Raw genomic sequence first — 144179 nt, 5'->3', positions numbered from 1 at the left:
ACTTCAAATTTTGTGGATTGTTAGTTGGATAGTTGAACTAGATTGTGTGAAATTTTCATGAAAAAATATAAACCGAGTAAGAAATGGCAGCTTGTCAAAGTTGGAAGTGGGTGCGCAGCTTCATGCGATTTCATTCTTTTTTGAACGCAACTGTATGTACCTATATTAATTTTTTCATCGGTTGGATCCTCCTTTAAAAGAGCTTGGCAAGAGCAATTCTCGTTTGAAAAGCATTCAGAATCTCAAATCAGACATACGGATACACAGAAAAAGTAATTATTATTACATGTACTTTAAAGTGGTTGTCTTTATTAAAAATTTAACCCGTAACACGCTTCTCAGTTGATTGATTTCGAATATTTAACTAGAAAATCATTCTCTATTATAGCAAATGTCCTGTAACAAAAAGAAGCTTGACAACTGGCGTAGTTTCACAGGTCGATCAAAATTACGTGTCACGTGTCTTAAATTAAGACACGTAATTTTTTTAAACTTGTATAATGACGGCAGAGGTCAAGCTCATTTTTATAACAGGATGTTTACCGTAGTTTCAAATGATTTTCTATTTTATTTAAAACCAATCTACTGCGCCCCAGCAACAAATGCGATTGGAAAATTTGTGATCAAATTTAAATAGGCCGAATTGTCGTTAGGTCGATAAGATTTTTTAAACGCTTATTTGCATTTTAGGCCAAATGATCACTAGACCGAATGGATATAAGGCTGAATGGTTATTAGGCATAATGGTCGTTAGGTCGAATGTTAATTGAGCCAAATGGTCATAAGGCCAAACAACCATTCGGCCTTACGATCATTCGGTCTCATGACCATTCGACCTTACGACCATTTGGCTGATAACCATTCGGCCTTAAATCCATTCGGCCTAGTGATCATTCGGCCAAAAACTCAAATAAGCGTTTAAAAAAACTTATCGGCCTAACGACAATTCGACCTGATGACCATTTGGCCAAATGAATATTACGCCTTAAGACCATTCGGCCTTACGACTATTTGGCCTTCAGAAAAGTGTTGGTTTAAAGCAGCACGTTAACCAAACAATCTGGAGAATTGTGCCTCCGACCATTCGACCTAATGACCATTCGGCCTAACACCCTTTCGTCCTAATACTCATTTGGCTAAAAAATATTCGACCAAATAACCTTCGGACAAAAGTCTCATTCGGCCTATTGTCCTATTCAGCTGGACATCCTTCGGCCTGGTAACTCATTCGGCTTAGCGACCCTCGGCCTCATTGGTTCCGGGCTTTGGTTCATTAAGGAATAAAAGCATTCTCAAATGCTTAGCTCACAAAAATATGTACTTGAACAGCAATTTATCCGGCAATATGTATCTTTTCTACGCTTTATCCGTTCTACCCGACCATTATTGAAATGTGTAATTTGCAAGTATGTACCTATTTGATTGTTCTAAAAACAGTCTTGATGGTGGAAATTTACTAATTGCAATGGTTAATGCGATAGCAATCAACCTAAACTGCCCATCTGCACAAAGAATTCGATATAAATAGCAATATCTAATTTTTTTGGGATTCTTACTAAGCGTGTCTGTCTTACCCGACATTCCCTAAATTTTTCCCTAAATATGATGGCTAGAATTAAGAGTATGTCAAATCTTCGAAAGGGATGAAAAGTTTTAGAAAAACATGAGATATCGAAGAAAACAAAGAACATAAGCCGCAAATATTATGAATTTTTCGAGAAAGAGGCTCACCGATGGGACTCGAACCCGAAATTTCCTCTTCAGTACAACGGCTCTTTAGACAGTTAAACCACGGTGAACATGACGGAATATCTCTTTAACTAAAAACCTATGGGTACTTTTATACAACAATTCATCTACCATCCTGAGCTCCAAATAATTAATGGGATTTAATATGTGCTGCCAAATAATGAAACAGAATTTGAAGAGAAACGTAAAAAACCCTTGCGAAGATAAAAATCTAAATTTATAACTGAAAGGAACATTGTTTTCAAACTTGTATTGAAGAACGAGATTGAGAACTTAAATTAAATACATGAACATTAATGGCAAATCAACTCGAAAGAAAATTTTGACTCAATGCAATTGATTCTAGGTTTTGAAGAATGTTTGCGGATTTTTCAAAAGATTCTTGCAGGAAAAATTGCTCTTAATGAAAAAACTTAATGTTGAAAACATTTCTGGCAAACATCAACAGGTTTGAGGTTTTAGCTTAAATTCATTTTATTAAATTCTCTTATTGATTTTTTTGTCGATTGAGTATTTACGTATTCCTTTTTTTCCCTTAGGTCTGCACTTGGTTTGCAACAACATTGCGAAATAGAAAACTTTTTTATTAAAGTTTATCGCGAGCATTATCGTCATCTCCTTTCACTAGTACAAATAAACATAAAATAATACCTCCCGCATAAATTAGCAACATATGTTCGCCGCCATTGAAAACAATTTACCGAAAGCCAGGGAAAATGGAACCGTAATCAATGCAAAACACGGTTCCGGTAAATTGGTCGGCACCCACACCATGCTTTAAAGCTCAAATCTTGCCTCGTACTACTTCCTGCAAATCTTGAACAAATCTACTTGATCGGAAGTAGAAACATTCAAACACGTGTTACCTTCTCGATGTCGATGGCAAAAGTTCTTCCCATAGGATATCCTCGGCCGTGCTGTTCGTACACTTTATTTTGCTGTTTATTTTATGCTCAAGATTTGACACCTCCAGTCCCGGTAAATGAAACCCCAAAACGTGAACACCGGAATCCGGAAAAAAACTTAACTCAACTCAACTTCTCCGCAGAAGTGAGTGTGGGTGGCCCCGGAAGTGTGAGAGGAAGTGAGTGCCCCGTGCAGCTCCGGCCGGTGCGTCACGAGAAGACGATCTGTTTTAGAACGAATATTCCCTGGGAGGTTTGCTGCTGCCACACATTCAGGAGGACGACAGCAATTGACGAGGTTGGCTGCAGAGATGAAAGTCAACTGAAGGTCAAATTTCGGTTGGCTGGCTGCTGCCAAAATTGTGATTCCGTTGCTGCACGTAGCGGCAAAGTTTTGATGGGGAAAAAAAGTGTCTAGCTGCTGAATGGAGCGTTTAAGCTAGGCTAAGGTGTGTCAACCTATTTCTCTTTAGACCCTATAAATGTGTAAAAGTTTTATTGGCACTACTTCGAAAGTAGCTCTCTGGAGCCACTTTTATCAACATAACATTTCTAACATTTAAGTTTTCACTGTAAGTTAACAAATACAAAAAAATACACGCCATAGTGGTTGGTTAACCCGACATTTTGCTCAACTTTACTTTACATGTACGTTTTGAGAAAAAGAAATAAATTGGAAATGCATGTTACACATAGCTGAGACCGGATTTAAAATTCAAATACAACCAAATTGAGTAGCTTTTCTAAATACTTACGAACGGCTTAACAGCTAAAAGTAAAAATTATTTTTTTCATGTTAATCTATAGTTCAGCTATACCGAATATTGTAAAACGGCAAACATTAAAGCACTTTCGACCGATTCGTGGTTACTTCGCATCTTTAAGTCAACATTGTTTGTATCGTTCCTGTGTTGGATAAACAAATCAGAGGATGTAAGAGATTCAACCAAATGATAGGACCGAGAGACCGGAGATGGGAAGCATAAGTTTGTTTTTTCCCTGGTTTTCCTTCACCACACTGACGGAAGGTATGACATTGTAACAAGAAAAGGTACACCATCGAGACCAACAGCCGGTGCGCGTGTGTTGTTTGGCTCGTGAAAGTTAAGTGAAAATTTATGCCCGGAGTTAGCCGTAAAAATGAGAGTCTCCAAGGGCCACCGAAAATTTGGTGTCTTGTATGCCTTAGAAATTTTTCGATAGATTTTTTTTCCCATTTTTAAAATGCACCAAAGATTCATTTTCTTATATTGCATGTTTTCAAAGACAAATAAAAATATTCAGAACTGCGTAGATAGAATAAAAAAGCCTATATGTCCTATGCTTATAAAATGCTCATTATATTCAACTCATTATTTACCTTCAAAACTATGTACAGACAAAATCAGAATAAAAATATACATCAGCATTACTTTATTCACTATGATCAGTTAATCAACGGCATAGATTCTAATAATTTCAAAGTTCTTAAAAGTAATGAAAACCAAATCAAAATTGATTTTTTGACTCATAAAAGAAACAAATCGTGGTATAATTTAAACTTATTGTTTAAAAAAAACCCACACTAAACAGTAGGCTTCTATTCCAAGAACAAGTTACAGTCAAACGGGGCATCATGTATTAGCAGGGTAGATGGATCATTTGTATACCACAGAACTATAGTTAATTTTTTATTCCAATATAATCTAATCAGGTTATCTTTTAATAACTTCACAATGATGATGACATAATTTCTCAAATCCTTAGCTAGTTTCTTTTTAAATTTTTGATTTTCATATAAAATGCAATAAATTGAGCATTGAATGTACAAATTTTAACATTTTTCGATAGCGTAAAAAACTTTTCCCAGTATGACGGATTGGCTCAATGATATCAGCTCCAATCATTTTACTGGTTTCATCTTCCTATACCATAGGTCGGCAACCTGCGGCTCTTTGGATGTATAACTGCAGCTCTTTAGTTCAATTTGTGCAAATTTTGAAAATCCTCGAAATTTCCTAGAGTGAACGGACGCAACATAAGTTCCTTCAGTTAAGATAATATTTCCTACGATTAAAAAAGAAACCAAAAAACTATTACAGAAAAAATTAACAGCATCTTGTCAGTTTGCAACCAAGTTGAGATTTAAAAATCATTTGACGTTCTTCGTAAAAGTCTGGTATAGCATTTGGAAGCCTGGATAAATTTTTCTTCGCTGACACGGGAAGTTTTCCGTTGAATTTGATTTTCTGATTTAATCGAATAAAAACTTAGCCTTTTTTAATCGTGAAATATAGTCCTCACTGTTAAGATTATGAAATTGAGTTTGTTTTTTCTGAATTTAATATTTTAAAAATAATCTTGCTTTACCACCGTTCTGATCAAATATGAACATCAGATGATGATTTAAATAATGGTTTGAATACTGATAATAATTGTTTTATGCATAATTTCTTTCTTAAAACAAAATTTCAAAATTTTCAAAATTTTTCATATCAAATTCTTCGTTCTAATTTCGAACATCAATAAAAATTCTGGGAGTTGAATTCCATGCTAAAATTTCGGTTATAATTAATATGAACTTTGATCGTTTGGTAAAAAATAGAAATAATCTTTTTTATGTTCACGAATCGAGGAATTTGAACTTTTACGGAAAAGTTTGGTTTATTAACGCGTTTGCTGTATAGAGCTATGGTATATTGCGCAAATGTTTTCCCCTACTAAAAACAATTGCTAAAATTCAAATGTCAGTAGGCAAATTTTATGGAAAGGATATATTTTTAAGATGAACAGAGATCAACTTTACCTAGCATATAATGATGGACGCATAAAACTAGTCGATCCAGAATCGAAAGCAAAATCTTTGCTTTTCAAACATATAAACTATAGTGTACGTGAAGAAAATAATGTAAATGAGTTCTATTTGTTTAACTATTCCAAGCTGCACATGCTACCTTTAAACTTTAGAGAGTGGATCAATCAGGCTAAATATTTTAAAGAACACCAAACGGATTTAAATACATGTGCATTAATTTATAACCGAAAAAATATAATTCCAAAGGCACAATCTGATCATCCAACATTAAAATGGAATATAATCTGGAAAAATTTAATTTCAAATTTTGTATCGTCTGAAGACAGAACAAGGCTTTTTGTTTTATGTAATGATTTGATTCCTAATAATAAAAAAACCTTTACGCTTACACTATCGGAAGACTGAATACCATCTTATGTGAAAATGCCTTCAAAATGATAATAATTACCACAGAGTTTCAAAGTGTAATGCAGCAAGAATAGTTACAGATTGGGTTCAAAATTTGATAAGGAAAAAGTATAAGATAAACCTCTTAGAACTAGAAGATTTTTTGTCAGTAGATATTGATGATAATAATATAAATGAAAAAGCAGCAATGTGGATGACGGTTCGTTGTATTTCCCATTGCATAAAGCATTTCCCAAACGCGGATTTGTTCATGTTAAAAAAAGAAATAAGAGAAATGAGATGGGAGAATAGAAAGCGATATGAAAAATGTTTTGGTCAAACGCTTAATATCTGTTAGGAAATTAAAGGAAAGAACAGGTTTAGGTCTTTATTGTAGCAAAGCTCTGATGTAAATTAGTTTAATTTTAATTTCTCAATAAAAAAATAAATGAATAAAACATTTTCAAGTTTGTAAAAAATATATTTTTGGAAAACTGGGAGCTGAGTGCTGGTCTAATTTTAGAATTTCATGTATAATATGAATATTTTGAGGCATTTATTCGAAGAAGAAACTTTATTTGGTAAAGAAGCATTTTCTTCTTTAAACATTAATAGATCTTCTAACAACTTTTACAACATTTATTTTATTCTAAACCTAATTCCTAATTCTGCAATTGTTTTTTAAAACGTCATGGCTGCTCTAAAAGTTCATTTAGATTTCTAAGTCTTTATCAGAATTTTGGTTTTGGTTTGTTCTAGAAGTGATGATCAAAATAACGTCAAAAAACTTAAATTTGAGTTTTGAAAAATCGGTTCGTTGAAAAATAAAATACAGCGAAGCGAAGCCGAAGTTAGATGTCTATTATAATGTTAGTTTTATAATTGTTCTGAAAGATCCGAGATGGCTATCAAAACTTTCATTGGACCCCAGCATATTTCTACATATCGGTTGAATCTATTCATAAAAATCCAAGATGCACTGAAATACAGCTAATCTAAAAAAAATTAAATGTGTTTAATTTTTTTTAACTGTTTGAAATATTTGACATTGTTTTGTTTCAGGTATTGAAAAATTAGAATAAATTATTCACACAACGAATCTTATATCTTTAAAATTGGTTAACGTTTTCGGCTAGGGAACCACCATAAAATTACTATAAAGTTTAACATTACAAATTCGCAAGTAAAAACTGAGAATTTATTCAACAAATTGAAATATCTGTTTGAAAAAATCATAAAAATTAAATTCCAAAACACTAATTGTATAAAAATTTAAAAATATGAATTTGTGATTAGAATTCATAGAAACTTTGACAGAAGGATCAATCTGAATTCATGATATATTTGAGACTCAGAGGTTTAGACATTATTTTTAAGATTTCATTAGTATGTCGAAGAAACAAAGGGTTAACAGAAGGGTTACGATTTTGAAAAGAATTGAGAATTTAAACTAAAATTTTCGTTATCGAAAAATATAATTTTTGAAACCTTTTTTTAATTTTATCAGAAACCAAAATGAGAACTAGAAAGCTGAATCGGATTGCTTGTAATGAAAAAAGTTTGAAAGAAATTGTATAACCAAATTTTATAGACCACATCTCACGACGGATTGTTAAATTTGGTCAAATTTTGACTATTTTTTTCAATCTGTAAAATGAGCATTTATGAATTAAAATTTGTTGGTTTATTTATTCTAAGGCCCGGCAAATATTTATCTATTTAACCCTCATTAAACCCTCATATAGATTTTTTTATATAAATTTACATCTCGTAGTATGCATTTTTATTATAAAAAATTTTCAATGCTTCTATTTAATATTTGAACAGAACACATCGAAAGTCTATTTTTTTAATCTGGGAATAGGTGTTAGGAAAGAATTGCACCAAATTTTAAAATGATAAATTTTATCAGGTCACAATGGTAAATCGGCAAATTTAAACGTTAATAAGCTGTACCCGTTATGAAAATGTCTTGATTCAGAAAAAAGAAAATCGCTTCCGTTTGCCAAAAAAATAACGAAAATCTGTGGCGTTGTGAAAAAGGACAATAAAACTGAGTTAACATCAGGATGCAATGTATCTTAGCGATCATCATTTTTTGTAGTAAGGATAAAATGAATTGCGGCTCTTTGAAACTTGGACATTTCCTTAATTTGCAATTTTTGGCTCTTCTGTCTCAAAAGGTTGCCAACCGCTGTCCTATACTATCCTATACTAATAATGTAAAAATATTTTTGGGACAATCATTAATATTTTTTAAACAAATATTTTTAAAATTCTGTTACCTGTCCGGGGTAAGATACAACAAAATGCTCAACGAAAGCACATCTTGCAAATCTCCTTTCGATATGCTGGATTACTATTTTTTTGCATCACGCGTTTGTCAACATTAAAATTTTATTCATCTAAAAATTTATTGTTATGACTTTAGCTAAATAGTAGAATTTTTTGTAGCATTTTTTTTACCCCTAAATGTATGCCACAGCCTTATGTTCAGAAAAAATGTCAAAATTAGTTTTAAGAGAAATGAAAATTATTGCGATTTTTGTTTTTATGCGTAAGGGCCTTTATAGCATCACAAATTTATCAAAAACTACAAACTTTCATACGTTTTCATTAAATTTTTCATTAAAAACAAATTATGTTGCAAGTTACCTATTTTTCTAAATATAGTGAAAATCGCATGTTTATAAACTAAAAAATAACTGTAGAAACCAATATTTTTTTCTGACTACGTCAATTTTATGTCCCATTTAAGTTATAACTTTTGATAGATAAGATGTATGATTATCTGTAGATATAAGTTTTTTAGAAGCCATTGAAGTTGAAAAGTCTTGCATGTTGCACCACTTGACGGTACTTAGAAAAAAATTTGAACTTCATGAATAACCTAAAAAATCATATATCACAAAAAGTTGAATAACTTCTTCATTTGCACGTATTAGCAACTACTTTTTGTTTTGGTTTTTGAAATTGAAACTTTGTTCTTTATTTTAACATGCAACTCGACGCGGAATTATGCTGAAAAAATATACTTTAAGATGTTTGAAATTGGTGATAATCTGTAATTTTTTATGTCTAACTATTTTTGCTATAACTAGGACAATATATTTTGCTTATTTAAAGTATTCGGTTTTAATTTTAAATTTAAAGATAAACGATATATTATCTTAAACAGATTCTTATCTACAGAGCAATGAAGATCTCTCTTATTATTTCCTCATTTTTCAAAAAAAAATTTACCTTAACTTCCCCTGCAAAGTAAGTTGCTCAAAAAATCAAATTTCTTAAAATCATAGATACTTTTAATTTGGTTTTCAATCTTGTTTCCAAAAATATATCTATTGAAAATTTTATTAAAAAAAATGAAAAATGGGGTATTGTCACAACTTTCATAGTTTTTGCACCACAGTGATTCGATAGAAAGACGGATTGACACAGGAAGCGTAGAGTTTAAAGACATCTGCTGCTGCTGGTTGTTTGTTTTGATAGGGCCTTCTGGTGGAAAAAGACGGATTCGCTAAGGGAAGCGCAGATTGTGTATGCTGTTGCTGCTGATTGTTTGTTTTAATTTGGCCTTCCTGTGAAAAAGGTAAGATTGGCTTAGGAAGCGCAGATTTTAAGGCTGTTGCTGCTGTTTGTTTGTTATGATTTTGCATTTCGGTGGATACAGACGGCATTGGCTTGGAAAGCGCCGATTTTTAAGGCTGATTCTGCTGTATGTTGGTTACTATTTGGACTTCCGGTGGAAACAGGCAGATAGGCTTAGGGAGCTCTGATTTTTATGACTGCTGCTGCTGTTTGCTTGTTTTTATTTGCCTTCCGGTGTAAAAGGACGGATAGGCTGAAGAAGCGCAGATTTAAAGGCTGTTGCTGCCGTTTATTATGATTTTGCATTCCGGTGAGTAAAGACGAAATTGGCATAGGAAGCGCAGATTTTTAAAATTGTTGTTGTTGAATGTTTTTTAATTTGGTTTTCCAGAGGAAAAAGACAATATCGCCTCAGAAAGCGCAAATTTTAAAGGCTGCTACTGCTGATTGTTGGTTATGATTTGGCTTGTCGATGGAAAAAGGCAGATTGGCTTAGGGAGCGCAAATTTTTATGACTGCTGCTGTTGATTGTTTGTTTTGATTTGATATTAAAATCCTTGTAATGGTAATTGATTCTTGTTTCTCAATATTTTAAAATAAAGTCGGTGAAAAAAAACGGCATTGGCATAAGAAGCTTAGATTTTTAAAACTGTTGCTGTTGAACGTTTTTTTTATTTGGTTTTCCGATGGAAAAAGACATTATTGGCTCAGAAAGCGCAAACTTTTAAGGCTGCTACTGCTGATTGTTGGTTATGTTTTGACCTTCTGATGGTTACAGACGGCTTAGGTATCGCAGATTTTTAAAACTGCTGCTGTTGGTTGTTTGTTTTAATTAGCCTTCTGATGGAAAAATACAGATTGGCTTGGAGTGCGCAGAATCTTATAACTGCTGCTGTTTGTTTTGATTTGGCCTTTCGGTGATAAAAAAAAACGAAATTTGTGTTAAATTTTAAGGCTTCTGCTGCTTTGTTATCAATTGGCCTTCCGGTGGATAAATTCCGAATTGGCATAAGAAGCGCAAGTTCTTAAAACTGTTGCTGCTGATTGTTTGTTTTGATTTGGCTTTTTGGGGGAAAAAGACGGATTCGCTGAGGGACTGCAGATTTTTTAGCTGCTGCTTGTTTTAGTTTGGTCTTTCGGTGGATTAAAACGGATTAGCTTAGGAAGCGCAGATTTTAAGGCTGTTGCTGCTGATTGTTTGTTAAAATTTTGCATTCCGTTGGGTAAAGACGAAATTGGCATAGCAAGCGAAGATTTTTAAAACTGTTGCTGCTGAATGTTTGCTATAATTCGGCATTCCGGTGGTTGAAGACGGAATTGGCAAAAGAAGCACAGATTTTTAAAACCGTTACTGCTGTTTTTTTTTTATTTGGCCTTCCAGTGGAAAAAAGGTATTGGCTTAGGAAGCGCTGATTTCTAAGGCTGCTGCTGCTGATTGTTTGTTTTGATAAGGCCTTCTGGTAGAAAAAGACGGATTCGCTAAGGGAAGCGCAGAGTTTTTATGCTGCTGCTGATTGCTTGTTTTTAATTGCGCCTAGTAAGCGCAGATTTTATGAAAGCTGCTGCTGATTGTTTGTTATGATTTTGCATTCCGGTGGGTAAAGACGGAATTGGTATAGAAAGCGCAGATTTTAGAAACTGTTGCTGCTGAATTTTTTTTATTTGGCCTTCCGGTGGAAAAAGACGGTATTGGCTCAGAAATCGTAAATTTTTATGGCTGCTACTGCTGATTGTTGGTTATGATTTGGCCTTCCGGTGAAAAAAGGCGCGCTTCCTAAGCCATTCAGGCTTAGGAAGCGCAGATTCTAAATCTGTTGCTGCTGATTGTTTGTTATGATTTGGCATTCCGGTGGATAAAGACGGTATCGGCATTAGAGATGAGATGAAGGATATGCAGACAATGATTTAAATTTTATAGATTTGAACAGCCTGTGCTATGAATGGATTGTAGAAGAGGAATGATATGTGGAAAAATAATTGCTTTGGCTTAGAATGGAATTAAGAATAAAGAAGACGGATATTTGGTAAATAAAATCTTGTTAAGAAAAGAAAATCAAAAGTTGGTAAGTAAAAAGTTTAAATTTAGACTTGAGGTAAGAAGGGATGTAGAGATTATAAGAAGGATATGCACGAAATAAATAAAATTTTATTGAAATTGTATGAAACAAGAGTTGTATTCGGCAACACTGAAGGTAAATAATTTTAAAACAAATACATACGGCAAAGTTAGTTATTTTGACAACATCAGGCATAACTAACAAAATAAAGTCAGTCATTGACTAACGTGTTTGAGGGAATCTCTGAATTGAGACTCGTAAAAATCGTAAAATCACGACACATCCCATAAGAAGCTTTAAAGTTTTCGTGCAGTGCGATTTTCCATACATGTTTTGAAATATCAATGTATTATATCGAATAGAAATAAATCAAATTAAATTTCTAAAAGTTTGAAAGTTTTAATCGAATACATACCTAATTTATTGAAAATCAATAAATTGTTGACATTGTTAACTCAAAATTTAGCAATTTTGCACTTTTGCCCCTTTAACTCTGAGGGCTTCATATTCGATTATTTCAGCGCACCTTAAAAATTGTAACTGTGAAAAAAAAACAAATCGCACCTGTATTCACTAGCAATTATTCCTGCTATCTACAAAATGAGAAAGAAGGGAAAAAGAGTAGGATAGAATGCGGACATTTGACCCAATTTTCTCGATTTCATCATATTATTTTGGAAAAAAATAGCAGCTCGCAGTCTTTTGCATTTTAAGATAACATGTAGTCAGATCAAGATTAAAAGTCCAGAATCAAACTCATGATTTAGAATCAAGTGTCCAAAATCGAAGATCAGGGAAGAATCTCGAAAAACAATCCAGAATTACCACCGTTACTTTTTATAAATTTGTTTCCAAAGTTTGTAAAAATAATTCACATTGATGCAGTTTGATTTGATGACTTTCGTTTTTATAAAACTTTTAACCTTGTTTGAATTTTAGTCAAAATACTTTCATTCGTTGGGCTTGTGATAGGTATAGCTTAGTTGGCAAAGCAGTTGCCTACTGAGCCGATGTTCATGAGTTCGAGATCAAGAGTAAATAGTTGTACTGGAAGAGTTTTTCAATGACTGTCCGCCAACTGAATCGTTGATATAAAGTCGTGAAAGAAACTTCGGCATCGTTTTGATAATATCGAACATTTGATCATTTGGTTCGTAATTATCTTGATATCAATTGTGTAGGTGATTTTGATTTGATTTTTTTTCCAACATACAAATTTTGCAAAACAAAATACATACACTCAAATATGTTTCAATTCAAATAACATTTTAGCATTCATTTCACTCTATGCTTTATTCCGCTCTATGCTATTATAAACTTATTTAAACATTATTCAAATGAAGCCCCCACAGAAGCTTCAAATGGCATTTCCCATTTATCGTGAATCGATTCGTTCCATCGAAAAGTTGGTGTTTCATTTCAATTTAATTTTAGCAAACTGACTTTTGTCCTGCGCCACGAACTCTACCATCATCATTCGTTCGTACCCATTTCAATTTGGTTTTATATTTCATTTCATCGTTTTCTTTTTTTTTCATCCTTTTTTCTTGACCCCTCCATTTGCGTTAGGAATCCCTTGTTGCTGCAGTATTTCCTTTTCCTTATTGCGACTTCCGGGCTTTTATGTTAAATATACTGACACCAGCCAAATTTCACGGGCCATGACATAAGTTGAAAGGGTCGTTGCCACGAGAAGAAAAGTGAGGAAAACCGTCCTCCCTTTCTGTTATTAAGTAGAAGTTGAGATTGATGATGATAGCCTGAAAATATTATTATCAATTATGAAAGGCTTTTGATTGTTTGTAACAACGTTTCCAATTCCTGATTTACAAATTTGACGTTGTGGAAATCTGATACAGATTCCTTAGGTTTGGATTCGAGCAATAATTCTAAAATCAGAATATTTCTTAAAATAGCTATGCTAAGATTTTTTGGGTAAAATCTATCTTCTAGATTTCTAGAAAAAAAAAGTACTAGGGTAAGAACACTATATATTGAACACCATCTTTGGGATTCAACACATTTGTGGCCAATAAATAATAACGAAAGGTTTTTCTGATTAAATTTTGCTAGCGTAGCTTACGCTTATTTCTCTGCTTCGAATCGATATATTTTTTTTTGCGGAAATATGTTTTGAAATTATTATTTGAGCATTTTTATTCAAAATTACATTTGTTCCAATGATTAAACACAATGATTCAAATATTGAACAGGCAATGTTCTAATTATTGAACACGTAAACATTGAATATCATTGCATATATTTAGGGGTATTTCGCTTGATAGTATGCCTTGCAGGGGCGATTTTGGTTGAGCTAGCAACCGAGAAACAGTTTGTTTACATTTCCAGACACCAACCGATGTTTGTTCAATAACTGGTACATGCATTTCTGTACGAAATGAGTACTGCAAGATTGAACGTTCAATAATTGAAACATTGGCGTTTTCTGTGATCCAATGATTGAACACTTTAATTTGTTAAATTTTAAGAAATTTAGGATTATAAAGGCTGCCACTCTTATAGAAATCATTTAAAAAGACTTAGTTGAAACCACTCATATCATTATCTTAGACGTTTATTTTTCTTTTATCCAACTTTTCCCCCAATCAAAAATAGGCTGTTTTCTTCATCCAGTCGAAAAACCATGCCTAAATTTGACCACATATTCAAGTTTCGGGGATTGTTGCTTTAAGAGTCCGAGATTCTTGATAAAAATTTGAACAGAGGTAGAAAATGCTTCAACAGTGGCACAACGAGTTTTGATTCATTTTTCTACTGTATATTATTGTTTTAATCGGTTAATGTTTTACTAGTGTTCAATATCTGGTACCTGTTCAATAACTAGTGCTTCTACCTTATACCGATGCGGATATCAATGCGTCAAAGACATAAACAATGTAACGAGAAAAGGATCCCATGTATGATAAACTCCCATCGCATCGGTTTTTAGATACCATTTCGTGTTTTCTTCGCTTTTGTTTTTATATAAAAAAGACAGCAGAGAAATGCGGTTTGATTACACTCCGAAATGGAGGTAGGTTACAAATTTTCCCACCGGATGAAAACAAAAAATTCAACCGGATTTATATTTCATCTAGACCTGGACAAAAAAAACGGTTCATTGTCGACCTGGTTTAGGAGCAGATTTTTCACTTTTTCAGAAAAAAAACACGCTGAAAATCGTGTGCGACACACCATTGATCAGCTTGAAATCCTATCAATTTGACACCTGGCCTGGGCTCAGGAAGGGTTCACATCGTTTGGGAAAAACAACAAAATGACTTGACTTTTGATAAGCTGATAAGTGGCTGAGAGAAATGGCAAAAACGTGGGCCAAGAATGTTTGGACCGAAAAGGCGGGGATGTTATGACCTGGCCACGTGGTGTTTTCTAGTCTTTATTAGGTGTTTGGTGAAAATATTTTTGAGAAATCAATGCTGATAAAGAAGCAGTGCTTGATTGATTCGATTGGTCAATATTTTGCTGCTAGCGGATAGCAACAATTAGGGTTGTTTTTCGTTGGAGAGAGTAATTCATTGAATGAAAAACATACACGTTTGCATTGCACATGGTTATGAAATGTTGGATAAACAACTTATGTTGGGAAGCAAGTTTCGCAAGTTTTAACTTGCTTAGCCGATGAATTTGAAAGTAATGTACAATGAATATCGTAAAATAAGTTGAACTGAGGGAGTTAAATTCCTGTAACATCCAGCTTATTCATAATTCTTTTTGTTAACCTCAACAATATTAAATTTAACATACTATCAATTCATGAACAGCTGTTCACCACAAGAGGGAATACAGAATATTGGCTAAGTTCAGAAACTCGTAAATTCAATACGACCCATTCCAGCGTGATGTCACAACGTTTGAAAAACAATTTTTTGGTATATTGTTTGTAGATTTTACAGTTCATATCGCACATTGAAAGAAAATATACCCCTTAGTTCCGAATTTAATTCGTTACAATTTGAAATCAAAAGTAATTTTATTGAACCAATAGTTATAAAAAAATTAGCGAAAGAAATCGTGACGTCACAACGCGCCTCTTTTTTTCACTTTTCAATTTCTTTTACAAAACCGCATTTTTCTGCTCTCCTATTCCAGTAAATTTTATGAAAATTTTAGAAAAGAATCGTTTTATTACAACCAACGAATCACTGTTTTTGGTTTTTTCAAATTTTGATTTAAATTTATTTTAGAGCGATTCAATTTCGTGACGTCACAACGCGCCATTTTTTTCTAAGCAGGGTTTTGCAGCGTTATGACGTCATGAAATTTAATGGTCAACTGTATGAAATAAATCAAAATATTATCTTAAAATAATGATAAATTTACTAAAAATGCTCAAAAATTCCGGTGATCCCCTTTTCAAACAGAACTGACAGGAGAGCATTTATGTTAATCACGACAAAAGCCTTTACATTACGCTGAGTCGATTTGGGGTCATTATTGATTTTCTCAAACCCTGGGTCTAAAAAGTTTCGTTTTGGTTCAAAATTCATCCATGATTTTTGCAGAATTTTTAAGTAAAGTTAACTTAAGTAAAATAGAACTTTTAGATAAGTATGGGAAAATTGATTATTTTAATCGGAAAATCAACATAATTTTTGTTTCTTCTGCGCAACCGAGCCTACTAATGCTTATTGTGCCAGTTTATAAATTCTCTAAAGACAATTTTCCGTTGAACAGTGTTGTCCAAGACCATAACTTCGTATCTTATTAGACAAAAAAGTAATTAGGTGTTGAATGGGGGCATGTCTTTTGGTAATAAATAATAATAAATTCAATTGGCAACACTGCTGATGCGTAGCGAGGTATTGCCTGAAAAGAACACTGTAAATAACTGTAAGAAATGAATCCAACTGTGTTAGATAAAATTTCAGGGACTAGATAAGAGAAAATCGATGTTGAAAACCATGTGAAAAAAATTCGCCTTGTCTCCCGGTAGGACTTGAACCCACATCAAGTCCTACCGGGAGACAAGGCAAATATTTTTTCACATGTTTTTCAACATCGATTTTCTCTTATCTAGTCCCTGAAATTTCATCTAACACAGTTGGATTCATTTCTCTACAAAAAAAAAGTTTCGCTGGCTGAATGTTTTAGTCAAGACCCATCTCTGGGTCGCAGTTTAAAAAAATAAAAAATAAAATAAAATAAATTAAAATAAAAAAAAACTGTAAATAATTTTCACTTAAAATGTAAGTGACCTCTGGAGTGAGTTTTGGCCATTTGTGAATTCATGTGAATTTGAAGTAACCGTCAAGTGAAATACAAGCGAAGTAATTTGATATTCAGAGGACTTTCAAGTGCCAGTCACTTAAAACTCAAGTAATGAGTTAGTGAATATTGGTTCGGTTGCTTAAAACTTAAGTGAGGGTTAAGTGAAATATACATGAGCCACTTGAAATGGAAAAATTCATTGAACCTCTCCTTTTAAGTGAAACTTCAAGTGTATTTAAAGTGTGATTTTTGGTTCAGTGTAGTCATGCAATACCTCGCGAGGCACCAGCAGTGATGTCAGTTGATTTATTTGTTTGTCAATGCCAAAAGATCCCTGTTAAACAGCCAACAACATTTTTGCCTAATAAGATACGAAGTTACTATATCCGACACCTGACATTGCTATCTCACGCACGATAACTTTCAGCAGGCAGCTGTAATCCATTTTTATGAATTGGCACAATTTGGGAGATTTTTCAAAACTTCGGAAATTGAGTTCTACGAATTGAACTTGAGAAGAGCATTAATAACAGTTCTACCAAGGCGTTAACGCATTTTTTCAAGAAACGAGTTTGGAATTCTATCAGGGCCACTACCTTCCGATTCATCAAGTAGCAAAATTTTTCGTCGAACATCCGTGATCGATATTCTCAGCTCAGGAATGACTTCTGTAGCGGTTTGGAAGTCTAGCTCTGGAACTGTATCGTTTATGCTGTAAATTCAGTGGAAATATTTTTCGATACTAATTTTGTCTTACGTTTGGAGTTGACATACTTCCAAAAACGTTTGGCTCTGATCGAATACCTCATTGAAGTTCATTAAAGTAGATGATACGTTGGGCTCCAGGCAAAATATTGAATGCATTGGCCACAATTCGGCAAGCAGTTTTTTCGAGCTGATTTTTACTTTAACGATACTTTTTATATTTCTTTCATTTATCTTTGAGAAGGCCAATTTATTCGGCGTTGAACCATACAGGGTAATTAGTTCGATTCGGCATTTATATCATTGTTCTACCATGTTCTAGCAAAATGCCGTAAACAACATTGTAGAAAAACAAAACGTTGAAATCAACAGCGTTTTCAACTGAGCGATAATTTTCAGAAACGTCAGGGAAAACACCAAAATTGCTTAAAAAGTCAAACATATATTTGGAGCATAACTCAAAAACCGTCCAACTGAGATTTTTCCGTATATCGTTTTCGGATTCAGCGCTTGATTTCACATTAAAAGTGGTCTTCAGCTTACTTAGTTCACGACTTTGTTTAATGAGCACAGAAATATGAAAAACACAACTGAACAGAATTGAGGCCGTTTTTTTAAGTCATAAAGGTTGCGGCCCATCAAAGCTACTAAATGATTTTTTACATTGTTGATTTATTTCAATACGATTTGGCCAACTTTATACAAAAATTGTTCATTGATCGCAGAAAGATGTTTGTGATTGATTCAAATAAAAAAAAATCAAGAGGTTTCTAATTTGATCAAATAACAACAATTTCCAAAACTAACTCTTTCAAAAAAAATATTAAATTTGATTTTTGCGATTTGTTTGCGTGTGTTGTACTTTTTCATCGATGTCGCACACATACATTGAATTATTGTAAAAAAAAATCCATGGGTCAATTTCTTCTTATCTCTAGACATTTTTTTTTCTATCTATTTCTTAATGGATTTAACATATTTTCGATTTTTCCTAGAATTCCAGTAAAAAGTCAAATACTGGGATCAACTTCCAAACAAATTTTCTTCCGTTTTTTATAATTCATTTCTATTATACTTAGTAGATCCTTAACACTGTTATGTAATTTCAGTCTAAACTTGGCGGGACACGAAATTTGACGACTTTACATAAACATTTTTAAGTAAGAAAATTTCACTTGGCTCATTTTCTCAATAAATGGAAAAATTACAAAGTAACTCCAATTTTGAAACCTGGAAAAAGTGCTTCAGAGCCTCCAAGTTATCGACCAATTAATTTGCTCCCTCCTTTAAGGAAACTATTCGAGAGAGTTATTTTAAATAGAATGATGATTCACTTTAATCAGAATTCAATTTTTCTGACGAAAAATTTGGTTTTCGTCATGGACATTCTACTACACATCAACTTTTGAGTGTAACTAATATGATTATCAAATCTGAAGGTTATTCAACTGGTGTTGCTTCTAAAACTCAACTTATGTTATTCCCCCACAAGCCAAGAGCAATTTTTTAAAAACCTAATGATAATCATATCATAACTTTTGATGGGGCTTCATCATGAAGTACTTGGGACTCACACTTGATCGGAATCTTACTTTAAAAAATCACATTGAAGATATTCAATCTAAATGTAATAAATACACTAAATCTTTTTATACTCTCATCAACAGGTAATCCGACTTTGCCTGAGGAATAAGTTGCTCATCTATAAACAGGTGTTCCGACCAGCGATAATGTATGCAGTTCCGATTTGGTCTAGCTCCTGCGCGACGAGGAAGAAAGCCATCCAGAGGATTCAGAACAAGGTCCTGAAAATGATTTTGCGGCTTCCACCTTGGCACAGCACCGAAGATCTTCATCGAATTGCGGGCATTGAATCGATCGAAGAGATGACCAACAAAATCATCTCTAACTTCAGAGGCAAATCGATGCAGTCTTCCATCGCAGAGATTCGTTCTCTCTACAATTAAGTTAGTTTTAAGGATTAAGGATTAAGTTTAAACATTTTTTCGCTCTACAGGATATTCTCCTATATATCAAATACTTTGTTGCTATAGCAAGTTTTTAATCAAATAAACAATGTTTAGAATTTACTGAATCAAAGCGTTGAACTGATCATAATTGATCAAAACACTTAATTTACTTTAATAATATAACTTAAATGTAATGAATAAAAGACTAATAAAGTTACATTTAAAAAACAGTAAGTCAAATTTCGCACCAGAAAAAAATATTTGTAGATTCCAGGATATCGAATCACAACCATTTTTTCACTTCTGTTCCAAAACACACTATTTTGCGAAAATAAAAACATTGAACCTTGCTTGTTATCCTTTGATTTGTGTTCGGAATAAAGAAATGCTGTTTATAAAAATATAAGTTTAAACTGTACTTCCGATTTAAAACCTTCTGAGAAAAAGGGGAACACAATTTGAAGAAAATTTAATCACATTACCATACGATCAAATGTACAATGCCCTTGTGTATGTGTAATCTCTTGGCACACAAATCTGATCCCTTTGTAATTCGAGCTCCCCTTCTTTCTTTCTGCCGGTCGTATTCAAACGTTATCACGCAACATATTCAAAAATAAGTACTGCCACAAACATACACATGTGGAGAACCATGAAAATTTAACGCCATGCAGCACGAAAAGATTTCTCTGGCGCTTCGTTTCCCTTTTCCTACGAGGAACTAAAAGTATCCCACAGCCACCTGTCGCATGTTGAATGCTGATGTTTGACGTTCGGATAAAGGCCTCCCGGAAAATTCTTCTTTTCCAAAGTCAAACAAAACCCAGAACAAATTTGCGGTCTCCCCTATTTTACAGTTGCTTTTTGCCTTATTATGCTTTACTCTGAGTTCAGCTCAAAACCTATCGCATGAAATTGGATACAAACCGTGGCTGAAGGCAACGATACAAGAAAACAGCTGATAGGAAAAAGCGTGATATTCTCATGCCACTCACTGATTAGGGAGTGAAGATATTCGTAAGGTAACTCAGCTTCATAAAGAGTGACTTATAACATTTTGGCCCAGAATGGGGAGTTGAGTTCTATGCTTTTCAGCGTTGAGTTCCTATGCTGCCCCTGGCTAGAACACTACTCTTGCTAGCAGCAAATGTGATCAGTGATCAGAATCAATACAGTTCAAGTTGATTTGGATCAAATATAGGCATAATGTCTTAACACGATAAGATACAACCCTGCTCATTCATTTATTTAAGGGGGGAGTAGGGTCTAACACTTTAAAAAAATCGATTTTTTTTATTTTTTATTTTCTTATTGTAAAACATTTCAAGAATGTTGTGTCAAATTTTCAAGTCAATCGAAGCAAAACTGTAGAAATTATAGGCCTTTATCTCCTCTCATCTAATACTGCAAGAGAGAGAGAGAGCAGAAACTTCAAACGCGTTTTTCTCGAAAACACATTTTTAAAGTCAGTGGACATCGTCATTTGAAAACTACTTCACCGATTCTTTTCAAATTTGGAAATATATTTTTACATATAAAATACCAAACCCCAACGATTTTCTTTTTTTTTGTTTTTACTTTTAGGAGATTTTACAGACAAAAAATGGCGGATTTTTTCGTGAAAAATCATAGTTTTTACTTCAAACAGCCACAAAAATTTCATAAAGTTTTTTTAGTTAAATAAAATCGTTGATGTCGAGAAAATCATCTATTAAACATATTTTGCTCTGATTTTTTGACTCCAGATTATTCGGTGCTGAGATACAGTGTCCACCGCAAATCCTGTTTTCTAAAAGGCATCCTCGAAAGTAATCCGTCACCGGCTCATTTTTCAATATTTTTCTACGAAAAAATTACTAAGTGTTCTTTCAACAATGCTTTGTATAATGCAAAAAGTTTAAATACATTTGTTTGAACGATAGCTCTAAAAAAAATTCGTGAAAATTGAGTTTTTTTACCCGTTAGACCTTACTCCCCCCTTAAGAACTAATGTCCGTGTACATTAAATTTGTTTAGATAAACTATTCTCTTAAAGAAACTTTACAAGGTTTTTCATGGACTCAATATTATCACAAATTATTTCATCAAGATTTTCACCAAACTTGATTGTTTTCTTGAATCATCGTATGACTTGCATTCCTCCAGAAAATGTTCAACAGACAACAATGTTTTGCATGAGGTGCAAATTGGTGCAGGATGTTTTGCTATCAGGTATCCATGAGTCAATCGGGTGTGTTTTTAACATTACTTATAAAATTTAAACTACAAATAAAAATGAATTTTTGCCTTCATTCAATTCTCTAGGTCCTCGCCCTATTCCCCTTTATTTTTTTTTTCTTCAAACTTTACCATTTGATAGGGTTTCTAGCCTTTTGTCCTAGACTGGCTTACTCTTGGAAAACGTCCCTGTTTTTTTAAATATCAAAAATTAACCTCAAATTTCATCAAAAGCTACTCCAAAACCATAAATTTACTAAAAAAAAAGTTGAACTGTCACATGAATAAACCTGCTGCTACTAAACGCTTTGATTTCATTAGGAAGGGTGTTTGTTTGCGAGCTTTCGAAAAAATCAGAGCTTTTGAAATCACATTTGAAACATTTGAATTTTTTCAAAACCAACAAAATTTTTGCCAGTTTGAAACTCAACATGAAGGTTTTTAAACGTAGAAAAAAGTTTTGAGATATTTTGATATACTTGAGACTTAGTTATTGATGATTATGTGGAAAAATGTCATGTTGATCATAGCTATCCCGGTGATCAATATTACCCCGTTTTACGATATTATACTTTGTTTGGAAAACATAATCTTTATTTTATCACATATAATTGCTTGCGAAACGAAGTTCGTACGGGATCAGCTAGTGTAAGAATGAAACTTAATTCTAAAAAAACCCACACAACATTTTCGGTAACTCATAGATACTGAATTGGAAGTATTTGGACCAGTGGTTTCTGAAAAAATCGCATGTCGAATTTTCTGTTTTTTTCCGACTGAGCTTCCTTAACGATCCTTAATGTTTGAACACAGTAGATAACACTAGTTTACAGCATTTTTGAACTGAGTAAACCAACGGTCAATTTGAATATGAAATCGGGCGTTGAATCCAAAAATGAAATTCAAAAAAATCTGAGTAGTACAGCTTTTGAGTTATGCTCCAAATGTGAAATTTTGGAAAAAAAAAGTACTTCTACTTAGATTGAAATATCTCGGACTCGGACAGTAATTTGAAATCTTTTATTTGCATATCAAAGGTGAACAATGATAGAAAAAATGGCTTTAGATATGATAGAAAAAATATATAAAACGATTTTTTAGAGAAAATTTTGTTTTGGTGAAAGTTTTAGACTCGATGGCATCATTTAAAAAATCTGATTTTCTATCGATGTGGATTCAAAACAAAGATTTCAAGTGGTTATTTATCAAAATCGGTTAAGTTACCAAACAGTATTTTTTTCCATTTTTTAATAATTCAGCGAACCGCAGTATACTAATCATAGTAGTTTTTTTATTGTTACATTATACGGCTAGTAGCATCATCCGCCAAGCAAAGCACATAATGTATGAGCGTGCGTGAATTTTTTGTATTTTACAAAAAGACCTAGATTATTTTGTTATTGCTTTGTTTGATGAATCTACGACTCACCTGACTTCATCGAGTTGAATTAGCTGCTAGATTCCCTGGCAGAAAACGCACATCTTGCCCTGATTAATGGTGTTCATACTGCCTCAGTGGGGGTTCTCATTATGCCTCTACAGTGGCTGGTTCTCAGCTTTTGGAAAAAAAAATGTTAAAATGCATTTTTTAACGTTTTCATTTAGCTTTCACGTTTCAGCCTGTTAGGAAATAGGCTTTTCAAGTGTCCGAACACGAAACAATAATGTAACCTCCATATTATAGCTATTTTCTATGGTTAAATAAGCATTTTCCTTAAGGTGGCCATTATGCCCTTATCTCCCCTATAGGAAAAATAAAACATGGTAAATCTCACTTGCTTCAAGTAAAAATTATTTTATAGCTTATTAGAAGGTCACATGCCAAATTTCAGAAAGATCTGAATAGGATTTTACGGTATTATGCTCGGGAGAAGCAATAAATACTGGTTTTTCATTAATAGTTTTTTCTTCACGAAACAAAAAAAATATTGCGATTCTTCCTATACTATGATTAGTATACTACGGTTCGTTAAATTATTAAAAAATGAAAAAATACTGTTATGGTAAAGTAACCGTAACTTTTTCGATTTTCTACCAATTTTCATAAATAACCACTTGAGATCTTTGTTTTGAATTCACATTTAAGGCCAATAGAAAATCAGATTTTTTAAATATTACCATTGAGTCTAAAACTTTCGCTGAAACAACAATTACTGTTATGCAGTCCGAGATATTTCAATCTAAGTACAAGTACTATTTTACTTTTCCAAAATTTCATATTCGGAGCATAACTAAAAAACAGTTGTACTGGGGTTTTTTTGAATTTAATTTTCGGATTCAGCGCCTGATTTCACATTAAAAATGTAAGTCGGTCAATAAAGTTCACGATTTTTTTTTTAAATTTCGTAAACTAGTGTAATTGTTGAATGAATATCGCCAATATAAGATCAAAAACATTTTTAAAAATCACTTTAGAAAAATCTCGATTGTGAATAATTCTTTGTCAAAGTCACTGGTTCACAACATGAGCTTCCATAAAAAAGCTCAATTAGTCGAATGTCGTTCAAATAACTTTAACTTGAAAATGCGATTTATTGTAGGATTTTCCAAATATTTCCGAAAATCGAGACTATTCCAAATTAAATCTTCGTTCATGATTTGTTTTTATATTTCTTAAACATAATTTGAAACAGTTGGAAAGAATGAGTACATGTAGAAAAAAAAAGTTTAAATCGTTTAATCAACTTTTCCATACAAACGATGTTGTTAATTTGTTATTTCATGAAACGAAGGATTCATTGCACTTAAATTTGAAATATCGAATTTAACCTCTTGTCTAGGCGATATGGCAATTTGAACATTCATCAATTTCAATTGAAATGATTTGGTCTTAAAAGGCCCTCAAAAACAAAAACTGATTTTGATTCAAATTACAATGCTGTATCATTGAAAGGTTTCAGGTTTTTCAAGATAATTTTATTTCAGAGCATACAGAATTGTGATTGTTGGAACTGTTTAGAAAAAAAACATCCATTGCTGGGTTAAAATCAAAAGAAAATATAACCGATGCCCCCTAGTTCGTTAAAGTATCATGCTCCAAAGGTTGAAGATCATTATAAAGAATGTCAAGTCGGACAGTTCAGTTTATCACAAACGAAACACCATGTGTCTCCATCGAATCATCCATCAACACGCCAAGGGGAAAAGCTCAACCGAACCACGCCGTCTTAAAACTGAGCTCCTTTTCGGAAACTCATCTCTCGAGTTCCTACCGTACCGGATTGAGTTTCTTGGGTGAACAATTCTTGGCGCGCGTTGTCGTTGGTCGTCGTCTGCCATGCCATATGGTCAAGAAGCAGAGAGCGGGTTTGCTTAACTAGAAAGTGCTGCAATGTTGCGTTCGTCTCTGTTGTTAGACCGCACACGTTCAGTTCCGTTCCGTTCCGTTCCATTTGGTCCCGTCTCTTCTTTAGTCAGTCGGCCGCCACACTGTTCCTCCCAATTACACCCCCAACAACCAAAAAAGACGCTAGGGCTCACCGCTGCTGATGGATACAACAAACGCATTTCCCCAGATGTTGTGTCAGTTGGCTTAGGAAGCTTGCGGTGATCGCACGGGTTTTTCTTCCTTCCTGGGAAATTCGAATCTTCGGAGTTCAATAGCTGTCTTTGGGTTTCGGAACTTCAAAGCTAAAAGAGTTACTCCAGGGGTTCGGGTCCGGCTGCAAATTAGTTCTCTAACCTTTCCGAGGTGTGGCGGTTAAGTGATGCGGATTTTTTTTCCGGTCTTAGAGTTCTGATAATCATTGATATTCTGAAGATGAAGCTGTCTAAGCCATTGGAGAGAAAATGGTAGAAACAAAATCCAAGTACCGACAAAAAAGTGGGCGCTAAGTGGTTAACGTGGGCAAGCGACACCTTCGTGAAACAACCAGAAAAAAAAAGTGAAAAAGAAGAGACGAAAAGCTGATAAAATACTCGTAAAGCAAGTGGATTTTTATGTTGATTTTGGTGCGTAAAATAAAAGGTTAGGGTGAGAATATTAGACACCGGTGAGTTATTATAGTGTTGATCAAAAGATTACCAGTTTGGGTTTTGGGGAAAGGGAATACGCTATAAAAAAAAAGGGAGACGGCTTATCAAGTGATGTCTGCTGCCAGGGAATCTGTCTCTGGGTGCCTTTAGGTAGGTCCCCAGATTAATGCAGTTAATGAATGATAAGTGTCGTGGAGGCGTTTGGTAGATTAGCACTTGATTATGAATGGCAGCGGGCGGTTGCTGACACATGTGGTTATCGACAATTGTTACGGTACACCGGCAAATTTGAGAATCACCATTTTTAATAGCGCCACTAATTGATTGCTCTATAAGATTGGTTTAGGCTTTAATGGATAGAAAGGGAGAGTAAAGGCCCGCGAAGCTAATATCAAATAATATTTTTTTTCTGTTATTGTAAATTATCATAAAAAGCAGTCACAACTAACCAAAAAAAATTCAAATTAAACAAAAAATAACCAAAAATTCCAGTTGCATCTGTCTCCTGTCTGAGTTAGTTAAGTTATTCAAGCAAAGTTAAAATTGTATGATGAAGTGAAAATTTTTTGTTCTTGATTAATGACAGAAATAGTAAAAATTTTATAATCAAGACTGGGTGAACGATAATAGGTTTCTTATCGACATGACGCAGAAAAATTCTCAGATATTGCCCAGATTTTCTTGTATCAGAGACATAAAGCTTTCAAAAATTGAATTCTTCGTACAATTTATAGAAATTCCAAAAAATAAGATTAAAACTTCTTCTGACATCAATCAAGAAAGTCATTAAAAATTGGATATCTTAAATTTTAATTCAATCAACAAAGTTGAAGACTGCGAGATTATTTGACTTACTGTTTTAAAAATATCAAAGATTCAATTTAGTTTAAATTTTCTCTAAAACTTCGTCAAAAATAACTTTTTTGTAGGTTTGGAAAAAAAATAACAAAATGAAACCTTTTTTCTCAGAATTCAAAATTATTCGCGGTCTTTGAGAAAGTTCATCATAAAGTCAATAAGAATTTGTACTTTAAAGTTTTGTCAAAAGAGTGCACAAATTAAATAATATGTTTTTACCTAGTTTTTAAAGTTATCTCGAAAACTAGTGCTGACAAAATAATTTGATTTTTAGACTCCGCAACCCCGAATAAATTAAAATCAGTTTTGAGATTACTTGCATTGATTAAATTGATTGAGTTAAGTAATTTTACATCAAAATTAGTAATCCACTTTACCAAGATTTTCATGCTTCAGCCTTAAAAAGCCCATCCCATAGGTATCTGAATTAAATTAAGAAATTTTATGTAATCTGTAAAAAAAAATCAAGATTCAAAAATGTAAACTGTAACATTGACAAATCTGGTAGAAAATCCGTAAAATTATGAATTTTTCATTAATTAGAAATCATGCTCACCATCACAATGCAATGATTTCATACGGAACTTCTAATTAAAAAAAACCGTTTATAGGAAAAAGGAAGGCTTCACTAAAAATCTAAACAATGTGAACAAATCTTTTTTTGGAAATGGGCACAGGAAAAAATGGCTACGGTTAAGCTCCATGAAACTTTTCATTGAAAATGATGACGAAAAACACCATCGCATCGGTTCGAACAAAAAAAGGAGTTTTCTCAGAAAACGGTTCAAATAATTTTACGAACCATAGAATGACTTTCGAAATTTTCGTTTTTAGCACGTTTGTCGCCACGCTCATTTTGATAGTTTTAATAGCCGTCCCAAAAAAATTTCTTCTGGTCAGCACCGAAAGAATTTCAAATTAAAAGTGGCTCATTGCTTCAAAAGGTTGTTCACCCCTGGGCTACACTAATGTCATTCAAATCTCAAGTCTGATCGAATATTACCAAATATTATCGAAACCGAGGCCGAAGCCCCCAGATAACGGGGGGGGAGGGCGAGGTAGGAAAAAAAATCATCATTTCTTTAAGCAAGTAATTCAAGTTCTAGGAATCAAGAAATGAAAATCGAAACTAGAGGATCGGAATCATACCAGCTAAGGGGGCCCCGTGAAATAATGTATTGATACGTTTTATTATAAAACATGTTAAGAACCCTACCCCCCCCCCCCACGCTCCGAAAATCTAGGCATTTGATTTTGAATTTTCGACACAAAATCCGGATAAATTATTATCTAAACCATTCGTTAATCCTGAAGACTCTGAATATGTGCAAATATGTTTTCCTTCCATGTAAAAGTGATGCATGATGTACATTTTTCATAAAGAAATTAAGTGTCTACTGTCCGCTAGATTCAAAATAAGGGTATTTTGACGAAAATATTGGCCATAAATGATCTAAACTGAAGAAAAAAAATACGAAAAAAAAGGAAGAGAAACATTGGAAATCATTTTAACTTTTGAGTTTCCTCGAGCTTCTGGAATGCTAAACCCTTTTCCCGAAGCACCATTTTAAAAGGAATCTAAATTTAAAAAAAACCTTTAGTTGCCAATTTCTGACCAACCGGCAAAATTGAGTTTCTCTATACAATTTTGATTTCTATTCCAATTGCAATCTTAGGTTTTCTGGAAAATCCAGCAAACTAAATTATTGGAAATCCAGCAGTCGCAATTACTGGAAACCAGCTTTCTTGATTGCTGGAAACCAGCATTTTCTTTTTCAAAAAAAAACCGGAAGTTTTTGGATTCTAAATAAGATTTTAAATTTAAACCTCCATGGTAGTCATATTTATAAAAATAAATTTGTTGGTTAACTTTTCTTGAGCGACATTTATGTATTTATTTTTTATATCAAAATTAAGCAATATCTACCAGTGGGTTTGCCGCTTTCCGCCAAGTATTGGACATCATGCTTCATCTGAAAAAAAAAATTATTTGATTCTTTAAGGAAATACTTAATCTCTTCGAAAAAAAATACCTTTGGTTTGAACAGTTTGAATGCTTCATCACATGGTAGATAAAAACTTTTCGCGCGCAACGAAAAACAATCAGCATAGACAAAAACAAATCCGAGTTTGACAGCTCGATTGCTGTTTTTTCAGCAATGAAGATCAAGTTCTGGAAAAATCAGCAAGATGAAGAATGTTTGCTGGTTTTTAGCAAAAATTAGGACTTTTCCAGAAACTTTTTCTGCTGTAAATCGAGTCAAAAATTCACTGTGTACTTTATCTACAATTTTAAACCGGTAGTAATGTAAGTCAGCCATGTTAAAAATAACTTTAAGATTATTCCTGAAAGAGCCGTGGACTGTATTTTTGCTCGACTTTGGGGACCGTTCGAAAAGTCCGAAGACACAATTTACCGGATGTCAATTAGAAGGATTTTACTTTAATAACGAAGCACTCTCAAGTTCTCTATGTACAGTTTTATTTACATTATGTACGTTCACTTAATTTAATAGGAGGAAACATAACTTAAAGGAGGAAGGAAACTTAACTTGGAAGAAATTAAAGGAGGAAGGAAACTTAACTTAGCACGAACAAACTCGTAGAAGGAATCTTAACTTGGAGGAACACTTGGCTTAACTCAAATCGACGACGTCTTAACTTGTCGACGGATGGAATGGATCTGAATTGAATGACGAACACGCAGATTGCTTGGATGATCGATTCATTCACACGCACACAGACATCTGCGTGGACGACGGAAATTTCCATTGCTAGCTGGCGACGCAACGGCAGGCAATTTTTGTTGTACGCCGGCCGGCGTTTACCGGCGTTTTTTATGCACACACCCAAAATAATCTGCACGTAGGGGCTACGTGAAAAACTACATAATTTTTATCCAATTGATTTTCACGTAGATGCTACGAAATCGATATGTGAACGCGTCCCTATAAGAATTTGTGCTTCATGGAACGCACATACATTTTACGTGAATTTTTTGTCAGTTCAACGCGGGTTGTTTATGATAGACACGAGGAATATTTTTAATATTCGAATGAAAGTAAGGGTGTTTTTTTTTCCTCCTGTTTTTGTTATTTTTCATAATGATTAAAAAAATTCAAATTTTGTTGTGAATAAACTTTATTTTACTATCTTTGCACTTTATTTTACGATCGTCACTACACTGTTTAAGTATAAGAAACACTTATTTTTGAACATCCTTCAACGCAGCTTTCTTTTTAAATCCTGTAAAAATTGAAAAGTATACATTAATAGAAAAAAGTATATTTTACCTTGTCTGTTGTTCCGTAAATTGTATTCCGTTAAACCTCTTATTAGAACAGGCCCACCAAAGAACAAAAGGTCATTTTCAGTTCCAACGGAAAAGCACTTGTATCTAAAGCCATTGCTATCAGAAAAATGAAATTAGAAAAACAAAAATTAGCGGAATGCAATTAAGAATTATTATCACTTACCAATACGACAAATCCTTAACAGCTTAATATCTGATCATGATGACAACAGGCACAACGGCTTCAAAAAATTTCACAACATGGAAAAAAGCTAATTCCAAACAATTCCATATTCTAATTTGAATTTACCACCCAACGCTGGAGAAAAAAGCACAAAACGGATTAGAAATCATCCACTTAGACTTTACGTGAAATTCATGAGTCAGTTATGTGGAAATAAAGTAGTTGCTACCGGGGCGTCCTTGTTACTCTGGGGTTACTACAAAATTCACGTAGAATCGATATGATGCATCAAAATCTCAGTTTACGTGAAAAATACCGTAGAAATAATTTCTAAATTATTTTGGGTGCACATATGAATGCATGTCCTTTAATGGATAAACAACACACAAAAGTAGCAGGCGGTGATCGGTGATGATTTTTTCGTTGGTGGCGCAATTGCGACGTTGCCAATTCTTCGAGTTTGGCTCGAACAATTCCTTTACCGAAAGTTCGTGAAAACCTAAATGAAAAGACCGCTTGAAAATATATCAACCAAAATTTGTATTTTATGGCGTCAGCGAAAAGTCTTATGTCGTATCTCTAAAACCTACCATATACATTGCGTAAATTGGTCTTAAAACTGACTTGTGCAATATTTCAGCTCAATTGCACATTATTTAGGGGTGTCTCAAAGTAACGATTTTTTTACGCTTAAAAACCACAAAAGGAAAAAAAAACAAGGAAGCTGGGAAATTCGAATAAAAAAATATGAAAAATAACGACTTTTTGAGATTTTTTTTAACAGGTTGGCGCCTGTTCCCTATGGACTCGAAAATTACTGAACCGATTTGTGTCGAACTTGGTTTTTGAGGGCCGAGGTAAGGGATTTTTTTATTACATAACTCGAAAACTAATCAAGTAAATGGAACCAAATTTAGCATGCGAGGTAATTTTTATACGTTTATTTATAGGTTATACGAGTAATGTTTCATTGAATTCCTTTTCTTTTATTAGTGGGGAGATAGGATTGTGAAAGGTAGGCTTCCTTAAAATTTTTGTAATAACTTGAGAACTAATCAAGCAAATATTACCAAATTTAGCACGGGATAGTATTTGAATATAATATTTATATGATTATTTGAGACCTCTCCTTTTTTCCAGCGGGAAGAGATGAGTAAAGGAGTTGACTCACATTTTTTTTACATTTCTAAAGAACTATTCAAGCAAATGGGACCTTATTTGGTATAGGGGCCATTTGGGTACGAAATATGGTTATATCATTATTTGCGATTCTCTTGATGACACCGGAAGGAAGGAGTTGGAATCCCATACATTTTTTTTTCATAACCCGAAAACTTATTTAACAAATGAAATTCGACATGGAAAAATATAAGAGTACGAGAAAGTATGATATGATATGATTATTTGAGACACCACCCACCTCTCAGTGAGTAGGTATTTATGAAGGAAGGGCTCCCCAATACCATTTTGTTAGTATAACTTGAGAACTAATCAAGAAAATTCAATCAAATTTGTCATGAGAAGGTACTTAGGTACGATATTTCTATCTTTGAGACATTTTTATATGGGAGGAAAGGATGAAGTTCCATATCAATTTAGTAGTAAAGCTAAAGAACTTTAGCCAAAATTATAATCAAATTTGATATGAGAGGGTATTTTCGGTACGAAAAACTTAAGAATGATGATAGCCTAGCAAACATGAATTCGTATAAGAGATGATAACTTAAGTCGCTTACAACGGTTTTGCGAAACGCAATTTCAACTGCACAGTGAGAAGTTGGTTTAAAATGTCATCTGAATTCAGTTTAAATCAGATATAATTGTTTGTAAATTATTAAATGATTTTCGCCCGCGTGGGCTTCAACTAAGAAAATCATCGTCTTGTTCTCTCTGCAGTGCTTCCAGATGGCTAAAAATCAGATGGCAATTGTGTGATATTGACCAATGAGAGAATTGGGGAATTTTGACGTTGGCAACGATTTAAAGCAGGGGTGAGCAACCTATTGAAGCAACGGGCCACTTTTGATTTGAAATTCTTTCGGCGGGCCGCATTAAAAATATTATTTAGGTAAAAATAGTTTGCAAAGCTTAACGTATTTTTTTAAAAAGACAAATTTTGTATCAAAAACAAGACTAAAAAAGGATAAATAAAACGAATTCATGTACTTGGATGAACATTTTTTAAGTATAAGGTGATTAGACCAGCCGAAATTGAATAATAATCACTTATCTTGATTAGAGATCCATAATTTTTGAATTGATTTCAAATTTTAAGCGAAAATTCTTTTTGACAAAAGGGAAACATCATTTGCTCCCCTTTTATTTATTTATTAAAAACGAAAAATGTTGAAAGTCTTTCTATGGTTCGCAAAAAGATTTGAATCGTTTTCTGAAAATCCCGCGTTTTTGTTCGAACAAATGCAATGGTATTTTTCGTCATCACTTCCATTTAAAATTTCATGGAGTTTAATTATAGCAATTTTTCTCTGTGCCCATTTTTGAAAGGTTCTTTTCACAATTTATAAAAATTTTGTCGTGAATCCTTAGGTTTTTTTTCAGAAACGGTAAATATTTTTTAATTTGAAATTTCGTATAAGTTAAATGCATTGAGAATTAGGTAAGGTTTTAAAATCATGAAAAATTCATAATATCACAGATTTTTATCCAAATTTGTATGTCAATGTTACAGTTCAAATTTTTGATTCTAGAAATTTTTACAGAATTCATAAACTTTTTCTCAGATAATTTTATTTTAATACCTCTGGGATAGGTCTTCTAAGGCTGAAATATGAAAATCTTATGACTTTGGTAATGTGGATAGCTAATTTTCAAGTAAAATGGCTAAATTCAATTTATGTGTGGCATGATTTGCCAAAGAAGTTTTTTAAAATAGCACCAGTACGAGCAGAACAACGAAATTCACATTTTTCCGAGGTGCAAGGAATCTCAGAATTGATTGTCACATATTCAGGGGCGCTGAATCCAAATATTCAATGAGGTTTTTGTCAGCTCTTGTTTTTTAAATGACTTTTAAAAAAGCGGTAAAATATAAATAGTTCAATTTGCGTACTCATTTGACAAGACTGTAAAAAATAAATACTTATTGACTCAATTATCAACCTTCCCAAAGATTGCGAGAAAAAAAGTTATGGAAGTTTTCTTTTTGTTTGTTTTTTTCCAGACCTGCAAAATCGAGAGTTATGACGAAATTTAGAGAAAAAATCTACTAAATTGAATCTTTTATATATTTAGAACCGTAAGTCAAATCATTTCGCAGTCTTCAACAAAGTTGTTTAATGAGTTAAAATTTTTAATGTCCAATTTTCAATAACTTTCTGAAATGAGGTCCGAAAAAGTTGTAATCTTATTTTTTGGAATTTGTGTAAATTGTAGAATTCCTTTTTTTGAAGCGTTGTATCTCTCTCAAAAATATCTTGGCAAAATCTGAATGAATGAAGGATAGTAAATTGATTCAAAATCAGCTTTTGGTTATTATGAAGGTTTATTGGTTGATCAGTTATAAGAGATAGATTTTACCAAAAACTGATCAATATTAAAAATTCCACACGCCTTATCATTGAAACTAGAAGTGATTGACAAAATCTGTTAAATGTTTTGAATTCAAAACAAAATTTAACGAAATCAGTTATTGACACCAAAAATACGGTTTTCCTGAATAGTCGTTACAAACTGTTTGGGTTGAATCACAGAACTACAGATATTGTTTTTGTCGAGAAAGTGAACTATCTGAATGATTATGGGGCTAATGCAACTGCAAATAAACTACGTGCATTTTCAATCAAATAATTAATAAATTATTTTTGGTTTAGAAGACACTGCTTTTTAATGATAATAAACAATCTTTCGTAGAAAAAAAGCCTTATATAAATTTAATTTGAGATAAGCTTCGCGGGCCGCACAAACATGTCTCGAGGGCCGCATGCGGTCCGCGGGCCGCGTGTTGCTCATCCCTAATTTAAAGGATGTGAGAACAAAATCTAGCGCTCTTTTGCATATTTCCGATAGGTACGAATAAGGTGTCGGATAACGCCCAATTGGTGTAGTTTTCGTCGCTTTAGAAAGAAATGAAATTTACATATGTATATTGCCTCAACTTTAATAAGTATATGCTGTTTTTTTTAACATTCATACGATGATTCTATAATGTTTATGGAACGTATATCAAAACAACATAAAAATATACACTGTCGGCCAAAAGTTTGGGATCTTCCGCTAAAAAACATGCATATTTTGATATCTCAGCCGTCTTAGGACATATTGCAAATTTTCTGATCTCATTTGAAAAATAATCAGCAATAGCTATTTCAGAGGTATTTTGCCCAGAAATAATGTTTTAGATTTGCACCTAAATCTTAACCTAAATTTAGAACATTTTCAAAAAATCGAACTAAATATTCAAAGCCGATCATCTCGGGATAGGGTGAACCAAATTTCAAAATTTGTGTTGCATTAGAATCCTTATTCTATACTTCTAAAAACACAATCAAAAAATTTTGTGCAAAAATTTAAGAATGTGCTTTTAATTTATAAAATAGACACTTCAGTTATCGGCCAAAAGTTTGGGATCATTCTTTTAAAAATCATGCAAATTAATCTAATTCATATTTTTCTCCTCTAACATCGTATTGCAGATCTAAACGGTTCATTTGAAAGCTTAGGAATTGTTGTATTTTCGTAAATTCATTCAAAAATTAAATTTTGAATCAATAACAATGAAAAATTCAGAATTATAAGTGTGAGTTTTCAAAAAATAATTAATTTTAGATAAATTTTTTATGGTTATCACTTTGAAATATAATTTATGTATGAATTTACGAAGAAACAACAATTCCTTAGCTTCCAAATGAACCCTTCAGATCTGCAATACGATGTTAAATGAGAAAGATATGAATGAGATAAATTTGCATGTTTTTTAAAGAATGATCCCAAACTTTTGTCCGATACATCATACTTAGGGGTGATCCCAAACTTTTGGACGATAGCTTAAGTGTCTATTTTATTAATTAAAAGCACATTCTTAAATTTTTGCACAAAAATTTTTGATTGTCTTTTGAGAAGTATAGAATAAGGATTCTAATGCAACTTAAATTTTGAAATTTGGTCCACCCTATCCCAAGATGATCGGCTTTGAATATTGAGTGCGATTTTTTGAAAATGTTCTAACTTTAGGTTAAGTTTAAGGTGCAAATCTCAAATATTATTCCTAGGCAAAATACTTCCGAAATAGCTATTGCTCATTATCTTTCAAATGAGATCAGAAGATTTGCAATATGTCCTAAGACGGCTGAGATATGAACGATCAGAATATGTATGTTTTTTAGCGGGAGATCCCAAACTTTTGGCCGGCAGTGTAGCTACAATAATGTTTGCTGAGAGGAGACCACTTCCTTTTTCCAGCTGTGAGGAATGGGAAGGAAAAAGGGGACTCTAATAAAAGCGTTTGGTGCCATAAATTGAGTACTCATCCAGCAAAATGACCATAGTTTATAAGAGAGGTTGTTTGTATACGAATGATTTGAGACCCTCCCTTTTTCAGGGCACAGTCTGGATGAAAGAATAGTAACAACAATAATATTTATTTATCACCCTTTAACGTAAATATCATTTGGCTCATCACGATGAAGCAGGGAGGTTTTTGTGTATATTTTATTTGGCAAAGCTCGAAAACTTATCGAACAAATGGAGCCCAAATGTTCCATGTGACGTTATTTATACACTAAAAATACTTCTATGGAACATGAAGAGGCAACCCATCTTCAATCCCAGGTAAACAAACATTTTAGCTTATTTAAAGAACCCATTAAGCAAAGTAAAAATTTCAGATCCTGAAAAACAAATTGAGAGATGAAGTTTCAGAAAGTGATTGAATCATCTTTACATTGCAAATTGAAACTCTAACAGCAGCTTGAGTTTTATAGGGATTTGTACTGAATTATGTTGAAACTTTATTTTATTCAATGCCCACAAAACATCATAATTTATGTAATATTTACAAATTACATTTACTTTTGGAGGGTGTAGCAAAGCACACCGGGTCAGCGTGTAAAATAGATCACAAATTGTTCTGAATCCCATGTAAGTCATTTCAGGCCCTTGGAGCCTAAAGCATAAGTTCTCATAAGCTAATTTCTAGAAACACGCTTTTAAGTTGTTGTATTTGGCAATTTTCCATATATTCTTCAAAACATTTGTATTTTCCTATCAAACGTAATAGTTTTTAAATTAAATTTGCAAAAAGATCTCGGCGTTTCAGATATTTTTGAGTCATATGGAATAAAAATTAAAATTTCGAGTGACCCAATTTTCTTTGGTCCCCCTTTTTGAGTTTTTTAAGGGTCGAAAATTCGTATTTTGAGCTCTTTGAGGCACCCCTTTATCAAGTCTGGTTGACCTGAAATTTCGCACAGGTCAGTCTACGTCAATAAAATTTCAGCATTTTAAGAAGTTCTTTCTTAAACGGACAACATTTTTCTCCGATAAGGCCGATAAATTAAGTAACAAAGTTGAAAAGATAATATTTTTTCTGGAAAAAGCCAAGAAGCTAAGATTTCTTTTTGTTCAAAGTTCTTTAAAAATTTCTGTTGAATATATTTTGATGCACTTTTTCTGTCTACAATCATAGATCAAGATGTTCGAAAATTAGAATATGTTCATCAATTTGATTTTTTTTTTTTTAAATTTTTTTTTAAAGAAGTGATTACTTTTTCGTTTGGATATAGATTCTCTATGAACTGAAGATGTATTTCGCAATTAGAATTATTTTTGGAAATGCGAACTTTCATAAAAAAAAGGATTACTTATTTTGCCTTGGGTGCTCGCTATCTCCTTATCTGCCCTAAATTTTGAATTATCCTTTTCACAAACAGAAACAAATCATACCGAAAAATAGGGCAAATGAAGACAAAATATAAGGAAAGTTGTGCGATTGGATCTTTACACCAAAAATTAAAATATGCTTGTGACATAGCTCAGTTGGCAAGTCTTTTGCCTCCTGAGTAAAGTTCAAGAGTAAACTTCGAACACCAGCTGAGCCGGATAAGTTTTTCAATAACTGTCCGCCATAATATAAGCTGTGAATGACACAAAGATGTTGAAACGGCTATAATAGAAAAAAAAACTATTCAAATTTTCAATATTCTTTCGTAATATTAAAAACTTGATATTTGTAGGAAAAAAAACCGCTAGTTTCATACCTCTACAAATGAAACTTGTGTTTTGAGCTTTTTTAACTGATAACTCGTTGATAAACGTGTTGAGCTTGTTGTCAATTGAAAAAATGTTTTTACAAAATATACTGTACTAGTCTAGTATAAAAAATATTGTAGAAAAAAAAATAATACAACTGCAATCTTCTTTATTCAAATTTGGTTAGATGTTGCACATAGAAGCATTTTTTTAAATTTTATCGTCCTTTTTTCTGTTTGATAAACACACGTAAATGCTAAATTTCAACTAAATACTCTTCTTGTCTGTTTAACTAGTGCATCGAGTTGATGTGTATGTGTAAAAAATTTAACTGACCGATAAACCAAAATAATACAACTGAACTCCATCGTCATCCAGGCACTGCATTCATTAACTAGTGGGTAATTTGATATATGGCCACAAAAAAACAACTTCGACACGCAGGTAAAAATGCATCAAACGGACCTCATCAAACAGTAAACACCAATTAGTAGAGGTTCGAATTAAAATAGAGCTTCCCAATCCACACAAAAAAAAAGAAAAGCCAAAAATTTGATGACGAGAAAATCAATATGAAGCTAGTAGTTTGGAATTCATTGCAGAAAAAATGACATGAAAAAAGATATGTTACGAGGTATTTATAGAGCTTCGGTTTACGGGTTTTTGCTTTCAGCACATCAAGCGTTCGATTAATTAATGTAGCCGGGATTTTATTGATGCTGCTGACAGAGAATAAAACGAGCCGGAAGTGATCGTCGGTAGTTCATCTCGTTTATTCAAATTGTGCTGCTGTAGAGTGAATCCATCGACGTCGATGCAAAATTGAACTAACTACGATGTCTGACAGATCGTTGATTTTCTGTAAAAACGGTAAGTGTTACTGACATGTTGTTGATTTTTTACATCATTTGTTCGACAGACTTTTCATTCGATTGAATTTCTTTTTGGTTTTGTGTTGGCACTGTTTAGTATAAGTAAGTTCAAGGTCGTTCAACTTACATTCGGTTTTGTATTAAGGGTTTCCCACTAGACTGAGTCGATTTGGAGTCACTTTTGAGTTTCTGAAACACTGGGGTCTAAAAAGATTCGTTTTGGTTCAAAACTCATCCATGATTTTTGCTGAATTTTAAAGTAAGGTTTACATGAGTGAGTAAATATGAACTTATTTGTTTGTATGGGAGAATGGAATATTCTGTGCCTTCTACTGAAAAATCAACTTAATTTTTGTTTCTTCTGTGGAACCGAGCCTGCTTATGGATTTGGTTCCAATGTTTAAATTTTCTAAAGGACATTTTCCGTTGAGCAACTTGGTAGAAGACCTAAACCTCGTATCTTGTACGGCAAAAAAAATTATAAGCTTTTTACCAGGGGTATGTCTTTTGACATTGAAAAACAATAAATTCAATTGACACCACTGTTTGTGCATCGTGAAATATAGCATGAAAAATAGTTATGCAATACCTCGCTAGGCACCTAGCAGTGATGTCAATTGAATTTTTTGTTTTTCAATTCCAAAAGACATACCCCTAGTAAAAAGCTTATAACTATTTTGCCGTATAAGATTCGAAGTTTAGGTCTTCTTCCAAGTTGCTCAAAGTAAAATTTCCTTTAGAAAATTTAAACATTGGAACAAAATCCATAAGCAGGCTCGGTTCTACAGAAGAAACAAAACTGATGTTGATTTTTCAGTACAAAAGGTTGAATTTTTTATTTAAATGTAAGCAAAATGATCACTTATTTTTCATTTTGATACAAATTTGGTTCAATATTTATTTTTAACGTGTAGTATTTAACTCAAACAAAATTAAAAAAAAAATTAAATATATAAATTCTGCGAACATTTTTGAATCCAGAATTTATTTGAAATTAAATATTTTGAAAACGGTCTTTCTTCAAAGATCGCGTTGGCGGAACCTCTAAACATGTTTTCTTTAGTCGGCTACATACAAAAGTTTGTTTTCCACATCCTAATCTACCATTTAGAGGGTGAGCCCCCAGACTCCCAGACATTTAGGACACCCTAATACACACGCATTGGACTTGGTTCGCCGGCTGCATGGTGTTGGCCAGTATTTATTTCCATCCTTTTTCGTCTTGTGATGCGGTAGGGAAGGACGTTAACACGTTTTTTTTGTTTCTTTGAGACATACGCAATTCGCAACTTGACGTATTTCTTTGCATTTAAAAAACCTGAACACCCCTCATTTTGAAGGTGTGTGTGTGTAGAATGTTGCTCCTATTTTGATTTTGGAATTCACTCTTCAGTTGTAAAAATGCCGTCCAAGGAAGAAAAGCAGCGTATCAAAATGGCTGTACACGACGATGCTGACGAAGTTTGACTGAGTGGTAATGGACGACGAAACCTACATCAAAGCCGACTACAAGCAGCTTCCGGGACAGGAGTTTTATACGGCAAAAGGAAGGGGAAAGATAGCAGATATTTTCAAGCACATGAAACTTTCAAAGTTCGCGAAGAAATATCTGGTTGGGCAAGCCATATGTACCTGTGGCTTGAAAAGCAGCATTTTCGTAGCTTCCAGGACTGTCAACCAAGAAATTTACGTGAAAGAATGTTTGAATAAACGTCTGCTGCCTTTCCTGAAGAAACACGGTTGTTCCGTACTGTTTTGGCCGGATTTGGCATCTTGCCATTACGGTGAAAAGGCCACGGAGTGGTACGCCGTCAACAACGTGCAGGTGTTTCCCAAGAACAAGAACCCTCCCAACACGCCAGAGCTCCGCCCAATTGAGAAATACTGGACTATTGTCAAGCGGAACCTAAAGAAGACCAAAAAAAACTGTTAAGGACGAGCAGCAGTTCAGGGCAAACTGGCTTTCTGCTGCGAAGAAGCTGGACAAGGTGGCTGTACAAAATCTGACGGCAGGGGTTAAGCGTAAGGCCCGACAATTCGGATTTGGAAAAGCGGAAGCTTAACTGAATATTATTCCTGAATTTTATACTAATTAAACTTGGAAAAAAAAATTAATTTGGTTTTTTAAATAAACGATTTCACCGATTTGCACGCGTTTTCCCTTGACCAAATTTCGACCGTATCACCCTTTAATTGATTACACGTGACTGACACAGAGGCTGAATTTTGGTTACAGTTATTGAGGAACTATGCTTTATTTCACATTGCTGGTGGCCAAGAATTGGATTGTCGGAATGGCCAAAAAATTGTACGGCGACCAGGATTTAGAGCCCTGCAATTGGTTCTTTACTGGTGTTTATCACACACTAAAGAAAATTCTATTGAGAGAAAACATTTTTGTTGAATTCTTAGCAAGTAGGTACATACATTCTTCAATGGTGCACGTAACAGAAAGGTTAGAATTTTCAAAAAATGTGTCAACAATTCCTTAGGTGCCAAGGTTGAGTACATTTACCCTAATCCTCATTTTTTCTACTTATGGTGACAAATATTATGTTCCGTTTCGGATTTCAATCATTACCTATTCCAATCTAAACATGAGTTGTAGAAATTGATTGGGATCAAATCAATAATGGTGTTCTTAAAATTGATAAATGGGGAATCAACACATTCCGTTAGCATAATACAGTGAGCGAAATAAGAATAGCACCACCATGTGTTTTGCTTGTTAAAATATGAATGATAGAAAATCACCAAAACTTTGTTCTATAAATTGTTTTGAATTGTTAAACGGATAAATCAAGCATAAGTTTACTTTTTTTGGACGTTGCAATTGGTGTTGAGGACCAAAACTATGGAAAAAAGGTGCGAAATAAGAATAGAACCACTTGAGTTTTTTCAACAAAAACTAGATTATTTCTAAAAATTTACTGTGTAAAAGTGAATAATAATGCTTCTACGAATTATCTGAATAGATAACTGTATTTTAAGGAGTTTTCTAGAATTTCAAATATTTTCAAAGGTTTTAAAAGGGGGTTTCAAGAGATGCTCCTCTAGCGTTTAGGAATTTGATACTTGAGCTATAATACTTTATCAAACTGCTTTATTTCTTCATTATCATTCATAAATATGATGCAAATTGACGAAACATAGATTTGATGCTGAATTTGAATAAAAAATCAGGCTTCAAATTCAAAAATACTAATGTTTTTAAATAATCAAACGCTATTTCCCTAGTTTCAAGTCATAGATGGCAGCACTATCTTGCAATTAAACCGAATTGATGCCCATTTTCGAATATCTGGGTCTAATTCAGGTGTGCTGGATGATTTTGGTCAAGAAATAAGTACTTGGTACCGTATGACCGCCTTGGAAATTCTAAGATCACAATATCAAAAAATAAGAATTTCATCATGAACCCATAAAAGTGAATTTCTTGGACCGATAATCAGAATAATTTTGTACTTTCCGATGGAGCTTGATGAACCAGATAACTAGCAGTATTATTGGTATGATTTGAAATTGAATCGGAAGTTGAGATGTGCAGGAATTTTGGCGGTGTTATATTCTTATGCTGGTGTTGTTTTCGCAAATCCGGAAAACATTTCTGCAGCGTGAACTCCAACAAAACTGTGTTGGAAAATTACATCGAAATGATGAATATGGGCCTAAATAAACCTGAAAAGTCAATATTGAGACTTAATTTGGTATTAACGGCGAGATAGTGCTGCCATCTATGACTTGAAACTGGAAAAAGTGATGTTTATTGAAAAAAATCTAAGTTTATGAATACCAACCTGTTTTTTTTCTGATTTAAAATAAACCGAAAATGTTTGATTCATAATTTCACGTCATTTTAATGAAGAAAGTAAGTAGTTTAGTAAAGAATTACAGCTCAAATATCAAATTCCTTAGTTCTAGAAGAGCATCTCTTAAAACACCATTTTAAAACCTTCGAAAATCTTTGTAATTCTAGAAAACTCCTTAAAATGCAGTAAACTATTCAAATAATTCGTAGAAGCATTATTATTCACTTTTACACAGTAAATTTTAAGAAATAATCTAGTTTTTGTTGAAAAAACACAAGTGGTTCTATTCTTATTTCGCACCCTTTTTCCATAGTTTTGGTCCTCAACGCCAATTGCAACGTCCAAAAAAAGTAAACTTATGCTTGATTTATCCGTTAAACAATTCAAAACAATTTATAGAAGAAAATTTTGGAGATTTTCAAACATTCATATTTTAACAAGCAAAACACATAGTGGTGCTATTCTTATTTCGCTCACTGTAAATCTACATTCCTGCCCGAAAAAAGTAAACACACAAGACACAAACAATGACGCTCATTAAGTTGATTCAAGTATTTACACTTCCGTGGAATTATTAATTAAATCAATTACAACACACACGAGTTACCTATTTGTAATCGTCCAACGCTAACCGGCACCTGCCAACCCTTTAAAGTTATCTGATTGGCTACCATTTGTGATCTAATGCTGATGTGCTGTGCTGTGTTGAAGCACCTACTCAGTGATAAATACTGGCAAGAGCACAGTCCGAGGCACTTGCGAACGACTGCCGATGGATGGCTTGTTGGTGGTTATCACCGATATCGTATTAAATTGAGTAGTTAGAGCCACCTTGCTCGATGACGGCGGCAGTTAGTATTTGAACTAGTCCGGTGGGCTTATGTGAGCACCATGACATTGAAACTGATCCTGTAGCACTTAAACGAAATTGTCTGATGATGTCATACATCATGTCTACATACATATGTACGTTATGTAATCATCGTCTGCCAGCCCACATTATCAGTGCACCTCGGATGGAGGACACTTATCGTGCAGTAATGATGATTCGCGGTTTCGAATTTGCACCATGAGAAGATATGGTATTGTTTTGAATCTGCATACGAGGGTGATTGTTTTAGTTGATTGCAATAAAGGGCTAGATCCATTTGACCTCATTCGATGATCAAGATATTAGAAGATATCCCTAAGTTTTTCATTCTGAGAAAAATATAGACTGACACAAGCATGTTCTCATCATTTGTAGATAGAAACCATTCTTTAAAAGTTCAATATAAATAATAATGGCCTGTTATTTTCTTAGCCACAATGCCTTATGACTAGGAACGACACTATGCTAAAAAGATAAAGGGGGACACAGTAAGGTAAAAAATAAATAGAAGGGACTGGGTGGAGTAGAGTACAAAGTGAACGACAGATGTTATTTTCTCGGTTTAGTGACTTTTACCGTTCTTACAGGATCAATCCTTTTAGCACGGGATATTCTAGCCAAATCTTAACTACGTTGGAAAGCATCGTATAATGTGGAAACCTTCTTATGGGAGACATGGAGTTGAGTAAGTTGTGTGATCGTCTCGTGTAGATTCAGTAAACTTGATAATTCGAGGTCACAAAGTTCCTTTTAACTGTACCTACAATGGTAACTACGCTTGTCTATCTCTAAGACATTTGTTTTAGCCTTTACCGTATTACAATTTAACCGCGTTTCTCTAATTGTTGTTTGTTTTGCTCCTCTATACTTTATCTATCGCTGCCAAACGAGTTTCTCTCGCTCGAGGTAGGGTTGTCGCCTTACGAGGGACCTTGTAACACTCACCCCAGTACGACCATTATTCCGTTACAGGATTCGGCTTACTTTGCTTGTCACCTACATCGAGTACGGCAATCTTAACAGCAGGTCTTTCGTATATAGAATTTTTCGTCTTCACCCACACTCGTCGAACTTGTCCGTCTCTGTCTGCGGCAATTTTGACCACTCAGCCTCAGCGCAGGAGAGGAAAGATTCTTTTCACTGAGAGTATGAGGCGTTCCCAACTTCCTCCCATGAATTGAAGGTCCATGATGTATTCGGTGTAGTGAATTCTTCAGCAACTTTACTTTGGTCGACCCTCTTTAGAGTCTCTCGAAGCTCTCGATCTGATCCCACGAAGTTTGTACCTCTATCACTATAGAACACAGCAGGCGCCCTTTTTCTAGTTGTAAAGTTTCTAATCGCCATAATACAGGAACTAGTATTTGACTGATGAGCAATTTCTAAACGGATAGCTCTCGTAGTTTGGCAGACAAATATTACGCCCCAACGTTTCTTAACAACAATCGGCCACTCATCGCCCACCGGTCATCGGACGAAAGCGCTGGGGTACGCTACCATTTTGTGCCATCATCCGCTACGTTCCATTTGGATGGAATCCACCGCCAGGCAGATGCTGTGGTGGTCTCAAAAATGTCGCCGACTCTTGCGGCCACGTATTGACTGTACTTTCGATGATTAGATGAAATCCACGATAATGTGTTCCGAGAGTCGGACCAGTAGAAGCAACGATTGACTTTAGTACACAGCCTTTCCAGGATAGCTTTGGTGAATCTGGCTCCAATAACTGCTGATTGTAGCTCCTTACGCGGAAATGACAAATATTTCAGAGGGGCGACACGGGTTTTGATCCCACTAGCGGACATTGAACAGAATTGTCTAAATGATAACGTAGATAGGTATACCACGGCTACCATTCCTTTTTCACTAGCATCAACAAAGGTGTGTAACTGCACATCAACAGCGGGTGCTATTTCTCCTAAACTGTGAAGGCACCGTTGTATTCGCAGCATCTCTAACGTGGGAAAAAGACTTACAAGTCGAAGCCATTTTCCGTTCAGTTTGTCTCCAATAACCTCATCCCAAGGGCTTGTGATATAGCTCAGTTGGCAAGTCAGTTGCTTTCTGAGCCGATGTCCGTGAGTTCGAGCCCAAGAGTAAGCATCGATCACAGTTGTACCGGATAAGTTTTTCAATGACTTGTCCGCCAACTTCATCGTTGATATAAGTCGCGAATGACATAAAGATGTTAAAACGACTATAATCGAAACAAAAAAAAAAAAACCTCATCCCAAGCTACTTCCGATCTCCATATTTCTTGGAGCAGAATTTTCAAGAACATAAGGTAGTGAAAAATGAGACCCAAAAGGTCATAAATTGACATAAGCGTTCGTAAGACTTCGCGCTTTGTTGGTGCACGCGACCCTTCCAGCAGAACCTTATCCAAACGGTTCCAGTTGATTTTGAAAATAAAGCAATCAGAAGCTGTTTCCCACCACATGCCTAAAACCATATCAGTAGCTAGAACAGAAATTAAGTCGAGATATTTTCCTGCTGTAGGTTTTTCCTGGAGCTCGTCAACAACCTGTGTCGAGTTGGAAATCCAGTTGTGGATTTCAAAACCACCTTTGCTATTGCTTAGCCGAACGTTTTTTGCCAAGTCGGTTGCCTTTTCCTCGTCACTTACGCTGAACAACATGCCATCTACATATGTACAGAAAAATATGATTTCTGCTGCCTTTGGATACATGTCGGCTTGTTTCTTGGCGTTCAGATTTTTGACAAATTGAGCGCTGCTAAAGTCTGTTTCACATAGAATCTGGCCGCATCTTTTCATTTACTGCTGTGTTCCTAGTTGTCACATCGCGAATCTATTGACAGTGTTTTGATCCGGATGGTTTGTTTACTTAGTGGTGAAAATTTCATCAAGATTGAAGCAGTCAGTCAAAAGTTATCGACGATGGAACGCGAAAGGCGAGTGAAAATTCTACAGACTCACGTAGAGAAACCGACGTGGTCAGGTATAAAGATCGCGAAATTCCTGAAATATCCAAAATCGACTGTAAATTCGGTGCTGCAACGTTACCGGGAGAGCCTTACGGTGGATCGAGCAAAACAAACCAGGCGTAAAAGAGGAACATATGACCGGAAGCTACGAGCAAAGGTAATTCGATCAGTTCACAATAATCCTGGAATCTCCTTGCGTGATTTGGCGAAAATGTTCAAGACGAACCACAGTACAGCTCGACGAATTTGTTTGCGAGAAGGCTTGCAGTCGTATCATTCAAGCAAACAGCCCTACAGGACGCTGAAACAAAACCTGGTTGCCAAAACCAGGGCAAGGAAGTTGTACGAGAAAATGTTGACCAAGTACAACGGATGCATTTTAATGGACGACGAAACTAACGTCAAAATGGATATTGGACAAATACCCGGTAACAAAATTTACCTTGCGAAGCGTAAAGGGAATGTTGCGGGTAGATTAAAGTTTGTTTTCGCAGATAAATTTGCTCGTAAGTTGATGGTTTGCAAGGGATCTTTAGTTGTGGGAAGAAGACTAAGATTTTTATCACTGGGGACACAATGAATGGAAATGTTTACAAAGAAGAATGTCTCCAGAAGAGGGTTTTGACATTCATTCGGTCCCACAAAGATCCGGTGAAGTTTTGGCCGGACCTGGCAAGCTGCCACTACAGCCGAGATGTCGTTAAGTGGTATAAGAAGAACAAGATCCGGATTTTCGATCCATCGAGAAATATTGGGCAATAGTGTGCAAAAAATGATGGGTGGTATCACAAAAAAGGTCGAAAGTTCATCCGAAAAGCTGACGAATGATTTTTATGTATTTTTTTTTTCCCTTAAAGTGCAATAAAAACCCTACAAAATGACATTTTTACATTTGTTGTACGTTATTTCTTTGCGGAGAAATGATCAATTTTATCCGACCAGATTCTATGTGAAACAGACTTTAGGGGAACAGGACGCGCCAAATGTCATTACCATCATGATATATCCGCTGAGAGTACCATCTTTGTCTTTCCACAGGAAACGTTGACAGTGTTGGTCCTGTTCGTGAATTCTCACTTGGAGGTACATTTCTCGAATGTCACCACACACGGCAATCCGATTTTCACGAAATGTTAAGAGGACGGAAAATAAGGAAACCAATTGATCTGGCCCTGTTAGTAATGCAGAATTCTACGATTGCCCTTTGTATGTTGCGGCTGCATCCCATACCAGTCTTACTTTACTTGGTTTGTTGGAATTAGTTACGGGGAATGTCGGTAGATACCATATCAGATTTATTTATTAATAACGTTATTAGGAAATACAGGACAAATAAGTACTTCTTACGTAATTTTATCTTTAATTTTAACTGCTCAAATTGCATTATTAGTTTTAGAATCAGCAGTAGCTATTATTCAATCTTATGTATTTGCTGTATTAAGAACATTATAGTCAAGTGAAGTCAATTAAAAATTTGAACGCTGCCTTATTCTTCAGTTGTAAGCTTCCGAATATATCCTATTGCTAAATAAGATTCCATTTTCTCATTTAGCAAGTGTTTTAGACTAGGATCCTTCTCTAGGCGTTTTTCCAAGCTATAGTAACGATGCAGGGCCATCTTCTTATTGTTCTGAAGGTGGGTTCGGATATCGCCACAAAAGGCCCGTCTCGTACCGATTACCAACGAACCGGGTCATCTCATTGAGAAGCTCTAAGGCGCGTTCGTTGTCTTTGGGCCTAACGACATCGTTCGACTTAATAATACCTAGATTTTCCATGTCGAAGTAATCCTTAACAGCTGTCAAGATCAAGATCGCTCTGTTTTTCTCTCTCGCTCACGAGCAGAACATAATGAACCATGAACCATCACCACTGTCACTTCCTCCTCCATAAACAGACCATCTCTATTACTATTACTCTATTAGATAATCTATTACGTACGAAAGTAATATATCCATATTTTACTCCGTGCTACTCGCAGAGATGTTAAAATCGCGAGTCTACATACTCGCACTTTGCCCTTCTTTGCAGAACGATTTTATTTCGTTAAACTCAATCTGCAATGATGCTATCTAAAGTTCAACTCGGAAAGCATCAGGAAGTAAGCTTCGGGTAAACTCGGCAGGAGTAAACAGCAATCGGGGGAGAAACATCAGCGAAGAAAACGAACAGTTCAGCGAATTAAAGAAAAAATCGTTTTCGTTCGGCAGCCGAACACATCAATCGGACAACGCATGGGGGCGTGGCTAAAAGTGATAGATACAAGGGAACGGGAAACGAGCGAGAGAAGGGTGCGAGGAATGTTAACTCGGTCCGTCGGGCAACGATCGCTCGTGAGCATTCGTGTACGGTAAGCTTCGTTCTGTTGTTTCATTGGTGTGATTTTATTCCTGCGAGGAGGGGAAAACATCAACTCGGAACTGTTCTCTTTGTTTTGTGTGCAATCACGTCATGATTGGAACGAAGATAAAATCAATCTGCACACAACAAGTTAAACTCGGAAAAAATCAGCCGAATGATTCTTTCCGAGGCGAGTTTAAACACCGCTGGCTACTCGCACGCAAAGCTGGTAAAATTGCTAAAAGTTTCCAAATCAACCGTTACACATGTAATTGTTTGGGGAACGTTTTTCGACAGCCAGAAAGTCTGGATCGGGGGTAAATCGAAAACCGGAAGCCGCTGAGACGACACAGAGAGTTGCCGGTAGTTTCAAGCGAAACACTATTATAGCGCCAGCACTAAATTTTTCTTCGGAAGTCCGGACTTCCGATCCCGAACTTACTTCCGAACTTTTGACAGTTGTGTTTAAAAAAATAACAGTGTATTATATGCAACGTTGCCACACATAAATCTGTATCCACCAGAGTATCTCTTCATACATTATGCGGGCCACAACTACACAACATTTGAACAAATGCGATGAAATTCGATGAAATTTTATCGCTGTAAACACGATTTGCATCGTGTATGGCACTGCTTGAATGAGCGCCCAAACGGTTTGAGTAAAATTGGTCGGGATCCAAATATTTTGTACAAATCATCCTCCCAGCCGGGGTGGAGATGTTTTTTTTTGCTACTGTTGCAGTTTTCGCCAGCAATTTGTGTTCGCGTGAAATATGTTTGTATCGTGTGTGGGCGAGCATAGATCAAACAATCGTCGTGGAATCATCGAATTTGCACAGGCCATTTGTGTAATGGCCCGCTTTACGGACAAGAATGAGATACACAAACGATTCAAATGAATTTGTGGCAACGTTGATTTTATGTGAATTAGGAAAACAGAAAATATCGTGGCGCAGGCTTAAATAAAACGACTCAATATGTTTTGGTCGGAAGTCAGCCATAATGCCAGTTCACCAACGACGTTTATAAAAATTTTATCTAAACGCACAATAACCGTTCTCTCCAAGATGCCGCAAATAAGCTGGGTGTATCGTCTACAACCGTGCATCGAGCCAAAAAACGAGCCGGACTATCGACTTACAAGAAGGTAGTGACTCCAAATCGCGATGATAAACAAAATACGACGGTTAAAGCGCGATCCCGGAGCTGTACACGACGATGCTGAGGAAGTTTGACTGCGTGGTAATGGACGACGAAACCTACGCCAAAGCCGACTACAAGCAGCTTCCGGGACATGAGTTTTATACGGCAAAAGGAAGGGGAAAGGTAGCAGATATTTTCAAGCACATATGAAACTGTCAAAATTCGCGAAGAAATATCTGGTTTGGCAAAGCCATCTGTACCTGTGACTTGAAAAGCAGCATTTTCATAGCTTCCGGGACTGTCAACCAAGAAATTTACGTGAAAGAGTGTTTTGAATAAACGTCTGCTCCCTGTGTTTCTTCAGACACGGTTGTTCCGTACTGTTTTGGCCGCCGCCAACAACGTTCAGGTTCTCAAGGACAAGAACCCTCCCAACACACCAGAGCTGAACCTAAAGAAGACCAAAAAACTGCTAAGGACGAGCAGCAGTTCAAGGCAGACTGGCTTTCTGCGGTGATGGCAGGGGTTAAGCGTAAGGCCCGGCAATTTGGATTGGGAAAAGTGGAAGCCTAATTGAATATTTTTCCTGAATTTTATACTAATAAAACTTGAAAAAGAAATTTAATTTGATTTTTTAAATAAACGATTTCACCGATTTACACGCGTTTTCCCTCGACCAAATCTTGACCGTATCACCCTTTAAGTTTTGTTTAGATCGGTGGAACACGCCAAAAGTTATAACGATTTTAGCTTGTAGTGTCAAATTGACACTCCTAGTGCTAATTAGGGTAATGAAATCTGATGCGGATGAGGGTTAAATCATTGAACCTGAAATGCTTTATCAACAAAACTCAATTTACAATGCATTTATTTTTCTCCGTCTTTTCAAAACTCTGCTCGTTTAGAAGTAGATTCCTTAAATGAAATCATCATTTCAAACTATGCATTTCAAATCTCACGATCGCAGGCGTGGCTCAGTAGAACAAGTTCCACACTACCAATAATGGTTGCTACTCCGTGATTGACCGAGGCCATGAATTTTGACAAAGGTTAAACGAATGGTGCCTGGGATTGACAGCACATTCACAATGTCCAAAACTAATGCTATCTCTTAAACATCAATAACGGCGCCGGCCACGTCCTAGCAGTCAACAGATAGATTGGAAGAAAGAGAAAGGGATGAAAGAATGATTTCGTGCTTTAGGACCGAGGTCACCTCTGCATCCTAGCAAAATAATTTTGGTTTGGAGAGTGGGTAGGGGAGGAGCGGGCTATATGCGCCTATTAAGCAGAACACTGATTTAATCAAATATCACAACGAATATGTGTACAAAAACTATATACACGTGTGCAGGCATCTGATTTCTATACATTGGAGTAATTTTTATGTTAAAATTTTTTTCTGTTTCCATGAAAACGATTTTATTATAAGTGTTGTCTAAAATGCCGAACCTCAAACCGTGCGGGCTAAATGCGCCTATTTATGTTCTGAACAAAATTTCTGTTTTTTGGGCATTATTTCCGTATAATTTCATTGAAACTGCTAGAAAGTAATAATTTCCGTACGACAAAGCTGAAGTTTTATAAAAATCTTTGTATATTATAATTTTATGGAATAAAACAAAAGTTAGGGTTGCCATACTATGGAGGCAGTTCATCCATGAGAAAAACTTTATCAAATCTGTTTTTAGATCTTCAATTCTCTCTTAAGATGTTATTCAGAGCTAAGATTTGAAGGTTCAGTGATAAAAACCATTTATTTATTCTATTTAACCTGTTATTTTAGGATGGAGGCATTTTACAAACATGATGGGGCATACAAAAACACTATATTATTCCACTATATAATCATTATTAAACCTCCACAAACGCTGAAATATGTTTAATTTCTAAAGTTCATTTGAGTTAGAAACAAAAACCATCCTAGATTTTGTTTTAAGCTTCTTAACGTATAATTTTTAAAAGTCGAAATATTACATCAAAATTTATCAAAACCTTGTATGATTTTTTAAATTTTTTTGAGTTTGTAAATTCATAAAATTCTTTCTTGCCTTATGTTCTACTCGTATCACCCTCAAAATGCATTGGTCAGATCAGCTGTCTAGTCAGCCAGTTCATCAAACATCCGTAGGGTCATTTAACCCGATAGGAAACCTTTCCCCTATAAGGATATTATTAGGATACACTTTTGACTAGTGCAATAGTTTTGGTTGTAAACCACATCTTATATGCTATTGTTGTTTAATTTGTTAGAACGAATAATGATAACTATTTTATAGTTTTTTTCCTAACTGGTTTTTCATTTCGATATAACAAGATTTTAAAGGTATTTTTTTAAAGATTTCTCATCTCACAAATAAAACAAAAACATAGTACTTCAAGGTTTCAAAAATAATGACATTGTCCAAACATTTCAAAAAATGTTCTTCAACTTATCACAAAATCAAATCAATCAACAAAGCAACAATAATTTTGTCAAAACGACTTTTAACACCTTATTAAAACTAAGCAAATAGTAATGAAGAAATAAATTACCCTATCGAGATTTCTTAGCCATGGCTAGGTCATTTGTCTTGGTTGGAGCGCTGTAAAGTTCCCGCAGCCTTTTCACCTCCTACCAACTACGCCATTGCTACCCCCCCACCATCATAAAAAAAACCAATGGTGAGAAACCGAAAAGCGGAGAAATTTACCCCGGAGGCTATCATCACACAAAGAAATCGTTACTGTCTCTTGTAGCTCCTATACCGGGGTCGTATTATTAGGATTAATTGGGGCCTAGTGGCTGATTATCGGGGCCAATGTGATACTCTGCTCTTGACCTACAACACGCCCGGCTTGAAAACCGAGAAGACGGATGCTCTTGGCTCTTGCCGGTCCTTGTCCTAGCGCATGGTTGTAAAAGGAGGAAACAACAACTCTGAAGACAGTAAATCACCCGAGGCCACCAAGTGGAAATAGTTAGCGTTCGAAACCATATCCGTATCATCACAAGGAAGTTATTTTTCGATAACAAACATCCTAATTACCCTACATTAAAAAGAATGTTCATCGAGCGACCCACTCATAAGAATCAATAACTTTTAAATTCACGTTCATTCACGGATTCCGATAGTGGTAGATTTGAATTCGCCTCTATTGATAAATCCTGAAAGTAAAACCGCACATCAAAGCTCAGATAATTCAATACGCTCGTGAATAATAAATCGAACACAAGATTGGACGGCGATGAATGGATTTTTTTTTGTAGCATCAATCACCAGACTGGAATGAACAAAACCATCAACCAAACATCAATCGAAATGGAATTCTTCGGAATGAAAAATTGAGAGCGACTCAGGCTGAACCGATTGGATGATTTCGTTGAATCAGAGGAAATTATCAGTCATTTTGTCAATAAACAAAAGTGAATCTGCATCGTTCGTTTTTTCCCGGGCGGGGAAACAACAGTTGCATCGAAATAAACAAAAAAATGTCAACGTAAAACAAGTAAATTGATATTTTTGGATAAACGAAAGAAAAAAAATCATGAAACAACACGTGCCATACAAGCATGAAAGTTTGGTTCAAATTCAGTATTTTAAATTTTTATTTTTTGGCTTTTTACGGTCTTAGATTTCAAGCAAACAACTTTTTAACATAAACCTAACCATTGAGCAGTATGGTCAAACGTTTGAAAATTTGTATATGATTTGGTGTTCCAGCCTTGAGAAATCACGTCTTTAGAATTTCTTAACACAAAATACAAAAAAACATCTATGCAGAATTCAGTGATCATTCGAAAAAAAATCATGAAAAAAGTGAAAAAAAACACTACAAATTTTTATTTTTTATCATAACAGTTCAAAAGTGTTACAACCATTTACCTAAATAAATCAAATTTTGATAAAGCTAACTCAAAAAATTGAGTCCAATTTTGACCTCAGGAGACCTTAGTATCAGGCAGCAAAATACGAGTTTGTTTTCACAATATTCTTGCAACAAGCCAGATCGTTATTTGCCTTGCTTGTCCTCTTTTCTTTAAAAGCCGTGGATGTCCGAATCAAAACGGAGAATCTAGAATGACAAAAATGACAAAAATGACAAAAATAACAAAAATGACAAAAATGACAAAAATGACAAAAATGACAAAAATGACAAAAATGACAAAAATGACAAAAATGACAAAAATGACAAAAATGACAAAAACGACAAAAATGACAAAAATGAAAAAAAATGACAAAAATGACAAAAATGACAAAATTGACAAAAATGACAAAAATGACAAAAATGACAAAATTGATAAAAATGATATAAATGACAAAAATAACAAAAATGACATAAATGACAAAAATGACGAAAATGACAAAAATGACAAAAATGACAAAAATGACAAAAATGACAAAAATGACAAAAATGACAAAAATGACAAAAATGACAAAAATGACAAAAATGACAAAAATGACAAAAATGACAAAAATGACAAAAATGACAAAAATGACAAAAATGACAAAAATGACAAAAATGACAAAAATGACAAAAATGACAAAAATGACAAAAACACAAAAATGACAAAAATGACAAAAATGACAAAAATGACAAAAATGACAAAAATGACAAAAATGACAAAAATGACAAAAATGACAAAAATGACAAAAATGACAAAAATGACAAAAATGACAAAAATGACAAAAATGACAAAAATGACAAAAATGACAAAAATGACAAAAATGACAAAAATGACAAAAATGACAAAAATGACAAAAATGACAAAAATGACAAAAATGACAAAAATGACAAAAATGACAAAAATGACAAAAATGACAAAAATGACAAAAATGACAAAAATGACAAAAATGACAAAAATGACAAAAATGACAAAAATGACAAAAATGACAAAAATGACAAAAATGACAAAAATGACAAAAATGACAAAAATGACAAAAATGACAAAAATGACAAAAATAACAAAATTAACAAAAATGACAAAAATGACAAAAATGACAAAAATGACAAAAATAACAAAATTAACAAAAATGACAAAAATGACAAAAATGACAAAAATGACAAAAATGACAAAAATGACAAAAATGACAAAAATGACAAAAATGACAAAAATGACAAAAATGACAAAAATGACAAAAATGACAAAAATGACAAAAATGACAAAAATGACAAAAATGACAAAAATGACATAAATGACAAAAATGATAAAAATGACAAAAATGACAAAAATGACAAAAATGACAAAAATGACAAAAATGACAAAAATGACAAAAATGACAAAAATGACAAAAATGACAAAAATGACAAAAATGACAAAAATGACAAAAATGACAAAAATGACAAAAATGACAAAAATGACAAAAATGACACAACTGACAAAAATGAACAAAAATGAACAAAATGACAAAAATGACGAAATTGCAAAAAATGACAAAAATTACAAAAATTACAAAAATGGCAAAAAATTACAAAAAAAGAAAAAAAAACAAAAATTACAAAAAGATACAAAAAATTACAAAAAATAACAAAAATTACAAAAATAATTCAAAGAATTTACAAAAATTGACAAAAGTGACCAAGAAATGACAAAAAATTACATACATTACAAAAAACCAAAAAATTACAAAATTTACAAAATTTACATAATTTACAAAATTTATAAAATTTACAAAATTTACAAAATTTACAAAATTTACAAAATTTACAAAATTTACAAAATTTACAAAATTTACAAAATTTACAAAATTTACAAAATTTACAAAATTTACAAAATTTACAAAATTTACAAAATTTACAAAATTTACAAAATTTACAAAATTTACAAAATTTACAAAATTTACAAAATTTACAAAATTTACAAAATTTACAAAATTTACAAAATTTACAAAATTTACAAAATTTACAAAATTTACAAAATTTACAAAATTTACAAAATTTACAAAATTTACAAAATTTACAAAATTTACAAAATTAACAAAATTTACAAAATTTACAAAATTTACAAAATTTACAAAATTTACAAAATTTACAAAATTTACAAAATTTACAAAATTTACAAAATTTACAAAATTTACAAAATTTACAAAATTTACAAAATTTACAAAATTTACAAAATTTATAAAATTTATAAAATTTACAAAATTTACAAAATTTTTACAATTTACAAAATTTACAGAATTCGCAAAATATACAAAATTTACAAAATTTACAAAATTTACAAAATTTACAAAATTTACAAAATTTACAAAATTTACAAAATTTACAAAATTTACAAAATTTACAAAATTTACAAAATTTACAAAATTTACAAAATTTACAAAATTTACAAAATTTACAAAATTTACAAAATTTACAAAATTTACAAAATTTACAAAATTTACAAAATTTACAAAATTTACAAAATTTACAAAATTTACAAAATTTACAAAATTTACAAAATTTACAAAATTTACAAAATTTACAAAATTTACAAAATTTACAAAATTAACAAAATTTACAAAATTTACAAAATTTACAAAATTTACAAAATTTACAAAATTTACAAAATTTACAAAATTTACAAAATTTACAAAATTTACAAAATTTATAAAATTTATAAAATTTACAAAATTTACAAAATTTACAAAATTTTTACAATTGACAAAATTTACAGAATTCGCAAAATATACAAAATTTACAAAATTTACAAAATTTACAAAATTTACAAAATTTACAAAATTTACAAAATTTACAAAATTTACAAAATTTACAAAATTTACAAAATTTACAAAATTTACAAAATTTACAAAATTTACAAAATTTACAAAATTTACAAAATTTACAAAATTTACAAAATTTACAAAATTTACAAAATTTACAAAATTTACAAAATTTACAAAATTTACAAAATTTACAAAATTTACAAAATTTACAAAATTTACAAAATTTACAAAATTTACAAAATTAACAAAATTTACTAAATTTACTAAATTTATCAAATATAAAAAATTTAAAAATAAATTTATTATTACAAAAACATCCAAAATCGTAAAATGCAAAAATGATACTGAGGTCCAAAGATGGAAGTATTCATTATGAACGACCATCATTTCCAATCGCTGCGGGTGATCTGAAATTGAAAGATTTTTATACTGTATTGAAAAAGTTTTCACGGCAAAACTCTGCTTGCAGTCCAACTTGAGCCTCTATGGATTATCATTAATTACAGTTTAATTGTTTAACTTCGCACATCAAGATATTGCCAAGAGATTTAAAACTATTTTTCATTTTTTCAACTTCAAAAAACTTTTCATCAAGATATCGATAGTCCAGAACGTCTTACATCTAAGACGAGCAAAAGAAAGCACTCTCTATGGCAGCAATCCAAAATAGCAGCCACTCCAACTAGTATGGTAGTAGGGTCCTACTAAAAGCGGTCCCTTCGCTGTTATTTATTCCACCATTATACACACAGCTAGTGAACCGACCGAAGTTCGTTGCTGGTTTTAGAATAATCCGGACTTACAAAGTGACTATCAAGATTCAAATGTAAAATGAAAGAATCTGAGAATGCTTGCGAGAGCTACCGCGCGAGGAAAGGGTACAAGCAAAAGAGAGGCTGTACGACCTTCACTTTGGTCATATCGGCCCCGCTTGGAGGGGCGTGTTTATTTTCATCTATTCAGTAGTTGATTTTTTTTAAAGATAAAATCATGAGTCAAAAGATGTTCAAAATATTCTTACAATTCAAAAAATGGAAAACATTTGTGAAATTTTGATGTAATTTTACTCATTCAAAGTCCTTCGATTAAAACAACCATTTCCATCCAGCCTCTATTAAATAAGCGATGAATTCAAAAAAAATTAAATAAGTAGGAAATATCCCAACCAATTCATAGCAGAACTCGAGCAAAAATAGACAGATGAGATAGCCCAGCCACTCTGGTCTTCGTCTCCGCCATTCGCCATTCCTCCGTATGGAAATGACGTTTGAAAGTTAATTAACGACTTTTGTATACGATGATCCGTCTCTCGTTCGTTTGCCACCCCCACTTTGAAACCGGCGAGGCGGCTGTTAGGTTGCTTTCTCGCTCCATTGACGAACTTTTTCTTCGCATTTCACATAATTTGTCCGTCGATTGATCGTCGTGTCTATCTACCTATACATAGACGCTTCTCGGTCTGTTTGATTTAATATGATCAAAAGTATTTCCATTTGATAAGAATTTTAAATGGAGGCGCATGGTTCCGCTAATAGATTCTTCTGGTCGAATAAGTTGTTTTGGAGCTGAGTAATGATGATTCTTTGCACCTACCTTGTACATATATGAAGTTATGATTGTCAGAGTGAGATTTTCATTCCATACCATTATAATACATAATATAATATGCTCGAAAACGTAAACATATAGGGTAACGTACTTATTTTGGACCAGCGGACCAATTTTGAACCACCTTGTCTAGCTCTCTTATAAAGCAACTATTCATGGATTTTTTTAACAAATATTGTAGAAGCCCGGGCACTTAATGTAATGCACTAATTTTTTTTCATAATTAGTTGCTTTATAAGAGCGCTAGACAAGGTGGTCCAAAATAGGTCTGCTGGTCCTAAATAAGTCCGTTACCCTAATACCGTATCTTTTTTACCATGCAGTCCAGACTCTTATAAAAGATTAAAGCATGAAACTTGAAGTCAAATAAGCTTAATTAGGAATTAAGGCATTTCATCTTCAATGACTTCATGTGTGTCACTTTTAGCTTAATTCCAGCTTGCACAACTCCCATAAACGCTAAGAACTATTATAAAAGCCAAAGCGCATTCTACTTTAAGGCTTACTACCTTTAAGCTCACATTTGTATTTACTAGTCAGTATAAAGCTAACTTAAATGGCGAACACGAAATTATTGCGGCACATTCAACAGGGCTAACTTTTTACCATTGGGTAAAATTCAACCAAATTTTGCACACTTTCTCATTGATGTGTATTGTTTACATGCTGTCAAACTCGAAGTTGTGTCGGAGAACAAATTCTTTCCAAACAACTGGAATTTTCTGACCTGTCGCACCGGCATTTGGGAAAAATGTTGAATATTCGCCATTCAACCGTCTTCAGAGTGTTGAAGCGGTTCCAGGAGCGGTTGACGTTGGACCACAACAAAAGAGCTGGAAGAAATCCGGGACCGGAAAACAAAAAGACGATGGCTAAATAGAGTGGCATGTCGGAGAGCTACGTCCAAATTGCAAAGAAGAGAGCTGGACTACATACATACAAGGTACAGAACTTCAGAAACCGCGATGAGCGGCAACAATCGACGCCTAAAACCCGGGCACGGAAACTCTAGGAGTAGATGCTGACAAAATAAAGCTGCTGTGTGATGGACGACGAAACGTATATAAAAGCCGATTTTAAGCAAATTCCGGAGTTGGGGTTTTTTCACAAGCAAGATGTTTTTTTTTGTATTTTTCTGGGATTTAAATTTTCACCAGCAAGAGCAAGTTCGATGTGGACGACAAATTTAGAAAGAAGAAAATGTCGAAGTTAGCCTACAAATATCTCGTTTGGTAGACCATCTGCTCTTTCGGACTGAGGAGTGAGCCTTTCGTGACAAAGGGCACAGTAAATGGCGAGCTCCACAAATCTGAGTGCCTCGAGAAGCGCCTAATTGCCATTCTCGCAGCATCACGACGCTGCATCCACGACGGAGCCTCCAATGCCTTTTTAGCGAATCTTTGAGCCGAAAATGTGCTGAAAAATTTACTGTATCTGTATTGTAATGTAGATATGATTGGAAAAACAATACTGGCATAAAGACTCGAGGTCCCAAGCAAAATGATGCATTGCCACTACATTTAAGCGAAACAAGAAATACATTCTATTGAATCATTCATCCCAAAAAAAATATAGTGAGAATCAAACTCACTGCAACATCTCATCTAGGCTTGCCAGTCAGATATCTTACCCAGTGTACTCCCTAAGTACTTAATCTTCCAAGCCAATGTTTATTGCTCAAGAGTGCATCGAATTGTTTCGATAAATAAACTGATTTTTTTGTTATTATATCTTCCCAATACTCAAACATAAACGAGCTCAGAGAAAAATAAGAGTGTGCATTTATTAGCTTTTCTTCTCCACATTTCGACAGTATTTTTTGTTTTGTATATGATTGCCCAGTTTTGCTCAAAATGCCGTCGAAACAAGAAGCTTTTCGCAAGCGCGTTGTACAGTTTTACGAACTGCACAAAAATCTCGGCTAAAAGTATACAGTTGGACAACATTTTAAAAGTGAAAATGTGGCGGCTTCCACTTGTGGGATATGAGAAAAGGAAATATGTTAAATGTTGGATTGAGTCAAACAATGCAACTGGCACCACTATTTGCCAGCATTGTAAGAATTGTCATGAGTTATATCTTTCTCCCTCCAATCCTCACTTTCCCTCCAACGGGCACAGTCACACACAGGCACAGGCCCTGTCGATTCGTCAGTCAGTTCGTCTGTCGTGCGCCAGAACGGTCGTGCGCTTTTACCGCTCTGCGAACAACCAAAAGACTGTCGATCGGACAAGATAAATCCGGATCGTCGTGCGGGTTCTCCGATAGACTCCGGAGCAGCCCCACACCACTGTTAACCATATCCTTAAACTACTACTATATACTCTCAAGCAAGTTAGTGGCAGACCAGCGAAAAGTATGGACGCAAAAGAACTTCGTTCTCTTTCTCGTGCCTTCAACAACAAGGATTCACTGTGCCAACAGGATGCCGCCAAAAAGTTCGATTGTTTTCACCAGTACATTGGCAAGGCATTAAAGTTGGAATCAAGTGCCGAAAGAAGACAAGAGCCCCAAAATACACTGATGATCAGATTTCGACTCTTAAACCCCAATGTCGCTGGATAGTAAAAAAAAAACTCCGGAAAATGTTCTGTTTTGGACGACGAAAGTTTCTTCCCTCTTTCGAAGATGCACATCCCCGGAAACGATCGATACTATTCCAAGGATAGTTCTACTACATCTCTGAATATTAAATACGAGTTCAAACATAAGTTAGAACTGAAAGTGATGCTGTTCATTGCAATTTCCAAGAAGTATCTCTTAGACATGGTTCAAGCCATCTGGTTTGGCTTTAAATCAAGATGTGTACCAGAATGAGTGTTCGAAAAAATTGTAATACCCTTCCTACACAAACATCATACAGATGAACAATACGTGTTTTGGCCGGATAAAGCGTCATCGCAATATGCGAAAAAACACAATCCTTCTTGAATATCCATTCGATTCCATTTGTACCCAAGAACCACAACCCGACAAACAAAATGTTGGGAATCTTCACAGATGTTTTCAATTTTGTATGTAAAGGGTGATACGGTCAAAATTTGGTCAATATCAACTTGACGTATTTCTTTCAATTTTGCATTTAAAAAACCTGAACACTCCTGATTTTGAAGGTGTGTGTGTGTGTGTGTGTAGAATGTTGCTCCTATTTTGATTTTGGAATTCACTCTTCAGTTGTCAAAATGCCGTCCAAGGAAGAAGAGCAGCGTATCAAAATTTTGCTCGCGCATCGCGAAAATCCGAGCTACTCGCACGCAAAGCTGGCAAAATCGCTGAACGTTGCCAAATCAACCGTTACAAATGTAATTAAAGTGTTTGGGGAATGTTTGTCGACAGCCAGGAAGTCTGGATCGGGGGAAAATCGAAAACCGCAAGCCGCTGAGACGACAAAAAGAGTTGTCGATAGTTTCTTGCGAAACCCTAACCTCTCTCTCAGAGATGCCGCAAATAAGCTGGGTGTATCGTCTTCAACCGTGCATCGAGCGAAAAAACGAGCCGGACTATCGACTAACAAGAAGGAAGTGACTCCAAATCGCGATGATAAACAAAATACGACGGCCAAAGCGCGATCCCGGAGGCTGTACACGACGATGCTGACGAAGTTTGACTGCGTGGTAATGGACGACGAAACCTACGTCAAAGCCGACTACAAGCAGCTTCCGGGACAGGAGTTTTATACGGCAAAAGGAAGGGGAAAAATTGCAGATATTTTGAAGCACATGAAGCTGTCAAAGTTCGCGAAGAAATATCTGGTTTGACAAGCCATCTGTACCTGTAGCTGTGGCTTAAAAAGCAGCATTTTCATAGCTTCCGGGACTGTTAACCAAGAAATTTACGTGAAAGAGTGTTTGAATAAACGTCTGCTGCCTTTCCTGAAGAAACACGGTTGTTCCGTACTGTTTTGGCCGGCTTTGGCATCTTGCCATTACGGTAAAAAGGCCATGGAGTGGTACGCCGCCTACAACGTGCAGGTGGTTTTCAAGGACAACGCGCCAAGGACAACTCCGCCCAATTGAGAAATACTGGGCTATTGTCAAGCGGAACCTAAAGAAGACCAAAAAAACTGCTAAGGACGAGCAGCAGTTCAAGGCAAAGTGGCTTTCTGCGGCGGAGAAGGTGGACAAGGTGGTTGTACAAAATCTGATGGCAGGGGTTAAGCGTAAGGCCCGGCAATTCGGATTTGGAAAAGCGGAAGCCTAACTGAATATTTTTCATGAATTTTATACTAATTAAACTTGAAAAAGAAATATAATTTGATTTTTTAAATAAACGATTTCACCGATTTACACGCGTTTTTTCTTGAGCAAATTTTGACCGTATCACCCTTTCTCGAAGATTGAACACTGCTCATAAGCTTAAGCACAGATTGATTTGCGACGATTTAGTCCACTTTTTTCTGTCTTTTCCGAAGTTTTCGATATAATCTGCAGGTTTCTGAAGTTTTCTAAAATACGATTTGGAATGGTCCCAAAAAGTCTCAATCGCTTGAGAATAATTTGACGGATTCATCTTCCTCGGTACTGTTTGAACTTTGTTGGATTTAACCCAAGACATTTATTTGAAATAAAATCTTTTAAAAGTGGACTTTTTTTAAAGATCTCGCTTGCGGAACCTCTAAACATGATTTTTTTGAGGCGGCCCCATACAAAAGTTAGTTCTCCACATGCTTATCCACCATTTGGTGGGTGAGCCCCCATATTCTCTGACATTATGCAATTTTGGGACACCCTAGTGAACATGCTTGCAGATCATGGGGAGCATGCGACGGTTCAGGCACTCTCAGACGTAAACAGTTGTTTACATGATGGTGGGTGGTTATGAACGGCTCCGAAAGCATGCCACACTCACATATGGCTTGCCAGACGATGACCTTTTTAACGGATTCATTGATAAAAATAAATGTCTCCATCTCGTCAATACTTTGGCCATCCCGAACGGTGTAATATTGGTCACCCCAAGGCCGTGCGAACGGGGGGGGTTTTAGGGGTTTAACCCCCCCCATAAAGATTTTTTCCAAGTAAAATTTTCGAAGAAGTTAAGAGAAATCACTTCATCTTAAAAGGGGTTTAATAAGTGTTAACACAAAGTCAGAAATTTTTCTCGCCTCCGGCGGAAATAAGTCTTGAATCATTCTAGGCTTGGGACATTTTATTTTATGACATTACATACATATATGCCGTTCACGAATTGAAACTAATTTTCAAGAGTAAATTTCTATTTGCATTTAAATCAACCTTTAGCATGGAAACTCTAAACTTGACATACAAAAACCCTAGCTCGTCTTTATAATGGGTTTTTATTCCAGAAGTGTAACCGAACAACTTCAGAATTTGAAACATTTTAACTGCAAAATTAATTCACCGAATCCTAAGTTTATGCATCAACAAGTTGGGAGCCATGTATCATGACTCAGGATGGTCATCATAATTAGCAAATTAAAATCTAAAAGTAGTATTCTCTAGTATTCTCTACTTTTTTACTTAAAATTTTGATTTACAAAAAAATGTGCTGATATGAAGTATACTTTAACACCTCAATTTCCGTCTCAATTTTATTTTGTGTTTTTTGCTCTTCTTAGTGCTCAACATCACATTCAAAACCGTTTTGATAAATTACACAAGGCCCCGAAATAAACATCCTTCCAGGTGCAAAGAATTTAAATGCTTATTTTCGACCAATTTAGGTGCCCAGGATCTAAAGATGCAGTTTTACTATCAGCTTTTCTTTTTTTGAATAACTTTTGCAAGTATTTAAAAATCATTTTAGAAATTTCTGCATTTTGGCAAAACAAAAACACGAGATCTAAAAATCAAGTTTTAAATCAATATTGAACTTTCGTCAAGACTTCAAATAGGAAAAAGACTACGAAAAAGTAATATAGGTTTTTAATTTGTGTACCTTTCCTCATTTTTATTGAAGTTTTAAGCCAAATTGAATTTTAAATATTTTAAAGCAAAAATCTAATAAACTGTAGAATTTAACTTTTTTAGATTATGTATCATCATCTTTGAAATATTATTCCTTAATTCAATTAAATGGGTATAGTAAACAAATTCAGAATCAGATTTTTTTTCTGTAGCCGTAGATGTGTTACTTCATCAGTTATCAATGATTGATTTCGCTTAAAACTGATGCATTTTAAAGCTTATAAACTCCATATCACCAAAACGCAAGGTGATAGACAGAATTAGAAAAGAGATTCGAGTTCAGTACGCTTAAATCTACTAAATCAATCATTTTATCATAGGCATCAAAATGCTGTTCCTTGAAGTTATCAATAAAATTCTTTTCAAATTATTGGACGAGTTTTATGAGAAAAAATCCTTCTAAAATTTTAAGAAATTAATCTTTTTTTTCTTCATATTTTGATTTAATTTTCAAATAAATTTAACGAATTCTAAAGAAAAACTATTTAAATTTTCCGAAATATTTTTCTAAAGTTTCTCTTTGTTTCTCAAATCTGAATTTTTGTGTTCTAAAAACATAATCTACTGCTTTTGAAACTAAATTTTTAAAAAGAAAAACATAGTTTCTATCTCCGGTCGTTTTCAGGACCCAATATTGCAGTTGATTGCGACAAAATATTCAGATCTTCAAATTTTAAACTTCAATTGAAAATTTTTAAAAGTTTATCTAATTTTCATTATGTTAAATATTGTTTTTTAATCGATCATGAATTTAAATTTATCTTATCTATAATTGATTTGATTTGAAGTACCAACTTTAAAGTAAAACTCTAATGCGCAATTTTAACTTAATTTGTATTATCTTTGTGGTTTAAATATTTACAAAAAAAACTTGGAATTCATTATTTTTATTTTATCAGTTTATTATTGATCATTTTCCAATCTGTAATTTGTTAGTATAACTGAACATGTTGTATTCTCAGTCTACGTTACAACCCCGTGCCGTGCGGTTGACTTTTTTTCTCTCTCGCTGTCGCCGTGTTGGAAGGAGTGAAACGTGTCGAACCATGAAAGAAGCCTATAGTCAAATGGAATTGGTGAAGAATTTGAAATAAAATGGAATGATACGAGTTTTTTCATTGTAGATATACTGCTTCAATATGAAAAAGTGACATTTTGATAGTTCAATTGAAATCTCGAAATTCAATATGGCTTCCCAGTGAGCATACACAGCTTGTGTCTCGAAGTTTGTGTTTTAGGATAGAAAATGCATGCATGCGCTTGTGTGATAGTGAAAATGTGACCAACGGGGGGAGTTTTTTGAATGGATAGAGTTTTATCCGGCAACAAGAAGAATTTGAGTACCTACAATCATTGGAAAGTGTAGCTCTTACCAACCGGGATTAAAAAAAAAGTGCTAAAGTGCTGGTAAGCGATATTTTACCAATACCTTCAAGGTGGCGGAGGAGATGGAATAAAAAAAGAAAATGATAACTGTGCCTGTGGGTGTTGCAACGAGGGGAATGTTGGTCAACGAAAAGCTCCGATTACGATGGAGAAAACGATGGAACGGATGTGTCTCCTCATGAAATAAGAATCTACCCGCAGCTAAGTATTTTTATGTTTGTTGTAAACTTGTTGAATGAATGTGACGTGGCGTGTCGAACGCTTGACTGCTGTAGGGGTATGGGTGAGTGTGTGTGGGTAGGTTGGGTTCGGGATAACGAGTATGACATGAGAGAGATTCTCTCAGAGAGCGCAGCAAGCATTCAACAAAACGTGCTTACAAACGGTCAAACTGATCAGCAAATGTGCGAAGTTTTGAAATGAAATACGTTTAATTGTTGTCAGTTAACATCATCTAAACTTTGTGCGTTATAATAAAGGTGATTTTAATTGTGGAATATTTCATATTTTGTTATTTCTGATGTATAATTAAAACAAACATGAAAGCTTAAAATACTAAATTAATTATTCATTTCAGATCTTCATTATATGTCCGGTTTTATCACCCAAAGTGTTGATATTTTGATCTCAGCGTCATGAATTTTTCATGTATTTTTTCAGCTAACAAAAATTACTATCGTTAAAGTGTGCTATAATTATTTCCAGTTCACTACAAAAATTTGGAAAAATCCTCAGAGGTGGGCGAATTTATACACATTCGATCAAAGCAAGGTTTGCGCTGCATTGATTAGAATAGGAAGCAAGTGGTGATAAATTTTCATTAATCTGTCCCCACTTATGAGTTTGATTCTTATAAACATTTGTTTTTTTTTTTTGGATTGATCATTATGCATTATGCATTGGTGTACCATTCGCGCTAACTGGTAGGAAAGAAGTGGATTGAAGGGAACTATGTGAGAAGACGGTTTTAAAAATAATGCAGGTTTTCAGAATTGCACATTTGTATTGAAATATTGACGATAACATTGTATGATTTTTTTTTTCTTGCTTGATTTTTTTTTCAAAGGATTTCTTGCTTAAATTTGTTAACTCTCAATTATGAAACCTAAAATTCCTGCTTAGTTGTTGTATAAATTTTGAGTTGAGTATTAAGATTGATTCAAGGGTGTGATACGATGAGTGCTGTGAAAGTACTTGCTACAAATGTTTGTTCGGCTGTATGAATGAGCTCAGAAATCATCTTATAATGTATGAGGAATTGATGAACAAAGAATCAAAATGGTACCTTATATAATAATCCATTTTATTAATCTAGTGAAACTCAAAAAGGTGAACTGAAAAAGCATTTCATGTATTAATCAAGCAATATTTAGAATCTTTTTTATTTTATTTTCAAAATTCTAGGTCAAATTTGTTTGAAAAAATTTCAGAAGTTCAGGTTAACATTCTAGCTGCTTTTTGTGAATTCGGTCGTTTACAAATTTGTTATCATTGGGTTTTACAACTTACATACAAAATATTTTTTAAATTATATTCAAATATATGTTCCAGATAATCCAATCGTTATATTTATTTTGTAAGAAATGAAAAGTCAACTAAGTTATTTCAAATATTTGTAACCTAGCATACGTATTTACTCTGTTTAAATGCCTTAATCATAATTTTACCTTTCAGATGCGTATCCTTTTTAATAATAAAGAATATATTTTTATCCGTAATTTTATATAACTATGTATTATTATATTATTTTAAATAATTTTCCTTACCGCCATATATTATTCTTCTACAATTGTATATTTTCAGAGGGAATGCATCTGGGGTTAATCCTAAGGAATTCTTGCAAGCGGCACGGGTAGCCGGCCATTGTAGGTTTCTGAGGGTTGGATGCCTTCCTTCGACGAACCATCGGACCGTGGAAGCCCTAGAAGAAATTCGAAGGCCAAGCCACACAGCCATAGGCAGGACCTTGCTACCGATGGGGGAACCATACATACATACATACATACATACATAACTGAACATGTTGTATTCTAAATATATTTAAAAAGTTATTATTTTGAACTTCTTTGGCTTTGATCGAAATTAAATATTTTCTTCTTTTCATCAAATAAAATTCAACTATCTATTTACTATTGAAGTTCAAAATGTTTTTTTTTTTCGTAATCAAGAATTCACATTGCTGATCGGGATTTTTTTTCCCAAATTCAAGATACCTACTACAGTGGATTTTTTAAATCAATACTTCCATTAAAAATGAAGAAAATAAATGTGAAATAAGAATAATTATTAATAACAATCATTATACTTTTTTAACAATTTTTATCCTGGTTAATTTTTAACGTGATCTGATATTTATTGAAAATTTGAATTTATTATATTTTGAGCTATGTAACATTTATAAGTAAGAAAATAGTTCAGAAATCAATTTACCTATTTCTTTTGTATTTTTGGTATCGTTATTATTTTCGGCTGAATTTGAATTTCGAAAACCCCCCCCATGGACGAGTCCTTCGCACGGGCCTGGGTCACCCAGAAGCGTTTTGTAATCAAAATTGCAATAGGTTTAGACTTAAGCAGACTTAAGTGACTTAAGCAGCTTGCTTTGGACTCCACTTCAGTTTCTTCTAATATGTCTTTAGATCCAATCTTACCTTGGCATGATGGACGGTGCTTCGAGGAGATCTCAATATTTTGGCCACACAACGAACTGAGGTAGTCTTCTCACTGGCGTAAGCACGCATGACTTTCCGGTCCAAAGATTTGACTACCGGATTTTTTTGACCACGAAGTTTGTTTCCTCTCCTTACTTTCGAACCAAATTTGAGACCGCTCCAATGTGCACTTCTTTTATTTTCGTCAACTGACTCAGTGAAATTTTAGTGAAAGAACACCATTTGTGCACGATACTTTTGTGCTTTTCCGGGAAAACGCTTCTCTTTTTTACGAAAATTATGAAAACTGGGGCTTTCGATACATAGAGTTTTAAGTTGAACTGTAAACAACAACACACAGAAGGAATCAGCTGTTTGAACGTCATCATGAATGAGAAGGATTATTTTGAAATCGTGCTTCGATATAACGGGATGCATTATACCATTAACATTTACTATTTTTACAGTTTTTGTGATGATTATGAGTAGAAAATGGTTTAAGAAATAAAATTCCTTTATTTAATGTGCACTACATTTTTGATATTGTTAATGTTTCTAGGTAAGTTTGAAATTCCAATATAAAAAAATGGTAGCAAAAACATATTGTATCTAATATTGTTTAAATTTTTTCATCATACTCAAAACACGAAACATTGAATATTCAGTTCTTCCTTCACAGCTAATTCATTATTTTGGCACGCTTCAGCTCCATCAATCACTTTCGCTAGCTCCGCATTATAGTTGATGACTAGTATACGGATAGTTTGTAGTTGCCGTTTACCAGTTCACACTTATTCCGACCGAGAAGATGCTCGATGACAGCGGCACGATTCATCCTCTAGAGTTAATTATCTCCTCCTCCCGCCTGGCACATTCCCAACCTCGACCAGACTCTACTACGGTTCATTGATACGAGCGGGCGAATCTCGAACAAATAGACAGAACTCGCTCAAACATATCTGCATACCAGAACGAGTAATGGCCACCGTAATCGATTCGGTATTCCTGATGGGATGGGCCAAGTATTCTCACGTTCGATTATGATAATTAAGTATGCAGTTTGACCGATCATTCTGTTGCGTATGGCGTGGGTGGCTTGGAATGACAAGCTCGTAACCATTTTGGTGTGTGACATCTGCAATTCCAAGTGGACCGAAATGCAAATGCTACCGGAAGCACGTTTGCATTGGCGAAATTTGCCGATCAGAATGCCAACTGGAAAGATATAATTTAATTAGCAATATTGAGATGCCCGCCACACCTGGGGGAGTCAATAATTGTGATGGTCAGTGTCTCGACGGTTTTTCAATAGAGTCATAAATTGTGTAGACTTGTTGGATTAAACAATTCTATAGATGGTTATTAATTCAAGCTATACCAATCTATCTAAGGAATAAAGAAATAAATCCATCCAACTGTAATGACATATATCATATACCAATTGTATTACAAACTCGAATTTATGTTTCGATAAACATTTTACTAAGACAAATTTGTTCTTATTGAATGTGAGCAGAATAATATTACTGTCTGATGAGAAAATACAGCAATCAATCAATCTCTCTCCTAACGCATCAGATTTCACCAAAGCACAATTTCATCAACCACGCGTGCTAACATCTGTTAAAATGTTGCAACAAATCATCGACCAGTTTTACGATCTACCAGCTGGGCTCAACATTCACTTACATTTATAGCCCATACTTTGCTATTCTCGATTCCAATAATGGCGTAAACATGAAAATAACATAAACACGGGCGTGGTACAGTCCGATACTTCAAAAGTATTTTTAAACATATTCATATCAAAGTTGTCCTTACAAAAAAATATGGAAAGTTGTTTAGGCTGTTCCATTGTTTAAAGTATGTAAAAAATTTAAATCATGAACAAATCTATTTCTTATGCCCTGTTTTCCAAGTGAACACATCGATATGACTACAATCCACTCAAACCGAATTCCAACCACGAAGACGCTTGTAATGGCCGCACGCGATATAAGGATATAAATTTTTTATTTGCAATTAGGATGAAATCCCACCAGGCAGTGGCAGGGTGTCTCCAGGAGGAGCCGAACCCATCCATCTACCCATTTGGAAGAATCCATCTTTCCTCCTCCCAACAACGAGGCAAAACGAACTCAGATTGTGACGACAGCCAGTAAGGGAAGAAGTTGTATGATGGAGAGATTTTTGTTCACACTTGTCCGGTGGAGCCAGCTTGGAAGGAATCGCGTTGTATTATGTGTTTTGAACAAATGTGTATAAAGATTTAGTCATATCGCTACTTCAGAGGTTACTAGTAGCGGTCATAACAAAACCCATCCAAACGGTTGTCTAACCATTTGTTCGCATTTCGCCGAAGGATCTGAACGTGGGGATGACCGATTGTCTTCATTATTGTGTGGGACAAATACAGTGGGACCGCATCGGACAGTGGGCAAATTTAGAAATATGGCCAACGGTTCAATTTTTACTGAGAAAAAGATCGAATTAGCTAAAGTATAGCTAAAGTAAATATTTTAATATTATAATAGTTTAGGATAACCAACTTGACTGTATCCCGAGTGGTAAATCGCTCAAGGGGACCTAGTCAATTTGAAGGTAAGACGTAACACTCAATAAAGGCAACAAAACTAAAGAATTACTTCAATCGCAACCCGAAACTTCCAACTAGAGACTAGGTCATCAAGGTTGATTCTTCTCTAAAACGTCGTGTGGTTTGAGGAATAAACAAAAACGATGGTCGAATCCCACGACAAAAAGTTATACCGATACTGGTTGAACTGTCCAAATGCATTGTAAAAGATAGCAGATCTCCAACCTGTAGTTTTCCTTGGGACAAGTTCTGCTAGATGTTTCAGTAGCAAAAGTTTAATAGGTTTGCTAGAATTTACTTAATATGGTAGACGACTTTTTACGCCCTATGGTGACCTTAAGGGTCATGTTCGCAAATCGCCTTGAAACAAGATACAAGTAAAGCTCGATATAGCAGAGAACTTACCTAGTGAGTGATCCCCCGTCGATTCTCCGACGCATAGGGACGTTGTAAAAGACCTCCACTGTTGACAATCCGGAGACAGCTTTTTTATTTGATCCCAGTTAAGGTCCTCGTCAACAGGTGGATCGGCTTCATCGCCACAAGCTTCTGGGTCTGCCTCTCCTTCGATGTTCTTCTGAGTTCCATTCGAGCGCCTCTCTGCAAATTTTGTTTCCATCTCTTTGCAGCGCGTCCAATCCATCTCTACTTACGTTCTCGAATCTTGATTTCTAGCGCCTTTCGGTGACACCGGAGATGTAGTTCCCTTGTCTCACTCAGTTACTGGAAGCTTTTTCGAAATCAACTAACTTCAGCAGAAGAGAATCATGGAATTCGTTAATTTGTTCCAATAATATTCCAGTTACCGCACGCTGTAAGGTTTCCTTTCTTCGGGACCTTTACAAGGATACCCTGAATACAGTCGGCCTGGAATGTTAAAATATTCCAGTTGTCAGCGAAAAGATGGTGTAATATTTGTGCTGACAAGGCAGATGTGACGCACACGAAACAGTTCCTGACATTCGGCAACACTGCAGCTTTGTCGGACCAACAACACCCCTGCAGGGCTACCAACTGTGCCAGCACAGCTGTCATCTTCCAGAGGCCGATCATCGATTCGGACGATTCCTTTCCGGTGGCAAGCAGCCGCACAGCAGGATCGGCTTTCAGCATTTCAGCAGGGATGCAATCAATCCCAGGCACTTTGTTCGATTTCATGGCTTTGATTGCCGCTTCTATTTCAGACAGCGAGTGCGCTTCCAAGTTACCGCCATTCATGCGACTTACTGCTGGCGCTTCGAGCTTTTCTGTTGGTCATCGCTATACGTGACTCGGAAGAGTTGTTCAAAATCCTCAGTCCAACGCTTGAGCTGATCTGTTCTGTCTACCAACAGCTGACCTACTCGGTCTTCCAGAGGCATTCTTGCGTAAGTTCTCGCGTCATAGCAGACAACTGCTCGAGCTTAAACCATCCATATCATTACTGTGCTCGAGGTGAGCTCCACCGGCTTGAACATAATCGACTGAATCAAGGTCCACCCATTTATGGGGAAATAGCTGTGTATTTAAATGCTTTTGAACTTTACTGGATTGAAACGCATCACGCATTCGCATGAGCAGTCGCCTAAAACTTCGGTTGGCGCCGACGCTTCTCGTCAACTCTCCGTTTTATGAACTTACATTTTTTTTTGGAACCAACCTCTATTCGAGATGATGTTACGCTTCCAGATTTGTAGTTCCAAAAGAAGCTAGGTGTTCCAATACGATGCCTTAGATTATGGAATTCCTTACATAGAAAAACCAGCACCCACAGGATGTTGAAGGTGCCCTGACCGAACCCTGCGAAATGTGCGGGGAAAGGTAGTGGTATGTTCGTCGAGTTAAGTGACTCACGTTTACTTAACTGATAGATGCAGAGATTTCCACGATCTACCCATAAACCTGAAGAGGTTTTTGAGAGGTATAGTTTGAACAGGTAAACCCTGGCAGGTGCGAGAGCAGCATTGCGGCTGACGTTTCTGTCATACACTTCCTATGCTCCTCAAGTTTCCTACCAAAACTCCTAGCACCGAGTTTGAGGCTGTAGAATAGATAATATTTCCATATAATAATTGTAATTGTAATAATTGGTTGCAGCATGTTTTTGAGAGGTTTTTAATTAGAACGTTTTTCATAACTTTCGTCCTAGTGTAACGACATCTAAATTTTCAATACTTCCAAATTTTGTTGAACTGTTTAATAAAGGCTCATGTTCATCAATAGTTATAAAGCAAACATGCTGTTTAATCCTTCATTTCAGGATTATTATTTATTTCAAACAGTTGTAACGGTGCTACAAATTAGTTAGCTAAATACCAAGATTAGTACAAAGATTTGAAGTTAAATAATCTGAGCAAGACTTAAGATCCCTCGATTCTTTTAGGCGTTACTTGCGCCAAACGCCAAAATAAAGTTTGAATGCAAGCACATACTTAGAAAATTGACCAATCAGGAACTGACACGAAATTACGCGGAATAAGGATAGGGAAACGTGGGTTTGATCAGCTAAGTACCGATTCAGGGGGCTCATTTGTGGTGGTTTTAAAATTAGCGAAGCATTTGAAGCTAATATTATTATATTGTTTGAAGGAAAAACCTTCAAACGAAGGTTTTAGTTTCGGGCTCAACGCCAACAACGAGCCCTGCCTCTTGCCCGGAAACTGATTGCAGATTCCCCGAAGAAGTTTCGCCAAGGCCGTTAAGTATTTCATCGGTCGGAAGAATCCAAGAAGCCTCGTTGGGAAACCCTGCAATCCTCGCCAGCCGATACTTTGGGATTGTCTTTGGAAACCCCCTCGGCCGACAGCATAAGTGCATCACCCCCACCGCGTGGTGAATATCTCGGAACATAGTCATCGCGGGAAACATCGCCGGTTGCCGAGAACACAAACCGTTCATCCGAGAAACAAACCAGGTGATTGAGGTAACGTTACAAAAAGCCTATCGAACTTTCACCAGAATAAATTCCGGCGTTTAACTCCGAACTTAAGTTTTGACTTACCGAAATTAGTTTTCTGACTCGGACCGATTAGATTTTGCATTCGCTTAGATTAATGTTCAATAATCTCGTTTCGGTTGCTTATTGGTTGGTCCTCTAATGTGTGCCTGGATTTAAACCCATGAGCTATACATAAGGTGCGGAGATATTTTGATGCTGTCACAAATACATCAGTATCTTCAGACTGGTGTGCATGCAATGCGGTCGGTTTCGCATCAATGACGTCATAAGAGTTGTTTGGGTTGCAATTACGCAAGACTTTTTGATTTAGATAACTTTTGTTTAATGATAAAATGACCAAGTGCTGCATAAAATCCTGTAAAATTTCGCAGGTCGACGCTAAGAAGCAAAATAGAGCAGTGAGTTTTCATCAGCTAACGAAGGAACCCGCGGTACGCAAAAAATGGCTCGCGTTCTGTGGCCGTAAGGATGGATCCGCCATATACGTGTGCTCCCAGCATTTCGAATTGACGGAGTTCGTCAATGTTTATATGGAAAACGCAAGGAGGGTTCTTATAAAATCTGGTAAGTATTTCTAACTTAGGCCATTATAGCAATATTCTTTATGTTTCGTTTTTTCTCTCAGCTTTGCCATCCATTCGTTGCCCTCCAACTGAGTCTGCTCGATCCATCAGAGCTAAAGTGAGGAACCGGAAGCAGAAAAGAAAAGAACTTCTACAGAGAAATGCAAACTTGTCCAGGGTGGGAAACAACAGTTCAATCGAGTCTCTACAGAACAGCACTAACGTCAAGGACCAAGAGCTACCAGACCAAACTGATGATTTGTGAAGCGATAAGCGATCCGCTGAAAACCAACTCTGATTGGCCGGAAGAAGTTATTCCAAATCTAAATGCTGCGTACGATGGAAACAACGAGGTATTTGAACTATTATTATTGTTCTTACATGAACTTTGCACCGGTTCGGACACTTAGAAACTCGCGGATTCGAAATAAAACACTAAATTACTTCGATTTAGATTCGCGGCGGTTTATGGGCGATGGGCGCGCTCGCAGTCCCAGTATACGATTTCTCGTTTGTTAAACAGAGAGAGAAATAGCCTTCACTCCAATTTCACTCCGATTAGCTGTCATTCTTATGGAAATCTATGTAAGAGTAAAGAGCAGGCTTTATTCTTTTTAGCAGGCCCAATCCCAATTATTGCGGAGGGTTTTGATTCGACGGTGGTTTAATTTGGACTGTGCTGCTGCTTGCTGCTGCTGTTTCAGTCAGCTGTTTTCGGCAACATAAACTAATACCGACGCAACTGCAGAACTGTCACGCCGTGCGATGTTTTTCGCTGGGGGTGCTCAAGCATTTTAACTTGTCGATATGTTCGCTATCTTTCTCTAACATATACCGCCCGCCTTGAAATATCTTTTCAACCCTTCTCGCTTACTCTAATGTTATACAAAAATAATTCGTTTTGTTTTGATTTCAGTTTCTGCATGAAAACGGTACTATGTGATACAAGCTAAAATTTGCTTATGTTGTGAGTTGTGATAAAACTATTATTCGCCAATCGGCAGTGTGTGATAAGTGGTAATTGTGTGAGCCGCTGACTTATGTACGATGGGTCCCGTTGGCTGCTGCATATACGTGACCAGCTGATGTTTATGATGTACACTGCGACGACTGCGACCTGCAGTGGAGATACGGTTACCAGTAAGTTGATTTTGAAAACCTTCGTTGAATGATGAAACTGATTTCGGTCGTTTCGCTGTTTTTAGGATGTGCTGATTTCAGTTGACTGCTGTACTGTTGGTGAATTCATAACTGCGCTGATATTCCGCGATAACACCGATGTGTGATTGGACTCGATGACGTGCGTTGATCAGTAAACGGGTGACCTGGTAGAATGAAGTGCGCTTTGTGAACTGTTGAATTACAAATTTGAAGGAAAACTTGCCTGGTGCGGAGGCCAGTGGGCCTCCGCGGACGCCTCAGACGCTTCCGTTCCTCCCTTGGTGGTGTATTCGGCAGTTCGATGTCCATGTACGAGGTCTTCTGCCTGAGCTGCGCGTGACAATGCTGGCCAGGCCTGCCGGACGCTGCTCTGCTTGGACGAGAAGGTTGATTGGTACCTGTCAACCTTGTTTTACGGTAGGCGCACTGCATCACTAGGAGGACCATCCTCAAATTCGAACGTGCACAATGTTGTGCTGGCGCTGACCGCCTCTGATAGTAATGCTGTACTGGCGCTTAACGCCTCTGATAGTGAAACCTTACGTTTCATTCTGACACAATTATTCTGACTCAATAAATCTGAAGGAAAACAGTATTCTGATGGAATTTTTTTTTAAACATAACATGTAGCATGCTCACAATGTTAGATCGGACATAAACAGTGTACATTCAATTATACTTAATTGAATTTTGACTTGTGATCTTCATACTTAGAAGAATTCAAATACAAACTCAAATCTGACGAAATCTAACTCGGTTATTCTTTCTCTGATGTGACATCGTTGTCACGAATTGGCAAGATGCATATCTTCGAAATGCCTCTTTGGTAACTTCCAGATTGCGTTCGAACAGTTACAACTCTGACATTACCATCTGACCCAGGGTGAATTTCTGACACTCTTCCAATTGCCCACTGTAATGGCGGTAAATTTTCCTCTTTTAGGACTACCATCGTCCCGACCTTGATATTATCTCGCTGCTTGGACCATTTTGTTCTGTTATGCAGATCAGACAAGTATTGAGTTGACCATCTTTTCCAAATACCTTGAGCAGTTTTCTCCATTCTGTGCAGAATGTTTAGACGATTATCAGGCGTGTCTTCCCAGTTCTGCTCTGGGGGTGCGGTGAGCGATTTTTGAACTAAAAAGTGACCTGGTGTAAGCGCCTCGAAATCGTTCGGATCATTACTGCACGGAGTGAGCGGACGTGAATTTAAGACAGCCTCGATTTGGACAGTAACCGTTTGCAACTCTTCTAAACCAAATGTGCGGGAACCAAGTGAGCGTTTCAAGAGAGATTTGAATGATTTTACTGCAGACTCCCAAAGACCGCCAAAATTGGGTGATCGAGCTGGGATAAACTTAAACTCAATTGCTTGGTTTACTGCATGTTTTATGACCGATTCTTGAAAGCTCTTTTCGTTGAACAATTGAGCGAGTTCGTCCAATCTACGTTTAGCTCCAACAAAATTTCTGCCGTTATCGCACATGATCAAACTTGGCGTGCTTCTTCGGCCACAAAACCGTTTGAAAGTGGCAAGAAACCCATCTGTAGACAAATCTGACGCGACTTCAAGATGCACAGCTTTCGTAACCAGACACACATAAATGGCTACAAATACCTTCACCGGGCGACATCGACGTAGGGGGTAAGTGACAAGGAATGGGCCGCAGTAATCTACTCCCACACGTTGAAATACTGGGTTTTGTGTCACTCTTTCCGGGGGTAAATCAGCCATAAGCTGCTCTTGAATCTTTGGTCTAGCACGAAAACAACGTACGCAATTATGAATTACTGACCGAGCCAAACTGCCTGCATGAATTGGCCAAAACTTCTGACGAACTGTTGCGATCAAAAGCTGCTGTCCAGCGTGAAACAACTTCTGATGGTAATACGACATGACTGATCTGGTAAGCGGATGTTTATAGTCCAAGATAAACGGATGTTTTCTAGTTTCAGAGATTGCTGCATTCTCTAATCGACCACCGACACAAATTATTCCATTCATCATGCGTGGATTGAGAGACAGCAACTTTGAACTGACTGAAATCTGACGGTTATTCGACAAATCTGTATATTCTTTCGGAAAACTTTCTTTTTGGGACAATCTGACTAAGCACTGAAGGGCTTCTTCTAACTCTGAAGCTGACAAATATCCGACTTTTCTGTTACTGTTGTTACACTTTTGCGCATTGAAGCGAAATCGCAAAAAGTACGCGGTCAACCGAATTGAATCTACAAGTGAGGCTCTCAATTCAAATATCTCATTGGTTGTCAAAGAATCAGCGACGGCAGTGACAGCTCCTCTCTCTTCGAGCATGGAACTGGGTATTTCTGGGCAAACTTGTTGAGGTTGAGGCCAATGCGATTCCTCCAATCGTAACCAACTGGGACCATGAAACCAAAGAGACTGATACTGTAACTGAGCGGGGGTCATTCCTCGCGATATGATATCTGCTGGGTTTTCTGTGCCTGCGACATGACTCCACACGCCCGACCGTGTAATGTGCTGGATTTCAGACACACGATTTGCCACAAAATTAGTCCATCTTGACGGTGAAGACGCAAGCCAACATTTGACTATCATCGAATCTGTCCAGAAAAACGATTTGAATGAAGATAGCTCCGTACCTTTCACGAGCTTCTCGAACAGGTGAGCAAGCAGTAATGCCGACGACAACTCTAACCTTGGAATTGACTGACGTTTCTTCTTTTTCTGAAGATTCTCTAAAGGGGCAACTCGTGATTTTGAGGTCATCAATTGAACAACAGTTTCTCCCGATTCTGACACAGTTCTGACATAAATACAGGCCCCATAGGCCTTCTCTGACGCATCACAAAATCCATGGATTTGTAATGAACTGACTGTTTTACTGACACCCACCCATCGTGGTACTGACACATTATCTAACCCAATCAAATTTCTTCTGTATTCATCCCAAGCGCTCTTTAAATCTTCGGTAAGCTCGTCATCCCATCCGCATTGTAGTTTCCAAAGTTCTTGAACGAAAATTTTTGCCTGAATAATCACAGGACCGACTAATCCCAATGGATCAAATAACTTAGAAACATCTGACAAAATTGACCTTTTCGTAATGGGTGCTGAACTCTTCCAACTTGGGGTACTAAACCGAAAAACATCTGACTCAGGTTCCCATAACAATCCCAAAGTTTTCACCATCGAGCTTGATGAATCAAGCTCCAAAACCGAACGTTCATCTCGAAGATTTTCAGGGATTTCTAAGAGTATTTCTGAGCTGTTCGAAACGTATTTCCGCAAAGACATACCTGCTGAGTCCATTAATTCTGACATTTCTTTGACTAACTGTACACCTTCTTCGATACTGTCAACTCCAGCAAGCATATCATCGACGTAGAAACAACGACCCAAAATCTTCGACGCTAAGGGATGAGTTTTAGAACCCTGATCGGCTAGGACTTGCAAACACTTTGTTGCCAAGTAAGGCGCAGACGCTGTTCCGTAAGTTACTGTTAACAACTCGTAAGTGCGAAGGGGTTGATCGGTGGAGTCTCGCCAAAGAACTTTCTGCAATTTTTGGTCTGATTTCTGAACTTGGATCATACGGTACATTTTGGCAATATCTGCCACAATCGCAAACTGACACAATCTGAATCGCAAAACAATATCGATCAGCTCATCTTGTACAACCGGGCCAACCATAAGCGCATCATTCAACGAGACTCCTGTCGACGACTTACAGGAAGCGTCGAAAACCACCCGTAACTTTGTCGTGGTACTTTCGGGCTTAAGAACTGCGTGATGCGGCAAATAGTAGCAAACTTCATTCAACTGACTTGAGCTGTCGATAACTTCTGACATATGACCAAGACTCTGATACTCATGAATAAATTCAGAATACGACCTTTTCAATTCAGAATCCATTGATAATCGTTTCTCCAAACTCAAAAACCGTTTCGTGGCGATAACTCTGGAATCTCCAATCCGATTCAAAAAACCTTCTTTTTTAGGCAAAGTTACAACAAACCTTCCTGACTCATCTCTGACAGTAGTATTCTTAAAAATCTCTTCACAAGCTGACTCTTCAATCGACTGAACGCTGCGAACATGACATGTTTCGAGCTCCCAAAAACGTGTGAGCTGATCTTGAATATCACCGACTGAACAGACATAAACTTCTGACTGAGAAACTGAATTTTGATTATTGGGCAATCTACCAGACACAATCCAACCAAAAACTGTATTCTGTAATGTGGGGCCGTTCTCTAACGGCTTCATTCTTCCATCCGACAATAAATCCATATAAAATTCGGCTCCAATAATAACATCAATTGGACCAGACTCATAAAACCCAGGATCTGCTAAACAGGCCGAACTCGGCAGCGTAAGGATCGAAGGATCAAAAGCAGCAGTAGACAGATCAACTGTTAACCTTGGCAGTACAAAAAATTGCATCCATTCTTTAAACTGAGAAATTCTGGGGGATCTTGAACCAACTTCTGCGGAAACTAACTTCGTTGAAACCATTTGAGAGGAGCCAATGCCTTGCACCGACAAAAACGTAGGGGTTTCATGGAACTTCAGCCGTCGAGAGAATTCACGTGTCATTAAACAATGCTGAGAACACGAATCTAGCAGCGCACGTGCCAGCAGTGTGTTTCCAAAGCGATCCTTGACTCGGATCATCGCCGTGGACAGTAAAATATTACGAGACGGTGTAAACGGAAGTGCTACGTAATTCTGACTTGTGGTGGCTTGTGCGTTGTCTGGATTTGTGTTTGTGTTGTGTGAGTGGGTTTGTGCATGCTGTGTAGTGGTGTGCGCATGCTGTACTGGTCTTGAGTTGTGTTGTTGCTGTTGATTGATTGGCTGCGGTTGCGGTTGAAACGGTATTTGTTGCGCCGAACGCGTTTGACTGTGCTGTCGGTATTGTGCCGAAAACTGCGACTGTGGAACGGAGGATCTAGAATGTAACATACTGTGGTGCTTCTGCTGACAATGATGGCAAGAACCTCGTTCACAATTTCGGTAGAAGTGGCCTGGCATCAAACAATTTCGACACAACTTGTTGCGAATGGCAGCATCCATTCGCTCGGGAACCTTCATCCGTTGAAATTTGCCACACTGGAACGGTGAGTGCCATGGATCTGCACAGAACGGACAACGTGAAACTGATCTGATGGTTGTATTACAAACTGTTGATCTCGTCTGACGGGCTTCGGATGGTGGATTTCTTGCAGAGGTGATTGATTGAAGAACTGAGCAGTGACCTTGCAAGAACAGTAGCAGCTCTTCGTACGTTGGGACCTCCTTAGACCCGTAATGCGTCTCCCATTGGCGCAATGTTGCAGAATCTAGTCTAGAACACAACATGTAGACTAATATTGTGCTCCAAGACTCCGTTGGCTCTCCGATTTTCTGCAACATCATCAAGTTTTTCTCAAACTCGCTGATGAGGAAGTTCAGACCGTCGTAATTCTCCTTTTTGAGCGGTTCGAGGGCGAAAAGAGCGTCGAGATGAGCCTTCACAATCAGCTTCTTATTTTCATAGCGAACTTGTAAAGTTTTCCAGGCGACGTCGTAGTTTGCCTCTGAAAGCTCAATGTTGTTGATTTCCTTCAGTGCATCACCCTGTAGAGAGGAACGAAGGTATGTAAACTTATCCATAGACGTCAGATGTTCGTTGTCATGGATAAGGCTTCGGAAGGAATCCCGGAATGTAATCCACTCTCTTATTTTTCCACTAAAGGACGGCAAACGTATCTCTGGTAGCTTTACTCTCGAAGTATTTCCTGACGCAGACTGACTCTGACTGTTGCTGGTTGTGTTCACACCTAAGGCATCCTTATCACCTTGGAGTCTAAGGAGGTCACCTCGGATGGCGAAGTATCGGTCATCGAATTGCTGTAGAACCTTGTCGTTTTCCTCTTCGCGTTGCTTGGCAATCTCTCCTTTGACTTCACTGTCAGCATCTTTCTGTTCTTTCTCATCCGCTTCATCCAGCAAAAGTTCAATTTTGCTCCGTATTTCAAAAAACTCACTGTACACAGTATCAATCACATGCAATCTCGAACTTAATTGACACCGATCACTATCAATCTGATAGGTTTGGATGAATCTATCAGTACCATCAAAAATCACATACAACTGCCGTTCACGTTTTAGCAAAGCCTTCAGCGTACTTTTCGACATTGCTACACTTCTTATAATCTGACACTGCACCAAATATGTTACACTGCAATAGTAATTCACTGACCGATAAATCGACTCAACGTTCCACAGTACCGATAAAACTGACAACTGGCAACCCTATTGACAGCAGCGAGGGGGAGGCAACCAATAAAAATCAACAAAGTGAAATGTAGCGGCAGAATCCGAGACCAAATTACAGCGTACAAGGCTCACACCACATGCAACAAACCAAGTCTTACTCACATGCAATATCTTTATTTTTATCTACTCCGGTAGGCCACATGCATCAAGCCACCAATCGTACACTTTACCAAACTCGTTTGATTAAAAACTTCTCCTGATCCGTTGTTAACAGCTGATCCAATTAATCACTCCAAACCATACAGCATCTATATGCAGCAGCAACCGCGATGGCGTTTCAGCGTCGTCTCTCCTGGGGAAGCGATGGCGAATACGGCGTCGAAAATGGTTCACACAATCCGTGAACAATAGCGCTTTCGATCCAACAATCCAACAATCGGCAATCCACGGGGCTTCCACAAATGTCCTTAATTCGGCTTCGAAGGACCAAAATGTTCTTACATGAACTTTGCACCGGTTCGGACACTTAGAAACTCGCGGATTCGAAATAAAACACTAAATTACTTCGATTTAGATTCGCGGCGGTTTATTATTGCGGAGGGTTTTGATTCGACGGTGGTTTAATTTGGACTGTGCTGCTGCTTGCTGCTGCTGTTTCAGTCAGCTGTTTTCGGCAACATAAACTAATACCGACGCAACTGCAGAACTGTCACGCCGTGCGATGTTTTTCGCTGGGGGTGCTCAAGCATTTTAACTTGTCGATATGTTCGCTATCTTTCTCTAAAGCGGGCCATAGACTACACAAATTGGCCTGTACAAATGCGATGATTCCGCGTCGATTGTTTGATCTATGCTCGCCCACACACTATACAAACATATTTCACGCGAACACAAATGATTGCTGGCGAAAACAGCAACAGCAACAAAAAAACCATCTCCACCCTGGCTGGGAGAATGTTTTGTGCAAAATATTTCGATCCCGACCGATTTTACACCAACCGTTTGGGCGCTCATTCAAGCAGTGCCATACACTATGCAAATCGTGCTCACAGCGACAAAATTTCATCGAATTTCATCGCATTTGTACAAATGTTGTGTAGTCTATGGCCCGCTTAACAATTATTAATATTTTAGTACTTTAATCATGTTAATTTGACAACTTTTCTAGTGAACTGTATTACGCACTGCAGCCCCGATGATGTTATGACGTCATCACTGTAATACACACAATGTTTACGTTTTTTCGATCACCTATACCACGGCAAACCGAGTTCATCCACACCTCTACATCTAGCTCATGGGATTTAAACGACCTCCTAAGAGTCTCACCAGGCCTTTAAAACTTGCGACTTTGCGGCAGCTTGCTGCCTGGCGCGAAAGCAAAGCCGTTGCTTTCCTCGTACGCGTTACACAGTTACAAATAATGTGTACATTAGAAAAAATGTTTTTCACTTTTTCATACAAAAACTATTACAAACTTACTTGTTAATTAATGAAAAACAGGGTTAAATTGCCTCTTTACACTCTTGAGTTTTTTTTTTAATGAAAAACTTAAACACGAAAAAAGCATACCGAATTTAAAAAAAAAGAAAAAACAAATTTGAATAAAACGTTATTTTAAAATCATAATTGTAATGTAATTTTCTTCTGCTCCTATTTTGATTTTTGATTTTAACTCTACAGTTGCCAAAATGCCGTCCAAGGAAGAAGAGCAGCGTATCAAAATTTTGCTCGCGCATCGCGTAAATCCGAGCTACTAGCACGCAAAGCTGGCCAAATCGCTAAAAGTTGCCAAATCAACCGTTACAAATGTAATCAAAGTGTTTGGGGAACGTTTGTCGACAGCCTGGAAGTCTAGATCGGGGGGAAATCGAAAACCGGAAGCCGGTGAGACGACAAAGAGAGTTGCAGGTAGTTTCAAGCGAAACCCTTATCTCTCTCTCCGAGATGCCGCAAATAATCTGGGTGTATCGTCTACAACCGCGCATCGAGCCAAAAAACGAGCCGGACTATCGACTTACAAGAAGGTAGTGACTCCAAATCGCGATGATAAACAAAATACGACGGCCAAAGCGCAATCCCGGAGGCTATACACGACGATGCTGACGAAGTTTGACTGCGTGGTAATGGACGACGAAACCTACGTCAAAGCCGACTACATGCAGCTTCTGGGACAGGAGTTTTATACGGCAAAAGGAAGGGGAAAGGTAGCAGATATTTTCAAGCACATGTACCTGTGGCTTGAAAAGCAGCATTTTCATAGCTTCCGGGACTGTCAACCAAGAAATTTACGTGAAAGAGTGTTTGAATAAACGTCTGCTGCCTTTCCTGAAGAAACACGGTTGTTCCGTACTGTTTCGGCCGGATTTGGCATCTTTCCATTACGGTAAAAAGGCCATGGAGTGGTACGCCGCCAACAACGTGCAGGTGGTTCCCAAGGATGAAAACCCTCCCAAAACGCCAGAGCTCCGCCCAATTGAGAAATACTGGGCTTTTGTCAAGCGGAACCTAAAGAAGACCAAAAAAACTGCTAAGGACGAGCAGCAGTTCAAGGCAAACTGGCTTTCTGCGGCGAAGAAGGTGTACAAGGTGGCTTTACAGGGGCAGGGGTTAAGCGTAAGGCCCGGCAATTCGGATTTGGAAAAGCGGAAGCCTAACTGAAATTTTTTCCTGAATTTTATACTAATTAAACTTGAAAAAGAAATTTAATTTATTTAAATAAACGATTTCACCGATTTACACGCGTTTTCCCTTGACCAAATTTTGACCGTATCACCCTTTATAACTTTTACTGCATTGAACCCACTGTCCACCCCAGAGCAGTGCGAAGAAGCTCGTCGTGATTGGATTAAATTGAGCTCCAGTTACAATTGTCCCGAAGGCGAAACCAACTCAACGACTGGCTGGTTGATTTGTCTAGCGAGGTAATTCGAGCATTGCTTGCTGATGCTGAGCAGATTGATTTATTAAGTTGTTTGTTGCATAAAACTAACCCCGCTTCGCCATGTTCGCTTTTTTGTGAACGAATTTTTCCCTTTTTGTGCAGATTTTAACAAATTCAGAATTTTGACTTGCTATTAACTTCTGTCATTTATTTGCATCTGCTTTCACGACTAGTAACAAGTTGTTCCAGACAAAAATTTCTATTTTTGAATTCTTTCTCCATCTTCCGTTGAGCGACGAGCGTAATCACATGATCGCTTAAAAGCGCTCTTCCGTTTTCTTGCTTCCAGTGTCAAATGTCAACTATCAAACCCATTCAATGTCAACAACTTCCTGTTGCTTCTTGTCGACTCATCGTTTTCTAAGAAAAGGTCAACACCTTCTGCTGGTAATGACACTTTACAGCTTTTTCAGTCACGTTCGGAAGCTCGAAAAATACAAATTACGTAGCATATTGTTTCTAGCATTAAAAAAATCACTAGTCTAGTAACTAACCGCATGGGGAGAAATTGTGTCAACTCAACTTACAGCCTAACCTTCGTGGAGGAAATCAATCCACCTGGTGTGACCGCTCCCAGAAACATTCGATGATAAATGAGTTGCTTTTTTCTTCTCTTGATGGCACCCTCGAGTTTTTGCTGCGATAATGACGAAGCACATTCTCAAGGTACTTTTGGATAATAGAATTCTGTGAAATAAACAAACTATGAATTGATATTCTTTAAATGTTTTCCCGTCATTCTTAAGGTGGAAAGGAAATTTCAAATTTCAGATAATTCACAAGTGACTACAATTTGAGCGAACAATTTATTTTATTGGAATATTTCAAGGGATAAAAAATTACAAGTTAAAAATATTTTTTCTCATTTGTTCAAAATATTTGGGTGTGCAGACAAATAAAACACTGAAACTTTTTGGAAAGTCTATTTTTTTAAATCTTTTTTTTTGTTACTTACTTACTAACTTACTTAATTGCTAACTTACTTACTTACTTACTTATGTACTTACTTACTCACTTACTTACTTACTTAATTACTCACTTACTTACTTACTTAATTACTTACTTACTTACTTACTTACTTACTTACTTACTTACTTACTTACTTACTTACTTACTTACTTACTTACTTACTTACTTACTTACTTACTTACTTACTTACTTACTTACTTACTTACTTACTTACTTACTTACTTACTTACTTACTTACTTACTTACTTACTTACTTACTTACTTACTTACTTACTTACTTACTTACTTACTTACTTACTTACTTACTTACTTACTTACTTACTTACTTACTTACTTACTTACTTACTTACTTACTTACTTACTTACTTACTTACTTACTTACTTACTTACTTACTTACTTACTTACTTACTTACTTACTTACTTACTTACTTACTTACTTACTTACTTACTTACTTACTTACTTACTTACTTACTTACTTACTTACTTACTTACTTACTTACTTACTTACTTACTTACTTACTTACTTACTTACTTACTTACTTACTTACTTACTTACTTACTTACTTACTTACTTACTTACTTACTTACTTACTTACTTACTTACTTACTTACTTACTTACTTACTTACTTACTTACTTACTTACTTACTTACTTACTTACTTACTTACTTACTTACTTACTTACTTACTTACTTACTTACTTACTTACTTACTTACTTACTTACTTACTTACTTACTTACTTACTTACTTACTTACTTACTTACTTACTTACTTACTTACTTACTTACTTACTTACTTACTTACTTACTTACTTACTTACTTACTTACTTACTTACTTACTTACTTACTTACTTACTTACTTACTTACTTACTTACTTACTTACTTACTTACTTACTTACTTACTTACTTACTTACTTACTTACTTACTTACTTACTTACTTACTTACTTACTTACTTACTTACTTACTTACTTACTTACTTACTTACTTACTTACTTACTTACTTACTTACTTACTTACTTACTTACTTACTTACTTACTTACTTACTTACTTACTTGCTTACTTACAAAATTCCTTATTTGCTTACTAACTTACTCACTTTCATCTTCCCACAGTTCTTTCACTGTGCAAGAAATGTGAACGTGTACACTCAACAAACTTGTGTGTTTTGAATTAAATTTCCACACTGAAAATAATTTTCATTTGAAATATTAGTGACCTCTGGGGTGAATTTTGGCCATACGTTAACTCATGTGAATTTTAAGTGACAGTCAAGTGAGATCTGAAAAAATATTATTGCTTTGAATTCAATGAATTACTGTTTTGCCCTACCTATATGCTCCGTTGAGTTCGATCGAAACCAAAATAAAAACCATGATTCTCAGTGCAGCTGACCGACGATAAAATTTCAAATGCCAGTCACTCAAAATTCAAGTGATGAATGAGAAGAAATTGTATCTTCAACTTAAAAGTTAAGTGAGAGACAAGTAAAATGTACATGAGTCACTTGAAGAAGTTCACTTGTCACTTACTTTTAAGTGAATTTTCAAGTGTATTTTAAGTGTGAATTTGGGTTCAGTGCACGGGAGAAATTTTCTTACGTATGAAATGTATGCATGTATCATACATACACCAAACACATTTGATAACGATGTAAAAACCCAAAATACCACAACAAAGAACTTGCCCTCAAATCATTGCTTCAATTTGCGGTTGACATCTCTGTAACTATTTTGGTCCCACTGAAAGTATCAAAATATGAACGCCAAATAAACATATCTACATGTATACATGTTTTGCGAGTGGGTAGACTCTTGAAGATTAAAGGCACCGATATGTAGTGTGTTTTTGTGTGCTTATTTAAGAAAATCACCGCCCCCCCCTTATTTTATGCTATCGCGGCTTAAAGCAAAACTAAACTACGTTCCGACGACGTAGTGTGTGGAATTTTTTTGCCACACGGCAAGACACCATCATCGACAGAGACGTTGCGATGTCTCAAATAAGCAACAATTGACGGGACGACCAGATTAGGAACGATAAACCTCGGAGCTATCATTGCCGCTCGAGGGAAAATAAAACTGACGATGAAAATGAAGAACGGTCGTGGAGCTGTGAATTTGGTTGGAAAAAATAGTCTCATGATGACTCGACTCGAGGACATTATTTGATGGACAGATTAAATCTCCATTTCTTTTTTCGTAAAAAAAGACTCCAACCATCTTTGGAAACAAAACAGCTCAGCTTTGACCGCGATTTTTTTTTTAATTTTTTTTTAGTTTATTACCTATTGAGATTTTAAAAGAAATCATCTTTCGAGGGAAAAAAAATGCTTTAAGAAAAAAAAATCAAGATCAACGTGAGATAAAACAAAAACTTTTTCTTGCCAGTAAGTGTCGGTTACACTCAAACTTTTCATCCGAATTTTCAAATATTTCAATTTTCAATTATTTTGACAGTTATGAATCGTCGGCTCCCAAAAAGTTTTTTTTTCTACAATTCTCAAACAAAGAGGAGCATAAAATTCCCCAAAACTTTGCCACCCGTCATGATGTTTTGGGTGTAATCGTTCAGGTGCTGTTGTGCAGGGGGCAAAGGAAGTGGCCAGGTAAAATATTTTTCCCATTCTGCTGAGTCTGTCATAAAGTGTAAATTTTAATTAAAACAGTTCATCGCAGTTCAATGGCTGGCGCACGTGGGAAACGTCGAAAGTTCCGCAGGAAATTTGCACACTCCATTTTGAAACCTTTTGATGCCACATCCATTAATGGGATATGCTACGTGTCTAGTGTAGACGCGGTCTTTCACTTAAAGCTGGTAGAGATCAATTTGTCACCCTGGAAGTCTAACAATCATTTGGTAAGATTATTGAGGAACTCTCTGGAGCCACCATTGAATGAGAAAATGAAAAAAAAACATCATTTTAAAAAACTGCATCTCTTTCAGTCAAACTCAATATTTGCAATTTCCATTCAGATAAAGTTTGCATTCCATTTTGATTGAGTTGGTAAAAAAAATTAAAACCACCGCAAATAACCAATTTGCTTATCGTGTTCTCCCTGTAGTAATTACAACCGGGAAACCGCATTTAATTTCAATTCGCAGAGAAGAGCCGGAAAAATCTCTGCATATTAATTCAAATTCCGACCAAATTAATTACCCATAATCGATCCATTATCCCGGTTTCATGTTGCTGTCAGCGATTCACACCTTCATCAATTCCATTATAATTGTTTTATTTTTACGGCACGGCCCGCGCGGCACAAGTAAACAGAGCAAATAGTGATTCCATTTTTTTTTTCGTGACACTGACACTACTGTTCTCGAGTGACGAGTTTTAAGTATGAGGGCAATTGAACCCGTTCATGTTCATCAGTTTAAAAACCAGATAAATTTTATAAAATCGCCTAAACATACATTTCTTATAGGACAAAACGTTTCAATATTGCAGTTGTATCTGTCCCAGCTTTCGCCACCTTTTGGATACTGGGTTCGCCGTAGAGTCGCGCGAGCTCGTGGTACATCCTTCGCCTTCAACTTCGTTCTCCTACAAGCCGCCATAGGTGGTTCATAAAAATCGTCGCTCGAATACTCTGAGTGTATGCAGGTCCTCCTCGAGTAATATCCACGTATCGTGCCCGTAGAGGACAACTGCGGCCGCAGTTGCTTCAGGAGCCCATAGTAGGCACGACTTCCGCTGATCATACGCCGCCGGATCTCACGGCTGGTGTCATTGTCTGCGGTCATCAGTGAGCTGAGATAGACAAAGTCTTCGACAGCTCGTCGCCGTCGATCTTGACTTTGATGTTACTAGACAAGCAGTTTCGATCGGTTTCGAATCCGCAGACCAGCATATAAAGCATGGATCACTACAAATCTGGACGCATTAAAACGGGTCTATCTCGGAGCTATGTAAACGAAATAAAAATGTTTTGTACTTGAAATGTAGGGTTTTTATTGCACTTTAAAGGAAAAATAATAAAAAAAAATATTCCGATGTTGTTTTGATGAATTTTCGAACTTTTGGTTGAGTATCACTCATTATACAGTGAGCGAAATAAAAATAGCACCACTATGTTTTTTGCTTGTTAAAATATGAATAATTGAAAATTACGAAAACTTCCTTCCACAGTTTGTTCTGAATTGCTTAACGGATAAATCAAGCTTAAGTTTACTTTTTTTTGACATAGCAATTGGCGTTGAGGACCAAAAATGTGAAAAAGGAGTGCGAAATAAGAATAGAACCACTTGAGTTTTTTAACAAAAACAAGCTTATTTTTAAAAATGTACTGTGTAAAAGTGAATAATAACGCTTCTATGAATTATTTGAACCAATAACTGCATTTTAAGGAGTTTTCCAGAATTCCAAAGGTTTCCATAGGTTTTAATTAGGGGTTTTTAAGAGATGCTCCTCTAGCGTTAAGGAATTTGATATTTGAGCTGTAATTGCTTACCAAACTACTAATTTTCTTCATTAACATTCATAAGCATGATGCAAAATGATGAATCATAGATTTGAGGCTGAGTTTGAATCCAAAAAGTAGGTTGGAATTCAAAAATACTAATGTTTTTTAATAGTCAAACACTATTTCTCTAGATTTAAGTCATAGATGGCAGCACTATCTTGCCATTTATCCAAATTCATGCCCATTTTCGAATATCCGGGATTAATTAGGAAGTGCTGGATGATTTTGATCAAGAAATAAATACATGTACCGTGTGCACGCTTTGGAAATTCTAAGATCACTAAATCCAAAAAAAATAGAATTTCATCAAGGTTACTAAAAGTGAATTTTTTGGACCGATTATCAGAATAAAGTTATACTTTGCGATGGAGCTTGATGGACCAGACGGCTAGCAATATTATTGGTATGATTTGCAATTGAATCGGAAGTTGAGATGAGCAGGAATTTTGGCGGTTGTACATTTTTGTGGAAGTGATTCTTTTGCAAATCCGGAAAAGCTTTCTGCAGCCTGAACTTCCACAAAACTGTGATGAGAAAATACCTCAAAATGATGAATATGGGTCTAAATAAACCTGGGAAATCAATATTTAGACTAAATTTGGTTTTAACTGCAAGATAGTGCTGCCATCTACGACTTGAAACTGGAATAAAGTGTGGGTTACTGAACAAAATCAAAGTTTTTGATTTTCAACCTATTTTTTCTCATTCAAAATTAATCCCGAATGTTTGTTTCATCATTTCACGTCATTTTTATGAAGAAAATGAGTAGTTTGGTAAAGAATTACAGCTCAAATATCAAATACCTTAACGCTAGAAGAGCATATCTTAAAACCCCCTAATTAAAACCTATGAAAACCTTTGGAATTCTGGAAAATTCCTTAAAATGCAGTTATGTATTCAAATAATTCGTAAAAGCATTATTATTCACTTTTACACAGAATTTTTTTAAAATAAGCTTGTTTTTGTTTAAAAACTCAAGTGGTTCTATTCTTATTTCGCACCCCTTTTCCACATTTTTGGTCTTCAACGCCAATTGCTACGTCCAAAAAAAGTAAACTTATGCTTGATTTATCCGTTAAGCAATTCAGAACAAACTGTGGAAGAAAATTTTCGTAATTTTTAATCATTTATATTTTAACAAGCAAAACACATAGTGGTGCTATTCTTATTTCGCTCACTGTAGTTTGAACACCCTATTCGCTGACCTCAGCGGCCATTTTGTTCCACAATCTCTTCATCTCTGTTGCATTCCGAGTCGTCCTACCATTTTTCTTCATCTTCTGCTTGACGATTGCCCAAAATTTTTCGATGGAGCGGAATTGAGGACAGTTGGGTGGGTTGATGTCCTTTTCGACCAAATCCACCCGTTGGCCCAATACCACTGTAGAACCTCCTAGCTGTAGTGGCAGCTTGCCAAATCTGGCGAAAACTTAACTAGTGCTTTGTGAGATCTAATGTACGAAAAAAAAGTTATTCAGGCATTCCTCCTTGTAAATTTCGGAGTCCATGGTCTTGTTTTTCACAAAAACCGGAATTTTTCGTCCGCAGCTGCAAATACCTTGCCAGATCAAACACTTTCTTGCTAACTTATCAGCAAAAACGAATTTGAAGTTGCCGAGGACATCACCATGACCAGTGCAGTGCACCACTGCAGTGGCTTTACATAATTTTTGGCCAGAAAGCTGCCCAAAATCCATCTTCACGTACGTTTCGTCATCCATGAGGATGCATCCGTCGAACTTCGTTGGAATCTTCTTGTATAACTTGCGGGCACGTCCTTTGGCTACTAAATTCTGCTTCAATGTCCGGTTTGGTTGCTTACTGGTCCGATAGGATTGTATTCCTTCGCGTAGACGAATTCTGTTGACGGTGCACCGGTCGGCGTTGAATTTCTTGGCAATGTCATAGTCCGACTACCCTGTGTTTTCCTTGATCGTTCTCAACACCTTCAAATGCAGTTTCTGATCCTTAATTCCACTATGACGCTTGGTATGAACCTGCCGATCTATAGTACGCATCTCACAGACCCGTTTGAGAACGCTACACACGGTTGATTTGACCATTTTTAACGATTTCGCGATTTTTGAACCCGACCACGTGGGGTTTTTGACGTGGTTGTTCAAAATTTATTTTCATCTCGCGGCTTCCATCACGTGTAACTTTTTCGAAACAAAATGAATCGTAATGAAATTTTCAGCACTGGTAGAAGAAACATTCTTCTACAAAGTGCTGGCAAAAAATTCCAGATCCGACAACTAGGAGCACTATGGTAAAATAAATAGTGCGTCCAGATTTGTAGTGATCCATGCTTTACTTCGTCTTAGACGTATTGATCATCATTCATCAACCTAATCCTTCCTGCTTCGCGTTTCAGTTTGCAGTAGATCCTCTCCACCGTCGCAGATGATCTGCCGACTATGTCAATGTCGTGGGTGTAGTGTCCCCGTGCCTGAGGGTCGTCGAGGAGAAACACGTCATTCTCCGTTGCTCTCTATAATACAACTAACCCTATTCGTTCTACTCTCGCTGTAGTATGTCAGATGCAGAGGTCTGAGCCGTTACGCATTATCAGTATAATATAGCGCAATACTACATCACTTTTTTCTTTTCTTATTTTTTTTTTCAAAGGTAATTCTCAACTCAGCCCCAAGTTCATTCGTAACATAAATAAATCTTCAAATATATGGACTACCTTATTATACTTTCAGATTTAGATGTAGCATAATGTTTATCGCTTTTATTGATGAAGCCAAACTCAATCCTCACTCGTTCTAATTGAATTTTGGCAATCTCATTCATCTTCTTCATTTTCTGATTGAGTATCTATCCTTTCTTGATATCATACATGGTTAAGCGTTGCGTATCCGATCAGTATCCATCTCTTTCGTATTCGCATTTTTCTTGTTTATAAACCAGGTCCTCATCTCCTCATCCTAATAACTTTTAGACTGATATATGGATTATGCTTGTTTTGGATATAACCAACCACATCTCTGGAATATTTTTTTTTAAATTTTTGCAGTCAAGGAATATGTCCGATACATATTTGATTACTAATTCAACACAGATGCCTGGATGCAATTTATATGATATAATTCTATTCAACTGATTCTAATTCCTCTTATCCGTCGTTTCCAACAAAACCTTATCATCTCCAAACATCATTAATGTACAGTTTGGTGTTAAGTCTGTCAACGACCTACCTTCTACTTTCTTCTTCCTTTTTTCTCATTTTTCTCAACTAACTTTTCAAGGATATAAAGTCCTGCTAGAAAGCATCTCTGGAGAATTCCTCACGATTATCGGAAATATCAATACTGATACATTGTATGTGCTTTTGCTGGACTAATGCGGAGTTTTTATTAAATTGAGTCGGTTTGTCGTTTTTTTTTTCTGCATCGACAAGAAGTCATTGATCAATGCATTCACTGACAAATCTTGAATTACCATCCAAGGTTATGAAAATTGGCATTGAAACCAATAACAGACTGACAAGGAATACTCATTATCTCACTGGAGTCTTTTCTTGTTTTTATTACAACAACCTCAATTTTGATTGCTTCCATTATTCTGAAACCAGTTCTACACTTTGCTTCGATCTCAGAGTAACAGTTATTGAAACCAACAGAAACCCACAACCGAATTTAGTAAAGTATTCTACACATTTCCCTTTTTCTGGCTACCACAAAACTGCACAAAATTGCTGTATATACCCATATCTCGCAGATTTCATTTAAGTTCTACGTCAATATTAGTCCAAAACAACAGAAGCAAATTATTGAACTTTAACACACAACAAACGTTTTGAATTTTTACACTCTCATGAGCCTTCTTCGAAATTGGCACAAAGCCTCAAAATTGGGCTAAGTATGGTTCGAGTGGTTGACGATCGGTAATCAACTCAAATGAGTCTCAGCTCATACCAGCTAATTTGAACTTAATCTGTTAAATAAAATTTACAACTATTATGATTGCAAATTTTTGTTTCTCATCTTTATGGCTATCCTAAATCTCAACTATGCGCCGAGTCTCAGTAAGAAACCGTCAGCAGGCTTAAAATAACAGCAGGATATTAATATTGTTTCTTTTCAAACTTATTAACATCGAAACTTTCCTTTTGTTTCATCATCGGACCGCCAGATTGAAGCCAACTGCAACCTTTTGTAAACGGCAAGTTTTCGCCGTTTTTTCTGGTTATTTTAAAGCACAGCCAATTTTATAATTCTATCAAGACACGCTCTAAACTGATATTCGGGTATTTTGATGCCACGCTTTTGGCGCTGGTTACACTGACATGACCTGAAGAAAAATCTGATCGATATTGGCCGATTCGCCACCTACCGTTGATATTTCGCGACTTCAAAACTTGACATAAAAATTCCTTGTTGCCCCTCATGCTTATACATTCATGACTCCCACCAGTAATCAATTCCAACCTATCTGTACTTGATCGAATTTTTATTTACTTCTTCGATCTTCTACGTGAAACTAATTTCTCTTGTATTAACTGGGGATTCGATAATACAGCTGAACCGACAACAAACAAAACATTCATTTGTACCTCATCAACGATTGACTCAAAACTGCAAAGCAACATTTTTCACGTAACATTCAATCAGGGCTTCGATTTACCAAACTTGCATTTCCGTACTTTCATATGTCAGAAGATTCATCTTCTTGACGACTCTTAGATTTTATAATCAACAATCATGTTATGCGATTTCATCAGCTTCCAAACAGACTTTTTTTGGAATGGGTACCGAAATTTTAACCATAATCAATCAACACTGACTATCACTTCTGCCACTCTACATCGAACTTTACTTTGTGGCAGTTATCGTAAAGTTCGATACATGCAAATTCAGTGACTGTATCAACAAATTGATACATTACAAATTATAAAATTTAAAATTTACATTTCAACTGTATGCCATGCTGCACAGCAAATAGCATCGAATCTCGTTGTGTTTTTCTTAAATCGTGTAACTTTCGAAATCGTCCATACTTTCTTAACAACGGCAATTGAACCGAACCGAATATAGACCAATGAACTTATCGTCACCATAACCCACTTATCGTCACCATAACTAACCTCAATTTTCGTCGTACTGATATGTGGTTTCATCATCACCTTGAAAAAGATCATACGCAAACCACTCCGCTCTTATTACTCAAAGTAGGCCGTGCAATTTAGCAACAACACTTTACCAACCTCCTCCGTTGATTCAACCCACAAGAATCTAAGTGCTTATTTTTTTCCTTTTCAATGGTTTGAACTACTCAGCAAAGGCTACATAGCAAAGTGCAATTGCATTCCTACACTTGCAACTTTTCCGCTCTCTCTGTCGGTTGTTTGCATTTGAACATTCAAATGGAGAACGAACAATACAACAAAATAATACAACGTCATTATTACAAGCTTTCTCTTCTATCGTTTACCAACAGTTTTCCTCTTCCTCTCTTGAAAAAAAAACACTTCAGCATAGAGTAGCATATGTACAAACTTCCTGCGAGAGTGGAAGCACACCCTTCCTTCCTGCTTGCTTTTCCCCAACTTCAAATGGACACACTTTGGTCTCTAAACAACTTTTCCTCTCCCTCTCTCTCTCTCTTCTCACCCAAACCAGGCTATCAACCATCCGCATTGAAGCGCCTTCAGTTCCACTACTCTTCCAATTTCTTCCGCATCTAAGCGATTTCACACCTTTCCTGCTCTCCCGCAGAATAGAACAGAACCTTTTTCTACCGCATTTAAGCGACTGTTCTATATTTTCAACAATTACCCTGCTTTTACGCAGAATGGAATCAGACTCAACAATATTTTCCGCATTTAAGCGACTGGTCCAGAATGGAACCAGACTTAATATTTTCCGCATTTAAGCGACTGATCCATTTCAACTCCCATCATGTTTTCCTTTCTCCATATCTTTTTCCCTTTCCCAAAATTCATCACTTACCCAATCAAATCGCCATTTTTATCCTCGTCGTCAATGTAGTGTCCCCGTGCCTGAGGGTCGTCGAGGAGAAACACGTCATTCTCCGTTGCTCTCTATAATACAACTAACCCTATTCGTTCTACTCTCGCTGTAGTATGTCAGATGCAGAGGTCTGAGCCGTTACGCATTATCAGTATAATATAGCGCAATACTACAGTGGGCAAAGCAGATAAGTTAAATGAATCTGGATCCGACAAATAACTCGAAATCCACACACAGCACTACGTTCCATCCATTGTTCGCCTTGATCTGTCTGGTCAGTCCCTCCATGAAGCTGGCCTGATGACTTCCCGAGAATCTGTTTATTTGTGACGTTAGGCGGCGGAGTAGGGTTCGGGGTAACACTTTTAAGGCGGTAGTTCTCACAGTCCAATTTGTAGAAGGGGCATGTTACCCCATTCTTCCACTACTCTGGTAACTGTTCTGTGTCCCAGATCCGGACCATCAACCGGTGTAGATGCTGCGATGCCATCCGTTTCAACCGACTTGATGCTATTCAGCTGGCGAATGGCTTCCTTAACTTCATTCATCGTTGGGAGTGGTTCCTCTAAGTCGTTGGCCAAGACGGCGATGTACCTTCCCCAGGATGCCAGGATGCCTCCGTTCTCATCCCGGCACATTTCGGCTTGCGGCACAAAGCCTTTGCGGGATGCGTAGAGCTTCTGCTAGAACTTTCGTGTTTCTTGGAAACAATGCAGCTGCTCCAGCTCTTCGAGCTTCTCTACCTCAAGGAGGCGCTTTTTCTCCTGGAAAATTTGGTCTCACTGCTTTTCTCGCTGTGTTTTATTACCAACGTTTCGACGAGTGCTTCGCGGTGCCGCGCGAAGTTCTCTTCGTCCATCACCCTCCTACACTCATCATCCGATGAGTTCGTTCTACATGCCCGATGATGTTCACCGCAACGATGTTGATGGTTGTCTGAATGGTATCCCAACAGTCCTCGAGAGGGGCTTCGTCAAACTCGCCCTCTGCCGGTAGCGCTGCTTCGAGCAATTGAGCGTAGTCTGCCGCGACTACGGAGAGTTTTCGGCGCATCTTCACCATCCCCAGATAATGATCTGACTCGATGTAGGCGCCTCGACAGGAACTGATGTCCGAGATATGCCGGCTGTCAATAGAAACGTGGTCGATCTATGATTGCGTTTGGTACAGTGATCTCCAGGTGTACATGTGTGGGTGGCAATGCTAGAAAAAGGTACTGCGTACGGCCATTCGTTTGGAGTCGACGAAATCTATAAGTCTGAGGCCGTTTTCGTTGGTCAGCTGGTGCGCGCTGAACCATCTACTTATCCTCCTCCTGGACAACGTGGGCGTTAAATTCCCCGATGACAATTTTTGTATCATGTTCTGGGTAGCGGTCGTATTCACGTTCTAGCTGTACGTAGAATTAGTCTTTATCGTCACCGCTACTTCCGAGGTGAGAGCTGCGAACGTTGATGATGCTGATGTTGAAGATCAGCCCTTGATTCTCAACCGGCACATTCGTGGGTCGATCTGCCCACCCGATCAGGCCGCTACTGTATCTTCCCTATCACTATAAAAGCTGTTTCAAGCTCGTGTGTGTTGTCGCAGTTCTAGTAGAGGGTATGACAGTATACCTTCTGAAGTGCTACGATGTCGAATTGGCGGCTCTTCAATTCGTTGGAGAGCATTCGGGTACTTTTTATTAAAACAAACACACACATAAAGGATATCTGTGAATCTTCATGTTTGTTTGAAGAGATCTTCTGATAACTTAACCTAAGCGTTCATATTTCGAGGATATGATGACTAGCATCTTGTATACGCTTAAACCAATAGTCCACAGAAAGAGAACTATGCATGTCGTGACCGGGATTCGATCACATGACCTTTGTCTCAGAAGACTTGAATGCTATCCTCTAGACCACGGTTGGCGGTTACTGCCTATGAAATGTAGTTCTAAGTTTACAATTGCTGGTCCCTTTTCATCGCGCGGTTCATTGCCGATTTCCAGCCGAATTCTTTGCTCATTACTCATTGCTAGGTGTTTTTGTGGTCACGTGCTCGCAATGATCACTACCCAAAGCTTGGGTGTATGGGGTCTCGAGTTGCACATTGTCTATCATTCGCCAGCTTTTGAAGAAACTTTTCATTTTCCAAAACAGCAGAACAATACTCTTGACAGTGACCTTGTTTGGTACTGTTGTATGTTTTTCTATCTTGTTTTACTTATTTACTTTTTTTTAAATTGCATCTTGTTCTACTTGTTTTGTCTAGTTTCATGTAGTTGTTTTGTTTCGTTAGTTTTATCTTTTTACACATTGTTTTATTCTGGCTTTGATTTACTGTACCTTTTCCACCTTCATGTTCCACCATTCAATCTTTTGTTTTCTTCTTTTTCCTCGTTTTTTCTTGCTTCATCTTTTTTGTCTTGTTTCATCTGTTTCTATCTTATTCCACTTATTTTTTTCGAATGTCACCCATTTACCTCAACTTTGAAAATTTCCCCTTTCCCCGCGCGTGAGGTGACGATAGTCGAGTCACCCTAGTCACCCGATTCCAGTAGTCGCTTTAGGTGAGAAACGTCTTTTAGAATGAACTTTTTGAGTTGTTATCCTAATCTACACTGCAAAAAATCTACACATTAGCGATATGTGTCGACCTATATAGATTTTTGCAATTTGGCTCCCATTTGAAAAATATATGTGACACATAAAAGTTAAAAAATTTCACACATAGCGGTCATAAGTGTTTTACTAGCATGGTAAACGCCTGAAAGTAGGCACGAATATATTTTGAGGGACATGCAGGCGATTTTAATTCGACTATGATTTCGAAATTCGTATATTTATTTTAAAACTTCTTGTTCACTTAAAAAATGTTACTTACTAAATCTAAATATAATTAGCTTTCAGATCACTCGGATTCATATTAATTCGTGGAATTATTATTACTGTTGTTTGTTCATGAAACTTTGTAGCCTCGTCGTCCGATATTTTCATTCTATGGTCCTGTGCTGGTTTGTATCCAGTTAGGACCTCCTGACCATCATCCGAGCTGTCTCCCGGAAGAGAGTACCTGTATGAAGACAAAAAACTTTAATACACGAGCCAGAAAAAGAATTACAAAGTGACTTTATAATAGATCCAGATTTGTATGTAGCTGCTGATCACTGCAATACTTGCTGCAAGAGAGAAAACAAATGAAAATTTATCATGTTCAAAAAAACAATATTATATCAATTACCACTCACATAATTACGTTTTGTTCAAGACAAATTCTAATTTTTCTTCCGTCGACAAATTTTCGAAGACGAAAATCATTCAATTTATGTGAAACAACAAATGAACTTTATATGTGGAACATAAACCTCATGTGTAACATATGAATATCATAACAATCAAATAAAATATATGTGTAGAGCGATTTTGAAGTCGTATGTGTGGGTAAATATACCTCCTAAGTGTGGAATTTTTTGAGTGTAGTAGTCAGCCGGGCATGGACCTCTGTCACATCGGCTTCGGGAATAAGGTGACAAGACTCACGTGACTCTGACTCGGCTAGACTATCGTCACCTCACGCGCGGCGCAAAATAAGGGAGACTGTTGTGAAGTCCCTTTCCCGGTCATTTTAGTGTTTCCGGGATTCGGGAAATCTGACGATCATTTTCCCAGGAATTCTCGGGATCTCGGGAATAAAATGAAAATTAAGATTTTAAAACTCTACTACAAACGAAACCTTATCTATATGATATTTTTAGTTTTTAGTTAGTAGTATTGCAAAATATTTCTAATTTTTAGCAATTATAGAACCCTAGATCAAAAAACTAAGTACTGTAACCGACAATCTGACTGACTCTTGCTGCAAAAACTTGAAATAATTTAATTAGATTTTTTCACTGTAATTATTTAAGAATATTCACTATGCCTCTGTCAACAGTTTGCGAAACGAAAGCCCAACCGGGCCAGACTGGACTTTTCCCAAATGTTGTATTAAATATCCGGGCAAACCCGGATAAAACCAATATTCTAAATGATCAGCGTGCACATTCAGATTCCTTCGTAGCGCTTTTTTATTGCAAATGTTTGGCTTAATTGATTTTTTTTTTCAGATTTATACTAAGTATTCGAACAAAAAAACAATTGTCATCAAATTCAATGTTTTTGAACCAGTTTTTAGAACAAAAAATGTTTAAGTTTAACCCATATATCAAGGTAGAACTATCATTTTTCTAGCAATCATCGTGTTAATTGTTAGTTATTTAGCATTTTTTATTGGCTTCGGGAATTCCCGGGATTTCCTGAGATTCAGAAATTTTTTTTCCCGGGAATTCTTGATCGGGATATCCCGGGTAGGACACTCTACTGCAGATACGACTGCTGCACGAACAAATGTCGGTTTACATGGACTGGAAGTTTGAAATCTGACCATTACCACATCCAGGATCATCATTGGAGACGGAGCTATAATACCAACGGCCGAATCAGCCCTACAAGTTTCCACCCCTCTGAACAAAGAAAAAAATTTCCCTTTCAAGAATCTCTAGAACCAGAAAAAGAATGTGTTTTTGTTTAACAGTTTACGAAATAAAAGTTATAATATTACGAATACAATGTCTAATTTAACCACAAAATTTCAACATTTTATAAACTTTTTTACACACAAAAGGGATTTACTTTTTATTTTAAATTCTCATCAGAGGTAAGGTTTTTCTAAGGGCTCGGCAGGCCCGAATAGAGGTTTTAACAGGTTTTTGTGTCAATTTATGGTTGAAGAATAACCATTTTCCAGCTTCTCCGCAACAATTCCTTAAGGTTAAAAATCAACTTCATTCGCACTTCACAAGAGAAGTTGATAAATACTTCTGTGCGAGTGAAAAAAAACTCAACCCAGAAAAGGACCAAGTGTGTTTTATTTTCAATGTTTAGGTTGTTTCGACGGCTAGATGCAAAACTTATGGATATGCAAGCTTTTTCGCTGAGTGGCAGCACCGTAAACAAATATGTCGATGTCCCAAACTACTTAATCCGAAAACTATTCACCCGGGTATCTTGATAGAATTTTTTTTATTTCTACTGGTTGAGCCTTTTTTCTCACACTATATAGCAGCAGTTTAAGGCCACTTTTGGCGATTTAAGTGCTTAAAAAAGCAGAGATTTCCATCTTGGATTTCAAGATGGCGTCGGTTGACGCGGCCCACAGTCTAATGTCAGATGACAAATCACTGAAATATTCCTAGGGAATAAGTAGAATACTAATTTATCAACCCACATGTGTTAAAGTTTGCGACTTAGAGTTGAAGAAATTACCGACCAATTCCAGTAAATCTACTTAAGTTCAGTTAGTTCGATAGAAGTTCGACTGTTAGTTAAATTGTTAAACTACGGTGTCACGAATCTCTTATTTATCTCATTGTACGCTACAATATAGGTGGTACGGGAAGAAGTCAATCGGGTCAACCCGAATAGGCCTCATTGCGTTTAGTCCGTTTTAAACAGGCATGTGAGTTTTCTAGTATAATTAGCCATAAAAGTCACAATTTTTTTTTTCTTATTATAGAGACTTTCAGCCTTGGGCTGGTTCGTCTCTTTCTAAGCGCACATCTTTCGAAGTAATGATGGCTAGCATCTCACAAATGCTAAAACCACCAGACCACAGAAAGTGTACTATGTATGCCATGACCGGGATTCGATCTCATGAACTTTGGCGTAGATGACTTGAACTCTAACCACTACGCCGAAGCCGCTGGCTGGTCACAATTTAACCATCGTTTATTAATCAAATACTTCTCGAAAGTACTCGTGTAAAGTACTTCATCACACCTTACTTCAGTGATTCTCAACCGTAGTACCTATTCGTCATTTGAGATGGTGAGTTACAAAGATATGTTTGCAACAATTCGAGTTAATGGTTAGTTTTTCATCTAAGCTAGCTGATTCTGGATCGTTACACCACTGACCATACTGACTGGACACTCGATTTCGATTGTTGGATAATTTTTCCCAACAGTACGCAAAATCAATTCCAGAGTGCTCATCGATCGATTTGAAGAAATGTTATCCCAGTTAGAAATCGCCACCCAACTTTCGAAAAAATTAGGCAATTTCGACGATAAAATCGAGCTAAACAGGTATATTTTTCCTACAGGGCATATGAATCGGCAAAATGATAGGTTCGCCACCTACCGTCGGTATTGCGAACCTGCTAAATTTGAAGAAAAAACTAGCCAGAAAATGAACGAATTTTTGTTCTAAGTTCAGTGGTTACACTGTAAATTATCGTCACCTGTAAAAAAAACAGAGCTGTCGAACTTTAGGCAGTCGCTAACGAAAGGTCGTAGAATTAAGAGACACAAAAGGCTAAATTTGAAGGAGGAAAGAATTAAACTAAATGTTTGTGAGTAGGAACAGAAAACTCTAAAATATCATTGATTAATAAATTATAATAAAATTTCAGTTGAGCTGTTTGAGGACTGTTTCAAAACTTAGGCCTCTTTTCAAAATCCAAATTTACCGGAATAACGTCGAACAACGTAATTCCGTCTGCAGCCATTGACCCAATGCTCAGAACACAGGGTTCTTGGAACCGGTCTTATTATGTACATAGTACCATACCATACCATACCATATAATCAATCTCAGAATATTACATTAACAAGGGGTTAGAACATCTCTCTGATACTGCGTTGAACGCTAAAACCACGTTTGTTCGGGAAAGCCACGTGAAAACATCTCGTGAATTTAGAGCATTTGTTTACCACTTCGATGAACCTGTTAATGTTGTTATCCAACCAGATTATACCCTATGCCATACCTTTAAATGGACCCACACCTGGCTAGAGGAGAATATGATGTTTGGCCTAAAGATCTTTGGCGTTGGTCATACTGTAAAATGAAGTTACACAAAAAAACTCAACTGCTATACATAACTATTAATTTGTTCATATGTCATAATATGCAGGTTAAGCTTAATTACACCAAGCTCAACATACGAGAAAAAATGCTCTATACAGTCAATTTGGCATTGTACGTTAACAATCGATGAGTCAACAAAAATTCCGAAACAAGCATGTAAACATGGTCCATCAATTAAAACACAGGTATGACTTTTTTTGGGAATTGAATTGTATGGGTTGAACCGGGGAAAATAAAAACTCAATCCCCGGTTGTGTTTAACATTGATGGCACATTGCAAATTGAACGGTCGCTCATGTGCTCAGCAACGCATGTCTGTCCAATGTTAACAAGTTGTTTTCGATGCCTTCCTGGCCGTGTTGGGGGACATCGATCCTGGGGATACCCTACGAAAGTAATCTACATACAAGAGCGCACAACTGACAGGACGCCTAAAGGCAGGATGTTTGACCCAGGCCACAAAATGGAAGGTTGTAACCACTTTAGGTATGAGAGGCAACTCGTGGTTACGCTTTTTGGTTATGCGGTGTCCGGTTAAATGATGCATACATATTCATATGCCGGTTCTGGTTCCGGTTTTTATATATTTTGCATTCATCAAGTACCGACTTGGTGAACGTGAGTGGTTAAAAATTACTTTGCTGCTTTGGTTGATCAATAAGCTAAACGGTTCGCAAAAAATTTAAAAAATTTAAATCTTCTGTAAATTTTCTATGTTATTTTTACAGTCGAAAGAAAGCAATAAAAAATCCAGAGAGTTATACTTTTATATGGAAATTGATATGAGAAATCAAAATTTTTCATTCAATAATCACCAGAGATACACTGAAAGTTCCAAAAATATAACTTTAGATTTTAAATATTCCTTGGTTTCTGTTGTAAATTCCATGTAAAAAAGCCACAAACCTAACTTGAAATTTTCTTTAAATTATCCAAAATCATGGACTGAATTTGAAAGCTTTGCAAACTGCTTTGCATAGCGCTATGATCTATGTTAAGGTTGCCAGGCTTTTTCTGCACGTATCCGGGCCGGACAAATCTGGGCAATTTCATATAAAAACCTGGCAGCAGAATGAATCCCTACCTACATTCGATATACTTTGATTTCACATACAAATCATATGAAAATTACGTGAGTTCTGCTTGAGGCGCGATTTTTTTTCCGGGAATTTAACAAGAAGGATCATTCTTCCCAATATCTTGCTTGCAGCGCGGGCTCTGATTGCTACCTGGATTTCACGCAGGTTTCACGTGATTTTCATGGTGGCAAAAATCCATGTACATTTTCACGTAGCATTCATGTAAAGAATTCTTTCGGTGTGGGTTTTGTCGTCCATTACCACGCAATCAAACTTTGTCAACAATGTCGCATACAGCTTCCGAGATCTTGTTTTTGCCGTAAGGTTTTGTTTTTCATTGCGATTAGCAGTTACTACCTTCTTATAAGTCGATAGTCCGGATCGTTTTTAAGCTTCATGAACGGTTGTAGACGATATTCCTAACTTCTTTGCAATACCTCGAACGGAGAGGTTGAGGTTGCGCTTGAAAGTGATAGCCACTCTTCTGTTCGTCACTGCGGCTCCCGGCTTTCGATTTCCCCCAGATCCAGATTCCTAGTTTTATTACTTTGGTGACGGTTGATTTGGCCACATTCAACGATTTTGCTATTTCTGCGTGCGTGTAGTTTAGATTTTAATGACCCATGTACAACATTTTGATTCGTAGCTCCTCTTGCTTTTACGCCAATTTGATAACTAAAGGTGTAATGTCAACATTCAAATAGATGCATCATTCTACACACACACACCTACAAGATGAGGAGTGTTTAGGTTTTTTATATAAATGATTAGAAATAATACGGCTAATTTAAGTTGACCACTTTTTGATATGAACACCCTTTAGTATTGAAGTTACGTCAAACCCTAGAATTTAAATAAACAGTAATCCGTTTTCCAAACAACGATATCTTCTGTAAATTCACGTAGAAAACAAGATCATCAATTTTGCTTATTAAACACCACGAGCAAAACAACTTTCATACCCTACCATTAAACCACCAGAATTCATTAGCATCAAACAAAACAACTTCGGTAGAAGTACTTTTGTCGAGCATCTTTAGGCAGGATAAGAAAAAAGAGGAAAAAAAAGTTATCTTGCTCACAGTACCTAGGCCCTAAATGCAGAAGGAACAGAAATTTCAAGCCACTATTTAGGTGTTATTAAGCAATTATGAAAATGTCGACTCGCAGTCAGTTTCTTCGACACAACAACGAAAGTGGCTAAATTTGGAGTCCGTAGATTCATTACGGGCGATTTTTCACCCGCTATCATGCTTCAAATTTCTTCGTTGTTCCGCCGAAACAATTTGGTCAAAGTTAATGGAATAATTGCGATGGCTAATTAAACTCACTTCAACTTTGTTTGCCCGAATCGATTAAGGTTCTGCCTGTTTGTTACCGGTAATTGTGCGGATGACCTCGTTCAGCAAACCACACCCGCATCCTGTGTAGTACTATTTGACAAATGAATTTACGGTACTTTTGGGATGGCCCTGTTCTCTCATTGCGAGTAGTAAACTTCCGGTTTCAGTTCAGCGGATTTGCGCGAGCGAAAGGGATATTTTTTATTATCTATATTTACTTTTCTGTTCCTAAGAAGAAAAAACATCTTAAATCAAAATTTGAAAATATTGTTCATTGTCATTTACGCCACCGTTGTTATAAAACATTTGTAGGTTTATTTTAACAACTTTCTTCAAACATGTGTGCCGCCGACCGAGGGCTAGAGGACAGCATTTGAGTCTTCTAAGCCAGAGGTCATGAGATCGAGTCCCAGTCACGACATTAACAGTACTCTTTCGGTGGGTTGGTGGTTTGAGCATTTGTAAGATGCTAGCCATTACATCTTTATATGATGTACGCATTAGTGTTAAGAAGAATTCATATCTCTTCAGAAAAAAAGAACACGAAGTTTACTGAGAAGATCTCATGAGTGTATTCGTTTTTAAAATAAAACGAGCCTCTATTTTGAACCAATCAAAACCAAAATATTCAATTCAATTCTTACCGAAACCAATTCTTTTCCCAATCATTCGAGTCTGTTCCATTATTTCACAGCAGATTGCAACCATAATGGCCCCCACCTTTGCATGATGGTTATGAAATTTGACACCATTTTTTCCGAATGACTTACCCGGTGGCACAATGGAACTTTCCACAACGAACGCATCGACCATTAATCAACTTCAGCTTTCATAAAGTTATTTATACGAACAACCACCACACGGGACAGTGCATTCCTTCCGAGCGACCGGGCAAGATATGGTTTTCCGGAACAACGTTCATATGTGACGAATAAGCTGATGCTCCCTTTAGGCAGCTTTCAGCCCGCTTCGCCACGTTGCGATTTTTATTGGCCTAGTATTCCATTAATCTTTCCCGCTCCACTTCGCAATCCAATTCAATCTGACCGGGACTTAAATAATTATATTTTCGTACATTCCTAGAGCGGTGGCGTCACGGTTCGGTAGGGTGAACGACTTACACATTTGAAGCTACATACATATGACCCTAGTTGAGGCCATCGAATTTTTAAAGTAATGCGTGTAGTTCTAAACCTGCTTTGGAAGTTGAGGGTGATACGGTCAAAATTTGGTCAATATCACGTATTTCTTTCAACTTTGCATTTAAAAAACCTGAACACCCCTCATTTTGAAGGTGTGTGCGTGTAGAATGTTGCTCCAATTTTGATTTTGGAATTCACTATTCAGTTGTCAAAATGCCGTCCAAGGAAGAAGAGCAGCGTATCAAAATTTTCCTCGCGCATCGCGAAAATCCGAGCTACTCGCACGCAAAGCTGGCCAAATCGCTAAAAGTTGCAAAATCAATCGTTACAAATGTAATTAAAGTGTTTGGGGAACGTTTGTCGACAGCCAGGAAGTCTGGATCGGGGGGAAATCGAAATCGGAAGCCGCTGAGACGACACAGAGAGTTGCCGGTAGTTTCAAGCGAAACCCTAGCCTCTCTTTCCGAGATGCCGCAAATAAGCTGGGTGTATCGTCTACAGCCGTGCATCGAGCCGGACTATCGACTTACAAGAAGGTAGTGACTGGCAAAAGGAAGGGGAAAGGTAGCAGATATTTTCAAGCACATGAAACTGTCAAAGTTCGCGAAGAAATATCTGGTTTGGCAAGCCATCTGTACCTGTGGCTTGAAAAGCAGCATTTTCATAGCTTCTGGGACTGTCAACCAAGAAATTTACGTAAAAGAGTGTTTGAATAAACGTCTGCAGCCTTTCCTGAAGAAACACGGTTGTTCCGTACTGTTTTGGCCGGATTTGGCATCTTGCCATTACGGAAAAAGGCCATAGAGTGGCACGCCGCCAACAACGTACAGGTGGTTCCCAAGGACTAGAACCCTCCCAACACGCCAGAGCTCCGCTCAATTGAGAAATACTGGGCTATTGTCAAGCGGAACCTAAAGAAGACTAAGAAAACTGCTAAGGACGAGCAGCAGTTCAAGACAAACTGGCTTTCTGCGGCGAAGAAGGTGGACAAGGTGGCTGTACAAAATCTGATGGCAGGGGTTAAGCGTAAGGCCCGGCAATTCGGATTTGGAAAAGTGGAAGCCTAACTGAATATTTTTCCTGAATTTTATACCAAATAAACTTGAAAAAGAAATTTAATTTGATTCTTTAAATAAACGATTTCACCGATTTACACGAGTTTTCCCTTGACCAAATTTTGATCGTATCAGCCAGTATCAGCAACAAAATTCACATTTTTTCGGAGTGCTTAGAATTTAGAAACTGATTTAGACTAACTCGGGGGCGCTGATTCCAAATATGCTATTTTTTTCTTACAGATCTTGTTTTCGGAATAACTTCGGAAAATGGGTGAAAAATACATTTAATTCATTTGGGCACTTTTGGGCAAAACTTCAGAATATTACAAAGATTTGGAAATCAAAGGTTTTAATTCAAGGATCAACTTTCCCGAGATCGCGAGTAATTTTGATTTCTGAAAAAAGTTATAAAAGATTTCTTATTGATTATTTTTACTAATTTTGCAAAATACGACAGTTTTGACGAAGTTTTTAAGAAATTTTAACCCAAATTATATCTTAGATACTCCTCAAACCCCATGTACAATCGTTTTGAAGTCATCAACCAAATTTTTCAATAAATTAAAATCTTTAATACCAAATACTAGACTTTCTTCAGCAGTGCTATTTTTCAATATGATGTAGCGCCGATGTGTTTTGGAAAGGTTCTCGAACAACATATGTACATTTTCCGTGACGTAGATGGAAGGTATCGATGTCTGTATAGATTAGATATAGTAGCTAGAAATTGAAAACAATGAGCAGACATAACATTACTTGTTAGCAAAAGGTGTGCATGTTCAAACGACGCATACTTGGATGGCAGGAAAATGTCTTAATGAACCGTGGTAATGAAACACTACTACAATAGCAACGCTGCAACATTCCATTTCTGATCGGTTGGAATGTAAATTGCATGTAGTGGTGAGCTTATAGAAACAGTGAAAAAAATCACTACGACACCCACAAAGACTCTTCTTCAATGACGACCTTCCTTGGAGGTGGAATTATCGGCATAAGATTTTATGCCGGACCGGCAATAACAAGCTTTCTCATCGCTGGTATTGTCCTCCCAGCGTAACCGCATTGCATTTGTCTGAAAGAAACCAAATAAAACATATACACCGAAAAAAAAAAATCACAAAAAACCAAAAAAGAAACAGTCAGTCAGCTGTGTGAGTATGTTAACCGGCATTGGAAAATATTCTTTGTTTTCAACCCCCGGCAAACAACTACCGACTAAGATGTCCTCCAGTAAGCATTTTACTGTGTGTATGTAAAGCGGTAATTCCCATCCCATTCCCATCCCATTCCTATCCCATTCCCATCCCATTCCTATCCCATTCCCATCCCATTCCCATCCCATTCCCATCCCATTCCCATCCCATTCCCATCCCAAGGCCATCCCATTCCCATCCCATTCCCATCCCATTCCCATCCCATTCCCATCCCATTCCCATCCCATTCCCATCCCATTCCCATCCCATTCCCATCCCATTCCCATCTTATTCCCATCCCATTCCTATCCCATTGCCCTTCCCATTCCCATCCCATTCTTATCCCATTCTTATCCCATTCCCGTCCCATTCCCATCCTATTCCCATCTCATTCCCATCCCATTCCTATCCCATTCCCATTCCCATCCCATTCCCATTCCCATTCCCATTCCCATTCCCATTCCCATTCCCATTCCCATTCCCATTCCCATTCCCATTCCCATTCCCATTCCCATTCCCATTCCCATTCCCATTCCCATTCCCATTCCCATTCCCATTCCCATTCCCATTCCCATTCCCATTCCCATTCCCATTCCCATTCCCATTCCCTTCCCATTCCCTTCCCATTCCCTTCCCATTCCCATCCCATAATATCTTTCTTGTTTTGCTTGAATGTAGCAGTCATGCATCATTTTGCTTGTGAGCTCGTGTCTTTAGGCCTGTAGTGCTTTTCTTATATGTCATCTTAGGTACAGTATACTTTTTGGCGCATTTTTGGCATAGAGTTAGCGTCGAGCGACATTAAAATTTTGTAACCTCTTCTTTGAGTGTACAAACAATATACTTTCCGACCAACCAAAAATTGAATGTTGCGCTCTATACACAGCAAAAAATTTCTAAAAATATTTGCAATCTAAAACGTGTGGCATCTATTTTTTCCCTAGTGTAACTAAAAAAAAGATGTAATTTCAAACTATTTTTGGTCTATTTTTCATCGCTTTAAAATAAAAAGTGTAAAATTAAATTCGATGCAATAAATTTACACTGCATGATCTAGAAAGCAACTTTGGGAGATAATTTTACATCAAAAACGATGTAAATTATGACAGATCCATTGTTTTCCTTTCATTCGCGGCTTGAGTTTATTTTTTTTCACTCGAGATGATGATAGTGCAAGTAAAAAGGGAAAGTCTGTCGAAAATGGGAACTCCCTATAGCCCGTGCCGTAAGATCGCAGAGGTTCTAACTTCAAAGCTCCACCGTACGAGCAAGATTTGCTGAAAGCGGTATTTGAATAAAAAAAAAAAAAATAAAAAAATAAAAAAATAAAAAAAAAAAAATAATAATAATAATAATAATAAAAATAAAAAAAAAAAACATCATAAAAGCCTGAGAAAGTCACGGAATTCCGAACGGATGAAGAATGAAGTGAATTACAGAATAAAAACTAAATATGTTGAAATTAAACAGTGCTTCTTTCTTTTTTTACAGTGACGTGGATCAAGATTGTCCGGAACAGAAATCCTCCCAAAAATCCGACTGGTGACAAAGTTTGATGCAACTTCCGGCGCTGCCCATTATTTGTGAAAATTTTTTTTTACTCTAAGTGCTTATGGTTTAAAAAAAAAAGTCTAATAAAAATTAACATTGAATCTTTGTATTTTTCACCAGGCTTTTAATATTTGAAACCTGAATATTTACTAAAAATTGCAAATATCCAGAATAAATTCTTAAATTTTACATCGCTGTGTATTTTTACACGACAATAATCCGTTCCATTTTCGTGCATCGCTTTCGATCTAAATTTACACGCCGTGATAGAATTTTAGATAAAAAACTATGTTCCGTTTTCGTACATCGTTTCCGATCTAAAATCACACGAATTATTTTTGCTGTGTACAGTTGTTTTTGACATTTCTTACACACACTAACTGAGCGTGTACTGATGAGACGGGACAAATTAATTTCAAAATCTTTCGGTTCAAAAAACAGGCAGCTGCTAGACAAACATGGTAGTAATTGAGATTGATTTTCCCAAAACTAAACTCTACCAGTGGCAAATAGGGATATTGCAGCAGTGTTTAAGGGGGGTGGGGGGTAGGGTCTAACGGGTTTAAAAAAAACACAAATTTCACGATTTTTTTCTAGAGCATTCGTTCAAACAAATGTATTCAAATTTTTTGCATTATACAAAGCATTGTTAAAAGAACATTTAGTAATTTTTTTCGTAAAAAAATATTGAAAAATGAGCCGGGGACGGAGCACTTTCGAGGATGCCTTTTAGAAAACAGGATTTGCGGTGGACACTGTATCTCAGCACAGAATCATCTGAAGTCAAAAAATCAGAGCAAAATATTTTTATAGATGTTTTTCTAGACCCCGACGTTTTTATTTAGCTTAAAAAATTTTTTATGAAATTTTTGTGGCTGTTTGAAGTAAAAGTGAAGTACGATTTTTCACGAAAAAATCCGCCATTTTTCACCTGTAAAATCTCCCCAAAGTAAAAAAAACAAAAAAGAAAAACGTTGAGGTCTGGTATTTTATATGTAGAAAATATGTTCCAAATTTGAAAAGAATCGGATAAGTTGTTTTCAAATGACGATGTCCACGGACTTAAAGTCCGTGTGCTTTCGAGAAAAACGCGTTTGAAGTTTCTGCTCTTGCTTTCTTGCAGTATTAGATAGGAGGAGATAAAGGCCTATAATTTCTACAGTTTTGCTTCAATTGACTTGAAAATTTGACACAACATTCTTGAAATGTTTTACAATAAGAAAATAAAAAAATAAAAAAAATCGATTTTTTGCCCTCCCCCCCCCTTAAAAACCACAGTTCATTTAGACATTAATCTGCTATTTAAGTATGCGTCGTTTGAACATACACACTTTTTGCGAACAGGAAACACGATTTTCGCAAATAACTCCTTTTCTCACGTCTCACATTTCATTTCTCACTTCTCACGTCACACGTCTGACGTCTCACTTCTCACGCCAAATTTCTCACTTTGTACGTCTCATATTTTACTTCTCCTGTCTCATCTTCTTCTGCTTACCTCTTATCTTTCACTTTTCACTCACGTCTCACTTCGCACTCTCACTTATCATTGCCAAGGATAACGAGCGACCGCATTTGCTTCACTGCTATTTTTGCTCATGAAAATTTACCGAAACGCGTGAAAGATAGGGACGGGAATATCCTATGCTCATGGTTCAAGACCAGCCAAAGCCAAACAACAATTCGGCTCATGATCGCTTTTTGTGTTGCTTTCCTCTCCACACACAAATTCGGTTGATCCAGACGATTGCATCGCCACGAGGCAGCTCATGGATGTTATTCCTAATAGGCTTATTTTCCATGCTTCTCCCGAACAAAATATCTCTGAAACACTTACCGTAATCCGGGGTAAGATTGATCACTTTTTTCAATATATTACGATTATTTTTTTTCTGTTAAGGGATATGTGGCATGCTTTATATTTTTAAAACCAGTACTGGACTCCTATGAACGTTAAACATGGATGAAGAAATTTACAAGACAACTTTAAATTTGATTTAAAAATCGTGTTTGCCTCTGTTCAGAATTTGATGCTTTGGGGTGACATTAATCAGTTTCTATTCTAAAGGTTTTAACGAGTTTTCTTGATCATAAAGGATACAAATCACCTTCATAATATTTACATATGCTAGTTTATCAATTTAACCTTGATTTTTAACGTTTTATTTTGAAGATATTTATAATCGAAAAAAGAACTTTGATGCAGCCTACATTCAGTGGCAAAAATTATAATAACTGCTAAATAGTTTGAGCTTCAAAATACAAATGAAATTTTACCTTCACACTTTCCCCTAGGCCCACCCACTATTTACTTCTTCTTTTTTTCTTCAAACTTAATAATTTGATAGGGTTCCTATCCATTTGTCCAATACGAGCTTACTCTTGGAAAATGTCCTTATTTTTTAAACATAAAAAATTAATCATCAAATGACTATTAAAACAGCCCTAAACTGTTCATATAAAAAGAAAAAAGTTATTGTTCCACATTAAACAACCCGTTTGCTTCTAAATCCTTTTTGGTATCATCAGGAGAGCTGTTTGTTTTCGTGCCTTGGAAAAAATAGATATTTTAGGATTTTGGAATTAGATTTTTACTAACAGAAAAAAAATTTCAAATACAAACCAAATTTTGCCTATTTGATACTCATTTAGTAGGCTTTCAAACGTAGAAAACAGTTTTCAAAATTTCAAACTATAGACTGAGTTATTGATGATTATGTGGAATAGTTTATTGTTGGTCAAATTTACCCCGGTGATCAAGGTTACCCCATTTCAAGGTACTAACTTTATTTTTGTTGCCTGGATCCATTCTCGAATAAACTAAAGCATGTGTATGATTTTTGATATTCGTCTGGTTTTGGTAGACATTAAAAGAAAAAAAAAAGTCCTACAAACTGTCCATAATCATAAAAAAATTTAGACGATGGCTAGTAATTAAAAAGTTAATAATTCAATTTGAAAAAAAGGTTGTTCAGAAAAAAATATAATAGACAGCTTCAACAGCTGTGTTTTAATACCCAAACTTATCGAAAGACGTTAATAAAATACAAGTTAAAGTACTAAAAGGGGGGATTTGTATTTTTCGCAAACTTTGTGGAATTTTGTTCCAAGTCAATCAGATACAAACTTCGATTTAGAACATCGATTTTTACGTTTGACGTCCAAAAAATAATGCGAAAATATGTACAGTAGTTATTCGATTTTATCACGGTCAAAAAAAAATTTACCGTGAATATGGCGAAACCGTGAATTTGGCGAAACAAAAAACTTAAGTGGAAAAAAGGATTTTTATTGTATTTAATCAATAATTTAAAATATTTGCAGTAGTGAAAACGTTTTGTATCAATGAATTTTGATAATAAGATGTTATTATCAGAGATTACTAAACACAAAGGATCGATTTCAGTTCAAATTATTCTTCTCTATAGCAATATTAAGATTTTTTCTCGAAATAAAAACATGTAGAATATTCATTTGATTGTCTACATCCAAAGTGAATTATTTAGTTTTTATAGAAATTTTACAGTCTCTTATGTCGATTTTGAAAAAGAGTTCAAAAAAAAAATCATCAAAAAAATTTCTTCTGCAAATTTCAAATTTCAATATTTTTATCTTCACACCTTTGATTAACTAAAATGTTTACCTTATCACACAAATTTTTGAGAATTTCTCAACTTTGACTTTCAAAATGTGTTTCTCGAAATTTGCTGAATGGCAGATAATTCTTTGTTTTTCATAAGTAAAAAAACAGTAATCTTAGTCCTTTGTACATATTTTAAGACAAAGCTAGCAGAATTTCATTTTGATCTTCCAAAATTATCCATTCAGACAATACTAAAGGGTGTCCAATCAGAATTGCGCACACCATCCTTTCAAATAAACAAATTAAACATAGAAATCTGAGACACTTATCTCTTTTCAAAAACGCTTAAATTCACCCACATTATAGGATTTGCATAACCAAAAAAGTTTCCCTTTTTAGAGCGGCTAATCAAGCACAAATATCAACACTAGCATTAGCATGATGTTAGAATACTTATGTCAATTATTTCAAGTGTTTTTAAAATTCAAATGACGATTTTAAACACTATAGGGGAGAATGAGGATACTTGATCCCTGGGGATACTTGATTCCTTAGCTATATCTCGAAACTGGAATGTCTTACAAAGATCAAATGTTCTAGGATAATGTGCCAAAATGAGCAAAATAACAATGCTTGTAGTTTAAAAAATTTAAAAAAAATAATTGTTTGAGTAATTGAACTTTGTTTGAAAAATTTCACAAAATGTAACTTGAAGATCTTTTTTCATCACTTTAAAATGTACCTTACATGGGAAAATTATGAAAAAAATATTTGTTCCAATGTATCAATCGTTCGAGCGTAAAATGAACTTCATAATGCCATATTTTCAAAGTAATGGAAAACTCTCAACTTTTTTCAGAAAAAGTTTTCTAAAATGTTGATTATGGGTACAATTGATCCCCTAGAGTTGGGTACAATAGATCCCCCTTCCAAACGGCATATTCTTCTTCTGAATTGATCGTTATGATTGCTGATTACGAAATTACTGATATTTATCCAAAAACTAATATTTATCAAACAATTGCCTGAAGAAAAGAGCAAAAATAATTAATTTTCTTTTAATCATAAAAAATAGCGCCTTTAAGTATGCAATGTTATTAGCGTTGAGACAAAGTTATAGAATTTTCTTCTTATGTCTGCTATAAATTGTGAAATGAGAACAAACATGACCAAAGTAGTCAATAAACATTCTATCTTGGGGTTTTGTTTGATTTTTATACAAGGATTAGGGCTTCCTGAATAAATGATCAAGTCTCCTTCAATAGGGGATCAAGTCTCCCCTAACTTCAGAAAAATCGCAATTTTTTTACTCCCACGAAAATGCTTCTAGTTTATCAACGGGTTCAAGTATAGTTCTAATTTTTGGAGCATAAAAACTTGAAGTTACAAGGTGTCAGAAAATGTCAAAGACGGCAAGTTGCTAAATTTTTCCAAAAAGATATGGTGAAAATAAGAAAAGGGGATCAAGTATCCCCACTCTCCCCTACAGCTAAAAAAAGCAGTTCAATGGCATTTTCATATTATTGAATTCTTATCATCATAACATAAACCATTAAAAATATCAATAACAAAGACGCTCTACGCTTTTGAACGAACATTAAGGTCCTGGAAATGGTTTCGGAATGATTTCCAAAAAAGCGTGATAAATTCGAAACAATAACCGTGATAAAATCGAGCGTGAATTTGGCGAGTATTGATAAAATCGAATAGTGATAAAATCGAAAAACTACTGTATATGTTTTTGATAAATAGATAATAGTCTAATGTTTTCTCAATTTAGTTAAATTTAGCCGAACAAAACCTTCCGAAGATTAAAACGCAATTTTTCTCATTTTGAAGTAATGGCACCCTATCTCGGCCTCCCAGGGCCGGCACATTTGATCGCACACCGATGAATAATCGCCCGTTTATTTATCCTTCTGTTTCCAGATTGAACTTCCGGTTGGGGAAACGCCTGTCGCCGTCGTTGGTCCTTGATCCTACGCACCATCACCCCTCGACAAGCTTCAAGATTTGAGCTGCCCAAAGCCATCATCAGCCTCCTCCTGATCGGCAGGGACCGTACGCGCTGCCACAAGGAATGGGTCACCGGATGTCGTCGTCGAATGCCGCCAGCAACAGCCATCGACATCAACAACGGCATCGACGGACGAAATTGAACCGTTTATCACTGCCGAAACGTGTCCCCGGGGGCGAAACGAGGAAAAATCGCTGAAAAATAAACAAACATCATAAAAGTGTTGTGCGAGAAAGACCGTTGTATAATTTTTTTGTAGTGGCGCCATAGAGTGGAAAGTGTCGGTTCCTTTAATTTTTTTTAACGTTGAATTGCCGCACTGTGCGGTGGAAAGAGGAAATATGGACGAGAGGAATTTGTCGAAAAGGGCATATGAATTGAATGAATTCCAACGAATGAAAATCATTATCAATGCAGAATAATTAATTCCGTTGTTGGGGGTTTCAGCTGAATCACAAATTGGTGGATTTTTTGTTCGATGCTTCTGCATTGATATGTCATTCGTAAAGTGATTGCACGGAAAAGTGTACGTGACGCGTCGTTGGCGTCGTGGGTTAATTGAAAGTGTTGAATGTGAGGCATTGCGAAAGTGGCGGGTTCAATGACCGGAGGCGATCTGACAGGATTTGTCGAACAGTTCGGTTTCTACAGCAGTAACGGCGAATACAATGGCAGCATCTATGATGATCTTGCCTGGAACGAAACTCATCGGTATATCAAAACTAGAGCGGAGGCTCAACTGGACGTGACCTATGCCGTTTTTGAGGGCCTGGTTGCCCTGATGGCCGTTGTTGGCAATGCGATGGTAATAGTGGTATTCAAACGGGAACGAAGACTTCGCAGACGGACTAACTTCTATATAGTTTCACTGGCTGCGGCTGATTTTTTGGTGGGGCTTCTCGGGGTACCTTTCGCAGTACTGTCATCGGTGGGGCTTCCCAGAAATCTACATGCATGTCTCTTCACCATCTCACTGCTGATCGTACTGTGTACGATCTCTATCTTCTGTCTGGTGGCCGTTTCCGTTGATCGGTACTGGGCAATTTTGCATCCGATGGCGTACTCGCGAAATGTTCGTACCAAAACTGCTATTGGTGAGTTCTAACATGTTTTTTACAATATCCTACCACCGTGACCGGTCCCAATTTTATGTTATTCACAGACACATTCCATGCGCTTGTACCACTTACAAGTGATTTTTATCCGTTATCAAATAAAAAAAATCGAAAAATCGTCCATAACTTTGATAATTCAAATGAAACGAAACCAACGGAAAAAAATTGTATGCTTTATATAATTTTGAATATATTTTTTTTAAATGGAAGGAGTGTACCTTAGTATTGCCAACTAACAATTGATGTATTTTAAAGCACTCCATGTCATCTTATAATCTGAAGCTAATATAAAACCGCGTTTGGTTATGTAAGAATCTATAAAACACCAATACAACGGTTACCAGCACAAAAAGGCCCTTCTTCTGTAGGGTAAGAGCCTAATTTTCGCTATATTATGTCAGAGGTTTTAAGCTTTGATATAAGTAGGCCGATTCATTAATTCTTAGATATACAAATTTTACACTGTAAATTTTTGCCTCGATTTCCAGCAAAAAAAATGCTGGAAACGTTCAGCAATCCAAATTTTTGCTGGAAACCAGCAATCGGTTTTCGATTTGCTGGATTTTTCAGCATTCAGTTGTGTTCTTGTCATTTTTGCTGAAAAATCAGCAATCGGTTTTCGAATTGCTGGACTTTCCAGCAATTGATCTAGTTTGCTGGAAAATCAGCAATCGAGTTGTCAATTTGGAGTTTGTTTTTCTTTCGTACGCTGAAGCAAGGTGAGATTCTATTTTACGAATTTTGGTTAAATTAATATAATTATTTTAATTTCCTCTATATTCTAGCAACCAGATAATTAGATAAGGGTGAGTTTTTCTTGGACAGATAGATATTCTCTAAAACATTCTTATCAAAACTATTTTTACAGGTGGCGATCAACACTTTGGCACAAAGCTGCCAGCCCAGCCGGTGTTATAGAATATTTTTCAAAAATATCGTGTTTCTGGAAATAAATATATCCAAGAAAAAAAATGTCAAACGAAATTTTGATCTTTTTTGTGGTTAGTCGTTTGACTGTCATCCCTCTTGCGTAGATAATCGAGATAATCATTCCACATTGTTCGACCAACACATCCAAACATCACCCGGCGCTGCAGAGTGACGAATTTTTTTTTCAACAGGAGGGAGTGAATAGAAAAGATTGCATTTGCTTATGGAGTCTGTAAGTTCTGCTGCGTGAAAGAGATAGGCGATGTCGTAAACTGTCGGGAATGATGGTCGTTTGACCATCAAATTATCCCTCTCGTGTACCAAGACACGAAATTTCGTTCGACAATCACACAAAGAAGAATGAATGTCGTTTCGTTTGATGGTAGTCGACTGTTCGGCAAGTTTTCGGTCGCATTCGTTTGATGGCACGAACAATGATACTGATAAAAGCAGGCTGTGCGACTGTCAGAGAAAATGTCGATGGTTTACAAGTCTGCCTAAGGCATTTCATTCTACGACTGAAAATCCAATTGAAAAATCATAACCATCTTTTAATGTTAAATTGTGAATTGCAATTTCATAATACTATTGCATTCAAATTCAAATGCTAACACTGATAACCCCAACCCGTTATGAGGTGTTTTCCTTAAGACGCTCAAAGAAAATTAACTTCACGAATTAAAAAAAAAAAAACCAATATAACACATCGTCAAGATGGCAACCAGGAGACATTAATTTATCTTTTTTCTACACTTCACTCAGCAGAATTGAAAAAAGGTATGATCTGAAATTGATTATTTTATCTATTTTCTATCATAGCTCTGTCCTTAACACATTGAAATTGAATTTAATAAACAAAGTACATGCGTAAAATATTTATTTGATCAGTTACTATATCTAACATATTAGTGATTTAAATAAATCGATTGTCATATATAAGAAAACCGAAATACAAAATCATTTTTAAATGTAATTCTCAAAATTTCTTGGATTTTCAACCCCAAAATTGTATCTTACCTATCCACAGCTTGCATCCAATACCTCAAATCTCCTTAATTTCTGGTGAAATTTTTATTAAAAGTTATAATACAAAACTTCAAATATAACTTATTTTATTTGATGATTAGAGTTTCGTTTTGATAAATGAAGAATATGTATTCTCAAAAAAGGTTTTTTTTAAGACTTCAATCACTAATCATCATTCGAATCATAAAAGATTATTTTTCTCGCTTTCGAAGATAGTTCAATCATAATTTCACTAGGTAACAGTATTTTTGGTGGCTATGTTAACATTACTGATCTTAGAATAATTTGACGTTCCAAATTAGACTCTTTTGTCACCTCAGGTTTTAATGATATGGTCGGTACAAATTTGAAAATTGATCAGTTTTGAATAAAATCAATCATTTATAATTGATGAACCTACAGACCTACGTAGATTCAAAACAAAAAAAGCTTCGAATCTTTTTAATACGTTCCATTCAATAAACGATCAAAATTTTGCCTAGATCTTTGAGTTTCAGAGACACAAGGCTTAACAAAAATAAAATATACAATTTTAAGGAATTTTAAAATAAAATAATACAACCATTTCTTCATTACACAATTGATTTGAAACACCTTTTAAATTTCATTAAAATTATAGTATTTTTTGCAAAATCGAAAAAAATGGTCAAAAAGAAAACTTTTTTTCTCTCTGTAGTCAAAATTAATCACGGTCTACGGGAAAATTGATCATTGAATCAAAACCTTCATTATGAAACCTTTGTAATGATTCTCAATTTTGTTAAAAAAAGTGCTAAATTTATTGAATGAGTTTTCACCTATTCTAACAACTTAAAAACAGAAGCTGCTAGAAAAGTACTTAGGGCAGATTTGGAATCAGCGCTGTCAAATCAATTAAAATTTGTTGTCTATTTAGTTCTTTGCAAAAATGTGAATTTTGTTGCCTTGTGTTATGTGCTTTGTTATAGTTTTGTAAAATACAAATGATCCCTGAATATTGTATCTTTTGAATCGTGGATTTTTTTTTAAATTTAAGATACAACCTCAGATTTTACAATCAACCCTTTTCAAAATGAAAAATAATAATAATGAACAAAATATGAACTTGTCAATTGAGACTTAATTCTCAGTTTTGATATTTCATTCTGTATTTCAGATTCTTATGAATTAAAGTCCAAGCGTAAATTTCAAATCTGCACATTTACATTCATCGAGAGATTTTCGATATGTTTCCGTCGTTTTTTATTGCATTGAATTTCGGATGTGATCTGAAAAATAGTTAAACGGTGATCCTAAATTGTAAGATTTCTGAATGCTTTTTCTCATTAGAATTGAAAAAAATTATTATTTAAAGCTTTAAAATTCGAAAACTCTGTATTTTTGACTCTGACGTAAGAACTTTGTTTCGGTCCTGAGTTATGGATTCTGGTTTTATTTGCAATTTTGTAATGGATTAAAATTCTGTATTAATTTTCTGTTTTCCGTTTATGTGCCCATAATCCATAATCCATTATTTAATTATCAATAACTAAGTCAAAAGTTAAAATATCTCAATTTTTTTTCTACTTTTAAAAACCTATTAGTTGAGTTTCAAAATGGGAAATACTTAAAGTCTGCCTTATTTAATATTGGAACAAATTCTTTTGCTCATTGTGGCGCTCCTAGTGGACAGATTTGGAAACTTTTTTCATCCACGTGTCGGGAAATTCATTACCTTTCACCATGTATTTATGTCATAACACCAAACGATAGCATTACGATAGCGTACAGCTTTCGAGCACGGATTTTGGCCACATTGTTCTGCTTGAGCGTCCGATTTGGCTGTTTGCTGGCTCGGAATGACCTTATTCCTTCTCGGAGACGAATTCGTCGCACCGTACTGTGAGCGGCCTGGAACTTATTGGCCAAATCGCGGTCTGAAAGATTGGGATTCCTCTTGACGGCCTTGATGACTTTCCCACGCAGTTTCCGGTCGACAGTTCCACTCCGACGCTTCGAATGCGGCTTCCCAGCCGTCGTCAATGTTTCCTTGTACCTCTTGATAACACGCCATACGGTATTTCTGGGCATTTTAAGCTGTTTAGCTAGCTTCGATGCCGACAACAATGGATTTTCAAGAAAACTGTGCACAATTTGATCTCTCCGTTCGGCTTCCATGGCGGTTGTTTACAAAATGCTATCGTTTGGTGTTATGACATAAATACATGGTGAAAGGTAATGAATTTCCCGACACGTGGGTGAAAAAAGTTTCCAAATCCGTCCACTAGGAGCGCCACAATGAGCAAAAGAATTTGTTCCAATATTAAATGAAGCAGACTTTAGTTTGTTTTTGAAAATTTCAAATGTAAGTTAAAATGTAATTTCAAAATCCTGAAATATCTATTTTTTTCGATAGTTCGCAAACAAACACCCTTCCTGATGAAATCAAAGCGTTTAGAAGCAGCAGGTTGATTTATGTGATAACTAGTTCATCTTTTTTCCTTAGTAAATGTATAGTTTTAGTGAAGTTTAGTTGTATTTTAAAGTAAATTTATTATATTATAAAAATAGGGACACTTTCCAAGAGTAAGCCAGTCGAGGACAAAAGGCTAGAAACCCTATATATAAAGTTTGAAGGAAAAAATTTAAGGGGACTAGTGCGAGGGCCTAGGGAATTGAATGAAGGCAAAATTTCGTTTTTTTGTAGTTTAAGTAATGTTAATAAATTAAGCCCCTCAATTTATGCAGCGAAGTTGTTTTTAATGGAACGCGAAGAAATCTAAATCAAAAACTCCAACATCCAGCATTGTATATCTCAGAATTCACTGGACCAAATGTTCCAAATTTAGTATTTTTGAGCCAGAGTTTCATGATTAATTTTATATCATTTGAGTTTGTTCCGAATTGGCTTAGCAATTGATAAACTAGCATTTGTAAATATTATGATGGTGTATTGTATCCTTTATGATCAAGAAAACTCGATAAAAACATCAAAATAGAGACTGATCAATGTCACCCAAAAGCACCAAATTCTAAACAAAGACGAAATCGATTTTTAAATCAAATTTAAAGTAGTCTAATAAATTTCTGCAACCATGTTTTACGTTCATAGGAGTCCTTTACTGGTTTAAAAAATATGAAACATGCCGCATTCCCCTTAGCAGAAAAAATGAACAATAAATATTGATAAAAGTGATCAATCTTACCCCGGTTTACGGTACGTCCTTTTGATAAAATTAATCGTTTCATTCTTGTTTAGAGGTTAGGGCTGAGGCCTTTCGATAAGGTAGTGTTCGTAAAGAACTGTCAATATATCCTGATAAGCAGAGCTTAACAAACAATGAAACATAATTTCCACAATTCTTGCGAATATACAAACTAGAATTTCAATAACTTTTTTAAGTCCATTCTAATTTAAATTAACTTAAAAAATTAACATTTAATCAACTATGCTTGGATTGAATGGTTCAATTCTTGAAGTTTACTTCAGAACCATCCTAGTCATACTCAAAACAATCCGCAAATATCTGCCAACATTCCAACAACCTTAAGCAGCAAGTTAGTTTGAAATATTTCCTAAACGCTCCTTCACATCCGCCGGCCCGAATCGGATTTGTAAACGCCTATGAAAATAAATCCGTTTTAAAAATAAATTAATTACTCTTCCCGCCGCGTTATGCGGATGAGGCAGTTTTACGAACTGTGGCCATAAATCACGCCTTTCTGTTTGCATACCAGCAACGCTACTGGTCTGTTTTGGTTCAATTCGTTCAGCACCATTTGATTGACAATATCGTAACCGGGTATGTTAAACAGATCTTCCGATAGTATTATATTTAATGTCTCGTAGACCTATTAATCGTCACAGTCAACACCGTGGATCAGATAATTCATGTTTTCCACCAGATTTGTCTACTCAGTTCTTATTAACAAATATTACTGTGGATAAATGCTTGTTTATTATGTAATGCTGCAATTTATCTAATATGAGAACTTCAAAAATAAAAACCACAGCTAGCTTAGCAAAAATACATATGGAAATTTAGCTGATGATCATTGTTTTAGGATTCATGATCAACAATTTACTCTGATCCATTGAAAAAAAAATAACTTTAAGCGACTAATCACGTCCCAGCTGTGATAGACTTTAATACTTTCACAGTTCATGAAGAGCTCATCGTTTCTGCTGCTATAAAATTTAAAACTTCTTTCGCGCCTGGACCGGATGGGATTCCGGCTGTTATTTATTCTCGCTGCATCGAAGCTGTTTCATTGCCTTTAACTCGAATTTTCAATAAGTCGTTCCAACACCGTAAGTTTCCTGACAAATGGAAAAGTTCGTATATGTTTCCTGTTTTTAAGAATGGCGAACGTTCGTAATGTAAAACATTACAGAGGCATAACCAGTTTGTCTACTGGTTCCAAACTTTTTGAAATTGTCGTTAGCCAAGCTCTTCTACGCGCATCATCGCATTACATAGCCAGTGAGCAGCACGGGTTCATGCCAGGAAGGTCAGTTTGTACTAATCTGCTTGAATATACATCATTCTGCATGAACCAGATAGAAAAGAGAAAACAAATTGATGCTGTGTATACCGATATAAAAGCTGCATTCGACACTATCGACCATGGAATTTTGTTGGCTAAGCTTGTTAAGCTTGGTATTCATAACAACATGGTTATTTGGCTCAAATCCTTCTTAACAAACCGCTGTATTAGAATCAAGTTCGGCGATAGCGTATCCTTTCCATTTACGAATCGGTCTGGCGTCCCACAAGGAAGCAACTTGGGGACCCTATTATTCGCTCTGTTCTTTAATGATCTGATTATCAGCTTAGAAGACGGAACCAAAATTGGATATGCCGATGATCTTAAAATATTTGTTCCTGTTATAGATATCGAAGATTGCGTTCGCTTGCAATCACTCTTGAATCACTTTGGCGAATGGTGCACACTGAACAAATTATCAGTTAGTGTGTCGAAATGTTCTGTCATCACTTTTCATCGAATCAAAACACCACTCATCTACGAATATAAAATCGGCAACCAGCTTATAAACAGAGTATCAGAAGTCGATGACCTTGGAGTCATCCTTGATGCACAACTCACGTTTAACAGTCAACGTTCTTCAGTCATCAATAAAGCGAATCGTCAACTCGGCTTCATTACCAAAATGGCGCGTGAATTTACAGATCCGTTATGCCTAAAATCCCTGTACTGTGCGCTCGTCCGATCAATAATTGAACATGCTTCATGTTTGGGCCCCTTACCAGCTAAGTTGGATTTTGAGGATTGAGCGCGTGCAAAAGCGCCACCCTGGCGCCACCCCGAAGATCTCCCCGCTTATCCTGAGCGATGTCAGCTTTTGGGTCTAGAAACTCTTGGATGCCGCCGAAAGACTCAACAGGCAGCATTTATCTCAACAATTATCAACAGAGAAGTGCAATCGCCAAATTTGCTAGGAATGATAAACTTCAGTGCCCCATCCAGGACCCTACGATCTGGCTCGTTACTATTCAATCAAACTCATCGAACTTCGTATGGCTTCAATGAGCCACTAAGCGCGATGGTGCGTATGTTCCAGGATGCTGAACACCTACACCAGTTTGGAGAATCTACAAGTCGCTTTATTCGTCGAATACGTCAGTCCAGATTATTTAATATTGTTTGACCGTGTTTTACTATTCATTTAAACTTTTATGTTCGATGAATCAATAATAAAATAAGTAAATAAGTAAATAAAAATCATTTTTCGTGTGTTTATTCTTTCAGCTTTTCTTTAGCCTTTTGCCCGAATATTACCCTGTTTTGAGATTTGAATGTATAAACCCAAGGCCCGGATTTGCCCGCGCTATATACGTAATGAAAAAATCTGAAATGCCTGCTAATTAAATAAAAAGTGAAAAGAAACACGAAATCCAAATAAAAAATTCTTACACTATGAATTAAGAATTACCAAGGTTGACAGGTTTTCAAACTCGAATCAGCATTGGGAACAAATGAAAATTTCAATTCTGAAAACCTATTTGAAAATTAAGCCACAGGCTAAATACTTGTAATCAATAACTAAATTGACCGTTACACCCCGAAGCAGTTTTTTTTTTTCATAATTCAATAGTATCTAAAAAAAATAAATCTTTGAGTCTTTGAGTCTTTGAGTCATTTAAAATTTCAAGTTTGATGCCTGCAGCCAGGGCCGTAGGAAGAACTGCCTTATGGGGGGAGGTTTTGGTGACAAAAATTTTCCAATAATTTTTTTTTGAAAAATGTATAACATGAGGAATAGTTAAAAAGTGATACCAAGAGCATCCATCTCATTATTCGGGTTTAAGTACTTTTATATTATTCGTTATTCATTTAAAATCATTACTTGCGAAAATAAGTCCTAAAATGTTCAGTTTTATTGAAGCTTTAAAAAATAAATGAGGAATCTTGAAGTCTACATTTTATTTTTTATTTTTTGATTTTCTGGGATTTTAACACTCTCGTATTATTCATCCCTTGCTATATTTGAAAGAAAAACTTGTTTGGGGTTCAAACCAGATTTTTTTTTCAATTCTTTTAAACTCGAAACATTCAGATTTTAGTTTAAATCTTTGTTTTTAAAGCATAAACAATATTAATAATGTTAAAAAACAAACTTATAAAATATATTTCCAGCTGAACTTTCCTGAACCTGAAGATAAAGTTGTTTTATCAACAATAAATTATCATTAATAATAATTTATTTCATCATTAAAATTCTGGAAAAACATTAAAATTAAAATTCAAATTTGTCAAAGAACGCAAATTTGAAAATGAGTTCAGATCTTATTTTATAATTGTGCAGTGGTGTTTACCTGTTTTGTGTTTTGCTGAGGGCAATTTTGGATTTTATTTCCAAATCTGAGTTCTGCATTGTAAACCTGAACAAAAGTTTTGAATTCCTAATTAGAAATCTATTTCTGAATATAAATTTCAAACGAAATCCCAATAATTATGAACAGAACAGACAAAATCCTTAACCAGAAATGTCTTATTTGAATTTTGAATCGTTGGTTTTATATGAGATTTTTCTTCAATTATTCATTCGTAATTCAACTAGAGAATCGAGCTACTCGACTGAAATTTGACTGAGGACTCGACTACAGTAATACCAAAATGGCTCACTCGAGTAGAATGATTCGTGACTCGTCTTATGTAAAAAGGTCCTTAATTTAAAAAAATTGGAATCAGAACATCGAAAATTATTCAAACCTAAGCTCACCAGATATTTTCGGTACTTATTCAACAGCAGGCGCGGTCCTATGGGGGGGGGTGATCGGGGTGATCACCCCCCCCCCCCCCCCCCCCAAGCGGCAAAAATCCGTTACAAAATACCCGCAAATGCTCGAATTTCTATAAAAAGTTGGAACTTTTCTTAGTAGATGTGCTTTCCAATTTTAAAATTTTTCCACTCCGTGGGGGTGTTTATTCCACAAAAAAGTTAATTTATCACTTAAAAGGCTCAATATTGAAAAAAGTCGGTTCACCAAACTCAAGCAGCTGTAACTTAGGATTTCCTGGACTGAATTATACCAAATAACTTTTGTTGATAAGTTACTCAACGAAAGTGTGTTGTTGAGTGTTGATTTGGAATTTGCTATTAACACTAGAAAGACCGCACCAGTCAAAATGACTGGTTGGACACTTTGTTTGTTGAATATCTTTTGCATACTTCGCTTTAAAAATTCGCAAAAAATACGACTTTTCATGAATTTTGAATCTCTACAAAACTGTTTATTATTTATTTCACTAGCTCTTTTAGTAAGCGAGAAAAATTTCGCCATGGACACTCGGACCGTGACCAGTCAAAATGACTGGTAAAATTCACAACCCTATAACTCAAACAAGATAAATTATTTTCGCTTGCTTTTGGTTTCATTTGCAAGTTACATTCAAGACAATGAGTCCTAGTTGATTTATGGTGGGCAGAAGTGTGTCATTCGTTATTAAATTATTGATTTTCGATGCGAAGTCGTGCAGATTTGAAGAAATAGTTCTCGGATTGGCCACTGTGTGGCGCTCCAAGCACTTGACTCCCAATTTTTTCTGTCTGTTTTGTTGCTCAACTATAATCAAACTTTCTGTCAAAATTAGGCGAAATTTCATCAAGATTTGTAAAAGTAATGTTAGATTTAACACATGTCCATTCGAGTAATCGAGTAGTTTTAGGTGATAAATATGTTTTATACTAAACTAGAATGAGTAAAATTATTATGAATTGAGTGCTTATTTATTCAAATTTGAAGACATCAGCTATGAAACTGAATAATTTAAATGATATTTAAACATGGGTGCACGATATATTCTTATATGTTGGTTATCTACCATGGGTGCACGGATTCACCGCAGTTTCTGCCCAAGTATGTATTCACATGCATTCTTAGATTATTAGGCTCGACAAATTTCCAATGGAAGTTCACTTACAGGTATTCCGGCACCCGTGTATATACCTGGCCAGCTGGCAACTGATTGAACATTCTAATTTTAAGAGGAAACACATCTTACCTGTCGGCAACTTATGGGGTTTGAACCCAAGAATTTTCTTGCCGATACAAGGAATCGATCCCAGTACGCCTGGCATACCTAGACCAGACTCGCGCCAGCCTATTTGATAGACCACATCGGATGCGCATATTTCAACATGGGTGCACGGAATGGCTGCAAATTCGCCGTTGTAGATTATATAGAGTGAAATAGTTTTCAACTTGCTTCAGAACACAACATATTTTTGAGTTTGATATGACAGGTATTTCAAATGCAATATTTGTCAATCGAAAAACTTTTAAGGAAAAACAAATCAACGTGTACATTTGACAATGTTGATTCATTATTTTTATTTTCATTGTTTTCCGTCGCACGACATAACTTGATGCATATAATCCCTAAAACTCACTCGGTCCATGGTAACCGTTTTCCAATTTCTTGGATGTTGATCAGATCTTATCAGATAAATGTACGATTGCAAAAACCTGTTTTGTAATAATAAATAAATAAATTTATTATTTCAAGATAAAATTGAAATATTTCTTTTCCAGGATTGAAAAAACGGAACTTTAAATAAAAATCGTTATTTAAATCATTATGTCTGAACATGAAAGACATGGTTTCGACTTTGGTTTAGTTAAGATTTGTAAAAATGCTTTTTAAAAATTTGCAAAAAGTCCAATATTTGATTAAAACGCGGTGAATCCAAACACTCATAGTGAAAAACCATGTATATAACACACATTTTTATTTGAATCTATAAAAGTCTTTATTCTTAACCTTTAGCATGCAAAATATTTGATTTTGGATGAATAGCGGTGAATCCGTGCACCCATGGTAAATTGCTCTAATTATAGAAAAAATATGCTTCAAAACCTACAATATCAGGTATAATTTATAGGCAACGTGTTAAAAAATTTCAGAGCGATGGATGCTAGAAAATATCTACTAAAACAAAACTGAAGTGAAACCGTGCACCCATAGTCAATATCCATAGCCATCTAACATGATTTTACAATTAGATTGATAATATGTTTTAATTTTTTTTGATAATTATTTGAAATATTCATTTTATGACATACACGCATTCGTCAACTATGCCAAAATGAGGTGACTCCGTGCACCCATGGTGAAAAAATATTTCCATTTTATAACAAAAATGATATCGAATAAATAACAAAACAATTTCAAAAGAAAAAAGTTAAAAATATTATGATATGAAAAATTTCCCCTTTACCAGTCATTTTGACTGGTCACGGTCCGAATAGGTATATTCAATTTGCCGGTCCTTCTAGTGTTATTAAATGTAGGGACAACTTTTTTTTTAAATTATCACTAATTTCCCTCTTAGGCCTCAATTAACACAAGCAAATCGCAACAAATTTTAGTATTTGCTTCAAATTCAGAACTTCTGAATTCTTGATTTTGTTTTGAATTTGAATGAAATGAAAAATTTGGAAAAGTCATACAGGGGGGTGAAAATGGTTATAACACTGAAATACTTGAAATATTTGTTCTGCTTTCATCATACATTTATTGCCTTCAATTGCAAAATAAAAAATCAGATTCTGAATCACAGTTCATCCACCATTCAAATATGAATTATAAACTTAAAATTAATAACCTATATTATGAAATTCAAAAACAAAAATTTAAATTTTAGATCTGATATTATTTAATTCTGTTTTAAATGTATTACATCAAACATTCATGTTATGGATGACTGTGAAAAAAATACAAGTACTGCCAAACAAAAATCGAATATAAAATATTCATAGTAATCCGATCAGAAGAGCATGTCAAAACAATAACTAAAACATATTTCAAGGAGATATTTATATATTTCTTGGATAAAATTTGGATCTCAAGGTTTTCGACTATAAGTTTCCTAAAACTGGGTAATATCTTATTTTGATTGAATTTCTCGAACAGGATTGAACTCACTTTCAACGATAAAGAATTTGCTTCAAATTGTTATAAAATATTATGATCATATCTTATTTTAATATGCATACAACATTCCATAAAACACGGACATCGAAGTCAACGGCCCAAACCGTGCTTTAATGAAATTCGCTCAACCCATTCATAAAATTGAATTCAATTTTTGGGAAACCATAAATGGAGCATGGTTTTAGCAAACTATGTGAGTTATTGAAATTCCTCTAGAAATTTTACTCGAAGCATTCATATCTTGACGAGTTATAATTATGTAAGATTTTGTTCTGCCCAATATCAAGCTATGCTATCTGAATGAGATATAATCTTGATTTGAGCATATCAAAAACTGATATAATTAAGCTATGATCATATAGACTTTTTATATGATTTGAAATATTTTAACATCCTACGAGTACTGAATTACTCATATTGATAGAAAAAAAATGGGTATCAAAATACCTCATTTTGATATAATTTTGATTTTTCCTCCTGATCGGGAAGAGTTTAAATTAAAAAAAACCTCTCAAGAGATTTCAGCAATAATAAATCGAAGAAGGAGATGATGTTTTATGACTTTTGCGTTTCCTATGAGTTTTTAGTGCCAAAAAGGAACAAAAAGGTATTTATATCAGCTGTTTCAGGAATTGGTGTTGGAGATAGAGATTCAAAAATTCATCTCTAGAACGCAAAATCTGCATTCAAAACTATAACACAAGAAAATAAAATTCACATTTTCCGAAGTGCAAAGAATTTGAAACTGATTTCAACTTATTTAGGAGCTCTAAATGCAAATTTGTATTATTTTATCAGCTCTTTTTTTCCGGTATAAATTTTGAAAATACAAAGCTCATTGGAGAAATTTGTGCACTTTTAGCAAAAGTGTAAAATATCAAAAAAAAAATTAAAAAAAAGGTATTAACTTAATGATCAATTTTCATAAAGACTGTGAGTAATTTACCATGAGAAAAAATTATAGGAGTAAGTATCTTTCCCCATTTTGTAAAATACGAAGATTATCTAGACGAAATCTGTATTGTTTTTTTTCGGGAAGTTGTAACTTCTTAGCATTCTTCCCTCTGACCTGCATCGTTGAATAAATAAAGGATAATGAAAAGATTTACCATATTTTTTGTTGTTCAGGTTAGTTACTTCATCAATTATCATTCATCGATTTCACTCTGAACTGCTAAGTTTTCAAATTACTCAATGCCAGAAAATAAGAAGGGAAAAATTAGACAAAAAAGTCGAGTTTAAGACGCAAAAAGCTTCTAAAATCAGTTTGCCACGGTTTTAATTTTTCCCTTGTGAATTAAAACTTTCCCCTCAGCATTTCACTATTTTTTCGGCAACAAGGCATTCTACCATGCAAAACAGTCAGAAGATCTTTTAGCGATTTTTAACCAACACTCCTGGATTTCTATAGATCTACAGCAATTATGTCACCGGTACTGCTTTCAGCTCATCTACACAATAATATTAAAATTTTAATTTAAAATTTAGCTTAAGGTTTGATATTCTTAATCTGAAGGCTTGGCTATTTCAATTGCAAATGATTGAGACTGTTAACTAAAGAAGAGTATTAACATTCAGAATTAACCCTTCATTTCATTATTTTCTTTATAATTCAAAATTATTTAAAAAATTGGTAATTATGTGGAGGTGAACAAAGATTAATGACTTTTGTTTGTAATTTATTTGTTGTAATACAATTTAAATTGAAAATTTTTGATGAAAACTTTAAATTCAAGAGCAAATCAAATAAAATTCGGTTCCAAAATTTAAAAACTGATTTTGATAATCGGTTTCTTCTACTTAATTTATATTCAAAGTGTTGATTTTATATATTGTGTTTGAAAAATTTGAAAATTATAATACTAATATACTAGTAAGTATTTAAGTATTAATATAATACTATTTCCAAATCACGATTCAGTAAAAGGCCCCAATGAAGAATTCAATGCCCGTTAGTTATGTTTGTTAATTTGTTTATCGGGCTTATCGGTGAAAAGTAAAATACTTTCGATAAATTATACAATACCAGAGCTCTAATATTTAGAAGCTCAGGAAATAAATGAAGATAACTTGATTTTTTTTCTACGTGTTCATCTCTCAACAACGTGTGTATTATTTACATTGCAAAAAATACATTTATAACGAGAAATTTTTTAAAAGGCTCTTAAAATGACAATTCTAAAATACCTGATATACCGACAAATAAAAAAAAATATCAATATTTTTTCGCAGTGGTTATTATAGATTCGCTGGTTATTTTATAAGTGATTTTTGCCAGCTAAAATCCCATCATTACAGATTTATACTGGTCGAACCACAGATTTTTTCCAGTAATCTAAGCTTTAGCAAGAATTGATGAATAATTTTCATTGTACTTAATTTCATTGTTCATTCAATTGAACGCACAATACTGAAGAAAAAACAAAATAATAAAATGAGATTTTTTAATTTTCCAGATACATAAAATTCTGAAATCACGTTCGCTTGATGTCATTAATTTTTGAAAATTTTACCGGTTGTAAGAAGAATAATTTTTGAAGATTCATATTTTAGGCTACATAAATTTTTGTTGAGTTTTACCTAATACTTCTGGATTTTGGAAAGGATTAGCTAAATGAGATAATTTATTTACCTTTACTTCGTTATTTTAAAAGCATTTCTGTGGCAAGAAATTATAAATATTCTGCTTATATAAATATGTTCAAATCTTTCCTTTCATTTTATGCAAAGTATTCATTTAAGCTTGATATGTATTTCAAATCTTCTTGCATCGAAATTCGTCAACGTAATAAAATTGAAAAAAATCAAACCATGTTAGAAGAGATTTCGATCCAGAAGAGAAACCCATGTACTTCATGGTAATAAGGAACAGATTTAAAAGTAAAATTGAAGAGTTAGAAAAAAAAACTCAAATTAGTTTAAAGTTATTTTCGTAAAACTAGTGTTCATTGATCATTCATATGTTTGGATTTTTTAGATTAAAAACATGAACAATAAATCTTCAATGTGGCTCTTTAAAGCTCTGAATATTGAAAATTTGAAGAATTTGACTCTTCCGACGCAAAAGGTTGCCGACCTCTGGCCTAGACCACACTACGCAACTTAGACTGTGATTTCAGTTGCTGAGACTTGTATGGATTTTGTTCGATTTAAGTTCTTAAGGGAGGGTTGTGGGGTTCGTGAAGCTGGTGACTTGCTTGCTACAAAACGTTTGAAAATTTGGTAGAATTCCGACATCTTGTAGTAAATTCGGAAAACGTTGCTACAAATTTTTGAAAACCCTCATAAAAAGTACATCAATCAATTTTAATCTTTCGTTGGGTGTATAAAAAGTGGGCAGTTTTGATGAAATTTTTAAGATATCACGATAATAAAATGAGAAATGCGTGCAACATAACAGCCGGGTACGAAAACTACGAATTGTTTTTTGTTTTAATTCTCATATTACGAATAACCGTAATATTTGAGATACTATGTGTATTCAGTGAAAATCATGATCATGTTATCAAAATAAAAATAAAATTTAAATATTGAAAATCGGTTCAATCAAGAATGAGTTAAAGCGCTGGTAAGAAAAATGTACCGTAAAACGGGGTAATATTTATTGATCACCGGGGTAAATTTTACCAACAATAAACTTTTCTACAGTATCATCAATAACCCAGTCTATAGTTTGAATTTTCGAAAACTTCGAAGTTTGAAAGCCTATGAATTGAGTATCAAATAGGCAAAAATTGGTTTGAATTTCAATTTTTTTTCTGCAAGTAAAAATCAAATTTCAAAATCTTTAAATATCTATTTTTTCCAAGGCTTGCAAACAAACAGCTCTCCTGGTGATACCAAAAAGCATTCAGAAGCAATCGAGTTGTTTAATGTGAAAGAACACTTTTTTTCCTTGATATATGAACAGTTATTATGCTTTTTTCTAGTCATTAAATGATAAATTTTTGATATTTTAAAAATGAGGGCATTTTCTAAGAGTAAGCCCGTTTTGGATAAATGGATAGGAACCTTATCAAATCATTGACTTTGATGAAAAAATGAAAATGGAAATAGTGGGAGGGCCTAGGGGAATGAGTGAAGGTAAAATTTCATTTGTATTTTGAAGCTCAAACTATTTAGTAATTATTATAATTTTTGCACCTAAATGTGGGCAGCATCATAGTTCTTTCTTCAATTATAAAAATTTTCAAAATAAAACGTAAAAAATCAAGGTTAAATTGGTAAACTAGCATTTGTAAATATAATGAACGTATCCTTTATGATCAAGAAAACTCGATAAAAACCGTCAGAATAGAGACTGATCAATGTCACCCCAAAGCATCAAATTCTGAACAGAGATGAAAACGATTTTTAAATCAAATTTAAAGAAGACTAATACATTTCTGCATCAATGTTTTACGTTCATAGGAGTCACGTACTGGTTTTAAAAATATAAAACATGCCACATTCCCCTTATCAGAAAAAATAATCGAAATATATTTAAAAAAAAAGTGATCAATCTTATCCCCGATTATGGTAACCTCTTTTTAAAAGTGAGAATTTTTTACTGGTAATTCCAGGAAAGCGGCCAAAACTCCCATATGACCCTTAAATTTTAATATATGATTGAGACAATTTCTGTGTTCATAATTTCAAAACTTGTAAAGTAATTTTAAAACGCCAAAATACTCAGCAGATGAGATTTTTAAAATAATGTCTTTTGCGGAGGTTTTCTGTTCAAAGCTTTCTAAAGGTCATCTGCTAAGTCGCATTGTTTGAAATTTTATATATTCCAAATCTTAAATAAATTACCTAAACAATGAATCTAAAATCATAAATATTTTGTAATGCTTACTAAACTCTCTTATTATTGCTTTTGTCTTACAGTGATCATCAGCCTTTGCTGGCTAGCGGGATCTATCATAGGCTTCCTACCGCTGTTCGGGTGGCACGAAACGCCCCAAGAGGACACCTGTTTGTTCTTGAAGGTGATGGATTACGACTATCTGGTGTTCCTGTACTTTGCCACAATCATAACACCAGCTTTGGTCATGCTGGCTTTTTATGCCCATATTTACCGAGTTATCGTAAGACAGGTGGGTGGTCAGAAGATTAAATTAACAGTAGAGTTCAGGTTCTAATGTTCTGTTTTATCTTGCAGCTTCGTCAAATTGTGACAATGAATCCTTCTGGGGGTCTTTCCTCAGACAGTAGGAGAAGCTCGGAAAGTAGCCGTATCAGAGTTTCCACAATGAAATCTTGCAAATCTGGCCGTGGTGGAACGATGCTTCGGGTATTGGGAGCGGCTCAAAAACGAGAAGTTAAAGCTACCCAAAATTTATCCATTATCGTTATGTTTTTCATGGTCTGTTGGATTCCGCTGTACACAATCAACTTCATCGTGGCCTTCTGTCGAGACTGCCGAATCCCTTCGACGCTTATGTTTTTCTGCATCATCCTCTCACATCTGAATTCAGCAGTCAATCCACTGCTTTACGCCTACCATCTCAAAGACTTCCGGGCTGCTCTGCGCAATTTGATCATGAGTATGCTCGGCTATGACGTGACAACGCAGGAACTCAACTATCGAGCATCGCTGGCCAGCCAACAGCAGCAATTCGCTCAGCGCCATTCTATAGTGGATAAACGCTTGTCATTGCAGCCGAAAGTGTATATCGGTAAGCATGGCCGTATGCGCGGAATCTTTTTGTGGGTTAAAATGTATTTATAACTGAATTCAAGATCTTTTTTATACAAATGTTGCGATATCTTCATACTTTTAAGAAAAATGCGGATACAATTTTTCGTCACGGTTTCGAAGGAATGCTCGAATTTTTCCTGTAACACGGCTTTTTAGGCGACGCACACCTTCTTCGTCCATCGTTTTAGCTATCATATTACACCAGGTCTTTATCTGATTTATGTTTTTGACAACCTTTCCCTTTGCCGTGAGTCTCCTCATCATGATTGCTCAGTATTTCTCAATAGGGCAGAACTGGAGACAGTTGGGTGGGTTTAGGTTTTTCGGAACAAACTGGACTCCCTTCTCTGCAGACCATTCTTGAACGACTTTTATGTAATGACAGCTTGCCAAATCTGGCCAAAACATTACGGGATGGTAGTGGGATCGAATGAACGGCAAAATTCGTATTTGGAGACACTCTTTATGGTATAGTTCCGACGTCATGGTCTTATTTGTAGTGAAAACTTTAATTTTTTTGCCACAGCTGCAAATGCCCTGCCAAATCCTAAAACAAATTTCAATTTTGCTGCTAACATTCCTCCGAGCCATGGCCAAGTAAAATTTTTGACCTAGGTTTTGCCCAAGGTCAGCCTTGAAATAGGTTTCAGCGTCCATCAGAAGACACCCGTCGAACTTGGTCAGCACCTGGTCGAATAAAGGGTGATACGGTCAAAATTTGGTCAAGAGAAAACGCGTGTAAATTGGTGAAATCGTTTATTTGAAAAATCAAATTAAATTTCTTTTACAAGTTTAATTAGTATAAAATTCAGGAAAAATATTCAGTTAGGCTTCCGCTTTTCCAAATCCGAATTGCCGGGCCTTACGCTTAACCCCTGCCATCGGATTTTGTACAGCCACCTTGTCCACCTTCTTCGCCGCGGATAGCCTGTTTGCCTTGAACTGCTGCTCGTCTTTAGCAGTTTTTTGGTCTTCTTTAGGTTCCGCTTGACAATAGCCCAGTATTTCTAAATTAGGCAGAGCTCTGACGTGTTGGGAGGGTTCTTGTCCTTGGGAACCACCTGCACGTTGTTGGTGGCGTACCACTCCATGGCCTTTTTACCATAATGGCAATTTCTTGGTTGACAGTCCCGGAAGCTATGAAAATGCTGCTTTTCAAGCCACAGGTACAGATGGCTTGCCAAACCAGATATTTCTTCGCGAACTTTGACAGTTTCATGTGCTTAAAACTATCTGCTACCTTTCCCCTTCCTTTTACCGTACTCTTGTCCCGGAAGCTGCTAGTAGTCGGCTTTGACGTAGGTTTCGTCGTCCATTACCACGCAGTCAAACTTCGTCAGCATCGTCGTGTACAGCCTCCGGGATCGCGCTTTGGCCAACGTATTTTGTTTATCATCGCGATTTGGAGTCACTACATTCTTGTAAGTCGATAGTCCGGCTCGTTTTTTGGCTCGATGCACGGTTGTAGACGATACACCCAGCTTATTTGCGGCATATTGGAGAGAGAGGTTAAAGTTTCGCTTGAAACTACCGGCAACTCGCTTTGTCGTCTCAGCCGCTTCCGGTTTTCGATTTCCACCCGATCCAGACTTCCTGGCTGTCGACAAACGTCCCCCAAACACTTCAATTACATTTGTAACGGTTGATTTGGCAACTTTTAGCGATTTTGCCAGCTTTGCGTGCGAGTAGCTCGGATTTTCGCGATGCGCGAGCAATATTTTGATACGCTGCTCTTCTTCCTTGGGCGGCATTTTTAAAACTGAAGAGTGAATTCCAAAATCAAAATAGGAGCAACACTATTATGTTGCATGGTCCAATTTGGCTGTTTGCTAGCTCGATTCGACTTGATCCCTTCCCGGAGTAGAATTCTCCTCACGGTACTAAACACTATGATATCCTGATGTGGACAGGTATAGTCCTCTCCAGACTGAGGGTTGCGCTTGGCCGTCCTTGCCTTTTATATTTTTGAATACCCGTCGTTCACAGATCGGGTTTGTCAACCCCAAGCCCAAGCGAGAATAACGATACAAAAACACGAAAACGCCGGAACTTCTACAAAAATTTAGAACTTTTCCTAGTCGGTACTCCCTTGAATTTTCCAAATATTCCAATCCATGGAAATGTTTATCCAACAAAAGACGTTTTATTGTTGGGGTGATAATTTTTTACAACAGTTACTCCAGAAGCGTAGGCCTGCTATTGGCAGTCTAACTTTTTTATCTACCTTTTAACATTGTAATCATGAAATAATGTTAAACCTTAAAAAACCCCAATTTTTCTCGTTCATAAATTTACAGAAGTTCAGTTTTATGATTTCATACCACTTTAGTTCTACAACTAACTTTGACTTTAAGGAAACTTTATTGAAGTTTTCGAAATTGCATACTCCATTGGTTGAATTACTTATTTTAGAATTTTTTTTTTCAGTTGAACATATTTGTAACATATTTCTTCTTTTCTACCTAAACTGTGAGTTGATTCAGGATATTCTGAAAAATTAAAAAAAAACTAATATGAAAAAATATCCATGTAAATGATATAATTTTACCTTGCCTGGTAGGAACTGGTAGAACATTCTTTTGTTCGACTAACCCGGCACGCAATACGACTGCAGGACCCGACTAACCACAAAAACAAAAAGTCCTCAGAAATTTCCTACGTCAGCTAACTGACGACAATTCCTTTTTCTAATTAGAATTTACAACCAAACGCTTGAGAAAAATGTGCAGATTGTATTCACTTAGACTTTACGTGAAATTCATGAGCTAGATGCGTTAAAGTAAAGGAGTTACTTTAGGACACACGTAGAATCGATGCGATGTGATGCATCAAAAGCTTCGTTTACGTGAAAAATACCGTAATATTAATTTCGAAGTTATTTTGCGTGTACTACGCCGTCTAACGCCGCAAGCAAACCGACTCGTGGAAAGTCATCAGACCGGCTCCATGGAGGAACGGTCTACTACGGACCAGATCTTCACATTACGGCAAATCCTCCAAAAATGCCGAGAACACCATGTTCCATGCACCATCTATTCATCGATTTAAAAGCCGCATACGACACGATCGACCGTAACGAGCTATGGAAAATTGTGGACGAGAATCGCTTTTCCGAGAAGCTGACCAGACTGATCAAGGCGACGATGGATGGAACGCAGTGCTGTGTGCGGATTTCGAATGAATTCACGCAGGCGACTTCGACAAGGTGATGGTCGAAGGTGTTACTCGACGAGCAATGGGCGAAATGCGGGCCATGATTTTCAACAGATCCAGTCAACTTATCTGCCTTGCCAACGGCATTGATAGAGTCGGCAGATCATCAGCTGAGGTGAAGGAAATCTACCGAAAACTAAAACGTGAAGCAGGATTAATACGTTCGAGACAAAGTATATGCTAGCCTGTGGATCCGAGACCGACCGAGCCCGCTTGTCCAGTAATAACGCGGTCACGATCGACGGCGACGAGCTGGAGATATTAAGTCTAAGACTTGGCTCACTGGCGACCGCAGATAATGACACCAGCCGTTAGATGCGGCAGCGAATGATCAGCAGAAGTCGTGCAGATTATGGACTCCATAAGATACTGCGGTCGAGAAGACTTAGCCCTCGCACAAAGAGTAAGCTGTACGCTCATTAGACCGGTAGTACTCTAAGTGCACGAGACGTGGATATTTCTCGACCCTGCAAAAAATCGGAGTATTCGAGCGACGAATGTTAAGAGCCATCTCTGGCGGCGTGCAAGAGAAAGGAGTGTGGAGCCGATGAACCACGAACTCTCGCGACTCTACGGCGAACCCACCCAGTACCCAGAAGGTGGTGAAGACTGGCCGGATACGGTAGGAAACATGTTGTGACTGTCCTGCAAAACAAGCATTCGCTGCAAATTCGGTAGGGAAGAGACGAGCAGGAGCGCAACGAGCGAGGTGATTACCGTTTAACCATTAAACCATTCAGCGTGATCTAGCGAATGTGGGACGTCCGAGAAATTGGAGATCGTTTGCCATGGACCGAGTGAATTTTAGGGATCGAGTTGTGTCGTGAGATAAAACATCATTTTTATAAGGCACAAGTGTAAAATAATGGTAGAATTTGATATTGGTTACTAACTTTTGGCACAGACTGTACTCATAAAATGTTGGTATATAACGAGTAGGGCAATATATTTTAGACTCATAGAACTTCTTTTTTGATTTGCCTTTTCTTTAAGTATAGTGCAGAGATTACACATCTTAATTCAAAAAAGCAAAAGCACCGGTTACCATAAAAGGCTTTCAGTGCTGGTAAAGTAAAAGTGCACGAAGCTTTTTTCGAGAAAACATTCTTAAGGGGCCGTTCAAATATTACGTAACACAATTTTCGGACATCCTATCACCGTTGTTGTGGTCACTGATAGTGGACGACCACCTAAACAAACTTGTATCTATGGGATTCGAAGTTATTGGCTTTGCAGACGACGTAGTTATAATAGTTTGGGGAAAATATGAGAATGTATTGTCAAATAGAATGCAATCTGCACTTAACTACGTAGCATTCTAGTGCAGGGAAGAGGGACTGAACATTAACCCTTCCAAAACTACTGTGAAAGCATTCACTACGAGACGAAAAACTGCACTAAAACCTCTAACACTAGATGGGGAAGTGCTAAACTTCGAATCACAAGTGAAATATCTAGGAATCATACTAGATTCAAAACTATCATGGAACCTACAATTAGAGCATAGCCAAAGCTACATCATCTCTGTGGGTCTGCCTCAAAGGAGTAGGGAAAAAATGAGGACTAAGACCGAAAATTATCCATTGGATGTTTACAGCTTAAATAAGACCCAAAATCTCTTATGCCTCCTTAGTATGGTGGACCAAATCTGTGCAAGCTACGACCCGGAAGAAACTAGCGAAGCTTCAAAGAATAGCAACCCTAGCTATAACTGGCGCTAAGCAAAGCACATCAAACGAGGCAGAACGCAGTGCCTTGAGACTCTCCGAAAACAAAACTCTCTATGAGGGGGATCTTACAGGACACCTAAAAATCCTGAAGATATTTAAAATTAACTCACTCATTGTAAAGAACGATGACTGGATGGAACCCGTTTCCAATCTAGACATACCATACAATGTAACTATCAACGATAGGGACGTGTGGGAGTAAGGTGGGCCTGCGGTTTCTTCCGGATCGATAAAATTCTCCCCAGTTGTATCTCAAAAATGGATAATACAACTGGGGTAGGGGTGTTCGGACTCATGATTTCAACTCCTATGGGAAACTGGCCAACAGAATTCCAAGCAGAAGTTCAAGCAATTCTAGAATGCACTTTAGCCTGTTTGAAAAGAGGATATAGGTACACAAATATCTATATATTCTCTGACAGCCAGGCTGCTTTCCGAGCACTAAGTACGTTCACATGTTACTCCAAGCTTGTATGGGAGTGTATTGTTGCACTAAGAAACCTGGCCATACGGAACAGAGTATTTTTATTCTGGGTTCCAGGCCACTGCGGTATCCTAGGGAACGAAGAAGCAGACCAGATAGCTAGGAAAGGAACTCAGGGCCTGTTAATTGGACCTGAACCTTTCTGTGGAGTATTGTGGAGTGCCTTGGATATGGAACTTAAGAACTGGGAAAGCACCACTATTGTCTCCAATTGGAGAACAGCAGAGGGAGCAGCTCAGGCGAAAAGATTCATTGAACCAAGCGCACGACTCTCCAAAAACATGTTTAACCTAAGAAAGCACGAGTTAAGTACTTACACAGGTCTGTTGAAAGGACATTGTCCACAAAACAACATCTCAAACGAATAAAAATTATTCAAAACGATGACTGTCGGTTCTGCGGGCTCGAAAAAGAAACTGCAGAGTGCAGAGCATCTTCTATGCAACTGCTGCGCCCTCCTAAATAGGAGAGAGCGTGTACTTGGGGCAAAGTTAATAAGCGCACAAGAAATATGGTTGCATATCAGCCCTAAGAAGGTTATATCATTTATTTTTGATATCATACAAAGCGTAACAATCTCTTACAACCCTCCCCCCGCCCCCCTAAACGCGTTACGTAATATTTGAACGGCCCCTAACAACTTACGGGACCGCGAAGAAATCATAGCCGAGAAACACCGAAATCAGCACTATATATCTCAGAAATCATTGAACCAAATTCCACAAATTTATCTGTTTTGAGTTACTTTTAGTTAGTGTTCAATTTTGTCGAAGAAAGATTAATGATTAAATAGACAAAGAACATTGCGAGTTATGCACATTGCGGACCAAATTCGAGATATCTCATTTTTTCGCACGAATCTTAAAAATCTTTCCAAAACGAAAGTTTCAATTTACCGCTTACGTATACACATCTAATTCAGTGGGCTTCATTTGATAAAGGCACATCTGCTCTGTCAATTTCAAGTCATTCAAAAGTCCATGATTAATTCATTTTCTAACTGTCACGTTTCAGATTCACCAGTATATCATCGAACCCAGCAGCAGCTTCGTCAGCAACAATCTAAATTGCTGCAGCAACGTTCCTTGGAGCGCTCCGAGAGTGGAGCATCGTTCCAAAGCTTCAACAAAAAACGTTTGATCAGCACAACACGGTCGGAGCCAGGATCGCCAAATGTGATCGTGAGCAATTCAGCTGTCAATGCCAGCCCAGCCGGATCGACTTGTTCTAGCCCCTCACTGCGATATGAAATGTCTGCGGCTGGTGGACTTTTACTGGACGTCACCGCGAGTCATAGAGGGAAATACGAAATGTGGGGTATTGCAGAAGTATCCAGCATCAACGAGGACAGTGGCCTCCGAAAGTCGTTAGATAACGTTGACGACAATGGAGACGATCGAAAAGATAATGACGAACTCGCCGATACCATTTCTGTTGAAGTTGAGATATCAGATTGCCGGGAAAATGAAATGATTGATTATCCTTCCGATAGAGATCAACTACCACATCTATGCTACCGTTTAACCGAAGAAGATCGTAATTTAAGCTCACTCTACAACATTGTGATGTCTAAGCGAAGAAGTCACAGTACTTGCTGCATTTTAAATGTCCCAAGCTCTAACGAACAACACACTTTTGAATGTGTATATTTGATAGAAAGTCATTCACCTACTAGAATACTCCAAAGCCCGAACAACAACGTTGTGAATAAAACAAACCATATAGAAAAACTTTGTACAAATCCACAAGTATGTAGTCTAAGTCGAGTAGATAATGAAAATAACAATTGCAATCAGCACCATTATAGCAAACATGCATCTAGTCCAAACTTTTCCTCGTACTCCGAGCAATCTGGTGACTATGAGTCACCTCCAGTCAGCAAATCTTTCTCACTCTTTAACAGTGCTAATAATGGACAGAGCTTGCGGAAATCGCAAGAGGGTGCTCATGTAGACGCCAAGGCAGCAAACATCCCACCGACAACACATTCCAGCCTTTTAAAGTCGTTTATTACCGGTAGAGGAGCTGATGCGCCACAAATACAGCATCGGATACGTAGTTTTAAATTAAACAAACGATCACATTCTAACGATAAGTAGAATCTGCAGCCCGGTTTACCGAATATCGTTGTTCTATTTGAATTAACTTAGTTGCTGATTCTCTAGATTTCTCATAACGTATATAAACTATTTTTGATATTCAAAATCAAATCTTTTCATCTCAGAGATCTAAGGAATCTTATAACTGCATTCAGGGGCAAACGTAATGGCGTAAGTGTAATTCATTGATGTAAATATCAATTTTGAAAAAAAAAATAGATCTTGAAATGGATCGTTCTATATAAAACCGAATTATTTAAATGAAAACAGTATAAACGTATTGTGAGCTGAGAAAAGAATCATGTTACGGAAATTTGGTCTTCAATTCAAACATAATATCACATCCCTCAAAAGCAAAAAAATATCTGCAATAATCATGATTGTTCGATTTTTTTTCTAATGAATTTTTCTGCTTAAAATTTTGGTTGAAGATCAGAAGTCTTCCAAATACTACATACAGTATTAAAACACTAATTATTGTAATTTGTTGTTTTGTCCGAACCAAATTTCACACTTTTTCTGCTTTTTCTATGGTCAGTGCATTTTCTGTCACTGTAAAACTGATCTAAGAAAAAGAATCAATGTGTTGCAAACATTTAGGAGTAAAAAATTGAAAAAAAATCTTCTAACTTATTAAAAGTTTTAACGACGGAAATTTTTCTGTTAACAAACGTGTATTGTCAATGCAGTTGAAATCCGAAGTTTTCGCGCTGGTGATTGGCAATCTTGCCAACCAGCGACGATGAAAAATTCATCAAGCACCTCGGCAACCGGCAACCCATTCTTTTGTTTGGTTCCGAAACATGGAAGATGGTTGATAGATGTCAGGTCGACATGAAAGTGATGAAATGTCGTTAGTGATGTTGCCGTCGCTGATGTTGAGGAAAACTTCGGTTTAGGGATTTACAAGGCGTCACATATATTGATCACTTTATCAAGACGTTGCTTTTCCATAACCTTTGTCTGGGTCCCCTCACATTGCTTGATAGTAGATAATGAGAGGGCAGATTCCCTATAGCAAAGGTGGGTGCGCAGATCTGCGCACTCATCGATGAGACGAGGATGAGTTGGGTCAGTGGCTCCACTCGATTATCCCACGGTATAATAGATTGGACCTGAGTCGTGATTTTTATTTGTATGGGAGAGTGGGGAATCATGGGCCACTTTTTTCGTTGTTCCATAACTTCTTTATAATAAAAGATAAAATTAAAATTAAAAATGGTATGGTTTTCTACATTTTCAAGGTATCATAAGGTATTTTTTTTAAATTTTTAATAAGTTATTTTCCCAACATTCTGACTGTTTGAAAAAAAGCAATATTTTTTGGATTTTGAAAAATGGTGTTGGGGAATCGTAGGCCACCAAATCCAAATTGACCACATGCAAAGTTCATGAGTTGACCCAAAACTGTGGTTTCCTAATTCATTTTGTTATTTTAAAGCAATTTCAGATGATGAAATAAAAAAGAGAGCTGTGTAAGATCGAATAGATTCCAAAACCTGGCTCGCGAACGTTTTAGCAAAATTTCTTATATAGGATGGACAAAATATTTTTCATAACTCTTCATTTGGCATAAGAAAACTTTACAGATAGGAAAAAAGTATTTTAAGTTCTGAATGTGTATAAAAAACATAAAAATATAAGTGGTTCAAGATGTGTGGCCCACGATTCCACACAAGCTATGATTTGCAAATTGGTTGCGTTTGTGTGGCTTATTGATGTTTCATCAAAAATTCCTTTTCCACGTGAATGATCATGACAGAACTAAGATCATAAGCGTATGCGCATATTTTTGTTATGCACTTTAGGTTCCCCATCGATGAAATTAGCGGGTGTTTTTTTAATTATGTAAGTAAATTTTTCTAACTATTTTTAGCTTGATAAATAAAAGAAGCATATGTTGCGTATTTCAGTCAACAACATATAGAAATATATGCTCACGCAAAGCGACGACGATAACAGTTGGTTTGAGATTTTTATCTCAACACACATCTGAGATATTAAAAGTGGCCCACGTTTCCCCATGGCCCACGATACCCCACTCTCCCCTATATTTTCCCGTCTCATGTCCGATCATTATTCCTTGAATTCTGTACTCTATCGTATGAATATTGCTGACAGCAATTTGTGTGGCTGTGACCAACGACATCGAGTGTATCGTTTGGCCGCTAGAGTGAATTTAAAACCGAGGAAAACCACCCTGCATCCCAGAAAAAGATGCACTAGCTGCGATAGACATATTAAAAAAATATAAAAATATAATAATTTATTGCTACATAGCAACGAACGAAAGAAAGTTCTGTCTCAATTTAAGATCTTATATGGTTTTTAACGATGGAACATAAGACCGCAGTTTTCTGTGGTTTTTTATGAATTTTATTATTTA

The 144179-nt window shown here is 36.0% G+C and overlaps 1 protein-coding gene across 5 annotated transcripts; it reads left to right on the top strand.

The window, feature by feature from the left end:
- Nucleotides 1-25142: 25142 nt before the first annotated feature.
- LOC129757198 (uncharacterized) lies at nt 25143-142079 on the top strand. 5 transcript variants are annotated; one of them, XM_055754348.1, is made up of 6 exons: nt 25143-25571; nt 37793-37989; nt 115007-116188; nt 133454-133662; nt 133728-134244; nt 140709-142079. In XM_055754348.1, exons 3-6 carry the CDS (start codon nt 115696-115698, stop codon nt 141791-141793), a joined length of 2304 nt encoding a protein of 767 aa, XP_055610323.1. In that variant the 5' UTR covers nt 25143-25571; nt 37793-37989; nt 115007-115695; the 3' UTR covers nt 141794-142079. The 5 variants fall into 5 exon arrangements, with proteins under 5 accessions (XP_055610323.1, XP_055610309.1, XP_055610317.1 ...); XM_055754334.1 differs by having other exon boundaries at nt 25143-25596; XM_055754342.1 differs by having other exon boundaries at nt 25143-25729.
- The last annotated feature ends 2100 nt before the right edge of the window (nt 142080-144179 follow it).

This window comes from Uranotaenia lowii, chromosome 1 (genome assembly GCF_029784155.1).
Source record: "Uranotaenia lowii strain MFRU-FL chromosome 1, ASM2978415v1, whole genome shotgun sequence".
NCBI lineage: Eukaryota > Metazoa > Arthropoda > Insecta > Diptera > Culicidae > Uranotaenia > Uranotaenia lowii.
This window is presented reverse-complemented; position numbering and strand designations above follow the sequence as displayed.

Excerpts from the sequence above, each read along its gene's own strand:
- LOC129757198 (XM_055754363.1), top strand. The coding sequence starts at position 115,696 with ATGACCGGAGGCGATCTGACAGGATTTGTCGAACAGTTCGGTTTCTAC. Across the intron at positions 133,663-133,727 it reads ACCGAGTTATCGTAAGACAG|CTTCGTCAAATTGTGACAAT; the intron begins GTGGGTGGTCAG and ends TTTATCTTGCAG. Across the intron at positions 134,245-140,708 it reads GCAGCCGAAAGTGTATATCG|ATTCACCAGTATATCATCGA; the intron begins GTAAGCATGGCC and ends GTCACGTTTCAG.